The sequence below is a fragment of the Oncorhynchus mykiss genome, chromosome 1, assembly GCF_013265735.2.
Source record: "Oncorhynchus mykiss isolate Arlee chromosome 1, USDA_OmykA_1.1, whole genome shotgun sequence".
NCBI lineage: Eukaryota > Metazoa > Chordata > Actinopteri > Salmoniformes > Salmonidae > Oncorhynchus > Oncorhynchus mykiss.
In genome coordinates, this window is record NC_048565.1 from 41,177,105 (window position 1) to 41,321,283 (window position 144,179).

A 144,179-nucleotide genomic window follows, 5' to 3' on the forward strand; every position below is an offset into this window, starting at 1 on the left:
TTCCAGTCTTTTCTAGCGAAACAGTCCTGTAGCTTATCAGTTGCTTCATTGGACCACGTCACTGGTACTACTTGTTTGAGTTTTTGCTTGTAAACAGGAATCAGAAGGATAGCGTTATGGTCAGATTTGCCAAAGCGAGGGCGAGGTAGACCCTTGTATGCGTTTCTGTGTTTGGAATAAAGGTGATAAAGAGTTTTGTCGCCTCTAGTTGCACAGGGGACATGCTTGTAAAAAATTAGGTACTAACAGATTTCAGTGTCCCTGCATTAAAATCACCGACCACCAGAAGTGCCGCTTCTGGATGTGTATTTTTGTGGTTTACTTATGGCTGTGTACAGCTCGTTGGGTGCTGTCTTAGTGCCAGCATCGGTTTGTAGTTCCTTAACATTAGAAATTGGGCACCAGCTGCTGTTAACAAGGAGACATACCCCTCCTCCGTTAGTCTTACCCAAGGCTGCTGTCCGGACTAGACAATACATTGAGAAACCCTCAAGATACAGTTGAAGTCGGAAGTTTACATACACCTTAGCCAAATACATTTAAACTCAGTTTTTCACAATTCCTGACATTTAATCCTAGTAAAAATTCCCTGTCTTAGATCAGTTAGGATCACCACTTTATTTTAAGAATGTGAAATGTCAGAATAATAGTAGAGAGAATTATTTATTTCAGCTTTATCAGTTCTGCCCACAAATTCTCTATAGGATTGAGATCAGTGCTTTGTGATGGCCACTCCAATACCTTGACTTTGTTGTCCTTAAGCCATTTTGCCACAACAAGAAATTTGTGGAGTGGTTGAAAAATGAGTATTAATGATTACAACATAAGTGTATGTAAACTTACAACTTCAACTCTATATATTGTCCATGTTCAGCCAAGACTCAGAGAAACATAGAATATTACAGTTCTTCAAGGAAACAATGTTCTCTCGGGATATGTTGTTGGAATCGGTCCAGCCACCGGGTTTCTCCACGCCGACAGAGATAAATACCTCTGGGAAGAGGAAGGGCAGGGGTGTATGCTTTATGAATAACAACTCATAGTGTGATCATAACAACACACAGGAACTCAAGTTCTTCTGCTCACACCCCCCCCCCCCCCCCCCCCCCACCTCAAGCGAACACCAAGACTGCCCACAAGGAACTTCACTGGACTCTATGTAAACTGGAAACTATACACCCGGAGGATGCATTTATTGTAGCTGGGGATTTAAACAAAGCTAATTTGAGATCAATGTTACTTAAATTTGATCAGCATGTTGATTGCACGACACGCAGGGCTAATGCTCTCGCCCACTGCTAAAAACTGAAAGCGCAATCCACCGCATTTAATAATGGAAAGAGGTCTGGTGATATGGCTGAATATAAACACTGTAGTTATTCCTTCCGCAAGGCAATCAAACAAGCGAAATGCCGGTACAGGGACAAGGTGGAGTCGCAATTCAACGGCTCAGAAACAAGACATATGTGGCAGGGTCTACAGGAAATCACGGACTACAGAAACAAAAACATCCATGTCACGGATACCGATGTCACTCTTCCAGACAAACTAAACACCTTCTTTGCCCAATTTGAGGATAATACAGTGCCATCTTCATGGCCCACTAACAAAGACTGTGCCCCCTCCCCCCCCACTCCTTCTCTGTGGCTGACGTGAGTAAAACATTTAAACATGTTAACCCTCGCAGGGCTGCTGGCTCTAAAAGCATCCCTAGCCACCTCTTCAGAGCATGCACAGACCAGCTGGGTGGTGTGTTTACGGACATAGTCAATCGCTTCCTATCCCAGTCTGCTGTCCCCATATGCTTCAAGGTGGCTACCATTGTTCCTGTACCCAAGAAGGCAAAGATAACTGAACTAAATGACTACCGCCTTATAGCACTCACCTCTGTCATCATGAAGTGCTTTGAGAGGCTAGTCAAGGATCATATCACTGCCACCTTACCGGCCACCCTAGACCCACTTCAGTTTGCATACTGCCCCAACAAGTCCACAGATGACGCAATCGCCATCGCACTACACACTGCCCTATCCCATCTGGACAAAAATAATACCTATGTAAGTGTGATAAAATGCTGGGTTCGTTGTCTGAGTCAGGCGCAGGACACAGGTTTGAGAAAACACAAAAGTCTTTATTCAAAATATTCAAGACCGGAATATCTCCAACAAGGAAACATAACTTATAGAGAAAACCCTCCAACACACACGGTAACACAAAACAATCACGGACAAAACAGTAAGGTAGACGAGAGGGTAAATAAGGAACATAATAAGGGAATATAAATCAGGTGTGTGTAATCAAGACAAAACAAAAGGAAAAAGGAAACATGGATTGGTGATGACTAGAACCTCCCGCACCTTAGACTGCTGAAGCGGACCAGCCACCACCGGCCTGAGGAGAGACACATGGAACGAGGGGTTCCATTTTAGTGGTCAGTCCAAATGAGGAAAGGGTGTCTAGCCCCCTCAAGCCAATGCCTCCACGCCTTCAGGGCTCCGACAACAGCCAACAACTCCCTATCCCCCACGTCATAGTTTCGCTCCGCCGGGCTGAGCTTCTTCGAAAAGAAAGCACAGGGGTGGAGTTTTAATGGCGTTCCCGACTGCTGAGCTAGCACAGCTCCTATTCCAGCCTCGGACGCGTCCACCTCAACAATGAACGCTAAGGAGGGATCCGGATGCGCCAGCATGGGAGCCGTAGTAAACAGAGCCTTCAGGTGACCAAAAGCCCTGTCAGCCTCAGCTGACCACTGCAGTCGCGCCGGTCCCCCCTTCAGCAAGGAGGTAATGGGAGCCGCTACCTGCCCAAAACCCCGGATAAACCTCCGGTAGTAGTTGGCAAACCTTATACAATGCACACAATGCAGATAGCCCGGTTAGCCAATGTGTGGGAATACTGGTTGGTCAGCCAAATTGAGGTAGTATGTACATGAATGTATAGTTAAAGTGACTATGCATATATGATAAACAGAGAGTAGCAGCAGTGTAAAAAGAGAGTTTTGGGGGGCACACAAATAGTCCGGGTAGCCATTTGATTACCTGTTTAGGAGTCTTATTGCTTGGGGGTTAAAACTGTTGAGACTTGGCACTCCGGTACCGCTTGCCATGCGGTAGTAGAGAGAACAGTCTATGACTGCGGTGGCTGGTGTCTTTGACAATTTTTAGGGCATTCCTCTGACACCGCCTGGTGTAGAGGTCCTGGATGGCAGGTTGCTTAGCCCCAGTCATGTACTGGGCCGAGCAATTGCCGTCCGGGCAGTGATGCTCTCGATGTTGCAGATGTAGAACCTTTTGAGGATCTCGGGACCCATGCCAAATCTTTTGAGTTTCCTGAGAGGGAATAGGCTTTGTCGTGCCCTCTTCATGACTGTCTTGGTGTGTTTGGACCATTCTAGTTTGTTGTTGATGTGGACACCTAGGAACTTGAAGCTCTCAACCTGCTCCACTACAGCCCCGTCGATGAGAATTGGGGCGTGCTCGTTCCTCCTTTTCCTGTAATCCACAATTATCTCTTTAGTCTTGGTTACATTGAGGGATAGGTTGTTATTCTGGCACCACAAGGCCAGGTCTCTGACCTCCTCCCTCGCGTCATTGTCTGTGATCAGGCCTACCACTGTTGTGTCGTCTGCAAACTTAATGATGGTTTTGGAGTCGTGCCTGGCCATGCAGTCATGGTTGAACAGGGAGTACAGGAGGGGACTGAGCACACACCCCTGTGGAGCTCCAGTGTTGAGGATCAGCGTGGCAGAAGTGTTGCTACCTACCCTCACCACCTGGGGGCGGCACGTCAGGAAGTCCAGGACCCAGTTGCAGGGGGAGGTGTTTAGTCCCAGGATCCTTAGCTTAGTGATAAGCTTTGAGGGTACTATGGTGTTGAATGCTGAGCTGTAGTCAATGAATAGCATTCTCACATAAGTGTTCCTTTTGTCCAGGTGGGAAAGGGCAGTGTGGAGTGCAATAGAGATTGTATCATACTATTTGAGTGTATGTAAACTTCTGACCCACTGGGAATGTGATAAAAGAAATAAAAGCTGAAGTAAATCATTCTCTCTACTATTATTCTGACATTTCACATTCTTAAAATAAAGTGGGGAACCTAACTGACCTAAGACAGGGAATTTTTACTAGGAATAAATGTCAGGATTTGTGAAAAACTGAGTTAAATGTATTTGGCTAAGGTATATGTAAACTTCCGACTTCAACTGTATATCGTATTGAGCCCCAATCACTGGACACTTCCAAAAGGCTTTAAATATAAGGTCAGGTGTCTTTTACTTTAAAAACAAAAATATATATTTTTTTCATGATTATTGTAGTCATTAATAGTCCCTATTATCACTTTTCACCTTTTTTAGTTTGTTGTAATTCTCCATTTAAGAAAACAACACCTTCCTACAATGACACCACATTCAGGAACTGTCTTTGTTTTCTTGGTGGGAAAACAATGATGCAAAGCTAAATAAATATAAACACCCCATTTGTATCTATTTGTCCATGTTTCATGTTGTTAGTCTGTATGTCCCACTCGTGAGCTAAATTATAGAGAAAATTAACACAATCTAAATTATTTCATTTATGCTAGCTCAATCTTGCTCACTAACAGAACTATGGCTAATTTAGGCTCCACATTTCCACTTTGTTAGGTTCCCCCACTGAGGTATATAAGAACTAGAGATTGCCTCCAAGATGGCCGACCTTTGTTTTCGACATCATTTACTCAAATTGGCATACGCCGTTTCGTGGTTGCTGCCATCTTTCTTACTGTGATTAATCTGCATGCACACTAGCTCTCAATGTGCATTGGACAGACAGCAGTATCTTGCTAATGTGCTCTGAGAACTCTGTCAGAACATGTGGACAGATTAACAAGCCAACCAGCACTTCCCCTGGCTAGCTGAGGTCATGACTTCATGAATTTAAAATGTTAATATCTTCGTCTGTGAGTGATAGAAGAAGAAAATAATTGGCCTCTGTGACAATAAGTTGAATAATTCAATGGATGTTTTGTACACAAAGTTGATACTAAAGTGTTACTAGGAATTATCAAATTTGACTTCTCTATGGGGTTGTCAATGGGAATTGTCTTTCTCGGACGTGATTCAGTTAAACTGCAGTACAGAATCAATACTGTAGGTGCAGTCAAAACTGTGCTTCCAGACTGGAACCCTGGCCCCATGGGTTCCACCCATTATCTTACATCAGATAGTGTGTTGATTCCGCCTGCCCTGATCTGTCTCATGTCTCACAAAGTAATGGGAGAGATCAAAAGTAGTCCGGCTACAATGGGCTGCCATAGCATTCTGAAAATATAACCTAGGTGACATTGTCTGCTGAACCTAATTTCTGCCTCAAAGCTGTCCGAATTAATCTACGCTAAAAAGAGACGTGTCAATAATGTTGATTTTTTTTTGGTGAGGAAGCCTTAGTTGCCCCATTTCACATCTAGCTAAGGATGCTGCTACATGCTTCTACATCTGCATTGCTTACTATTTGGGGTTTTAGGTTTCTGTATAACACTTTGTGACAGCTGCTGATGTAAAAAGGGCTTTATAAATTAATTTGCTTGCTTGATTGAACACTTTATTTGATTTGATTGTTGGGCTTCAATTAGCAGTATTATTGAGGTTTGTCAGGATTTGGCCAGGGTTGTTCCGGTTTTGGTCACTAGATGCCCCCATTGTGCTTTTTGACCCTTTTGTTTTCCCTTGTTCCCAGTTATTATTTGCACCTGTGCCTCGTTTCCCTTGATTGTATTTAAACCCTCAGTTTTCCTCAGTTCTTTGCTCTGTGTTTGAATGTTGGCACCCAGCCCCAGTGATGCTGTGAACATTTGTTGCGCCAGTTGGATGCTCTTGTGGTACTCTGTTTTTGTTCTTGTTTATTTATTTTTGATTATCTTTTGAGGCTTTTTTCTGCTGTACCTACCACCTCGTGGATTTACCTTTTTGACTTGGAGGATTACCTTTGTTCTCTTGGAATTACTTTTGACGTTGTGGATTTATATTTTTGCCTGAAGAACCTTCCTTTTACTTAAAACACCGTCTCAAGTACTGCTGTGTCTGCCTCATCTTCTGGGTTCTGCCAACTATTTGTGGCTCAGTTTGCTAAGTGACTGTTTCTCACACCGGAGACCCGGGTTCGTAACGGGTCCTGACAAGGTTGGGCACAGAAAGCTAGTACAAATCTGTCCAGCAGCTGAGCCAATCACTGAAATCATCTTTGACTGAAACAATCCTGATCACCAACCAGCAACAGTGCCTTGCAAAAGTATTCATCCCCCTTGGTGTTTTTCCTATTTTGTTGCATTACAATGTAAATTGATTTTTAATTTGGAATTCATGTAATGGACATACACAAAATGGTCCAAATTGGTGAAGTGAATTATAAAAAAAGCTTGTTTAAAAAATGTCATAAAAATAAAAAACAAAAGTGGTGCGTGCATATGTATTCACCCCCTTAGCTATGAAGCCCCTAAATAAGATCTGGTTTGACCAATTACCTTCAGAAGTCACATAATTAGTTATATAAAGTCCACCTGTGTGCAAGTGTCACATGATCTGTCACATGATCTCAGTATATATACACCTGTTCTGAAAGGCACTAAGCAAGGGGAACCACCAAGCAAGCTGCACCATGAAGACCAAGGAACTCTCCAAACAGGCCAGGGACAAAGTTGTGGAGATGTAAAGATCAGGGTTGGGTTATAAAAAAATATCTGAAACTTTGAACATCCCCCGGAGCAACATTAAATCCTTTATTAAAAAATTGAAAGAATTTGGCACCACAACAAACCTGCCAAGAGAGGGCCGCCCACCAAAACTCACAGATCAGGCAAGGAGGGCATTAATCAAAGAGACCAAAGATAACCCTGAAGGAGCTGCAACGCTACACAGCAGAGATTGGATTATTTATCCATAGGACACCACTTTAAGCCGTACACTCCGCACAACTGGGCTTTACGGAAGAGTGGCCAGAAAAAAAGCCATTGCTTCTATAAAAAAAATAAGCATCATGTTTGGTGTTCGCCAAAAGGCATGTGGGAGACTCCCCAAACATATGGAAGAAGGTACTCTGGTCAGATGAGACTAAAATTGAGCTTTTTGGCCATCAAGGAAAATGCTGTCTGGCGCAAACCCAACACCTCCCATCACCCCGAGAACACCATCCCCACAGTGAAGCATGGTGGTGGCAGCATCATGCTGTGGGGATGTTTTTCATTGGCAGGGACTGGGAAACCGGTCATAATTGAAGGAATAATGGATGAAGCTATATACAGGGAAATTCTTGAGGGAAACCTGTTTCAGTCTCCCAGAGATTTGAGATTCACCTTCCAACAGGACAATGACCTCTAAGCATACTGCTAAAGCAACAGTCAAGTGGTTTAAGGAGAAACATTTAAATGTATTGGAGCGGTCTAATCAAAGCCCAGACATCTATCCAATTGAGAATTTTTGGTGTGACTAACAGATTGCTGTATACCAGCGGAACCCATCCAACTTGAAGGAGCTCGAGCAGTTTTGCCTTAAAGAATGGGCAAAACGGTCAGAGACTAAAACGTGAGCTTGTTTTGCCCAGTTTTCTTTATTTTTATTTTTAAATTTTGTTCACGCCTACATAAAATGATTATTATTCATTTTTTTATTTTAAAGCATTGTAAACTTTTTATTTTTGGTCCAGTGGAAGGTCGGTCTGTGGTCGGTCTGTGAGTGGTTGCATTTCTCCACCCCTATCTCTTGACTGTTTACAGGAACAATGGTGAGGTGTTTGCTCTGTCCCTGTACGAAATAGATTGCCCTTTAACCTTTGTAGCCTTCTGCCTGGTGTGTTTAACTTGTCTAAAGTATGGTATCTTTAAAGCTATTTTTTTAAATGTATTATTTGTATTTTTTCTAGTTGAGTATATTATTTAGATTGCTGTGTGTGTGTGTGTGTGTAAAACTTTTTCCAAATTTTGTTGTGTTTTCTACAGAAAATACTCTGTAATGTCAAAGTGGAAGACAAATTCTAACATTTGTAAAAATAAAAAATAAATCATGGAAATAAACCCCTAATATATTGGTTACATAAGTATTCAACCCCCTGAGTCAATACATGTTAGAATCACCTTCGGCAGCGATTCCAGCTGTGAGTCTTTCTGGGTAAGTCTCTAAGAGCTTTCCACACCTGGATTGTGCAACATTTGCCCATTTATTATTTTCTAAATTCTTCAAGCTCTGTCAAATTACTTGTTGATCATTGCTAGACAACCATTTTCAGGTCTTGCCATAGATTTTAAAGCAGATTTATGTCAAAACTTTAACTCAGAAACATTCACTGTCTTCTTGGTAAACAACTTGAGTGTAGATTTGGCCTTGTGTTTTAGTTTATTGTCCTGCTGAAAGATGAATTTGTCTTCCAGTGTCTGGTGGAAAGCATACTGAACCAGGTTTTCCTCTAGGATTTTGCCTGTGCTTAGCTACATTCCATTTCTTTCTTATCCTGAAAATCTAATCAGTTCTTAATGATTATGAAAACACCCATAACATGATGCAGCCACCACTTTGCTTGATAACATGGCGAGTGGTTCTCAGTAATGTGTTTTTTTATTTATTTAACTTTATTTATCTAGGCAAGTCAGTTAAGAACATGTTCTTATTTACATTGACGGCCTACCCCGGCCAAACCCGGATGACATTGGACCAATTGTGCGGCGCCCTATGGGACTCCCAATCACGGCCAGATGTGATACAGCCTGGATTTGAACCAGGGTCTGGCTGCGCCACTAGGAACCCTAATTTGTAGCCAATTTGTTTGTGAGAAAATGTGAATGTGATCAAATGTGGTTTATATTCAAACTTGGGCTGACTAGAGTACCTAGACTTTTTCAATCCAAAGTGATTAACTGGAATTTAGCAATAAACAAAATAGCATACACAGACTGTGAGTATTTTTTCATTAGACATACAGTTGCATAGGGCAGGAGTGGACTACACAATGCAAACCTGCATAAAGCAAGCTCAGCCCTGTGTTTTATTGACCAATCATGTTACTTTCTCTGTGTCTGTGTATAGGAAACCCCCCTAGTACTTACAAATATAATTCATATGAACAAATACAAGGTTGGTGCAGTTTGACAGGGTTTTCATCCTCCCCATGGCCAGGAGTTTTTCTATGAGTTTTTGTAAAACCATGTGACCTGACTAGAAAAACACTGGTCCCATCATAGCCCATAATACACCTTTTAACAAAATATGAATCATGTCAAACCCTATAAGTTCCAGAGTTTTACCTGGTTAGGTTACCAGATCAGGAAAAACTACAGGCCCCAGAATGTTGTTTTGTGGGTGGTATAAGGTGCAACAAAACGGATGGCACTGTGATAAACTGCATCCAGTTTGCTGAGTAGAGTGTTGGAAGCTATCTTGTAGATGACATCGCCGAAGTCGAGGATCGGTAGGATAGTCAGTTTTACTAGGGTAAGTTTGGCGGCGTGAGTGAAGGAGGCTTTGTTGCGGAATAGAAAGCCGACTCTAGATTTGATTTTAGATTGGAGATGTTTGATATGAGTCTGGAAGGAGATTTACAGTCTAGCCAGATACCTAGGTACTTCTAGATGTCCACATATTCTAGGTCGGAGCTGTTGGCCGAGGTTGGAGTAGCCAGGAGGAAGGCATGGCCAGCCGTTGAGAAATGTTTGTTGAAGTTTTCGATAATCATGGATTTATCGGTGGTGACCGTGTTACCTAGCCTCAGTGCAGTGGGCAGCTGGGAGGAGGTGCTCTTGTTCTCCATGGACTTCACAGTGTCCCAGAACTTTTTGGAGTTAGAGCTACAGGATGCAAATTTCTGCCTGAAGAAGCTGGCCTTTGCTTTCCTGACTGACTGTGTGTATTGGTTCCTGACTTCCCTGAACAGTTGCATATTGCGAGGACTATTCGATGCTATTGCAGTCCGCCACAGGATGTTTTTGTGCTGGTCGAGGGCAGTCAGGTCTGGAGTGAACCAAGGGCTATATCTGTTCTTAGTTCTGCATTTTTTGAACGGAGCATGCTTATCTAAAATGGTGAAGAAGTTACTTTTAAAGAATGACCAGGCATCCTCAACTGACGGGATGAGGTCAATATCCTTCCAGGATACCCGGGCAAGGTCGATTAGAAAGGCACAGAAGTGTTTTAGGGAGCGTTTGACAGTGATGAGGGGTGGTCGTTTGACTGCGGATCCGTAGCGGATACAGGCAATGAGGCAGTGATCGCTGAGATCCTGGTTGAAGACAGCGGAGGTGTATTTGGAGGGCCAGTTGGTCAGGATGACGTCTATGAGGGTGCCCTTGTTTACAGATTTAGGGTTGTACCTGGTGGGTTCCTTGATGATTTGTGTGAGATTGAGGGAGAATCATTCCAAGCACTGGAAACTGAATTCAATCCCCATTCTGGAACTGGAAATATAGATTCTCACAGCTCTAATGTCTACATTAAATCTTGAATTTTGAATTACTATTTTCAAAATGAACTAATCCCTGACTGGACAAAAGGGGAAAGGATATTAGATATGGTGGGCATAGGCCAAGGGGGTATGATATTATACTTCTGATGCTCCTCTGCATTCTGACACTTCCCAAATGGTCTAAGCTGGTATCAAGTGTTTTTGATCAGGCTTATAGTCTTTCAGGACTGTGTGGTTTTCCCGTGTTCTTTGCATTTGTATCCTTTGTATCAAACGAGCCTACAGCATGCAAAGCCTTGGTTGTGAACTTTTATGGTGTGCTGGAAAATGGGCTCACAGCACAGGGGATCTGCGTTCAAATAAATAAAAGAAACCTTGAAAGGGTTAGAGGTCAAAGGTTAAGGGACAGAGGTGCGATGACCCCAGCAGGATCTGCTCTCTATAGAAATGTAATTATTTCCGCAGTGTCCCTCTCACTTCTCGCCCAGCCCCCACTGTGTTCCCAGTCTTCCCACTGCTAGCAAGTGATTGGAGTAAAAATCAGCTCAGAGGATTTGAAAAGATTTGGGCTCCTTTGTTGACATCAAACTCAAAATGGAGGTTTAAAGGGGAAATCTGCAATTTCTACATCCAATTTTGGACTTATAAATTAATGATATGTACCCCTTGATTTTTGAAGAATATAACTTATAAATGCGTCATTATCTCAGTTTAACTGTCATACATCATTAGAACACAGAATATAATCTTGTTTTACTCCAAAGTTAAAGTAAATATAAACCAACACTAAATAGCCTCAAAACATGGTTAAAACTATAATTGTAATATCATGCATGGTCAGTCTTTGCATCCATAGATATGTTTATGTATTTGAGAGTAGTTACATTTCTCCAGCCCCATCCCTCAGCTTTTTACCGAAACATGGGCGTGGAGAACGCTTTGTTATTGTTTCAACTGCTGATTTCCACTTTAAGGCAGGGGCAGTTGTGCAATGACATGCTACACCAAATATTGAACCAAGAGCTACTATGTGGTGATACTTTCACGCAAGCCAAACTGCAAGTAAATTAAGATGTGTGGTGTCATTGCATTGTAATACTGAACACCTCTGAAAATGTATTGATCAACATTTCCAAAGCACGATCAGTGTATCATCAATATCAAGAAATAATAGCAACATTTTTGTCAGTCAGACAAGTTCGTTTGGAGAACTCCAGTGGAAAGAAACTAGTCTGGCCAAAACTATGATGTTGAACAAGGTTTCTAGGCTATACACAAACAGACTGCAGAACAGTGACATGTTTATTACCAATGGTATGTGTTTGAGAGAAGAGAAGAATGAAGAAATAAGAACACGGTCCACATTTTGATTGGGGTTTTCAAAATGATTTATGTGGCAGCAAATAATTCCACATACATATCAGTTTAAACTGGAACAGTTGTCACCACAGAAGTTGTCGAGTGCTTTTATTTACAGAAAAAAAGTGACTAGAGTTCATATATGTTACACTTTGATATTTGTTCCTTTTTATTCCTACCCATAGGGTAATAGGTCCACAGTAGCTTTGAGTGCATTATGAAACACACAAACCTAGGTTAATGTTTCCTTCACTATCCATACAAAAATGAACAAAATACCAACCGTAACACAGAAAACCAAACAAAAAAAGAACACCATGTTACAAAGTTACAGAAAATACATCTATAGTATCTCCTCCTCCTCTCACAAATACAGCAACAGAGCTTGTGACAAAGCACACAAATAATCTGGCTGAGGCACAGCACTCCAGCGGTGAAACAATAAGGCAATCCATCCTGGGTTGTATTCATTAGCCACCAAACTGAAGAAAACAGACTGAAATAGGGAATGACAACCTGAACCCAATAAGAAATACTATATTAATTTTCCGTTGCAAAATGTATTGCTCTGTTGTGCCGTAATGAATACGACCCTGGTTCTGCATCAGGCTGAAGCTTGTCTTCTGTACAGCATCTGAGAGGCCTGCTCTGAGCCCACACAGGCAATGCGGTGGTGCTGACCAAGTGAAAACAGCGTACGTCGTTAAGAGGCCATACTGACGTCAGCCACAGTGGACAACGTTAACAGAGTTACATTGGTTGCGTACATTAGTGGCTGAGTACAGGGAGGGAGGGGTGATGAGTGTTTTTTTGACTTGGTACAGATGTAGGATCTTAATTTGATACATTTCTCACTGCAGAAAAATAATCCTCCAGCATTTTTGTAGGGTTTGAAACATTTTTTGTTAAGGCAAATCATTTTGAAGTGGAAATGACAAATTCTAGAAGCCTTTTAAAACCTTTTAATACAATACAAATTTGCATTTACTACTGTGCAGGATATTTCCTCAACAACAGGGTGATAAAACTAAGATCCTACATCTGTTGGTCGACTGCAGGGATGGGTGTTCATCGACTGCAAAGGCACAGCTGTGTAGGCCACACTGCACACTTCCATATGTGAGATTATTCCGACTGCCTCCGTTTGCACTGCCATTTTCTGCAAACAGCTCCACCATTGAGATGATTGCTGCCCTGAACAGACTAGGCCTACACCACAATATTCTGATTGTGTAATGTGAGAAGAAGTCCTGAATCTTAGCTTGGTTCTCTGTGCTGTGGCCTGTGGCTCAGGTAACCCAGTGTTGCTACTCTGCAGCCTCTCTCCCCTACCATTACACTGATACTCCTGATTAGGTGCCTCTGGGTCGTGTTGGGGAAAGGCAGTGGGACGTTTGCATCCATAGGCTTGGCAGGCAGGCTGCATGGGGATGACTGTGCCCAGGGGAGCTCCTCTCTCTGAGGGCTGAATTGAAAGCCTACTTGGCCCAGCCTGTAGTGGCCTCTCCGTTGATGTAGGCGAAACCGGGAAAGTGTTGAGAGTGTTCATACTCAGAGTTCCTGCGAGGGGCCAGGGGGGAGTACATGTCTCCAGAGGCGGCGTAGCGGGAGGAGTGTATAGGGGGACTGGTGTAACAGCTGTTGGCCGGTGAGACATCAGCCCACCGGGGGGTCACAGGCGTAGGGTGCAGCCGAGGAGTACCTCCCATCAAGCAGGGCTCCATCCGTGACATCTGGCTGTTGAGTGGGTACTGCCAAACAGAAGAGAATCTTGGGTGTTAGGTTTATGGTATTATACTGTATGTAACATGTACAGTGAGGGGAAAAAGTATTTGATCCCCTGCTGATTTTGAACGTTTGCCCACTGACAAAGAAATGATCGGTCTATCATTTTAATGGTAGGTTTATTTGAACAGTGAGAGACAGAATAACAAAACAAAATACTAGAAAACGCATGTCAAAAATGTTATAAATTGATTTGCATTTTAATGAGGGAAATAAGTATTTGACCCCCTCTTAATCAGAACGATTTCTGGCTCCCAGGTGTCTTTTATACAGGTAACGAGCTGAGATTAGGAGCACACTCTTAAAGGGACCCCAAGAACACCATCCCCACCGTCAAACATGGAGGTGGAAACATTATGCTTTGGGGGTGTTTTTCTGCTAAGGGGACAGGACAACTTCACCGCATCAAAGGGACGATGGACGGGGCCATGTACCGTCAAATCTTGGGTGAGAACCTCCTTCCCTCAGCCAGGGCATTGAAAATGGGTCGTGGATTGGTATTCCAGCATGACAATGACCCAAAACACACGGCCAAGGCAACAAAGGAGTGGCTCAAGAAGAAGCACATTAAGGTCCTGGATTGGCCTAGCCAGTCTCCAGACCTTAATCCCATAGAAAATCTGTGGAGGGAGCTGAAGGTTCGAGTTGCCAAATGTCAGCCTCGAAACCTTAATGACTTGGAGAAGATCTGCAAAGAGGAGAGGGACAAAATCCCTCCTGAGATGTGTGCAAACCTGGTGGCCAACTACAAGAAACGTCTGACCTCTGTGATTGCCAACAAGGGTTTTGCCACCAAGTACTAAGTCATGTTTTGCAGAGGGGTCAAATACTTATTTCCCTCATTAAAATGCAAATCAATTTATAACATTTTTGACATGCGTTTTTCTAGATTTTTTTGTTGTTATTCTGTCTCTCACTATTCTAATAAACCTACTATTAAAATTATAGACTGATAATTTCTTTGTCAGTGGGCAAACGTACAAAATCAGCAGGGGATCAAATACTTTTTCCCCTCACTGTATGTATCATATCTAGGGCTGGGTTTTTCCCTGAACACATGACCTGACCGAAGAAACCCCCTGCCCCTAATGAGGCTATAGCTGGACTCCAGAGTTTTTCCTGGTCACGTAATATTACTGGGCAAAACTACTGGCCCTTATGTAATAAATGATATGTAACATAACACAAATCTTTGATTTCTCTGTAACACTATGAGGTTTATAATTCATAATGAACATCAACAGTAGAACCCCTATGCACACCAAAACGTTGTAAATGATGGACATAAATAAGTCACTTCCTGAAACTGAGATGAGCGTTGGACTAGGATAAGTGGTCAGCCGGTAGTATTTTCGTTGCCCAGGGTGACTGACGACTAACAGCGCGGACAGAATCAGCTCCTCTTACAAAATATTTGGGACTGGTCAAGAAATCCAACAAAGTGTCCCATTTGTGTCTTCTCCTTCCCTTCCTCTTGAGAGATCCTCTCAGACACACTCAGACAAAGCGCACACATTGTGCCCGATTTAAGTTCAGAGCAGGGAGCACAAAAGTGGAAGTAAAAGTATTTCCTCTTTATCCCACTAAATATAAACACACAGGCAACAGTCGGTTTGATTATGAGGGATGGTGGAACGGAAAAAGGCTGTCATCACGGGTCAGGGTGGCTCAGCGACCTCTTGTTCATGCTGAAAAGAGACCATTGAATAACAATATTTTAATAAATACCCCCCCGGCCTGGTCTATGGGGTCTATGGCCACTGGCTCAGAGAGGTGAAGAGACTATTGAGTGGTGGGAGGGGGAGGCAGAGAACAGAGACCCGGGCCACTGGCTAGACCACCTTTCACTGTCTGCTGCTTCCGCTGGTATGGAGTACAGTAGAGGAGAGGGCAGGGGCGGCAGGTTCGAATCGCCAAGCCGACTTGGTGAAAAATCTGTTGATGTGCCTTCGAGCAAGGCACTTAACCCCAATTGCTTCTGTAAAGGTGTCAGCATTCTTTAGTTTGCCATGGCAAACCAAACAAGTGTGCTTGCATAATCCCTTAAAAGACCATTGGAAAACGATAAAAAAAGCGGCAATAGTACTGTTTGTCTATTTTGAGACACCGTAGCCAGTATACACTTCTTCGAAATAGTCCAAATTAATCTAAGATAACTCAAGAAATCTGTCATTAATTATGACGTTTCTGCAGAGGAGATCTTAGTCCCGCAATTTTACATCTAAGTAAGATGTTTGGTGCAGTATTTCCCAATGAAATAATTTGCATGAAAACGAGTCGTCGCTTGTTGAATGACAACAAAGACTTTATTGAAGAATCCCTATTGTCGACCAATCACCGACGAAGGGGCGTAGACTTCGGCTACCACTTCTTGTGTGCCTGAACAGCCCAAAAAACGTTACCTATGTCCAAAACTAACAGAAATGTCACAAAATGTTTTCATAATATACAGTGCCTTGCGAAAGTATTCGGCCCCCTTGAACTTTGCGACCTTTTGCCACATTTCAGGCTTCAAACATAAAGATATAAAACTGTATTTTTTTGTGAAGAATCAACAACAAGTGGGACACAATCATGAAGTGGAACGACATTTATTGGATATTTCAAACTTTTTTAACAAATCAAAAACTGAAAAATTGGGCGTGCAAAATTATTCAGCCCCCTTAAGTAATACTTTGTAACGCCACCTTTTGCTGCGATTACAGCTGTAAGTCGCTTGGGGTATGTCTCTATCAGTTTTGCACATCGAGAGACTGAAATGTTTTCCCATTCCTCCTTGCAAAACAGCTTGAGCTCAGTGAGGTTGGATGGAGAACATTTGTGAACAGCAGTTTTCAGTTCTTTCCACAGATTCTCGATTGGATTCAGGTCTGGACTTTGACTTGGCCATTCTAACACCTGGATATGTTTATTTTTGAACCATTCCATTGTAGATTTTGCTTTATGTTTTGGATCATTGTCTTGTTGGAAGACAAATCTCCGTCCCAGTCTCAGGTCTTTTGCAGACTCCATCAGGTTTTCTTCCAGAATGGTCCTGTATTTGGCTCCATCCATCTTCCCATCAATTTTAACCATCTTCCCTGTCCCTGCTGAAGAAAAGCAGGCCCAAACAATGATGCTGCCACCACCATGTTTGACAGTGGGGATGGTGTGTTCAGCTGTGTTGCTTTTACGCCAAACATAACGTTTTGCATTGTTGCCAAAAAGTTCAATTTTGGTTTCATCTGACCAGAGCACCTTCTTCCACATGTTTGGTGTGTCTCCCAGGTGGCTTGTGGCAAACTTTAAACAACACTTTTTATGGATATCTTTAAGAAATGTCTTTCTTCTTGCCACTCTTCCATAAAGGCCAGATTTGTGCAATATACGACTGATTGTTGTCCTATGGACAGAGTCTCCCACCTCAGCTGTAGATCTCTGCAGTTCATCCAGAGTGATCATGGGCCTCTTGGCTGCATCTCTGATCAGTCTTCTCCTTGTATGAGCTGAAAGTTTAGAGGGACGGCCAGGTCTTGGTAGATTTGCAGTGGTCTGATACTCCTTCCATTTCAATATTATCGCTTGCACAGTGCTCCTTGGGATGTTTAAAGCTTGGGAAATCTTTTTGTATCCAATTCCGGCTTTAAACTTCTTCACAACAGTATCTCGGACCTGCCTGGTGTGTTCCTTGTTCTTCATGATGCTCTCTGCGCTTTTGACGGACCTCTGAGACTATCACAGTGCAGGTGCATTTATACGGAGACTTGATTACACACAGGTGGATTGTATTTATCATCATTAGTCATTTAGGTCAACATTGGATCATTCAGAGATCCTCACTGAACTTCTGGAGAGAGTTTGCTGCACTGAAAGTAAAGGGGCTGAATAATTTTGCACGCCCAATTTTTCAGTTTTTGATTTGTTAAAAAAGTTTGAAATATCCAATAAATGTCGTTCCACTTCATGATTGTGTCCCACTTGTTGTTGATTCTTCACAAAAAAATACAGCTTTATATCTTTATGTTTGAAGCCTGAAATGTGGCAAAAGGTTGCAAAGTTCAAGGGGGCCGAATACTTTCGCAAGGCACTGTATGCATGAACTCTTCCGAACTGTTTGGGCTTGGAAGCATGCGGACGCCTTAAGTCGCTCTGGATAAGAGAGGAGAGGGGGATTCAGACTACTGACGACCATCTGATCTCCTCCCACTACAAAGACGGGGGAGGCTGGAGGACCCTTGACAGGAAATTACCATCAGAAGGGTCAACTCACACCACTCGCTGCTATGGCTAAAGGCATCAGTATGCTTCAGTTCGGCTGGTGCCTAGCTGAAATCGGCTAGCAGAACTGAGCAAGCGTGCTCTCATAATCCCTTAAAAGACATTCGCTGGAAATATGAGAGAAAAGTGGCAATAGTACTGTTTGACCATATTGAGATGCCATTACCACTTCCTCAAAATAGTCAGAATTAATCTAAAATAACTCAAGAAATTGGACCAACATTTTTACGTTTTTTTGCAGAGGAGTTCTTAGTCGCACAGTTGTACATCTAACTAAGAGGTTTGGTGCAGTATTTCACAAAGAAACAATGTGCATGAAAATGAGTCGTCTCTCATTGAAGGACAACAAAGACTTTATTGAAGAATCCCTACTGTTGACCAATCACCGATAAAGGGGTGTAGACTTTGGCTACCGACTTCGGTTTGCCTCTAGAAAAAAATGTGTGTGCCCGAACATCCGAAAAAACCTTCACTGAAGTCCAAAATGAACAAAAACTCACAAACTGTCATTATAATATATGCACAAACTCTTCCGAACTGTTTCAGCTGGGAAGCATGCGGACGCCATAACAGTGAATGAGCTCCACCGACACCGACACCACCACAAGGCTGCTGCACCCTCCTCCTCTCGCCTGCTCTTGTTCTTGTTGGATTCCTCTCTCTCTCTCCTTTCACACTCACTGTTGTATACCCCCCGGCATGCCATGCTATAGAGTGTGTTTTGCATACTAACGAGCCCTGTTCTCATTTACACATCCTGTTCATATTAACATTCCTCTCTGATTTACCGCCTTGTGTAAAATTCAACCTTACAAAAGCTAGGATAGAATTGACGCCTCGCCTACAACCCAACCAGGAATATCACATCTATATTACATAGGGATGTGAATAGATATCAGAGGGAGGTCTTTAGTGGCACGTTGAAGAAAAATAAACAAGTATGCCTTCTGCGTCATTCTGCCTGATTCAATGTCACATATGTCAGTGGGTCTAGCGCCTCTGTAATGATGTACTATGGTTATTAGGTGATTTCACAGCTTTTCTCTGTCAAATAACCCAGCAGACTGTCTAATTTTTCTCTTTGTAATGGATTTGATACAGTGTTTCACTGGCTTTCTTCCCTCTCTGCTCTGACGTCAATGAGATACAATGGAGTCTACTCCAGGACCCAAGCCAAGAACAACTATTGTCACCAACAAAGTCTTGCAGGTGTGGTGAACTGTGTGAAAAGTTGGAATTGTTGACTCTGTGGCTAAATTTCAGTATTATAAAACAGGCCAGAAAGATATATGTTGGATGACAAAGGGTCTAAAAGTGTTGAGCAAATATAAAGTAAATCTCGGAAACCAGAACCAAATGTTGTGTGTGCTCTGAGAGGCTAATATCAAGCTAATGTAAGCTAATGCTTTTCGACTGGATGTGCGTAGTCCAGTATAAAGTTACAGAATTTTCTCCACTGTGATTCCATCCAGTATACACCGTTAGCAGATTCTCAGGTGAATGCAGATGATATGGTCTGATTTGTAATTTGGGAGTCCAAGTTTGGACTGACCTGTGCAGAAGTGCGGTGGTAGGCGGGATAATGGAGGGGGGCAGGAATGCCCGGTTCATGGGCCAGACTGGGGTACTGGCTCTGGATGGAGTGGGGGTGCTGGTTGGAGTAGCTTCCGTAGTTATAGCTCCCAGTGAACCTGGAGAGTGTGCACAAAAACAGGTCAACATCATGTATTCAATGTAGTACTTTAAATGTTTTCCATACATTTGTTTGTAAGAAATCAGATAACCCCTCTATGAGAGCTCAAAACCCCTCTATGAGACCTTATAACCCCTCTATTAGAGCTCATAAGACCTTATAACCACCCTATGAGAGCTCATAACCCCTCTATGGCAGCTCATAACCCCCCTATGAGAGCTCACTACCCCTCTATGACAACTCATAATCCCTCTATGACAGCTCACCCGTGCTCATCCCGGTGTGCGTAGACTGGCAGTCGATGGGCGGAGGAGGGAGGGGGCACTGGGGCACCACTGCGCATGCAAGGCTGCTGCTGTCCGCCCTCAGAAGGGGTGCCGCTTGACGTTGTCACTGTGTACGTAAGGGACCAGGTATATGACTGAACAGCTCCTGGCACACACACGTAACACATACACACACAGAGACAAAGGGATTGGCACAGAGGAATCTACCTTGCCGTGACCCTTAGAAACCAACCCAATGCATGAGCACAGGCAGAATATGCCCATTCTAATAAATCATTTAATTCAACTGCTATGTATTAATGAATTAATCTGACATTATGTACTTTGTTGGACATAATCGTAACATTACCTACAGAACATGACCACAGACATGTGGGATTGCTTCTATGGTATTGTAGCTCCAGTCTAGTATTAGCTCAATATCCAAGCAACACTCCCCACTAACAGATTCCCTCCCCAGTACCCCAGTGTTGCTGTCTGTCTCTCTCACCTGTGGTGGCTGTGGCCCCTGTGTACTCTGGGGACTGGGCAGCAGCGGGGGAGCTGGCGGCTGGGACCCCCACTGAGGTGACAGACTTGGCCGGGGAGAAAGGCCCTGGGGACGTGGATGTGGGCGTGGTCTCCGTCAGCATCATCTCTTCCTCTTGCTCAGCTATAAGAAGGGGTCACAACTATTCGAGAGACAGCAGGTTCTTATGTCCTCAAGAGTCAGTGTACTTCATACAGCATTCAATATCAGTACTGTCAAAATACATGTCGTTTTTTGTTTTTGTTGTTTTTTTGTTGTTGTTAAAATGCATTTCTCGTTGTTTTTGTAGCAGCAGCAATACTGATGATAGTATGACAGGTCATTCCCAAAGTCCTATACAGAAGTATTAGTAATATTATTATTTGTAGTAATAGTAGGAGTAAAAGGTAAAAGTAGTAGAAATTGTAGTACTAGTAATTGTGATTGTAGTAATACTAATAGTTGCAGTGGCAATGCAGTGCTGTAGTAGTAGTAGTATTGGAAGCAGTTAGTAGTTGTTGACAGAGTGGGGGTCTGACCTGTGTTGCCCTCTGCCTTCATGGACCTCATGAGCTCGTTAGCCCTCTCCTGGCAGTGCAGGGACTCCAGTAGGTACAGCACATAGTCATCAAACATCAGGTGGATCAGGTGGAACGAGCCTACACACAGGCAGACAGAGAGAGAGGTGAGATTAAAGTTTCTTTATATTGACATACGCACCTTAACAAAGCTAGTTTCAAGGGCACATTTAAATTATTCGCTTTTATCATCTAGAAGGCGGAGACAGTACAGATGCATCAAAGCTTGGACCGAGAGACTGATTAACAGCTTCTATCTCCAGGCCATCAGGCTGTTAAACAGTCGCCACTGGCCGGCCTCTGCCAAGTACACTATCTTGAACTTTTGTTACTGTTACTAGCCAGCTACCACCTGGTACTCTACCCTGTACCTTAGAGACTGCTTTGCCCTATGTACAGTACGGAGGTTTACATACACCTGAGCCAAATACATTTAAACTCAGTTTTTCACAATTCCTGATATTTAATCCTAGTAAAAATTCCGTCTTAGGTCAGTTAGGATCACCACTTTATTTTAAGAATGTGAAATGTCTGAATAATAGTAGAGAGAATGATTTATTTCAGCTTTTATTTCTTTCATTACATTCCCAGTGGGTCAAAAGTTTACATACACTCAATTAGTATTTGGTAGCATTGCCTTTAAGTTGTTTAACTTGGGTCAAACGTTTCGGGTTGCCTTCCACAAGCTTTCCACAATAAGTTGGGTGAATTTTGGCACATTTCTCCAGACAGAGCTGGTGTAACTGAGTCAGGTTTGTAGGCCTCCTTGCTTACACACACGTTTTCGGTTCTGCCCACAAATTCTCTATGGGATTGAGATCAGGGCTTTGACTTTGTTGTCCTTAATCCATTTTGCCACAACTTTGGAAGTGTGCTCGGGGTCATTGTCCATTTGGAAGACCCATTTGCGACCAAGCTTTAAATTCCTGACTGATGTCTTGAGATGTTGCTTCAATATATCCACATAATTTTCCTACCTAATGATTCCATCTATTTTGTGAAGTGCACCAGTCCCTTCTGCAACAAACCACCCCCACAACATGATGCTGCCACCCCCGTGCTTCACCCCCGTGGTTGGGATGGTATTCTTTGGCTTGCAAGCATCCCCCTTTTTCCTCCAAACATAACGATGATCATTATGGCGAAACAGTTATATTTTTGTTTCATCAGACCAGAGGATATTTCTCCAGAAAGTACGATCTATGTCCCTTATGTGCAGTTGCAAACCATAGTCTGGCTTTTTTTATGGCGGTTTTGGAGCAGTGGCTTCTTCCTTGCTGATTGGCCTTTCAGGTTATGTTGATATAGGACTCATTTTACTGTGGATATAGATACTTTTGTACCGGTTTCCTCCAGCATCTTCACAAGGTCCTTTGCTGTTGTTCTGGGATTTATTTGCACTTTTTGCACCAAAGTACGTTCATCTCTAGGAGACAGAACTCATTTCCTTCCTGAGCGGTATGACGGCTGCTTAATTTTCCTGGAATTTTCCAAGCTGTTTAAAGGTACAGTCAACTTAGCGTATGTGAACTTCTGACCCACTGGAATTGTGATACAGAGAATTATAAGTGAAATAATCTGTCTGTTAACAATTGTTGGAAAAAATGACTTGTGGCATGCACAAAGTAGATGTCCTAACCGACTTGCCAAAACTATAGTTTGTTAACAAGAAATATGTGGAGTGGTTGAAAAACGAGTTTTAATGACTCCAAGCTAAGTGTATGTAAACTTCCGACTTCAACTGTATATAGAGTCATTGAACACTGGTCACTTGAATACTGTTTTACCCACTTTATATGTATATACTGTATTCTAGTCATGGTTCATCCTATATAACAACTGCTGAACACACCTTTGCTCTGACCTTTCGGGCAGGCTTCGCAAATCTGCGGTACACCATTGATTATTATAGCATGTGAGGGAGTAGAACAACTGGGCAGTCATTGTTATCAAAAGAGACGGGGGGCTGTTTCTTGTTTCCTGGTACAAAGTCACTGCCCCAAATATGACAGCTGACCCCTGGGTCTGGTATGGGAGATGACTGAGACTGTCGCTGGGGAAGGAAAGGAGCGTGACACAATTGTGACATTGTGCTGGTGACTCCAGCCATCGTGCGCATAATAAACACCAGCAGCTATTCACGAAATGGAGTAATGCAATACTGCTTGGTCATAAAATTGAAAAGATAGGCAAACACATTTGGGGGGGGGGGGGGGGGGGGGGTAGCCATTGTTAATGAACTGTTTTTGCACAGAGAGCTGTTTTATCAAAACACTGCAACCAGCTGTGGCTTTGATATTTACAGACAGGCCTGAAGGGGAGAGGAGAGGGAAGGGGAGTCATTTTTTAAACATTTTACAGCCCCTATATATTTCAGTGCCTTGGTCATGCACCGCTAGCTAGTAAAGTAAAGGCTAGGGGTGCCATGCCAACAAGGCTGCCATCTTACGACCACGCTTTCCCCCTGTTTTGGATTGGGAGAACAATCGAAGGGGATTCTCTGCTGAGTCTGGGCACAACTTTTCTTATTATCATTTCCCAAAAATGGGGTGAGGGGCTTAAACTACTTTTGGACCTATGTGCATACTAGCATATTCATATCTCAGTTCAGCACGTTTTGGGACAATGCCCTGGGTAATCTGTTTGTGTTCTTCAAAGTCTTTTCTAGACAACTACTGTCTGACACTAGTGACACCAGCAACATGCTCCAATAACATTACATAACCCCCCTATAACAAACTTTTTTTCCTGTGTCGGCTAATACATGCCCCAGCCCAATGCTAGATCCAACCACTCACCAAAGCTCGGCGCACTGTGGAGGGTCATATCCCGGATGACTCGTGTCCCGAAGCACGACCACATAAGCAGGAACTGCTGGGCCACCTTCTTCAGGCACCCAGGCCTCTTCCCTGCCACCTAAAGGGGACATTTCCATGAGAAAAGAAGGGGAAGGGTTGGGGAGGGAGAGAATTAACCCCTGGGATCGTATTGGGGCTTAACCCTCAGGAACGAAAAACATGTCAACAAGTTAACTATTTAATTTGCCCCTGGGGACAGGCCTTCCCATTGAACCATTGTCTGGGGAGTCCAGGACGTTGCCAGGGCAACAACATTTTACAAGCCCATATCTGGAGCATAATGCCCGCAAATGGGAGCCATGAAGACATCATTAACTAGGAGAGTGGCTCTGCATCTGCATGGAGAAACGGATGTCATTCAAATGCATAGTTTATTTTTAAAGGGTCATAATCCTTACTGATTTGCTGTATAAATATACTTCAACAATAAAATAACACATCGTCGTCCAGAATGGCCTTGGTAAATGTAACACATACGTCACTGTGGAAATTTTTAGGGGGACAATTGAAGAGGTTATTTCTATACTTTCCACTTACAAACAGCATACGCCATGCTGTAGCAATAGTAGAAAGCACATGTCTCAAGAGGATGTCTGGATGTTTTCTGATGATATATCCTAGATCTTAACAGGGCATAAAAAAAATATGTTTTTGTGGAAATATGAAGTCATGAGTTCTTTAACTGACCTTGACAACACAGCGGTCCACCATGGAGTCCAGCCACTCTATGTAGCCCTCTATAGGAGACTGCTCCTCCAAAAGACGGTCAAACTCCTGGTACACTGAGAGAGGAAGGAGACGAGAGCTGCATCTAGCCACAGTTTGTCAACACATAGCAACAGATAACAATTTGGATCAAATGAAGAAGTGGAAAAATTGTAGTGTGTGGACCTAAATAACCATTACTTAAATCAATCAAACTACCAAAACCAGCAGCATATACAGTATGTCTTGTATGTGGCTATGTATCTTATTTGTTGCTATTGTGCATAATTTCTCTCTGTCTAATAGAACAGAATGAGAGTTTTTTATGCGACACCAGCCAATCTGTGACCTGTGACCCTATCACGGCCATTTCAGAGGGATACTGCTGAAATGAATTTGAGATGCTCCACGGGGTGTTTCAGAGCAGAGTCAACTTGCTTAACCTTTCAGCCTCCATCATTACGGCTTGACTTTCCTGGCCGTGGGAATGATTGTCCAATGGGTGACATCTACTGTGTGTTATTGGCAGTTGTGGGTGTGTGGGAATGAAGTGCATTTCTCTCCTACAATGCATGAAGGAGAGCAAGCAATTTAAGTAAAGTGTATTGGAGCTCAAGAGGGTTGTTTAGAATGTGGCTTCTAGACTTTGGGACTAAACGTAACTTAATGTGAATGCTGTTACTGGGATTGTGTGTATGTGTGTGTGTGTGTGTGTGTTGGTGCACATAAGTCTGTGTCTGCGTCCCTACGTGTGTGCTTGTCTTGCCCTTACAGTGGATGATGAGCCGCCGTTGCTCCTCCCGTGTGTCCTCCATGGTGTAAAGTGTCTGCTTGGTGATGCTGTTCAGGTCCACGTTCCTCCAGTCCTCCATCATCTGAAAGGTGATGTCTGCACTGTGGATCACCGTCCGCGACGCCTTCCCAGAGACACATCAAAACACACATTATTAGATAGTGCATTATTAGATAGTGATACACACTGCATATATCTTTATCAGTCATATCATCATGTGGATTTCATTACATTGATACAGGGATATAGCTACCTGACATAGATGGTTCAAAGATGTCTGCCGCTTGAGAACCTGAGAAAATCTTCTAGATACTGTGGATGAAATGGAGAGGAAATATGAACTGTTGTGCTTTATACAGAATACCATTTAGCTATCGGAACCAGTATTCTAAAATCGGCGCTTTCTTCTAATTCTAAGACTCAGTATATCATCATTGTTGTCATAATAGGAGTAAGAGTAACAATGTTATTTTTCAATGCAGACACCTACATTCGAACTTGATATTCCTCAGGTTTTCAGGCAGGTCGTGAAGTGCTACTTTAAGCCACTCATCCAGTTGTTTGGCAAACTTCCGGATAACCTGGGTCAAACTGGATCAACACACATAGAGTACATCTAAATTACATCACAAATAACGAGGCAAAACGAGAGCTTGGGACTATAAGGCTCTATCTGCAGTTTTGCCCAAAAAATTGTCATTGACATAGCCTTGTTCTGTTCAATGTTCTTTACCCATATACTCTAAATACCCCAATTCATGTTGTTAAGTTAAAAAGAATATCAAAATTGCTGACACCATTCAAACCAATGAGGGTTCAGAACTTTAAAGCCAATTGTCTCAGAATCACATTTAGGCAGATAGAACCTTATAGTCCCAACCCACTGGGCACAGATGTCATTTCCACATCTATTCCACATTGGGTCAACGTAATTGTATAACGTGGAAACAACATTGATTCAACCAGTGTGTGCCCAGTGGGAAGCTCTCAAAATGGCAAGTTTGCCAAGCCAGTCTTTTAAACAAACAATATACAGGTCAAAGTATGTTTAAAACTGTGTGGATCTCATGGACTGTCAGTCTTTGCATTCATAGATCTGTCTATGAATTTGAAATGTTGGGCTGAAACACAGGATTGTAGTATTACTCATCCCTGGGGAGTGGATAGGAGCGACAGTGCACACTCATTCACCTATCAGGCAGTGCTTGAAGGACTGTGGGCATGAGAACCCCAGAGATTGCCTTATAGAGGATGGAGTCACAGACGCCCACAATGTTGACCACAGTGGAGGAGCCCAGGACAGGGAGCATGTGCGGGGGCATGCCCTGCCAAAAGTGCAGCAGGAAGCTCTGGACCTGGAGACACCCAAGAGAGGAGGGTTATAGGAGGGTTATTGTCTTAACATCACATACAATACAACTAAAGAGACTAGAGAGACTTAAACAATATTGATGAACAATATTGTGAATTCAAGTTAGAAGCAGTTTCTTGTGATAGACTTGTAGCATAAACATTTGATCAAGGGTTATGAGATTAGATCATGAAAATGGGAGGTTTTAATTCGGAAGCTCATAATCTTTTCTTTTTTTGGACCAATTTCAAAAAGAGAATAAAAAAGTCCACAAAAAAAGAACCACAAAGGCCTGTTCCATTTAGTGGGACTGGTAAATAAAGGGGCATCATTTATTTTATTTATTTATTTCACCTTTATTTAACCAGGTAGGCTAGTTGAGAACAAGTTCTCATTTACAACTGCGACCTGGCCAAGATAAAGCAAAGCAGTGCAACACAAACAACAACACAGAGTTAAACATGGAGTAAACAAACATACAGTCAATAATACAATTGAAAAAGTCTATATACAGTGTGTGCAAATGAGGTAGGATAAGGGAGGTAAGGCAATAAATAGGCCATAGTGGCAAAATAATTACAATATAGCAATTAAACACTGGAGTGACAGATGTGCAGAAGATGAGTGTGCAAGTAGAGATAACAGAAACAGTATGGGGATGAGGTAGTTGGATGGGCTATTTACAGATGAGCTATGTACAGGTGCAGTGATCTTTGAGCTGCTCTGACAACTGGTGCTTAAAGCTAGTGAGCTATATTCCTCAGTTCGTTCCAGTCATTGGCTGCAGAGAACTGGAAGGAAAGGCAGCCGAAAGAGGAATTGGCTTTGGGGGTGACCAGTGAAATATACCTGCTGGAGCACGTGCTATGGGTGGGTGCTGCTATGGTGACCAGTGAGCTGAGATAAGGTGGAGCTTTACCTTTTTTTATTTTTAGTTTATTTTACCAGGCAAGTCAGTTAAGAACAAATTCTTATTTTCAATGACGGCCTAGGAACAGTGGGTTAACTGCCTGTTCAAGGGCAGAACGACAGATTTGTACCTTGTCAGCTCGGGGGTTTGAACTTGGAACCTTGGAGCCCAACGCTCTAACCACCAGGCTACCCTGCCACCTACCCTACCTAGCAAAGACTTATAGATGACTTGGAGCCAGTGGGTTTGACGCCGAATATGAAACGAGGGCAAGCCAACGAGAGCATACAGATCGCAGTGATAGGTAGTATACAGTATGGGGCTTTGGTGACAAAACGGATGGCACTGTGATAGACTGCATCCAATTTATTGAGTAGAGTGCTGGAGGCTATTTTGTAAATGACATCGCCGAAGTCAAGGATCGGTAGGATAGTCAGTTTTACGAGGGTATGTTTGGCAGCATGAGTGAAGGAGGCTTTGTTGTGAAATAGGAAGCCAATTCTAGATTTAACTTTGGATTGGAGATGTTTAATGTGAGTCTGGAAGGAGAGATTACAGTCTAACCAGACACCTAGGTATTTGTAGTTGTCCACACATATTCTAAGTCAGAACCGTCCAGAGTAGTGATGCTGGATGGGCGGGCAGGTGTGGGCAGCGATCAGTTGAAGAACATGCATTTAGTTTTACTTGCATTTAAGAGCAGTTGGAGGCCAAGGAAGGAGAGTTGTATGGCATTGAATCTCGTCTGGAGGTTAGTTAACACAGTGTCCAAAGAAGGGCAAGCAGTAAACTGAATGGTGTCGTCTGCGTAGAGGTGGATCAGAGAATCACCAGCAGCAAGAGGGACATCATCGATGTATACAGAGAAAAGAGTCTGCCCGAGGATTGAACCCTGTGGCACCGCCATAGAGACTGCCAGAGGTCCGGACAACAGGCCCTCCGATTTGACACACTGAACTTTGTCTGAGAAGTAGTTGTATATCTGTTCCTGGTTCTACATTTTTTGAATGGGGCGTGCTTATTTAAGATGGTGAGGAAGGCACTTTTAACGAATAACCAGGCATCCTCTACTGACGGAATGAGGTCAATATCCTTCCAGGATACCCGGGCCAGGTTGATTAGAAAGGCCTGCTAGCTGAAGTGTTTTAGGGAGCGTTTGACAGTGATGAGGGGTGGTCGTTTGACTGCAGACCCATTACGGACACAGGCAATGAGGCAGTGATCGCTGAAGGCAGCAGAGGTTTATTTGGAGGACAGGTTGGTTAGGATGATATCTATGAGGGTGCCCGTGTTTACAGATTTGGGTTTGTACCTGGTAGGTTCATTGATAATTTGTGTGAAATTGAGAGCATCAAGCTTAGATTGTAAGATGTCCGGGTTGTTAAGCATGTCCCAGTTTAGCTCACCTAACAGCACGAGCTCTGAAGATAGATGGGGGGCAATCAATTCACATATGGTGTCTAGGGCAACAGAGGAACAGAGGAGGAGTAGGATAAGGGTATGGCTAAAGGCTATAAGAACTGGCCGTCTAGTACGTTTGGAACAGAGAGTAGAAGGAGCAGGTTTCTGGGCGTGATAGAATAGATTCAAGGCATAATGTACAGACAAAGGTATGCTAGGATGTGAATACAGTTGAGGTAAAACTATGCATTGAGTGACGATGAGAGAGATATTGAGATGGACAGATATGAAAAGTGGCTTGCCTCGTCAAAGTTTGCGCGTATTACTGTATCCAGTATCCTCTGGCAGTGAGTTCTGTACATCATGATGAACGTTGACACCTGTAGGAAAATGCAGAGAACACTGAGTACACAGTGCATTCGGAAAGTATTCAGACCCCTTGACTTTTTCCACATTTTGTTATGTAACAACCTTATTCAAAAATGTATTAAATCGTTTTTTCCCTCATCAATCTACACACAATACCTCATAATGACAAAGCAAAAACAGTTTTTTAGAAATGTTTGCAAATGTATAAACATGTTTTAACTGAAATTACATATAGATAAGTATTCAGACCCTTTACTCAGTACTTTGTTGAAGCACTTTTGTTAGCGATTACAGCCTTGAGTCTTCTTGGGTATGATGCTACAGGCTTGGCACACCTGTATTTGGGGAGTTTCCCCCATTCTTCGCTACATATTCTCTCAAGCTCTATCAGGTTGAATGGGGAGCATCGATGCACAGCTATTTTCAGGTTTATCCAGAGATGTTCAAACAGGTTCAAGTCCGGGCTCTGGCAGTGCCACTCAAGGACATTCAGAGACTTGTCCTGAAGCCACTCCTGTGTTGTCTTGGCTGTGGGCTTAGGGTCGTTGCCCTGTTGGAAGGTGAACCTTTGCCTCAGTCTGAGGTTCTGAACACTCTGGAGCAGGTTTTCATCAAGGATCTCTCTGTACTTTTCTCCAGTCATCTTTCCCTTGATCCTGACTAGTATCCCAGTCCCTGCCGCTGAAACACATCCCCACAGCATGATGCTGTCACCACCATGCTTCACCGTAGGGATGGTGCCAAGTTTCCTCCAGATGTAACATTTGGCATTCAGGCCAAAGAGTTCAATCTTCGTTTCGTCACTCCAGAGAGTTTTGTTTCTCATGGTCCGAGAGTGCTTTAGGTGCCTTTTGGCAAACTCTAAGCGGGCTTTCATGTGCCTTCCATCTGGCCACTACCATAAAGGCCTGAGTGGTGGAGTGCTGCCGAGATGGTTGCCCTTCTGGAAGGTTCTCCCATCTCCCAGCTCTGTTAGAGTGAACATCGTGTTCTTCGTCACCTCCCTGACCAAGGTCTTTCTCCCCCGATTGCTCAGTTTGGCCGGGGGGCAAGCTCTCAGAAGAGTCTTGGTGGTTTCAAATTTCTTCCATTTAAGAATGATGGAGACCACTGTGTTCTTGGGGACCTTCAATGCCACATAAATGTTTTGATACCCTTCCCCAGATCTGTGTCGGAGCTCTACGGACAATTCCTTTGAACCTCATGGCTTGGTTTTTGCTTTGACATGCATTGTCAACTGTGGGACCATATACAGACAGGTGTGTGCCTTTCCAAATCATGTCCAATAAATTGAATTTACCACAGGAGGACTCCAATCAAGTTGTAGAAGCATCTCAAGGATGATCAATAGATTCAGGATGCACCTGAGCTCAATTTCGAGACACATAGCAAAGAGTCTGAATACTTATGTAAATAAGGTATTTATTTTAAAAATGTTGTCTAAATGTTTTTGCTTTGTCATTATGAGGTATTGTGTGTAGATTGAGGGGGGGAAATTATTTAATCAATTTTAGAATAAGTCAGTAACGTAATAAAATGTGAAAAAGTCAAGAGGCTTGAATGCTTTCTTAATGTACTCTAAATGCATGGCAATAACGTGGTCCAAGTCGGTAACACACTTCTACTTATCAAAGGGACATACTGTTTCTTAGTGACTTTCTTAGTGAATGACCAGGACGCTGCTTCAGTTAGGATATATTCTAATCGGGGAACTGGATTCAACTACAATATTTATACGGCAGCTAGTTTTTTCAAGTGATATAATACACGAAGGGATTGATACAAAAAACAAGACAATAAATCCCTTCCAAGAGCCTCAGCAGCAATAAATACCTGCAACAGGTCCCACGCCAAAACTATGTTACATAAAACCAGCTTTAGAGATCAGCAACTCACAAACCATTGAAAATGATGACCCCCTCTTTTAAAAGCAGGACAGCTAGAGCTTGTCCTTTGTCTCGCACTGGATCTTATTATCTCCCCACAAGATTAAGAGTTAGTGAGAAGCCAGAAACATATAAATCCTCAAGGTCCTTCTTCTCTTAACCCAGACTCAGTGAAGGTCCGGGGCAGATAAAAGGAGAGAGCCAGAGGGTGCGAGAGGGACGAAAGAGGAGGGGGTTGTGGGACGTTTTAGAGTCCTGTTTACCTTCTCTTCTGACAGACTGGCGGGCAGATTTAGGTCTTTGACATTTGGAAAGTCTGGCAGGAGCGTCCCCAGTTTGGAGCGTGGTGAATACGCCACTGTTTGCTTGGTGACCTCCTTCTTGCCAGTCTCGTTCACCCACGCCGCCCCCTTCTTGGAATACATCACATCGTAGTACTGGGAACTCTCCTTCACAGCGATGCCATAATAGTGGTACCTTTAGGGAATAGTTGTTAGAGATGTGTATAAATGGAAAATAAAGTTTTCACAGTCATCTTTTCTTGCTGTGGATTTATTTGACCAACATTTCCACTAAAGAGCCTTAATCTGGGTGTGAGGGTGTGGCATGTCATCATAGGATTTTGAGGGGTTGCATCCTCAAATAGTGAAGAGTACTGGCTTGAAGAATCCTTAAAAGCAGGCTCTTACTCTTCACTATCTCCATCCAACTATCATTCTCCGATACTGAGTATTTTTTCATTGAAAGGTTGAGCTTTTAACTTTCGTCATACAAAACAATGGTGTTTCTCTTGAATTAATGAAAAAAATACAAAAACCAATGTGCACAAAGAAGGACATGACAGCTCATGCATTGAATTTTGATCATAAAAGTAGAAAAGAACGTTGACTTACTTTGACTGTCCCCTGGTCCCCAGTCTTCTTGTGGTTAGTTGTGGAAACTGTTGTCTAATAATCTGTTAGAATCAGAGAATTTTGAAGTGTATCAATTATTTTTCCTCTGTGAGATTCTTCATGCTTTTTGATGTGTATATCCTCCATGTAAAGCACCTATTAAAAATGCATTATCACTCTTGACAGGATATCACACTGTAGATGTAAAAGAAGAGATACACTAAAAGGACAACTCAAGAAAAAAGTACACAATTTCCTCAGCTAGCGGCTGAAGTAACAACCCCATCCAGAATTATTAATATTATTGTACAGCTCAAAGAATGACAGGAAAATCCATATTGAACATATCAATGAATCAAGTAAAAGTATCTCAAATGTTTTGGGTTAGTATCTGTTTAATGAGGTCTGTTCTAGATGTGAAGAGCTGTGAAGTTCCCAGAGCCTTAACCCCAGGGAGGTCTGTATTGGAGAAAAAGGCTTTGGGAACCATATTTTTTTTTTTACATGTTCAGGGGTATTATTTTTTATATATATTAAAAACCTCTACAAAATCTCTCCCCTCCCCCTCTTTCTTTTTGTCCATGAGATTGGCTCCTTGGTTCAGCTCCTGGTGCAGAAACTTTAGCAAACAGTGAAGCTTTCCATTGTGTGGGGTGAAAAAAGAGGCCAAGCTGTGAAGTTTCTGTCAGGCCCCGCTTGATAAATGAGCAGACAGGGAGGCAGCCCAGGCCCTTGCTCGTTTTTTTGTCCCGAATCAATGAAGCCTTCCTAAAGGACACCCCACACTGCTCCAGCCACTGATCTAACATTCCGCAACATCTCACCCTTCCAGATTTCCTTTAATTACACATTAATCCAGGCCCCTTCTCTTTTTCAATATCCTCCGACAGGAGCTGGGGAGGGATGGGGTGGGGGAGTGGGATGAGGATGGGGTTTGGGGGTCAGGGTCCGGGTGTTCGGGGTGGCTGGGAGTAGGTGGGTAAACGGGCGTCTCTGGGTTTCGGGAACAGAGGCAAGCATGTTTACTCTAGCTGTGTAATCAGTCCAGTGGTTTTCAGAGGAACCATCAGTGGGCTGTTCCGTTGGCTCTCAATAACTACAGTACTTTCGGAAAGTATTCAGACCCCTTTACTTTTTCCACATTTTGTTAGGTTAGGTTGTTATTATAAAATGCATTAAATTGTTTCCCCCCCCTCAATATCTACACACAATACCTAATAACAACAAAGCAAAAACAGGTTTTAAGAAATTGTTGCTAAATTATATATATTAAAAAAACTGAAATATTACATTTACATAACTATTCCGACCCTTTACTCAGTACTTTGTTGAAGCACCTTTGGCAGCGATTACAGCCTTGAGTCTTGGGTATGACAGTACAAGCTTGGCACACGTGTGTGTATTTGGGGAGTTTCTCCCATTCTTCTCTGCAGATCCTCTCAAGCTCTGTCAGGGTGGATGGGGAGCGTTGCTGCACAGCTATTTTCAGATCTCTCCAGAGATGTTTGATCGAGTTTAAGTCCGGGCTCTGGCAGGGCCACTCAGAGACTTGTCCTGAAGCCACTCCTGCGTTGTCTTGGCTGTGTGCTTAGGGTCGTTGTCCTGTTGGAAGGTTTCCTCCAGATGTTACGCTTGGCATACAGGCCAAAGAGTTCAATCTTGGTTTCATCAGACAAGATAATCTTGTTTCACATGTTCTGAGAGTCTTTAGTTGCATTTTGGCAAACTCCAAGTGGGCTGTCATGTGCCTTTTACTAAGGCGTGGCTTCCATCTGGCCACTATACCATAAAGGCCTGATTGGTGGAGTGCTGCAGAGATGGCTGTCCTTCTGGAATGTTCTCCCATCTCCACAGAGGAACTCTGGAGCTCTGTCAGAGTGACCATCGGGTTCTTGGTCACCTCCCTGACCAAGGCCCTTCTCCCCCGATTGCTCTGTTTGCCCAGGTGGCCAGCTCTAGGAAGAGTCTTGGTATTTCCAAACTTCTTCCATTTAAGAATGATGGAAGCCACTGTGTTTTTGGGGACCTTCAATGCTGCAGACATTTTTTGGTACCCTTCCCCAGATCTGTGCCTCGACACAATCCTATCCCGGAGCTCTACGGGCAATTCCTTTGACCTCATGGCTTGGTTTTTGCTCTGACATGCACTGTCAACTGTGGGACCTTATATATACAGGTGTTTGCCTTTCCAAATCATGTCCAATCAATTGAATTTAGCACAGGTGAACTCCATTCAAGTTGTAGAAACATCTCAAGGATGACCAATGGAAACAGGATGCATCTGAGCTCAATTTTCAGTCTCATAGCAAAGGGTCTGAAAACGTATGTAAATGTGGTATTTTAGTTTTTACTTTTTAATAAATTAGCAACAATGTCTAAAAAACTTGTTTTTGTTTTGTCATTATGGGATATTGTGTGTAGATTTTTGAGGATTTTTATTTATTGAATCTATTTTAGAATAAGGCTGTAACGTAACAAAATGTGGAAAAAGTCAAGGGGTCTGAATACTTCCCGAAGGCATTGTACACGTCGATATTACTTTGCAAATATACCGTTACAAGCCATGAGACTGATTTACATACACAATCAGTAAGCATGCTATTCAATGCTATTTATTTCCCCCTTCGTGTTTTACTATTGTCTATGAAGAAGATAGTTCTGAAAGATGGTAACCTTCCTACGCAGGTATAGCCTACTGCACCAATGGGGCAATTTCACTTTCTCTTTCTGTGAAGTATTATGTTCACAACATTAGTTTGGGCTAAACCAAGCAGGCCCTCCTAAATTCACTGTTAAACTGGTCAGTGACGGGTCAGAGTGCTGTGTCCTACCTTCCCAAAGCTGGCGGCGTTGACAGGCTGTGTGTCGTGCTTCTCACAGAAGTCCAGGTAGTGCATGTAGAGAGCACTGCGGGGGATACAAACCCCTTCTGCAATCTCATAGTTCTCCTCCAGCCTGTAGGTGAAAAGCATACCTGTCAGTCAATCCCCCCCGAATACCATGGACTTCTTACTGACCTCAAAGACATCTTTAGTCTGGCATCTACCGTATTTACCGGCATCCAAATAAAGTGTCACCCAGTTTACTCTTCAGTCAAGGGAAGGTAATTTTCTAGTGGACCATATTAGATGAATAATCTAACCTAAATTAGGAGCTACTTTGCGAAATTACATGTGGATTTATTTTTTTAACATCTGGGAAAGACGGAACTACAACCATCATTTCAAAGCATAATATCTCTACTGTATAGCATAAATACTCTACTGTATAACATAATATATCCACTGTATAGCATAATATCTCTACTGTATAGCATATATACTCTACTGTATAGCATAAATACTCTACTGTATAACATAATATCTCTACTGTATAGCATAATATCTCTACTGTATAGCATATATACTCTACTGTATAGCATAAATACTCTACTGTATAACATAATATCTCTACTGTATAACATAATATCTCTACTGTATAGCATAATATCTCTACTGTATAACATAATATATCCACTGTATAGCATAATATCTCTACTGTATAGCATATATACTCTACTGTATAACATAATATCTCCACTGTATAGCATAATATCTTTACTGTATAGCATTAATACTCTACTGTATAACATAATATCTCTACTGTATAGCATAATATCTCTACTGTATAGCATATATACTCTACTGTATAGCATAAATACTCTACTGTATAACATAATATCTCTACTGTATAACATAATATCTCTACTGTATAGCATAATATCTCTACTGTATAACATAATATATCCACTGTATAGCATAATATCTCTACTGTATAGCATATATACTCTACTGTATAACATAATATCTCCACTGTATAGCATAATATCTCTACTATATAGCATTAATACTCTACTGTATAACATAATATCTCTACTGTATAGCATAATATATCTACTGTATAGCATAATATCTCTACTGTATAGCATAATATCTCTACTGCATAGCATAAATACTCTACTGTATAGCATAATATCTCTACTGTATAACATAATATCTCTACTGTATAGCATAATATCTCTACTGTATAGCATAAATACTCTACTGTATAGCATAATATCTCTACTGTATAGCATAATATCTCTACTGTATAGCATATATACTCTACTGTATAGCATAATATCTCCACTGTATAGCATAATATCTCTACTGTATAGCATAAATACTCTACTGTGTAGCATAAATACTCTACTGTATAGCATAAATACTCTACTGTATAGCATAAATACTCTACTGTATAGCATAATATCTCTACTGTATAGCATAATATCTCTACTGTATAGCATATATACTCTACTGTATAGCATAATATCTCCACTGTATAGCATAATATCTCTACTGTATAGCATAAATACTCTACTGTGTAGCATAAATACTCTACTGTATAGCATAAATACTCTACTGTATAGCATAATATCTCTACTGTATAGCATAATATCTCTACTGTATAGCATATATACTCGACTGTATAGCATAATATCTCCACTGTATAGCATAATATCTCTACTGTATAGCATAAATATTCTACTGTATAGCATAATATCTCCACTGTATAGCATAATATCTCTACTGTATAGCATAAATACTCTACTGTGTAGCATAATATCTCTACTGTATAGCATAAATACTCTACTGTATAGCATAATATCTCTACTGTATAGCATAAATACTTAACAAAACTAAGCATTAAAACATGCGTGAAGAGCTTCAAAGTGCTATAATACACTTATCGGCTGTGATCAATCACAATCACAATCACTCTTAGTAGCATACATGTAATACAATTCAGGATGATAAAAAAAGTTATTTTGAACTTCTCATGAACATAAAATTAACTGTGATGTCTGCTATTACTCATAAGTATCAAGAGGCTATGTACACCTGTATTTTAAGTGCAAAATAAAGCAACAACTATTATTTTATCTGTCCTATTACAGAGCAGCGTTAAATAAAAACATTTCACAGGAATACTCAATATTTTGACTCATCAACACCTCCCTCAAGCGATAAACCAAAACAAAAAGGACAATTTCAGGAGTGAGATGAAAATGGGAAATTCCCTCACTGCTGTTGAAATGTGAATAACTGTGTAATCCCTGGGGATTTACAACGCTCCTCTATATTCCCATAGACCAGGGATATCTATCTAAATAAGAATCTATGTGTATGACAACAACACTATGAACGTTTGAACATCTTGAAGAACAATCTGGCCTTATTGGCCATGTACTCTTATAATCTCCATCTGGCACAGCAAGAAGAGGACTGGCCACCTCTCAGAGCCTGGTTCCTCTCTAGGTTTCTTCCTAGTGTTCTGCCTTTCTAGGGAGTTTTTCCTAGCCACCGTGCTTCTACATCTGCATTGCTTGCTGTTTGGGGTTTTAGGCTGGGTTTCTGTATGGCACCTTATGACATTTGCTGATGTAAAAAGGGCTTTATAAATACATTTGATTGATTGATTGATTGAACACTACACAAACCAACCCGCTTCAACTTCAGTGGCATGAAAATGACTGATAAACACATATTCACCACCCTTCAAAAAATGACATCTCCAACAAACAGACCGATCAAGTGTTTTCACCATTGTGTTTTCACCAGAAGGAATGAAATATCAGGTACAGACAACAAATAATTAAACGAAGGAGAATGTCTTGACATAGCCAGCATACTGTTTTAATTGTGTCTAATGAATACTATTCCCTTCTGATCATAAAAGGTGCAACTACACAGGTCTCTGGTCCTATGAATGCATGAAAATATTTATATTTTTGTGAAAAAGGAATTATACTAATTAAACCATCCTTCCAGCCCAACAGCGGCATCCATGTCATATTGTAAATGTAAACTGTAAGCACCCTTACAATGCTCACCAAAGCTGATAAATTGATAGTTCGCTTCTTAAAAGGTGCTGTTTGATGTTACAATTATGTCCTTCATCTTTACATGATTACATTTTATAGGCCACTACATGAGAAGACTGTATACTGTATATATCCTCAAACATATTTTTGCAAACAATATAAGAACAAAATAGGGAAATGCACTTGTTAATGTGATCATCAAACAAAAAAGCTAAATTGCAAATGCATCAAATAATACAAAAATAAATGTGCAGAATAGTTCATGCGTGGAGAACATTGAATTAACATTACATCTCTAGAATTACAGCTTTAGGACAAAACAACATAATGCAAATCTGATTGGATTTTGTTGGACCAAGTTCCATACTTTCACCAAAAAGTAGATAATGAAATAAACAGGCCAGGAAAGAGGTGAATATACGAACACTTACCATTGTAGGGTAGCTGGTGTTGAATGTGGTTTAGATGCCCTGTTGTTTTCTTTCTCCTCATCTTTCACAGACAAAAAAAGGAATGTGTCAACTATTTTCAACCATCACACCTCTTCAATTAAGTACCTAGCCAGCGCAATATAACATTTTAATAAATAACCAGTTGCTGTGAATGAAAATGGTAAAATTTAAAATTAAATCTAAACTGATCAAGGCCAGACAAAAGGTTGATGCAGTACACTACAACTAAAAAAGTGATAGTTTCTCTCTTTATCCAACTATTCTACTCTGCAACAATCACCAATATTATGATTATGATAATCAGTGGATTATCACGGACATTTGTTATTGACACGTTTTGTGAATACATTTGTGTGCTTTATTTGAACAAATTCCAATCCTACAAGTGCACTGACTTTTGCCATATTTTAGGCATCTTATTATTGCGCACCTTTTTATAGCAAATATCAATTTAATCAATAGCATTCTTAATTAAGCTCCACGACAATAGATTATTTGAAGAGATATTTATCCATTGCTTTATGAGTTGGAGTAATAAATACAACATTAAAGCGTTATACTGTACTGCTTACTTTCGTCATTGGACGTATTCCCCAGGGACGTGTGGCTGGAACACCGCTTGCTCTCGTTCTCGTTGAGGCATCTTTCAATCCAGCTCTCTAGAAAACGGCAAGATGGCCCACAGATCAGGGGAAAGCCTACAGAAATGTACAATTGTAGGTTTCTTTCAGTAGTCCACGTGAGGATTAATAATTTATTAATTTGCGCTATGGCCCATCAAAATGTGGCAACAATTGGGTGGTCAGATTTGTCCAATATTTCGTTAGCCTACTCTATTGTCCCTAATCAATATCGGGCCTATTTCAAAATGTGGTTCACAAAAAAAGTTATCTCAATAAATCACAATCTAACAATCAGGTTTGTTTATCAAAAGTTGACTTTGCTTAAAGCTGCAGCTGCAACAGGTGGCCTTTTTATACCTTAATTTTAAGTCACATTTTGCCAAATGCAAAAAAAGGCCAAAGACTCAGTCTAGCTCACGTCTAAACAGTGCACAACCAGTTGCATATCACTGCCTACACACACTCATTTGGTAACCTAATGTGACAGAGCAATTCGACTACAATCTATTGTTGGGGCCTAGCGCAGTTGTGCTTCTATTTGAAATGTTTTCACCAACACTGCAGGAATCATTCATTGTTCTTGAGGGGACTACAAGCGCGCACACTTGCCCAATTGAGTCCGCGCTCATTGCTAGAGCAGCCTCGCGACACAGAGGCCTTTGTCCCATTCTAATTTCTACTTAGAAATAGCTCAACTGGTGTCCTTTCTTGGGACAGAAACACTTCTAATATTTCTCGTAGTCCTGTAGATCCTGTTGCCCGCATGACAACAATCACCATAGTAGCAGTTGCCAGGTTTGACTGTTGGCAAGGCAACCTGTTCCATCCCATCAGAAGGGGTTGGAGAAGAGGTCAGGGAAATAGAAAAGTTAGAGACTCCGAACTAAAAGGATAAATGAACATTTGGTTGATGAGTGGCACGCGCTGTTACAATAAATAGCCTAAGACATGAGCTAGAATGGTTTATCTCATGAATAAAATCAAACGTGTAGGCTATGCCTAATTTATCTTTGATCTTTGCAATGCCCTCATATTCTATAGCCTTAGGCCAGGCATTCGTTTTTAATTGTAAGAACAGAACAGTATGATAAGGCTGCCTGACATTGTTTACAACAAGAACACGTGCTGTCATCAGGTCCATCAAGTTTAAAGGAATTATCAAATTAATAAACAAAAATAATAATTACTGTCATCATCATAATTATTTATAATAATATCACCATCATTACATCACATTACATTACATCATTACAATTAATACCAGTACATTATTAGGCTGACGTGTAACATATTTAAATGTATTGTGCACTAGACTAGCTGATACTTTAAAATGTTTCCCCAATCATTGATGAAGTTAGTCCACTGAGGTGAAAATAATTCTCCATTGTAGCACTGGTCCTTGGGTTGTAATTGAATCATTTGCCATGAGCACAGATAAAGTAGAGCTCTAAATAATTGGATTAAATTCGATCAACGGGCTAAACGGATCTCTGATAATTTTATAGGCACACTCTTTCATGTTAACCAACTCCCCACCAGACAGCGAATTACCATAAACAGCAGGGGGAAAAACTCCCCGACGATTATAAAGTAAAGTAAATAAACGAGTCGAATAAAATTAAGTATGACGTTGGATTAAGAGCACAATTAGAAAAACGCATAGCTAAAGCCGCAACATTCATTCTAACTAATTATAGCCTACATCTGCATATTATGGCTGTTACTTATAATCGCCTTATTTTAACATTTTAAGAGCCCACTTTTCAGAAGAAGGCTATTTCTGTTACTTTCGCGATACAATACGTTTACCATAAATATTTAGTTTTTGATATTACATCGATTTTACTTTAGGCTGCTTCTTGGGTCATACCGTGCGACTTTATCCTGCTGCGGGCGACTGCCCGCTTATTTCAGAAGTTATTTACAAGAAGCAGGTGCATCACAGGCTACAAGCGCCTCGAAGGCTTGGAAGATACTTTTTTTCCCAAAGAACTTGAAAACTTTTAGGAATCCTGCTGTAAGTTGCTGAATGTAGTCTAATAGTTGACATTTCATTCATGCTCCTTAATCAACGTTTAGGCACAAAATAAATGGCCTAATGTCATTCCATAATCAAACCACCCCTAAAACCTGCTTTTTGTTGGTATATATTTGTCATGAGTTAATGGCACAAAACCACAATTTATCTTTTGTTGACGTCTTAAAGAAACTAAAATCTAACACATGGCTCTAAACTGGCTGTTTAGAAAGTCACAAATTCCCAGGGGCCCAGTGGCTATAGTGATCCACAACAGAAAGTGGTTCCCCATGCATCCTGATAAGGCAAGTCTGCAGTGTTGCAGGACAGGATGACCAACCTGTGGAATCCATATCAGGCTCCTCCAGCAGCCCACAATGCATCCTCTTCCCATCAACGGCACACTGGCTCCTCCAAGAAAATGGCTCTGTGCACGTCTCCCCCTCCTCAGTAGGTTTCCTCTTGTCTAGCTCCGTGTCTCCGTGACCACTGCCTATCCGTGGCAGGAGATGGTGAGGCTCTGGGCTCTGCCGAGAGAGGGGTGGTGTTGGTGGTGAGGGGAGGTGGTGGTGGGGGGAGGGGTGGGGGGGGGGGGGGGTAGAGACTCCAGAAATCCAGCGGGGGGAAAGCCAGACCCGTCAAAATGTTTGCTGATGTTTCATGGGAAAGGGTCTGATTTTATAGGAGCCCTGATGGGGACATGTCATTGATAGGCTCAGAAGGCTGATGAATGGCCTCAAGTCAGATGGGGATGTGGCAAGGCTCACTGGAAGTCTTTTGTGGGGCTGCTTTGAATAAGAAAGGCTCCCTCCCCAAGAAAAAAAGAGGCTTAGATCTATGCAATCCTAGCACTGTGGCCTCCCCGTCTTCCATTATAGCATTTAATACGTTTTTATACCCCCCCACCCCGGTCCTACACACACACACAAACCCACCGCCTCCTCCACCCCTCTTATTTAAAGTCCGAGATCCCATGAACACTTGTTGGCCCGTTTCAGAACTTTTTTGATGTCTGTCTTCCTCCATTGGCCATGGGAACTGCAACATGACCATTGGAGCAAGTTTTTAGGAAACTACTTACAGAGAGTGCTTCTATATTAATTTTTTTCCACACATTCCAATCACTTTCTTATTTCAAAACACCCTCTTTACTATGATGCCTTTATAAATAAAAAAAATCACAAGGTTGCCTAGTCTAAAATGGCACAAGTGCGAACTTTGTAGGGGGGGGGTAATTTCCCCCATCTCCCCCTCTCCTTGAGGCAACCTTATTTTAGTGTGCCTCGGAGGAGAGCACTGGCCACAAAGGGAGGAAGTTGGGAGGGCTCTGATGGAGTGCCTGTGAGCTGGAGAAGGGAAAGCTGTGATTAGAATATGAATAGAACCACAGGAGAAGGGGGAGAGGGGGAGTGAGGAGAAAGGGGGATTATGGCTGAATTACTCCCCACCACACTGCTCTTCTTCAGAGTTGCCAGTGCACAGGCGTAGGGACACTGTCGATGTTGGTGCTCTTACCATGCGTCCAGGACAGTTGGGAAAGAACACGTGGTGTCCATGAGAGTACAGGTCATACATGAGACACTGACTGATATGCAGCACAACACTATACAGTGCATTCGGAAAGTATTTAGACCCCTCAACTTTTTCCACACTTTGTTACGTTACAGCCTTATTCTAAAATCAATTAATCTGAACACAATACCCCATAATGACAAACCAAAAACAGTTTTTGAAAGTTTTGCTAATTTACAAACAACCAAAATTATGGAAATATCTCATTTACATAAGTATTCAGACCCTTTACTCAGTACTTTGTTGAAGGACCTTTGGCAGCAATTACAGCCTTGAGTCTTCTTGGGTATGACGCTACAAGCTTGGCACACCTGTATTTGGGGAGTTTCTCCCATTCTTCTCTGTAGATCCTCTCAAGCTCTGTCAGTTTGGAAGGGGAGCGTCGTTAGACAGCTATTTTCAGGTCTCTCCAGAGATGTTCAATCGGGTTCAAGTCCGGGCTCTGGCTGGGCCACTCAAGGAGACTTGTCCCGAAGCCACTCCTGGTTTGTCTTGGCTGTGTACTTAGGGTCATTGTTCTGTTGGAAGGGGGTCCTGAGCTGTCTGGAGCAGGTTTTCATCAAGGATCTCTGCACTTTGCTCCGTTCATCTTTCTCTCAATCCTGACTAGTCTCACAGTCCCTGTCACTGAAAAACATCCCCACGAAGAAAGACACTTATGACTCTAACCCAGTAATTTGTCACATTATTAGGATCTGGAAACAGATTAGGTATTTTCTTAACATACCCACTGTTTACATTGACAGCCCAATTTGCCTGAATCATGCTTTCCACCCTGCATTGGATGATGTGGTGTTTTCACAGTGGAGGGAGAGGGGCTCACAACAATCAGTAACTTATACATGGATGGTCATTTAGCTTCATTTTAACAATTACAGGGTAAGTTTAACATGGCAGCAACACATTTTTTCAAATACCTCAAAATCAGGAATTTCTTAAGGACACATATCCCACAGTATCGGATTAAGCCAAATAATCCTACATTAGATAGCCTGATCCCTGTCAAAACCCATTCAAAAGGGTCCGTCCCTAGACTGTATGATGTGCTACAGGCCCACATAGAGGTATCCACAGACCCTATTAAAAGGGCTTGGGATCAGGAACTTAGTTCAGAAATCTTAGATGAGGACTGGGTAGAAGCTCTCAGGAATATAAACCACAGTTCAGTGAATGCCAGACACAACCTTGTTCAGTTTAAGGTGATACACAGGTTACATTACTCAAAAGTTAAACTGCATAAAATATTCCCAGACACCTCACCACTGTGTGAGAGGTACAAGCAGGATGAGGGAACTTTTGAACCACTTATTTTGGACATGTCCTAAATTACATGCCTTCTGGGCTTTCATTTTTAATTACTTATCTAAAGCCTTTGATAAAGTTATAGCCCCAGACCAATTGATCACTCTGTTTTGTACTTTTGATGGGAATAATCAGGAAGTGGAGTACAGCTGTCTCTCTTTGTACTCTATTAGCCAAAAGACTCATGTTACAACTAGCTCTGAAATTAGGTTATGGGATTTAGGGAATGTCATTTATATGGAACAGATTTGATACAATACCTCCAATGTTTTACAAAATATGGCAGCCGATACTGGATAAATGGTCTATTCCCCCTTCATAACTGGGTTGATGATCTGCTGCTACTCTGTGCTGTACTCCACTCAACACTTATTTGTGGTTTAACTACACTGCTTGTAATGACTATACGCTGTCTTCTTATAAAATGTACCACCTAATAGGATTTTGTTTATTTTTGTGTGTGAGTTAAAAATGGTTTTGTACTCTAAATTTGCCATCCAATTCAACACTACAATGAATGTCAATGTTTGTATCTCTGTCTTCTTTTTTTATTGGAAAATTCTAAATATACTAAATATATTATGTGTTTAAACATCTCCACATGCTGCCACCACCATGCTTCACCGTAGAGATGGTGCCAGGTTTCCTCCAGACGTGACGCTTGGTATTCAGGCCAAAGAGTTTAATCTAGGTTTCATCAGACCAGAGAATCTTGCCTTTTGGTAAACTCTGTCATGTGCCTTTTACAGAGGAGTGGCTTCCGTCTGGCCACTCTACCAGAAAGGCCTGATTGGTGGAGTGCTGCAGAGATGGTTGTCCTTCTGGACGGTTCCCCTATCTCCACAGTGGAACTCTGGAGCTCTGTCAGAGTGTCCATCGGGTTTTTGATCACCTCCCTGACCAAGGCCCTTCTCCCCCGATTACTCAGTTTGGTTGGGCGGCCAGCTCTAGGAAGAGTCTCGGTGGTTCCAAACTTCTTCCATTTAAGAAATATGGAGGACACTGTGTTCTTGGGGACCTTCAATGCTGCAGAATCTTTTTGGTACCCTTCCCCAGATCTGTGTCTCGACACAATCCTATCTCGGAGCTCTACGGACAATTCCTTCAACCTCATGGCTTGGTTTTTGCTCTGACATGCACTGTCAACTGTGAGACCTTATATACAGTAGACAGGTGTTTGCCTTTCCAAATCATGTCCAATCAATTGAATTTAGCACAGGTGAACTCCAATCAAGTTGTAGAAACATCTCAAGGATGATCAATGGAAACCTGAGCTCAATTTCGAGTCTCATAGCAAAGGGTTTGAATATGTATGTAAATAAGTTATTTCTGTTTTTAATTTTTGTGTACATTTGTAAAAAACAATCCTCAAACCCTGTTTTTGCTTTGTCATTATGGGGTATTGTGTGCAGATTGATGAGGATATTTTTTTATTTAATCCATTTTAGAATAAGGCTGTAACGTAACGAAATGTGGAAAAAGTCAAGGGGTCTGAATACTTTCCGAATGAACTGTACAAATAGCTCTACAGAACACACAAATCAGGATGTGTATAGATCCCAGACACTCTATACGTGAGTTACAACACAATAGTATATGAAGCAAAACCGCTATGTATGTACAGACAATCTATGGGATCACAGATCTCCAAGTAATCCACAGGACAGTATAAGGACTATAGAAACCCATTGTCTAATCAATGTATGTACTTATAGTCTGCATTCAATCACAGCCATTGAGTGAGTTTCTGCTCGGTCAGCAGTCTGTTCTGATGTGAGAATAGGAACTGGATCCCCAATAAATCGTAAATAACCCATTAGCAATAAGTAACTCCTAATTAAGGTGTCTACAAGAGCCCGTACAAGGCTGCAGCATTGTCAGAACATCCTAGGACAGCCTAACACATCCACATCAAACGGGCCCAGAGAATGGGTCGCGGGAAGCTACGGCCCCAAATGAGGATCTAATTAATTTGAGTTTAAAAAAGAAACGAGGATGCAGGGTCTTGTCTCTCCCTCCGCAGACATCCTTTTCCCATCCTGCCCGTCACTGGCTCATTAGAGCCTCATTAGCTAGGACAGGTGCAGCCGCCCCAAAGGAGCCCACTCTACCCTCCACGTCGTCCTACTGATGTGCGCTGCTTTTGTCCAATCAAAGAGCTCCAATTCAGCTTTGTGGGTGGGGGCATGCTTTGAGCTGTGTATTGGTGATGTTAAAGCTTTGGAGTGAAAGGGGAAAGAGGATGACACAAAATAGCCTTTTTTCTGCTGTCAATGTATTACTGTGTTGCGGCAACACAATCAGAGAAGGATAATACCTTTCTTTAGCGTTCATACACTGAACACGTCTTCAGCAGTGTTTGGTATTCAGTGTGAAGTGTCCAACTTATCTACCCACACATGTTGGGTCATTGTATGTCTCTGAAATGTAAATGGATTTGTCTTCACTGTTCTGTTAACATCAGTAAAAAAAAAGACTGCTAAATGACATTATCCAATTCTCATTTCTACTGTAGCTTTTATTGATGAATCATGGCCATATTTTAGTGTCCAAATTACAAAAAACACTTCAAATGTAATTTCCAATATACATTCAAGATTAGTTTTGTTGATGTATTTTTTAACAATGTCTTGATCAACTATTTGACAAGTCGTTCTCAGGTCCACAACAAAAATGTAAAATGAAAAAATAAATAAACATTAAATAATGTGTTTATTATGTACACAAAAAAGGGTGAAAAGCACAAATGTAGCTAAACATACATTCAAAACTCTTGAAATGTTTTAGAAATATACAAATATATATTTTTTTTAAACAAAAGCCAACTAAAAATTGTATACCAGTATCCCACTTGCAGTAGCCTTCATTTGGCTATTTTTGCAAACAACTGCTTTTTGTATGCTTTGGCATTTAACTCATTATCATCAAGGTTCGTACATAGAGTGGCAAGTCAAAGTCAAGGACTTTCAAGTACCTTTTCCAGCACTAATATTTATTTTCAAAGACCATCTATTTGTAATAGTTCCTATTATGCAATTGTTTCTAGTCGCCAACAGATGGCAGTCACAACCTCATGAAAAAAAAAACTAACTTACTATTCAAGTTCTACTCAATAATACATGTTACACTACTTATTTACTACATACATGACTGGTAAGTCAGGACAGATGTTGACTGATTCCCATATATGAACTGTAACTACATATATGAACTGAAACTAAGTAAAAACAGTTTTGTTCAGTTTACATAATATTAAATTGTCTTTATTCTAAAGTTGTCTTTACATTTCACGAAATTTTAGGTCCCACAGACTGTCCCAACACATTATTAATGTGTTTGAAAAGATTAGACTCTGTCAGGGGACCCTATTAAAATTTTAGGGGACCCCACATGGGTTCCGGACCCCAAGTTCGGGCACCACTGTACTACTACCCTCTCTCCCTGCTTGCTTCAATGCTTCCTCTCTCTGTGTAGCTCATTTGCCTCCTTCATTGCAGCCTGACTCACCACTGTCTGTCTCACTACTCTCTAAAAAGAACATGTATTTTGTTATGAGAACTTATAAGCCCATCTTTTGTTTATAGCTAGCTTATTTCAGTCATCTGCTCCTGCTGAGGTCAGGCTCGTTAGCTTCTAACTTCATCCTTCTAGTTTCCTGCTGGACAGAGTGGTGAATGAATGCGCTGCTAACAAGGAAAATCCGGGGAGCAGGCGAACATAACGAGCACACATGAATCAAACATTCATGATTCCACTCTCTCGCAGAGGAAGGCGTAATTAGAAACCTGTCTGAAAATTGGGAGCCTTGTATAATTTTCTGATAAACTATAGCCATTCCATTATTGTAACAGTGCTATAGTATTTCCTGAAACATTATATTGACAGTTGTCAATTTGAGTATTCAATGTTGCTTGTTGTCCTTCTCACATTTCTAGCTCCACCCTCTGTCAGTTCATCTCCATCTCACCATTTTTATACTCTTGTCCACCAGCCGGCTTTCCCTCTCAGTCGAACCCTATATGTGGTAGCGATTAGCCTGGACATGAGGTTCCTCGTATCATGCTCGTTTAAGGCGGGGGGCAATGTTCATGGACTGCAGCTCCTGGGCTGTTTGCAGGCGTAGGGGATCCGCAACGAGGACATGTGACAAGAGGACGTACAGTAGTGGCACCTGGAATAAAGAGAGGGAGAGAGACAGGGGAGTGAGGGGCCTCTATAATACTGTTTAACAGAAGATAGAAAAGGTGCTTAGTTCAGTCTACTGGTCTTTGCATAAACAACCTTTACATCTGATTAAAGGGAAACATCAGGATTTTGGCATTGAGGCCCTTTATCTACTTCCCCAGAGTCAGATTAACTTTTATATCTCTGTGTCCAGGATGAAGGTAGTTTTGTGAGCCAATGCTAACTAGCGTTAGCCCAATGACTGGAAGTCTATGGGTATCTTCTAGAACGCTAGCAGATACCCATAGACTTCCAGTCATTGCGCTAATGCTAGTTAGCATTGGCTCACAAAACTACCTCTAACTTCCTTCATACTAGACACAGATACATACAAATGTTGCCAAAATCCCAAAGTATCCATTTAAGTCAACTGGTTATGCTAATCACATTCAGAGCAGACACACACACATCACATACTTTGTTGGTTGTAAGCACAGTAAAAATCTGCAGCTGCAATACAAGGAAACTGAACCTTGGGTATCAAGTTCGATTCTAACTACCATTCTCTGGTATTACAGATGGACCAAAAAGGACACTCACCACCCAGAATATCCCAACAGGCCACACTGGCCGCACACATCCACCTCGAAGGCATCACTGGAGATCATGAGGCGCTCCAGCGGCAGCATGCTGGCCCCGTAGCCAATCAGACAATCTCCCCCAGACGCAGGCCTCTGTCTCTAGAGCGCCCCTCCGTGGGTTGTCTGGGATGGGGCGCCGACACGAACAGGACAGCAGCAGGCAGGTAAGATGGGGGGGGGGGGGGGGGGGGGGGGGGGGGTATGGCTTGAGGATGACTTTCTGTACTTAGCGGAAAAATATTAAATTGAAGTGTCAATATGACTCAATGGAGTACAATACTGTAATATTGAAAATGGGAGGTATCATACAACCACAGCCATGTAGACCTTTAAGGAGCTCTAGTATTGTTACATCACCAGCTTGAGAAAAGGTGCTAACATGGCATTCTGTGTAAAAGTTGGCCAAACTCTGTATATGGTTCTGCACATAACATTCCTGGGTTTATCTGACCTGGTGATCACAGCTCTGGGGCTGCGGGCTCTGGCATGCATCTGGCATGCATCTGGCATGCATGTGCTTCAACTTCTGATAATACACTGGTCCAAATATAGGCCTCAATTGGCTCTCTGAAGGAGAGAACACAAGACCATCAAATTCTAGGGCTTACAGCTAGATCAATGTTTGTCAATGCTGGAACTGGGGACACAAAGGGGTAAATGTATATATATTTTTTGCCCTAGAACTCACCTGATTCAAATGAAAGGCCTGATGTTAAGTTGATTACTTGAATCAACTGTGTTAGTTCTGGGGCAAAAACAAGAATGTACACCTCTTTGGGTCCCACCTCTTTGGGTCCCAGAACTGAGAAACACTGAGCTAGAGAATGGCTATAATACTGTATAATACTGTTAAATTAGTGGCCACAGAAGTCATGTCCGTAGCCATAGTGTAATGCTCATACGTGACATATACATTCTAAAATACAACTAGCAGGTTCAATCGGACTGAACAATGTGCTCACCAATGTTTCACTTATCAAACAGTCTGGTTTAACCAGACTGACATACAACACTCCTCCATTCCATGTCTTTAATTCAAAATGTGTTTACACAGTGATGCTCGAGGTGATGTAGTCCTTGCCCTGGTAGTTGTACCCCTTAGCGGATCAGGTCCTCACACACAGCCTTCTCCTTGCGGCCACCGAAGGCGGTGCGGTAGTGGACCCCCAGCACCCCTGCTTTCCCAGCCAGCAGCTTGATCAGCTTCCCCACCTGGTGGAGGAGACATGCTATTCAATAGGCACCAAACTGGACAAAACACTGACTGAAATAGGGAGGGACAACCTGAATAAAATCCATCAAATTGTTGTTTGCAAAATGTTTTGCAATAGTGTGCCCTAATGAATATCTCCCAGGAGACAGGTCGCGCCACCCTTCAACTCATCACAATCCATTTCAAAACAATACATACAAAACCAGTCAAAAGTTGACACACCTACTTATTCAAGGGTTTTTCTTCAATGTAGCCACCCTTTGCCTTGATGACAACTTTGCACACTCTTGGAATTCTCAACCAGCTTCACCTGGAATGCTTTTCCAACAGTCTTGAAGGAGTTCCCACACATGCTGAGCACTTGTGCCTGCCTTTCTTTCACTCTGCGGTCCAACTCATCCCAAACCATCTCAATTGGGTTGAGGTCGGGTGATTGTGGAGGCCAGGTCATCTGATGCAGCACTCCATCACTCTCCTTCTTAGTCAAATAGCCCTTACACAGCCTGAAGGTGTGTTGGGTCATTGTCCTGATGAAAAACAAACGATAGTCCCACTATCCACTTCAAAGGGGGTGACACTCTTGACCCAAACTGCTACAGACCTATATCTATCCTACCATGCCTTTCTAAGGTCTTCGAAAGCCAAGTCAACAAACAGATTACCGACCATTTCGAATCTCACCATACCTTCTCTGCTATGCAATCTGGTTTCAGAGCTGGTCATGGGTGCACCTCAGCCACGCTCAAGGTCCTAAATGATATCTTAACCGCCATCGATAAGAAACATTACTGTGCAGCCGTATTCATTGATCTGGCCAAGGCTTTCGACTCTGTCAATCACCACATCCTCATCGGCAGACTCGACAGCCTTGGTTTCTCAAATGATTGCCTCGCCTGGTTCACCAACTACTTCTCTGATAGAGTTCAGTGTGTCAAATCGGAGGGTCTGCTGTCCGGACCTCTGGCAGTCTCTATGGGGGTGCCACAGGGTTCAATTCTTGGACCGACTCTCTTCTCTGTATACATCAATGAGGTCGCTCTTGCTGCTGGTGAGTCTCTGATCCACCTCTACGCAGACGACACCATTCTGCATACTTCTGGCCCTTCTTTGGACACTGTGTTAACAACCCTCCAGGCAAGCTTCAATGCCATACAACTCTCCTTCCGTGGCCTACAATTGCTCTTAAATACAAGTAAAACTAAATGCATGCTCTTCAACCGATCGCTACCTGTACCTACCCGCCTGTCCAACATTACTACTCTGGACGGCTCTGACTTAGAATACGTGGACAACTACAAATACTTAGGTGTCTGGTTAGACTGTAAACTCTCCTTCCTCCTTCCTTCCTCAACAAATTGGATGCAGTCTATCACAGTGCAATCCGTTTTGTCACCAAAGCCCCATATACTACCCACCATTGCGACCTGCACGCTCTCGTTGGCTGGCCCTCGCTTCATACTCGTCGCCAAACCCACTGGCTCCATGTCATCTACAAGACCCTGCTAGGTAAAGTCCCCCCTTATCTCAGCTTGCTGGTCACCATTGCATCTCCCACCTGTAGCACACGCTCCAGCAGGTATATCTCTCTAGTCACCCCCAAAACCAATTCTTTCTTTGGCCGCCTCTCCTTCCAGTTCTCTGCTGCCAATGACTGGAACGAACTACAAAAATCTCTGAAACTGGAAACACTTATCTCCCTCACTAGCTTTAAGCACCAACTGTCAGAGCAGCTCACAGATTACTGCACCTGTACATAGTCCACCTATAATTTAGCCCAAACAACTACCTCTTTCCCTACTGTATTTAATTTATTTATTTATTTTGCTCCTTTGCACCCCATTATTTTTATTTCTACTTTGCACATTCTCCCATTGCAAATCTACCATTCCAGTGTTTTACTTGCTATATTGTATTTACTTTGCCACCATGGCCTTTTTGCCTTTACCTCCCTTATCTCACCTAATTTGCTCACATCGTATATAGACTTGTTTCTACTGTATTATTGACTGTATGTTTGTTTTACTCCATGTGTAACTCTGTGTCGTTGTATGTGTTGAACTGCTTTGCTTTATCTTGGCCAGGTCGCAATTGTAAATGAGAACTTGTTCTCAACTTGCCTACCTGGTTAAATAAAGGTGAAATAAAATAAAATAAATAAAAAATGCACAAACCAGATGGGATGGCGTATCGCTGCAGAATGCTGTGGTAGCCATGCTGGTTAAGTGTGCCTTGAATTCTAAATAAATCACTGACAGTGTCACCATCAAAACACCTCCACACCATCACACCTCCTCCTTCATGCTTCATAGTGGAAACCACACATGCAGAGATCATCAGTTCATCACCTACTCTGCGTCTCACATAAACACGGCGGTTGGAACCATAAATCTCAAATTTGGACTCATCAGACCAAAAGACAGATTTCCGCCGGTCTAATGTCCATTGCTTGTGTTTCTTGGCCCAAGCAAGTCTCTTCTTATTATTGTTGTCCTTTAGTAGTGGCTTCTTCTTTCAATTTCGACCATGAAGGCCTGATTCACGCAGTCTCCTCTGAACAGTTGATGTTGAGATGTGTCTGTTACTTGAACTCCGTGAAACATTTATTTGGCTGCAATTTGAGGCTGGTAATTCTACTGAACTTATCCTCTGCAGCAGAGGTAACTCTGGGTCTGCCTTTCCTGTGGCGGTCCTCATGAGAGCCAGTTTTATCATGGCATTTGATGGTTTTTGCAACTGCACTTCAAGAAATGTTCTGCATTGACTGACCTTCATGTCTTATAGTAAGGGTGGACTGTCGTTTCTCTTTGCTTATTTGAGCTGTTATTTTCATAATATGGACTTGGTCTTTTACCAAATAGGGCTATCCTCTGTGTATCACCCCTATCTTTTCACAACACAACTGATTGGTTCGAACGCAATAAGAAAGAAAGAAATTCCACAAATGAACTTTTAACAAGGCATACATGTTAATTGAAATGCATTCCAGGTGACTAGCTCATGAAGCTGGTTGAGAGAATAACAAGAGTGTGCAAAGCTGTCATTAATCAATAAATCACATTTATTTATAAAGCCCTTCTTACATCAGCTGATGTCACAAAGTGCTGTACAGAAACCTAGCCTAAAACCCCAAACAGCAAGCAATGCAGGTGTAGAAGCACGGTGGCTAGGAAAAACTCTCTAGAAAGGCCAAAACCTAGGAAGAAACCTAGAGAGGAACCAGGCTATGAGGGGCGGCCAGTCTTCTTCTGGCTGTGCCGGGTGGAGATTATAACAGAACATGGCCAAGATGTTCAAACGTTCATAGATGACCAGCAGGGTCAAATAAGAATAATCACAGTGATTGTTGAGGGTTCAACAGGTCAGCACCTCAGGAGTAAATGTCAGTTGGCTTTTCATAGCCGATCATTCAGAATATCTCTACCACTCCTGCTGTCTCTAGAGAGTTGAAAACAGCAGGTCTGGGACAGGTAGCACGTCCGGTGAACAGGTCAGGGTTCAATAGCCACAGGCAGAACAGATTAAACTGGAGCAGCAGCGTGGTTAGATGGACTGGGGACAGCAAGGAGTCATCATGCCAGGTAGTCCTGAGGCATGGTCCTAGGGCTCAGGTCCTCCGAGAGAGAGAAAGAGAGAGAGAATTAGAGAGAGCATACTTAAATTCACACAGGACACCGGATAAGACAGGAGAAGTACTCCAGATATAACAAACTGGCCCTAGTCCCACGACACATAAACTACTGCAGCATAAATACTGGGGGCTGAGACAGGAGGGGTCGGGAGACACTATGGCCCCGTTCGACGATACCACCGGCCAGGGCCAAACAGGCAGAATATAACCCCACTCACTTTGCCAAAGCACAGCCCCCAACCACTAAAGGGATATCTTCAACCACCAACTTACCATCCAAGGCCGAGTATAGCCTACAAAGATCTCCGCCACGGCACAACCCAAGGGGGGGCACTAACCCGGACAGGAAGATCAAGGCAAAGGGTGGCTCCTTTGAATTTGTTTTACTTTTAATTTTTTTATTTGACCTTTATTTAACTAGGCAAGAATCTCAAATATAAAATATCTTTTGATTTGTTTAACACTTTGTTGGTTACTACATGATTCCATGTGTTATTTCATAGTTTTGATGTCTTCACTACTGTTCTACAATGTAGAAAATAGTAAAGATAAAGAAAACCCCTGGAATGAGTAGGTGTGTCCAAACTTTTGACTGATACTGTACATGCAGTGTACAAAATGGGATGATAATGAACTAAACCTTGATGTTTAAGATGAGATGAAAGTACAGCAGCAATTACAAATCAGTGGTGGTAATGTTAACTGCTCTATAACACAACTCGCTAAACAGTCAACAGGCCTACTGGTTCAGTGGTTTATGCCCTTGTATTAATGAGACACATTTATAACAGGTGTGCATTCTCTAGATAATCAATAACAGTGATTGATCAATTAAGTGCCAGAGAGAAAAAGAAATTCAGCATGAGTGTTGCTGTTGAGGGTAATGTACGGTGCAACCCCTACTCTAGACCATTCCACTGAAAAGCAGTAGCCATCACTAAGGTCACAGGAAGGAAGAGCTCTGACCTCTAACCTCTGACTTTAGCACACATGATCATCCTCTCTGGCCAAACATTGCTGTGTCCTGTCCATGACAACCTCAGACAACACTAGCCAATAATAAAGGAACCACTCTCTCAAAAAGACGAATCAAATTGAACTGTATCTAAAACAACGTATGTGTAACAGAGACTGTAAGTACACTGACAGGTCAAAGGCTGGGACATGTGTAATGCTGCTGAACAGTTCACACCTTTATATCAAATAAATACCATTGCAACATATGACAAAGGTTCCATCGTGTGTCATTCAGCATTTTAGGTCCATTGTAAAATATAGTTTTCTATTCTAAACTCAGAAAGAAAAAGTGGGAATACAAGTAGCTACGAAGCTAGCGACTTCCTTAACAGAGGTTTCCACAGCAACAGATATCTGTTCGTGAACAATAACATTGACTGCTTAGTGTTGTCAATGGACGTGTGTTCTGGAAGCCATTGATAACCCAACCAATGGAGTAGGGGAGATAATGAGCGCTTTGTCTCAGAAAGGCTAATTCAAACCTGTGAAGAGTGAGGGTCAACACAGCAGTCTTGTTGGGCTTCTGCTTCTGTTGGATATCAGAGAGAGCAAAATGGAGAAAGTGAGGGAGAATTGTCAAAGGATTTGGAGGGTAGGTATCAAATGATCAACCCGAAACAAAACTAAAGTTGATTCATTTTCTCCATAAGTGGTTCGGGGGGCTAGGTTTCAAACTGTATCATTACAAAAGTGAATTAATTTTCCCCATGAGTTAGGAGAAGCCACGTGAAGCTTGGGATACTTTGATAAGTCTGATCTTCCACATCCAGTTCCCTAGCTAGCAGATTGTGACGGGTGGATGTGATGCTCCGTTAGCCGTTACAGGATAGGTACTGTATATAGTAGCAGAGAATTTTCGACCAACCTTAGCTTGCCGACACTATCTTCGTCCACATTAGCCTGTTAAAACCTGCTAGCTACCAGTTCCCTTGAGTGGGACTTTGTACCCCCAAAAGCAAAGAAAAGGTCATGTTGAATTGTGTGGAGGTACTGTATCGTCATTCTGGCGTGGTAGTCGTGAGGGTTCTTGATGATAACATGGCAGATGCCCGAGTCACAGAAAGGCATGTCCTCCTGAGGAACGATCAGGCCACACACACCTGTCACACCACAGAGAGGGAGATTGAGTTAAAGTGGTCCAAGTGCAGATACAAATTATATACTGGACATGGGGATGAAAAGGACCCACTGTAATCAATGAGCCATGCTACAGTCTTTATACAGTAAAAGTCTTTATACAGTGCTTTGCCAAAGTGTTCGGCCCCCTTGAACTTTGCAACCTTTTGCCACATTTCAGGCTTCAAACATAAAGATATAAAACTGTATTTTTTTGTGAAGAATCAACAACAAGTGGGACACAATCATGAAGTGGAACGACATTTATTGGATATTTCAAACTTTTTTAACAAATCAAAAACTGAAAAATTGGGCGTGCAAAATTATTCAGCCCCCATAAGTTAATACTTTGTAGCGCCACCTTTTGCTGCGATTACAGCTGTAAGTCGCTTGGGGTATGTCTCTATCAGTTTTGCACATCGAGAGACTGAATTTTTTCCCCATTCCTCCTTGCAAAACAGCTCGAGCTCAGTGAGGTTGGATGGAGAGCATTTGTGAACAGCAGTTTTCAGTTCTTTCCACATATTCTCGATTGGATTCAGGTCTGGACTTTGACTTGGCCATTCTAACACCTGGATATGTTTATTTTTGAACCATTCCATTGTAGATTTTGCTTTATGTTTTGGATCATTGTCTTGTTGGAAGACAAATCTCCGTCCCAGTCTCAGGTCTTTTGCAGACTCCATCAGGTTTTCTTCCAGAATGGTCCTGTATTTGGCTCCATCCATCTTCCCATCCATTTTAACCATCTTCCCTGTCCCTGCTGAAGAAAAGCAGGCCCAAAACATGATGCTGCCACCACCATGTTTGACAGTGGGGATGGTGTGTTCAGCTGTGTTGCTTTTACGCCAAACATAACGTTTTGCATTGTTGCCAAAAAGTTCAATTTTGGTTTCATCTGACCAGAGCACCTTCTTCCACATGTTTGGTGTGTCTCCCAGGTGGCTTGTGGCAAACTTTAAACCAATAATGTGGCAAACCATTTCAATATTATCGCTTGCACAGTGCTCCTTGGGATGTTTAAAGCTTCGGAAATATTTTTGTATCCAAATCCGGCTTTAAACTTCTTCACAACAGTATCTCGGACCTGCCTGGTGTGTTCCTTGTTCTTCATGATGCTCTCTGCGCTTTTAACGGAACTCTGAGACTATCACAGTGCAGGTGCATTTATACGGAGACTTGATTACACACAGGTGGATTGTATTTATCATCATTAGTCATTTATGTCAACATTGGATCATTCAGAGATCCTCACTGAACTTCTGGAGAGAGTTTGCTGCACTGAAAGTAAAGGGGCTGAATAATTTTGCACGCCCAATATTTCAGTTTTTGATTTGTTAAAAAAGTTTGAAATATCCAATAAATGTCGTTCCACTTCATGATTGTGTCCCACTTGTTATTGATTCTTCACAAAAAAATACAGTTTTATATCTTTATGTTTGAAGCCTGAAATGTGGCAAAAGGTCGCAAAGTTCAAGGGGGCCGAATACTTTCGCAAGGCACTGTACATTTCAAGTTTATTTCAAGAGTTTCTATGCACGTCTCTGAAGCGTTATCAATTGATAGTAGCTTGAGCTTTTGATTTCTGCCTCAGTTTGCTGCTTCTGGTGGAGCATGCTAAAAAACAACACTAACTGAAGGAAAACGTGACACTTGCATGTTCCACACTAAGTTACCCCCAGTGCAGCATACACTGCCATGCTGCTGTTGTCTGGTGGGGCCCTCTTTAGATTCACATGATGTGAGAGGCAAGGGCCCCGGGCCTCCGGTAGCTGCCTGGGACTGGAGGCCTTAAGTGTGAGGGCAAATGTTTGCCCAGGGGCTGAGGCACTCTTCCATCCCTGGCTAGAGCAAACAGATTGTAGGCCCATTTGCAAACCAAAAAAAGAGAGGGAGAGAAGTGAATAGAAAGGGAGCAGGAAGTGGAGAGAGATGCTTAGCCTGACAGTGAGAACAGGATTACACACACATGACTTTCAGAGAGGAAGTGAAGGGGGATCAACTCAACTTGAGAGGGGAAATCAAATCAGTGCATGTGGGAAAATTCTGTCTAACAATACACTGTAACTGTAGGACCTGTTGGCCACTAGATGGGGAACGCTAAACGATACACCCTAAATAAGCTGTGCCTAACATCACCCAAACAAATGTTCCTGTAGTTTTGTGTATACTATATGTGAGGATAATAAAATGAAGTTAGAATTTGACATAATAGAAATGCCTTCAAGGTAAATCCATTTGAATTCAATCACTTTTTGACACCACCCCTTTGATTTGAACAGAACCTTTCATTCATATTTGTCCATATTGGAAGTGCTCAAAAAGTAACTTTTTAGACCTGAATGACAAAGCATTCAAGAGATAAAGGTGCTCAAAATTGACCTATCTTGCATACCCCACCATATCATCACTATCTGAGGTTTTTGTGTTGTGCTCGCCATCGGCTGAGACACAACATGCTCTTGAATAAAAGGTGGATGTTTTGGCTGATAAATGTACTAAATCAAATGGTCCAAAATGGGAATCAAATTTAAATGTCAACTTACAAATGGTACCACAAAGATGGTTGGAGGTCCAGACATCAGAGAATGTTGACTTGAATGGGAATATCTGTTCTAAATAATAATGTCATTCCTCCATAGGAAACCTATTGAAATCATAGAAATATAGATAACAGAATAGACATTTAAGTTGACATTCAATGGTGGGTGGACCAGCAGCCATCTTGGTGGTGGTAAGTAGAAGAAAACATTTCTCAATTCAATTTGAATTTCAATGGTGTACCTGCAACATTGCAGTGGTCTGAAGAGATTGATCCATTCTGTAAATTGTATTTCTATGATTGAAATGACACCCACCCTGTGGAGCATGGTGTGTCTCAACCGATGGCGAGCGCAACACAAAAAAGTCAGATTATGTCATGTCTAAGCTAATGTACAACATAACATCAATTATCTAAAAATGGGTAAGGTAAAAAAACTTACACTTTTATTAAAAGCTTTTTACCAAGAAATTATAAAATAGTTTGACAACCCTTTCTGTAAGCTTTTTAATGGTATCGAACTCAATCGTTTATCTTTTCCAGTGATGAAGACATGGATTTCTCATGGTCGTTTTGTGGGGTATGCAAAATGGGTAAGTGCCGTCGAAATGCGATTGAATTCAAATGGATTGACCCTTTAACCCATTTCCCTGCTATGACATATACCAGTAAGATGATGGGTAGTAGTATTTCTGAACTTGGTATCAGTCATTCACTTGTTTATGACGGGGTTTCATCATAGAGTAAAAATGTGTATTCCATAGGTCTACATTCTATTTCTATGGTTGTTACCTCTGCTGATGTCACTGTTCTACAGATAGTCATGAGCAAAGTTCAGGCAGATCTGTTAGTGTTAGCCACACTTAGTGGTCCATTAGTGCCATAGACCCCTGCAAGAGGGCAGCTCCTGCTCAGCCCAGTCAAAGCTCTTCTCTGTCCTGGCACTCCAATGGAGGAACCAGCTTCCCACATCAGAAACCTTACCAGCTTCCCCCCCCCCACCCCACCCAAAAAAAGCATGCCTTTCGTGAACTAACACTCGCACTTGACTATTCCCCCCTACTAGCACTGACTTTGCTGATAGCTACTTTATTGAGGAAGAATTGACTTACTATGACTGGGATATGTGGTTGTACCTCTTCGCTATCTCTGGATAAGAGCGTCTGCTAAATGACTAAAATGTAAATGTAAAATGTTTTGATTGGGAACAAGAACAGTGCTTTTCTAAGGACTAAGGTGGTCCATGCCTGATTGAGAGTGAGCCCCATCCAACAGCAGGAAGGAGAGGACAGGAAGAGCGAAAACCAAGAAAGGGCAAACGCCTAATAGGCTATACAGAGGGAGAAAGAGAGAGAGACCGAGAGAGAGGGGATATTGGAGGGAAAAACAGGAGTGGAGAGAAGTGTGAGGGAGGGAAAGGGCAGAGCAACAGGAAAAAATAGACCAGAGGGCAAAGGAGAGAGGAAAAATGGAGAGAGAGAAGGAGCAGGCAAGGTAGAGAGGGATAGAGAGAGAGAGAGAGAGAGAGAGAGAGAGAGAGAGAGAAAGAGAGAGAGAGAGAGAGAGAGACTAGTTCCCATAGCAGGCGTCCTCTGTGTTGTTTGTTTTGTGTGAAAGTGCATGATAAAAGAGGCATGAAATCGGCAGAGAAAGCCAAGACAACAGCGAGGGTACAGAGCCCTCCATCAGGCCCTATACAGCTCCACACTGACGGCAAGGACAATGGGCACCCAGCCCTCACAACCACACACACCAACCCCCGCCGCCACCCCTGTCCTGCAGCTGTGTGTGTGTGTGTGTGTGTGCTTGCGTATGCGCTAAATCATTTACTTATTTTAAATTTTACTAGGCAAGTCAGTTAAGAACAAATTCTTATTTACAATGACGGTCTACCAGGGAACAGTGGGTTAACTGCCTTGTTCAGGGGCAGAACAACAGATTTTTACCTTGTCAGCTCAGGGATTTGGGCCAGTAACCGAAATACTGGCCCAATGCTCTAACCACTAGGCTGCCTACTGCCCAAACTTATTCTGCTCTGATTGCAATAACTTATGAGACTACTTATGACCAGCTAGATGTAGAATTTAATACATTTGCCAAAACTCAGCTAAACACATTTCTTCAACTAATACAGAATTGCTTTTTGAAAGTGGATTCTCTGTATTTCATATAACAAATATATAGCCTGCTTCACAAAAAACAAAGTCATTTGCAACACTTATACCACTCCTACTGTATATTCAACAGTACTAACAGTCCGTCACTCCGTACAAAATCCTTGTGAGGATGGCAGCGGGACAAAAATCCAGATAAGTCTTTAGTGCACCAACATGAAACAACCCAAGAACACACTCCAGCATTGCTACAGTACATCACTACTCTCAGGTTGGTCACTTGTAGCTCCATCCCGGGCCTTTCCCCAGTTCTAGCATTCCCCCTTTCCTGCTATGCCTAACCCCTTGGTGACCCCTCACTCCTGTAAGAGACAGAGGATATTGTCCCATGACTATACTGACCGGCCAGCCCCAGCAGCGACCCCGTTTAATGAAGTGAGTAAATTATGCATGGCGCCAGTTAGCTTTCCGATTAAAACATCATACAGGCCCTCTCTTCTAGAGGGAGGTGCAGCAGCAAAACAATGGTGGTTGTAAACACTTTTCCCAGGAGCGGCAGTGTACTGCTGGGGTGTAATACATTTGCATAGTCTGGCGCAGGACAAAGAGCCAATTAATTGAAAAGCAGAGCCCCTCGAAAGACGAGGAGAGAGGCCCTCACTGGAACTACTGGCAACACTGGGGCCTGACTCAACACACACAAATGCACACGTGCACACACACTAATGCGCGCACACGCTCCCACACACACACACACACAAAGTCTTGTAAAGGAATCTACTATTTCAGTTGGTCAACACTGCGTTAGATTACATCTGTATATTCTCCCATCACTAAATGTTGACATGGGGCACTGAGACTCTGCAGTTCATGCAGACACTTCAGGCCTGCGACAGATCAGTTGCTTTCCCGATTATAAGCATCATATGGCCCTAAGAGGGCAGATAAGGGAGGGTCAGTAGTACCTTTCTCTCAGTGCCGACTGCTGAACTCTCCTATCTCTGGTCTCCTGGTCTGTCTCAGCAGGATCTTGATGAGGAAAGCAACGTCTGCGTTGGAGGAGATAAACACCTGACCTGATCTGACAAGGCTGAATCGCTGAAAGAGACCTGAAAGGACTGGGTTTGATTTATAGTGGACACTAAGTATTTTGCTCAAAGGTCAGAAGAGATAGTAGATGAGGAACGAACGTTATATTTAAGCAATATGGCCAGTGGAGGTGTGGTATATTTCCAATATACCACGGCCGTCAGCCAATCAGCATTCAGGGCTCGAACCACCCAGTTTATAATAATAGTTCTGTGTGGGGGCAGGCAGGGGTGTATGAGTGGTGAAGGGAGGAGGCTGGCTGACCCACCTGATGGGCATGTGTCTGTACTGGGGCTGTCCTGGCTGGGCACTGCCCTCCAGTGGTGTCTGGGTGACGGTGGACATGGACTTGTTCACCAGCACCTGCTTGTTCTCCACCTTCTCACCTGGGACACACACAATTACTTACGTATCTCTCCCATTATTTCCATATTTGCTAGTTCTTTATGTATGAATGTCAAATCTCAGATATATTATACACATTTTAGGTTGCATAAAACACAAATACATCCTTCAACGTGTTTCTATAGGGAGATGGATGTAACCAACAGGTTGTAACAATAAAATGGGAGACAGTGAGGTTCTAGTAATAGTGTTTGTTGGTTACTCACCTGGGCAGAAGATGCTGTCAGTGTCCAGGATACTGTGCCTCCAGATGGGCTTGTGTGTGGCCGCTTCCAGCACGGGACACATCACCTTGTCAAAGGTCTGATTGGTGTAGAGCCTCAATGTGCACTTGGCTTTTTTGTAGACCAGACACCTTCCCGAACCCTGGGGAGGAATGAATGGAAGAAGAGGGACAGAGTTCAGTATTGCAAATAAGTATCCGTCTGATGGCATTAGACTGCCACTAAAAAGTGAACCAGAAGAGTGAACTCTGTATTTAAATAGAGTAACAAGAACACTACATCTGAAATGAATGAGTGATTATGTTCAGAAGTCGTGAGTAGGGCTGTGACGGTAATTGAATAACTGATGGTCATGAAAATAAAATGACTGTCTAAAAACCTTTTAGGATATAATTTAGTTTTTGATAGATTTTGTTTTCATGTCTATAAACTTCAACTATTAGCGGGAGTGTTTACTAATGATAATCAGGAATTGTTTTGCTAACTTAGTCTGTCTATTAAAAGGTTCTACATCTTCTTCCCTTTCCAACTGAATATGTGCGTACTGTAGAGCGCTATAGGCTATGCCACTTCAGTAAGAAAATTGTTTCATACCATCATTCATGCTCTCCTGGCTTGATTCTCGCAAATGTAAAATGTAGGAAAGTGCCCAGCTGGGTTTCTTAGTACATTTGTCTTCACCTCACACAGTAAGTCAATGAAGTCAGTTTTTTTTTTACATCATTCTAATTATAATAGTTCGTCACAGTATTTGAAAAATCTTTCCAACACTCTCCCCATCGATAATAAGCGTTTCTGATAAATAGGCTATTTAATTGTTTCTATTTTAATGATTGTAAATTTCATCTTCATTCTATAGCATAGCTGTCCCCTTCATAATTTCCTTGTCAATTCACTATCTTTATAGCCTACTTTCGCAAAGCCTAAGGTAGGTTAGGTTTTTTCAGACGTTTTAAGGAAAGGAGAAATATTTCCTTGTGTCCGACATATGCTAATGACTTTGATTGGCAGGTGCTTTTATGGGGGTGTGTGAGTTTGTTGATTCTCTCAGTAGGCCTGTATTATGTCCATCGAGAAAGCTTCCTAAAGTAGCCTATCTGGACGCCATCTCTTTAATAAGAATCGAACACTCCTGTCACGACTTAATCTTGTAAAAGGACAATTTTCTGTAGTTTAGGCTACATTAGTTGTCTCATTACGGCGTCCTCTCTTTAAAGAACGATCGAATGACCGCAGCAGGGTTTGTGACTATATGCATATATTTCGGGAAAAGGGGGAGAAAACCCATTGAACTTTGTTTGAATGTTTTTTGCGTCGAAATAGGATCAATTATATGCAGAAAAGCCAACAGACGAAGCCAATTTAGGCATATCTTTATTTTGACTCTGTTAATGTTGTGTCAATACAAACATGTGACAGATCCTCTCCAACCTGCCATTTCTTCATTTGTTGATTTATATGTAGAAGTAATAAACTGAATAATAATAAGGAAATTACATGATAATAACGAAACGTAATGGCTCGTTTCAAATATGTTTTTATTAAGAAGCATATCCATGTAAACAAGTGTACAAACAGAATTGAGACTTTAACCCCTGCGGAATACAATACAATTTGCCTGCTCAGCTCATAGACATACATTAACGTAGTAATTCACCTCTGTCTAGAGAGGCCTTGTTGAGGATAAGAGCATCCTCTATGTCATAAGCACTGTATCTCATCACAGCCACTGTGGCGTTCTGTCCTGCATGCAGCTTCTCAAAGTCTATCAGCTCTATGGTTAGTCTTGACCATGGGTTTCAGGAGTTAACCCAGCAGATACAGTTGAAGTCAGAAGTTCACATACTCTTAGGTTGGAGTCATTAAAACTCTTTATTCAACCACTCTGGTTCATCCTTGAGAGCAATTTCCAAACGCCTGAAGGTACCACGTTCATCTGTACAAACAATAGTACGCAAGTATAAACACCATGGAACAACGCAGCTGTCATACCGCTCAGAATGGAGACGCATTCTGTCTCCTAGAGATGAACGTACTTTGGTGCGAAAAGTGCAAATCAATCCCAGAACAACAGCAAAGGACCTTGTGAAGCTTCTGGAGGAAACAGGCACAAAAGTAACTATATCCACAGGAAAATGAGTCCTATATTGACATAACCTGAAAGGCCGCTCAGCAAGGAAGAAGTCACTACTCAAGAACCGCCATAAAAAAGCCAGACTACGGTTTGCAACTGCACATGGGGACAAAGATCGTACTTTTTGGAGAAATGTCCTCCGGTCTTATGAAACAAAAATAGAACTGTTTGGCCATAATGACCATTGTTATGTTTGGAGGAAAAAGGGGGAGTCTTGCAAGCCGAAGAACACCATCCCAACCGTGAAGCATGGGGGTGGCAGCATCATGTTGTGGGGGTGCTTTGCTGCAGGAGGGACTGCTGCACTTCACAAAATAGATGGCATCATGAGGATGGTAAATTATGTGGATATATTGAAGCAACATCTCAAGACATCAGTCAGGAAGTTAAAGCTTGGTCGCAAATGGGTCTTCCAAATAGACAATGACCCCAAGCATGCTTCCAATGTCGTGGCAAAATGGCTTAAGGGCAACAAAGTCAAGGTATTGGAGTGGCCATCACAAAGCCCTGACCTCAATCCTATGGAGAATTTGTGGGCTGAACTGAAAAAAAACATGTGTGAGCAAGGAGGCCTACAAACCTGACCCAGTTACACCAGCTCTGTCAGGAGGAATGGGCCAAAATTCACCCAATTTATTGTGGGAAGCTTGTGGAAGACTATCCAAAACGTTTGACCCAAGTTAAACTATTTGAAGGCACTGCTACCAAATACTAATTGAGTGTATGTAAACTTCTGACCCACTGGGAATGTAATGAAAGAAATAATAGCTGAAATAAATCATTCTCTCTACTATTATTCTGACATTTCACATTCTTAAAATGAAGTGGTGATCCTAACTGACCTAAAACAGGGATATTTTACTCAGATTAAATGTCAGGAATTGTGAAAAACTGAGTTTAAATGTATTTGGCTAAGGTGTATGTAAACTTCCGACTTCAACTGTATATCAGTCTGTACGCTTCCTCTGGTCGTGCTTCTACACCTGCATTGCTTGCTGTTTGGGGTTTTAGGCTGGGTTTCTGTACAGCACTTTGAGATATCAGCTGATGTACGAAGGGCTATATAAATACATTTGAAAAGAAATTTGATTTGATTTGTAGCAAATTGTACCTGACAAGAGAAACCATAGAAATACAATTAGAATGGACATACCTATTCAAGTTTTTAAAACTTTCCAAAGTATTTGATTAATCAATTGTCTGAGAAATCTTTCAAAACTCATCCAGTTCAGAGCAAAGACAAAGCAAAAATAAGAACACATTTTCACCAAGAAACACCAAATGTTCTCAATATCAATGTTTGAGCCACTTAACCAAGCAGTGTCTCAGAGAATATCCTAGGGTGGCTGAGTTGTTTTAATCTTGCATCTCCATGGGCTGGGGTTGAGCCAGGGCCAACAGGGCCAGCTCTGTGCTACAGACAGGGGAGAGGAGCTGGGCAGGGCAAGTTATGGCATAATGACTGCCCTCCCTGGAGGCCTTGACATTTGTCAGATGCTATTACTTCACAATCAGGCTACAAGAAACAGAGCCCTGTGATAATAGGCCCCCGCCCATAGAGCCACATTTGCACATGTATAGGCATGGCCACACAAAACAGACACGGCAGAGGATATTGGGCCAAATATAGTGCCACTAGCAGTGTTTTTGTGTAAAGATGGGGGAAGGGAGGAGGGGGTGGATGGAGACAGGGAGGGGGATGGGGTTGACTAGGTCTTTGCGAATGTTAGTGGTGTCTTTTGGAGAACTTTTGGTTACCAGGGAGCTCCTGGGTGTGCACTCTGGTCTCTCCCTAGCAGCTGAGCACACTGACCCCCTGAGCACAGCGACCAGCAGACACAATGAATTGCTAATGACACTCTGGGTGACTGGCAGGGAAAGGGCCTCTACACACACAGGGCACAAAGGAGGGCCTACGCAAGCACCCCATGTTTGATGTCCATGCGCGTACACACACTGACACACACACAAACACTCCATCACACACACACACAAAATGCAGTCTGACAAGAAATGTGTGTGTGTGTTCACAGCGGTACACAGTGCTCCTGTGGAGGATGTTTGATGAGTACTGTTGCCTGATCTTCAAAGGTGCAGCTTAAAACAGACACCCTTTACAGACAGTAGCACAGGACTAGAGAGGTGTATCACCCATGGCTTGCTTGCCCATAGCACACAGGTATGTATTCCTGAGGGACTGGTTGTGATGGAGGTAGGGGATCAGGCCAGCACAGACTCCTAGTAGTACAAAATCAATTCAAGTTTTATTGGTCACATACACATGGTTATCAGATGTTAATGCGAGTGTAGCGAAATGCTTGTAAACAAGAGCATTAGGACTGATAAGAATCATATCCATCAGCAGAGAATATTGAGTACAGAAAAAAACTACGCAGCAAGACAAAAGAGGCCCAACGTTTCAGCCAGTAGAGAGCCATGGCAGAGAGTCATGGCAGAGAGTCATGGCAGAGAGCCATGGTAGACATGGTAGTGAGCCATGGTAGAGAGCCATGGTAGACATGGTAGTGAACCATGGTAGAGAGCCATGGTAGTGAGCCATGGTAGTGAGCCATGGTAGAGAGCCATGGTAAAGAGCCATGGTAGAGAGCCATGGTAGACATGGTAGTGAGCCATGGAGGAGAGCCATGGTAGTGAGCCATGGTAGAGAGCCATGGTAGTGAGCCATGGTAGACATGGTAGTGAGCCATGGTAGAGAGCCATGGTAGAGAGCCATGGTAGTGAGCCATGGTAGAGAGCCATGGTAGACATGGTAGTGAGCCATGGTAGAGAGCCATGGTAGACATGGTAGTGAACCATGGTAGAGAGCCATGGTAGTGAGCCATGGTAGAGAGCCATGGTAGTGAGCCATGGTAGTGAGCCATGGTAGAGAGCCATGGTAGACATGGTAGTGAGCCATGGCTTACTCACATATTAATCATGTGCTCATAGAGGGCGATCTGACAGTCGTTCTCCTCGTTCACATCCAGGTATTCCACCAGGCTCCTCAAAGGTTCTGACAGCAATGAAATAAAAGATCATCATCACGTAAACATAAATCCACAACTTCCACCACTAATGTTAACATTTACCCCCTTTAAAAAAGTACACTTGGCTGAGTTCATAGCTCATATCAGAGCTAAATTCATTGGCGGTAGATGACGCTAGTTTCTTTGTGTTGAATAACGTTAGCTGTATGAGCTGATGATCTGGAGCACACCTGGGTCAACTCCTGGGTCAACTCCTTGATGTGCTTGTTCTTGACCATTGGCTGCTCTACCTTCACAATGATGGACCGTCTGCTAGGAGAAATAGCACCATTTTAAAAAAGGTGGGTGTTAGCGAGAGATGAAGGAGTGAACTAGTATAAAAAAAATGTGTTCAAACCGTTTTGGTGCAGAACCCGGGCTGAGTCATAAGGAGATGTAGACACAGCAGTTGGTGGAGATGGACACAAACTCGTTGATGAAGCCGGCCCTGCGCATCAGTCTGAAGGTGTACACCAGCCTTTGGTGGTCCCAGATCACACCCAGGATGTTACCTGTGGACAGGATGGACACACCCAGAGAGGCCGACTATAAGGCAGAATTCCTTACTCTCAATTCTTACTGTTGTGACTATATTAGGGGTTGTTTGATCAACGTGCACAGAAATAATGCATAGAACATAACGTCCAACTGGCTACTGTATCTATCACACAGTTTGCAGAGCCACAGACTCCAGCAGGGGTTCTGTGCATATTGAACTTGAGGAAATGGAGGAGCCACAGTGAAATCGCTCTGTGTGTGTGGGAGGATTTGCACGCTCTCTGTGGCGCTTTGACACCTGCTGTTACTAATTAATTAAGCCTGGTGGCAGACAGTCAACATAATTTGACAGTTATCAGCGGCTTGAAAAATATAGACTAATTAATGAACCCAGTCCAGACTTTTTCATGGCACATTAGTAGCACTAAATTAATAGCTTATCAGACACACTGTATGAAGCACAACATATTGTTTCTGTAAACTGGACATTCCATGTTCTTTCCCTTCATGTTTGTGGCATTGTATTGAAAAGCAGAGGAAGGCTTTTAAGAAGAGAAGCAGTTTGTAAGTAATCAAACACAAGGGAAGAGCCACCAGCAACAATCCCGGCTTGAGAGCCTACTGCTGGTTATGTGTATCAAGTGCTTATGCGTATGCCTCTGGATGTCTGGGCGTGCATGTGTGGGTGTGTACCTGTGTGCCCGTGTGCCTGTGTGTGGTCACCACTCCCAGGTTGAAGGCCAGCTTGACGATGGGGCCGTCCTCCATGTCTGTGGTGATGTGGGTCATCAGGGCCAGGTTCTTCACCAGACCACAGGTCTAGGACACGACAGGACAAAACCACTGATCAAAAGCTGATATACACAGGCCAAGGCAACACCATCTAGAACTGGAATTAGGGTTAGGGTTGTCCAGGACAAAAAACAAATAGCACTTGTTTGAGAAGCAGTTCAATATTCACACATACAGTGCCTTGCAAAAGTATTCATCCCTGATGGACATACAGAAAATAGTCCAAATTGGTGAAGTGAAATTAGAAAAATAACTAATTTTTAAAAATTCTAAAATATAAAAAACAGAAAAGTGGTGCGTGCATATGTATTCACCCCTTTGCTATGAATCCCCTAAATAAGATCTGGTGCCACCAGTTACTTTCAGAAGTCACATCATTTGTTATATAAAGTCCACCTGTGTGCAATCAGTGTCGCATGATCTGTCGCATGATCTGTCACATGATCTCAGTATATACAGTTGAAGTCGGAAGTTTACATACACTTAGGTTGGAGTCATTCGAACTCGTTTTTCAACCACTCCACAAATGTCTTGTTAACAAACTATAGTTTTGGCAAGTCGGTTAGGACGTCTACTTTGTGCATGACACAAGTCATTTTCCCAACAATTGTTTACAGACAGATTATTTCACTTTCATTATTTCACCTATTTCACTTATAATTCATTGTATCACAATTCCAGTGGGTCAGAAGTTTATATACACTAAGTTGAGTGTGCCTTTAAACAACTTGGAAAATTCCAGAAAATGATGACATGGCTTTAGAAGCTTCTGATAGGATAACTGACATAATTTCAGTCAATTAGAGGTGTACCTGTGGATGTATTTCAAAGCCTACCCTCAAACTCAGTGCCTCTCTACTTGACATCATGGGAAAATCAAAAGGAATCAGCCCAACAAAATTGTAGACCTCCTCAAGTCTGGTTCATCCTTGGGAGCAATTTCCAAATGCCTGAAGGTACCACGTTAATCTGTACAAACAATAGTACGCAAGTATAAAACACCATGGGACCATGCAGCCATCATACCACTCAGGAAGGAGATGCGTTCTGTCTCCTGGAGATGAACGTACTTTGGTGCGAAAAGTGCAAATCAATCCCAGAACAACAGCAAAGGACCTTGTGAAGCTGCTGGAGGAAACAGGTACAAAAGTATCTATATCCACAGTAAAACGAGTCCTATATTAACATAACCTGAAAGGCCGCTCAGAAAGTAGTAAGGTCATTGCTCCAAACTGCCATAAAAAAAGCCAGACTACGGTTTTCAACTGCACATGGGGACAAAGATCATACTTTCTGGAGAAATGTCCTCTGGTCTGATGAAACAAAAATAGAACTGTTTGGCCATAATGACCATCGTTATGTTTGGAGGAAAAAGGGGGAGGCTTGCAAGCTGAAGAACACCATCCCAACCGTGAAGCACGGGGGTGGCAGCACCGTGTTGTGGTGGTGCTTTGCTGCAGGAGGGACCGGTGCACTTCACAAAATAGATGGCATCATGAGGATGGAAAATTATGTGGATATATTGAAGCAACATCTCAAGACATCAGTCAGGAAGTTAAAGTTTGGTCGCAAATGGGTCTTTCAAATGGACAATGACCCCAAGCATACTTCCAAAGTTGTGGCAAAAGGGCAACAAAGTCAAGGTATTGGAGTGGCCATCACAAAGCCCTGACCTCAATCCTATAGAGAATTTGTGGGCAGAACTGAAAAACCATGTGCGAGCAAGGAGGCCTACAAACCTGACTCAGTTACACCAGGAGGAATGGGCCAAAATTCACCCGACTTATTGTGGGAAGCCACCCGAAACATTTGACCGAAGTTAAACAATTTAAAGGCCATGTTACCAAATACACTCAATTAGTATGTAAACTTCTGACCCGCTGGGAATGTGATGAAAGAAATAATAGCTGAAATAAATAATTCTCTCCTATTATTCTGACGTTTCACATTCTTAAAATACAGTGGTGAGACACACACACACACACACACACACACACACAAGTACCTTTTTTTCGCACTATTGGTTAGAGCCTGTAAGTAAGCATTTCACTGTAAGGTCTATCTACACCTGTTGCATTCGGCGCACGTGACAAATAAACTTTGATTTGATTTGATTCTAACTGACCTAAGTAATTTAATTTTTACTAGGATTAAATGTCAGTAATTGTGAAAAACTGAGTTTAAATGTATTTGGCTAAGGTGTATGTAAACTTCCAACTTCAACTGTATGCACCAGTTCTGAAAGGCCCCAGAGTCTGCAACACCACTAAACAATGGGCACCAGCAAGCAAGCGGCACCATGAAGACCAAGGAGCTCTCCAAACATGTCAGGGACAAAGTTGTGGAGAAGTACAGATCAGGGTTGGGTTATAAAATAATACCAGAAACTTTGAACATCCCACTGAGCACCATTAAATTCATTATTAAAAAATTGAAAGAATTTGGCACCACAACAAACCTACCAAGAGAGGGCTGACCACCAAAACTCACAGACCAGGCAAGGAGGGCATTAATCAGAGCGGCAACAAAGAGACCAAAGATAACCTTGAAGGAGCTGCAACACTCCACAGCAGAGACTGGAGTATCTGTCCATAGGACCACTTTAAGCTGTCCACTACACCAAGCTGGGCTTTATGGAAGAGTGGCCAGAAAAAAAGCCATAAAAGAAAAAAATATGCAAACACGTTTGGTGTTCGACAAAAGGAATGTGGGAGACTCCCCAAATATATGGAAGAAGGTACTCTGGTCAGATTAGACTAAAATTGAGCTTTTTGGAGAATGCTATGTCTGGCGCAAACCCAACATCTCTCATCCCCCTGAGAACACCATCCCTACAGTGAAGCATGGTGGTGGCAGCATCATGCTATGGGGATGTTTTTCATTGGCAGGGACTGGGAAACTGGTCAGAATTGAAGGAATGATGGATGGCGCTGAATACAGGGAAATTCTTGAGGGAAACCTGTTTCAGTCTTTCAGTGATTTGAGACTGGGATGGAGGTTCACCTTCCAGCAGGACAATGACCCTAAGCATACTGCTAAAGCAACACTCAAGTGGTTTAAGGGGAAACATTTAAATGTCTTGGAATGGCCCAGTCAAAGCTCAGACCTTAATCCAATTGAGAATCTGTGGCATGACTTAAAGATTGCTGTACACCAGCAGAACCCATCCAACTTGAAGGAGCTTGAGCAGTTTGGAGCTTGAAGGAGCTGGAGCAGTTTTGCTTTGAAGAATGGGCAAAAATCCCAGTGGCTAGATGTGCCAAGCTTAGGGGGGGGGGGGGGGTGAATAGTTATGCATGCTCAAGTTCTGTTTTTTGTCTTATTTCTTGTTTGTTAAATAATAAAAAATATTTTGCATCTTCAAAGTGGTAGGCATGTTGTGTAAATCAATTCATACAAACCCCCCAAAAATCTATTTTAATCCTAGGTTGTAAATCAACAAAATAGGGGGTGAATACTTTCGCAAGCCACTGTATTAGTTTTAAACAGTAGGAGTGATTTTATAAGTGTGTGTGAGCATGGATGTAATGGGGTTTTGGGGCCGTGTGTGTGTGTGTGTTTGCTCATTTATGTGTACGTGCTTGCCAATATATACAGTATATATGTGCCTGTCTATCTGTCCGTCCATGTGTGTCTCCCTCTCTCGCTGACTGACTGACCTCTCCCTCAGGGGTGTCGGACGGGCACAGAATGCCCCACTGGGAGGGCTGCAGGGAGTGGGGTCCCCTGACCTTCCTGATCTTCTCTAAACTGGGAGGAGGTCCTGATCATCATGCCCAGAGCCTAGATGAAGGAGAGACTGGACAACACCTGTGTCACACCCTGATGGTCCATCTTAAACCTCTTCAGGGACCAGTTCCCATGGGGGCACAGAGAGAGGGACAGGTCAAATCCCCTTTTGCCATATGTCAAACCATTTGGATACCACATCCTCTGTCTGGTATAAGGGACCAGATCTTGATACAGGGGCAGCACTCACGGCGGAGATGGCGTTGACCATGCCGTTGGTGATCTGGTCCCTCCGCATGCATTTGACTATGTCGAACTGGGCTGCTTGGGGATGATCTGGTCTGATATCTTCTTCAGCTCTGAAATGAACAGAGGGGGAGAGAGAGTGTTAAGGCTTGCACCAAATGTAGATCAAGTGTTTGTCTGCCGATCATTCAGCACGATGTTTCAGGGACCACCCACTGTCGATGTCTGACTGGCAAAATTTTTCATGTGATTCTACATGTAAAATCGGTGCATGCTTGGTTCGCAAATTACACTCAAAGTTACTATATACTCTCGGCCAGCAAACGCTATTGTTGTGTCTGAGCTCTTAGTACAGTCAGAACCTATGGGCCCATATTTATTAAGTGTCTCCGAGAAAGAGTGCTGATCTAGGATCAGGTCCTCCCTGTCCATAACAATCCGATTAATTATGATCTAAAAGGCAAAACTGACACATTGGAAACATCAAAACTCAATACTGGAAGTTACAGACCGAGTATCTGATGCAACGAACTAGATGTGAAACAACAATACTCCGAGAGATAGTCATATCAAACCCTCTGTTCTCCCAGTTCTCTTGGCTTCTGCTGCCAGTTGTTCTGTTCCTCTCCGTTATCAGCTCAGAGAAAATGACCAAAGAGACAGATTTAATAACCAGGTGTGCCAACCCTGAGATAAGCCTGACCTGGCCTCTCTCCCAGGTCTCTCTTCTCTCCTTTCCTCTACCCAGTAAGGCTTTCACTGGGGAACCTCTCTCTTCTCTTTCTCTTTCGCTCAACCCCCCACCAACCCTCCCGACACATTTGCATACATCAAAACAAACAAGCAGCACCGGCAAAATTAATAATAAAGAAATTAAGCTTCCGTTGCACAGCCGGGCCAATTAGTTGAATGTCAGGGAATCATAATTGGAGAGAGAGGAGATTGCTGGGCGTTCTAAGTGCATAAGCCCCCTATTGAAAGGAGGCCCTGTACCCCCCTCCACCCCCACCTCGCTCCCACTCCTCAGCCAGAGCAGGTCGGGATGGGGGGAAATTAAAGGCCTTAAGACAGCCATAATTACATTATCAGACCTGGGGCCTGCAGGATTAGCTCAATCGCTCCAGTCAAGGCGGCCATTCTTTTGTCATAGCGTGGAAAAAAATCCCTCCGCTTCCCCGGCCTTGGGATTTTGGTGCGGCTGCTGCGTATCTCTCCCCCTGACAAAGCCAGTCAAGGCGGGAATACAGAGCGAGGCGGGGAAGGAGGGATGAGGGTGGGGGGAGGATGAGGAAAACAAAACAGCAACAACAAAGCGGGAGGAAAATAATGAAGGTATTAATAAAGGAGGGAGAGAATAAAGACGCAGGTGAGGGCATGGGGAGGCTGGTGTAGAGTCTGTATCCACTAGCGCAGGCCTGGGATCAGGGTATGGGGAGGCTGGTGTAGAGTCTGTATCCACTAGCGCAGGCCTGGGATCAGGGCATGGGGAGGCTGGTGTAGAGTCTGTATCCACTAGCACAGGCCTGTGATCAGGGCATGGGGAGGCTGGTGTAGAGTCTGTATCCACTAGCGCAGGCCTGGGATCAGGGCATGGGGAGGCTGGTGTAGAGTCTGTATCCACTAGCGCAGGCCTGGGATCAGGGCATGGGGAGGCAGGTGTAGAGTCTGTCTCAACTACCAGCGGCCTGGGATCAGTTCTTAGATAAGTACAAAGTACGTAGAGATTTAGCACTGCGTATAGAGACCATCGTTTTGACTGGGGAGGAGGAGCGGATTAAAAGTCATGATCTAAAGTCAATTTTGGGGTTTCACCGCTAAAGATTAAGGTTGGGATTAGAGGATGGTAAAATAACCAAGATCTGTGAATACAGGCAACTTCTACCTGGGAGCTTTAAAACCCATTCATCCCATGGGCACCAGCAGTGAGCCTGTGCAGCACTGTCACACAACCAGCCCCTTTAAAACATTAGCATTAAATGCTGACAGTCATCTTAATTGAATTACAGAGTGAGTGAGTCGTGCTGCGCAGATAGACCCAGAGCATGCAGGCTCTGCTTATCTACACTGTGGAGCAGCACACTATAGGCCACTGTGCTGGAGGAAGTCTGTACAGGCAAATTTAAGTATGCTCCCTCTAATTATTTCTCTCACCCTCTCGCTCCCCTCCCGGAGGACCTGAGCCCTGGGACCATGCCTCAGGACTACCTGACCTGATGACTCCTTGCTGTCCCCAGTCCACCTGGTCGTGCTGCTGCTCCAGCTTCAACTGTTCTGCCTGCCGCTATGGAACCCTGACCTGTTCACCAAACGTGCTACCTGTCCCAGACCTGGTGTTTAGAACTCTTTCCACCGCACCTGCTGTCTCTAACCCTGACATTTACTCCTGACATTTACATTTACTCCTGAGGTGCTGACCTGTTGCACCCTCTACAACCAGTGTGATTTTTATTATTTGACCCTGCTGGTCATCTATGAACGTTTGAGCATATTGGCCATGTACTGTTATAATCTCCACCATGCACCGTTAGAAGAGGACTGGCCACCCCTCAGAGCCTTGTTCCTCTCTAGGTTTCTTCCTAGGTTCCTGCCTTTCTAGGGAGTTTTTCCTAGGCACCGTGCTCTACATCTGCATTGCTTGCTGTTTGGGGTTTTAGGGTGGGTTTCTGTTTTGGACTTTGTGACATCGGCTGACGTAAAAAGGGCTTTATAAATACATTTGATTAATTGATTGATTGAAATGTGTAAAAGGAAGTTTGCACTGCCCAACGTACTCTGGTACACTACATGACCAAAAGTATGTGGACACCTGCTAGTCAAACATCTCATTCCAAAATCATGCGCATTAATATGGAGCTGGTCCCACCTTTGCTACTCCACTCTTCTGGGAAGGCTTTCCACTAGATGTTGGAACATTGCTGTGGGGACTTGCTTCCATTCAGCCGCAAGGGTATTAGGGAGGTCGGGCATGTATTTATATGCTGTAGCATTAAGATTTCCCTTCACTGGAACTAATTGGTCCTGCCCAACCATGAAAAACAGCCCAAACCATTATTCCTTCTCCACCAAACTTTACAGTTGGCACTATGCTTTTGGGCAGGTAGCATTCTCCTGGCATCTGCCAAACCCAGATTGTGAAGTTTGATTCATCACTACAGAGAACGTGTTTCCACTGCTCCAGAGTCCAATGGCGGCAAGTTTTACACCCTTCCAACCGACGCTTGGCATTGCACATGGTGATCTTAGGCTTGTGTGTGGCTGCTTGGCCATCGAAACCCATTTCATGAAGCTCCTGACCAACAGTTATTGTGCTGACGTTGCTTCCAGAGGCAGGTCGGAACTTGGTAATGAGTGTTGCAACTGACAGAAGATTGTTACGCACTGAGCGCTTCAGCACTCGCAGGTCCCATTCTGTGAGCTTGTGTGGCCTACCACTTCGCGGCTGAGCCGTTGTTGCTCCTAGTTGTTTCCACTTCACAATAACAGCACTTAAAGTTGACAGGGCAGAAATTTGACGAACTGACTTGTTGGAAAGGTGGCATCCTATGATGGGTGCCACGTTGAATGTCACTGAACTCTTCAGTAAGGCCATTATACCGCTAATGTTTGTCTATGGAGATTGCATGGCGGTGTGCTCGATTGTATACACCTGTCAGCAACAGGTGTGGCTGAAATAGCCAAATCCACTCATTTGAAGGGGTGTATATACAGTGCCTTGCGAAAGTATTCGGCCCCCTTGAACTTTGCGACCTTTTGCCACATTTCAGGCTTCAAACATAAAGATATACAACTGTATTTTTTTGTGAAGAATCAACAACAAGTGGGACACAATCATGAAGTGGAACGACATTTATTGGATATTTCAAACTTTTTTAACAAATCAAAAACTGAAAAATTGGGCGTGTAAAATTATTCAGCCCCCTTAAGTTAATACTTTGTAGCGCCACCTTTTGCTGTGATTACAGCTGTAAGTCGCTTGGGGTATGTCTCTATCAGTTTTGCACATCGAGAGACTGAAATTTTTTCCCATTCCTCCTTGCAAAACAGCTCGAGCTCAGTGAGGTTGGATGGAGAGCATTTGTGAACAGCAGTTTTCAGTTCTTTCCACAGATTCTCGATTGGATTCAGGTCTGGACTTTGACTTGGCCATTCTAACACCTGGATATGTTTATTTTTGAACCATTCCATTGTAGATTTTGCTTTATGTTTTGGATCATTGTCTTGTTGGAAGACAAATCTCCGTCCCAGTCTCAGGTCTTTTGCAGACTCCATCAGGTTTTCTTCCAGAATGGTCCTGTATTTGGCTCCATCCATCTTCCCATCAATTTTAACCATCTTCCCTGTCCCCACTGAAGAAAAGCAGGCCCAAACCATGATGCTGCCACCACCATGTTTGACAGTGGGGATGGTGTGTTCAGCTGTGTTGCTTTTACGCCAAACATAACGTTTTGCATTGTTGCCAAAAAGTTCAATTTTGGTTTCATCTGACCAGAGCACCTTCTTCCACATGTTTGGTGTGTCTCCCAGGTGGCTTGTGGCAAACTTTAAACAACACTTTTTATGGATATCTTTAAGAAATGTCTTTCTTCTTGCCACTCTTCCATAAAGGCCAGATTTGTGCAATATACGACTGATTGTTGTCCTATGGACAGAGTCTCCCACCTCAGCTGTAGATCTCTGCAGTTCATCCAGAGTGATCATGGGCCTCTTGGCTGCATCTCTGATCAGTCTTCTCCTTGTATAAGCTGAAAGTTTAGAGGGACGGCCAGGTCTTGGTAGATTTGCAGTGGTCTGATACTCCTTCCATTTCAATATTATCGCTTGCACAGTGCTCCTTGGGATGTTTAAAGCTTGGGAAATCTTTTTGTATCCAAATTCGGCTTTGAACTTCTTCACAACAGTATCTCGGACCTGCCTGGTGTGTTCCTTGTTCTTCATGATGCTCTCTGCGCTTTTAACGGACCTCTGAGACTATCACAGTGCAGGTGCATTTATACAGAGACTTGATTACACACAGGTGGATTGTATTTATCATCATTAGTCATTTAGGTCAACATTGGATCATTCAGAGATCCTCACTGAACTTCTGGAGAGTTTGCTGCACTGAAAGTAAAGGGGCTGAATAATTTTGCACGCCCAAATTTTCAGTTTTTGATTTGTTAAAAAAGTTTGAAATATCCAATAAATGTCGTTCCACTTCATGATTGTGTCCCACTTGTTGATTCTTCACAAAAAAATACAGTTTTATATCTTTATGTTTGAAGCCTGAAATGTGGCAAAAGGTCGCAAAGTTCAAGGGGGCCGAATACTTTCGCAAGGCACTGTATAGTGTAAGTCTGTGCATCCCAATGTGTTAAAGTGCATCTCTATAGGCCAATGTGCAGTCTGCATAGACAATGTGCTGGAGTCTACTAACTGAGGGGGTAAACTAAACATACACAGAGGAGGTTCGCAAGAGTAATATTTTACTATTAGGATAGATAAGTTATATTAGGATAGAGAGGTTATGTTAGGATAGAGAAAAACAGACCCTGATTCCGTAGATGGAGCTACCTGTCCAGCCTACTCCAGACACTTCAAATCAAATGTATTTATACAGTGGGGCAAAAAAGTATTTAGTCAGCCACCAATTGTGCAAGTTCTCCCACTTAAAAAGATGAGAGAGGCCTGTAATTTTCATTATAGGTACACTTCAACTATGACAGACAAAATTAGAAAAAAAATCCAGAAAAATCACATTGTAGGATTTGTAATGAATTTATTTGCAAATTATGGTGGAAAATAAGTATTTGGTCAATAACAAAAGTTTATCTCAATACTTTGGTATATACCCTTTGTTGGCAATGACAGAGGTCAAATGTTTTCTGTAAGTCTTCACAAGGTTTTCACACACTGTTGCTGGTATTTTGGCCCATTCCTCCATGCAGATCTCCTCTAGAGCAGTGATGTTTTGGGGCTGTTGCTGGGCAACACGGACTTTCAACTCCCTCCAAAGATTTTCTATGGGGTTGAGATCTGGAGACTGGCTAGGCCACTCCAGGACCTTGAAATGCTTCTTACGAAGCCACTCCTTCGTTGCCCGGGCGGTGTGTTTGGGATCATTGTCATGCTGAAAGACCCAGCCACGTTTCATCTTCAATGCCCTTGCTGATGGAAGGAGGTTTTCACTCAGTCATCCTGGTCCCCTTGCAGAGAAACAGCCCCAAAGCATGATGTTTCCACCCCCATGCTTCACAGTAGGTATGGTGTTCTTTGGATGCAACTCAGTATTCTCTGTCCTTCAAACACGACAAGTTGAGTTTTTACCAAAAAGTTATATTTTGGTTTCATCTGACCATATGACATTCTCTCAATCTTCTTCTGGATCATCCAAATGCTCTCTAGCAAACTTCAGACGGGCCTGGACATGTACTTAAGCAGGGGGACACGTCTGGCATTGCAGGATTTGAGTCCCTGGCAGCGTAGTGTGTTACTGATGGTAGGCTTTGTTTCTTTGGTCCCATCTCTCTGCAGGTCATTCACTAGGTCCCCCCGTGTGGTTCTGGGATTTTTGCTCACCGTTCTTGTGATCATTTTGACACCACGGGGTGAGATCTTGCGTGGAGCCCCAGATTGAGGGAGATTATCAGTGGTCCTGTATGTCTTCCATTTCCTAATAATTGCTCCCACAGTTGATTTCTTCAAACCAAGCTGCTTACCTATTCCAGATTCTGTCTTCCCAGCCTGATGCAGGTCTACAATTTTGTTTCTGGTGTCCTTTGACAGCTCTTTGGTCTTGGCCATAGTGGAGTTTGGAGTGTGACTGTTTGAGGTTGTGGACAGGTGTCTTTTATACTGATAACACGTTCAAACAGGAGCCATTAATACAGGTAACGAGTGGAGGACAGAGGAGCCTCTTAAAGAAGAAGTTACAGGTCTGTGAGAGCCAGAAATCTTGCTTGTTTGTAGGTGACCAAATACTTATTTTCCACCATAAATTTGCAAATAAATTCATTAAAATCCTACAATGTGATTTTATGTATTTTCTTAATCATTTTGTCTGTCATAGTTGAAGTGTACCTATGATGAAAATTACAGGCCTCTCTCATCTTTTTAAGTGGGAGAGCTTGCACAATTGGTGGCTGACTAAATACTTTTTTGCCCCACTGTATATATAGCCCTTCTTACATCAGCTGATATCTCAAAGTGCTGTACAGAAACCCAGCCTAAAACCCCAAACAGCAAGCAATGCAGGTGTAGAAGCACGGTGGCTAGGAAAAACTCCCTAGAAAGGCCAAAACCTAGGAAGAAACCTAGAGAGCAACCAGGCTATGAGGGGTGGCCAGTCCTCTTCTGGCAGTGCCAGGTGGAGATTATAGCAGAACATGGCCAAGATGTTCAAATGTTCATAAATGGTCAAATAATAATAATCACAGTGGTTATCGAGGGTGCAGCAAGTCAGCACCTCAGGAGTAAATGTCAGTTGGCTTTTCATAGCCGATCATTAAGAGTATCTCTACCACTCCTGCTGTCTCTAGAGAGTTGAAAACAGCAGGTCTGGGACAGGTAGCACGTCCGGTGAACAGGTCAGGGTTCCATAGCCGCAGGCAGAACAGTTGAAACTGGAGCAGCAGCATGGCCAGGTGGACTGGGGACAGCAAGGAGTCATCAGGTCAGGTTGTCCTGAGGCATGGTCCTAGGGCTCAGGTCCTCCGAGAGAGAGAAAGAAAGAGAGAAAGAAAATTAGAGAGAGCATACTTAAAATTCACACAGGACACCGGATAAGACAGGAGAAGTACTCCAGATATAACAAACTGACCCTAGCCCCCCGACAGAAACTACTGCAGCATAAATACTGGAGGCTGAGACAGGAGGGGTCAGGAGACACTGTGGCCCCTTCTAGGTTAGACTACTGCAATGCTTTACTTTCCGACTACCCGGATAAAGCACTAAATAAACTTCAGTTAGTGCTAAATACGGCTGCTAGAATCCTGACTAGAACCAAAAAATTTGATCATATTACTGCTAGCCTCCCTACACTGGCTTCCTGTTAAGGCAAGGGCTGATTTCAAGGTTTTAAGCTAAACTACAAAGCATTACATGGGCTTGCTCCTACCTATCTTTCTGATTTGGTCTTGCCGTCCATACCTACATGTACGCTACGGTCACAAGACGCAGGCCTCCTAATTGGCCCTAGAATTTCTAAGCAAACAGCTGTAGGCAGGGCTTTCTCCTATAGAGCTCCATTTTTATGGAATGGTCTGCCTACCCATGTGAGAGACGCAGACTCTGTCTCAACCTTTAAGTCTTTACTGAAGACTCATCTCTTCAGTGGGTCATTAGATTGAGTGTAGTCTGGCCCAGGAGTGTGAAGGTGAACGGAAAGGCTCTGGAGCACCGCCCTTGCTGTCTCTGCCTGGCCAGTTCCCCTCTCCCCACTGGGATTCTCTGCCTCTAACCCCATTACAGGGTCTGAGTAACTGGCTTACTGGTGCTCTTTCATGCCGTCCCTAGGAGGGGTGCGTCATTTGAGTGGGTTGAGTCACTGACGTGATCTTCCTGTCTGGGTTGGCAACTGACACTTGTTGCCATAGTCTCTGTCGTCCACCTTGTTCTCTCCTTGGGCCAGGATCACCCTGCACACCATCACCGCCAGCTAAATATACTTGGCCCGGAATTCAATTCCATTTCAAATTCAATTCAGCAAGTAAACTGAAATTACAATTTCTCAGATAAGCAATGGGGAAAATTGGAATTTGTACTTCAGTTTACTTCCTGAATTGGCATGGAATTGACCCCAACCCTGGTAGTAGTAGGAAGTCATTCGATCAAACCTAAGTGGACCAATGAGGAACGTTTTTGACTGCAATATACAAAATAATGAGGGTTGATCCAGCTAGCTAAATGATATGGAATCGGTTCTATGTTAAATCAAATCAAATGTTTTTGTCACATTCACATGGTTAGCAGATGTTAATGCGAGTGTAGCGAAATGCTTGTGCTTCTAGTTCCGACAATGCAGTAATAACCAACAAGTAATCTAACTAACAATTCCAAAACTACTGTCTTGTACACAGTGTGAGGGGATAAAGAATATGTACATAAGGATATATGAATGAGTGATGGTACAGAGCAGCATAGGCAGATACAGTAGATGGTATCGAGTACAGTATATACATATGAGATGAGTATGTAAACAAAGTGGCATAGTTAAAGTGGCTAGTGATACATGTATTACATAAGGATACAGTCGATGATATAGAGTATGAAGTATGAGATGAATAATGTTGGGTAAGTAACATTATATAAGGTAGCATTGTTTAAAGTGGCTAGTGATATATTTACATCATTTCCCATCAATTCCCATTATTAAAGTGGCTGGAGTTGAGTCAGTGTGTTGGCAGCAGCCACTCAATGTTAGTGGTGGCTGTTTAACAGTCTGATGTCCTTGAGATAGATCCTTCTGGATGATAGCGGGGTGAACAGGCAGTGGCTCGGGTGGTTGATGTCCTTGATGATCTTTATGGCCTTCCTGTGACATCGGGTGGTGTAGGTGTCCTGGAGGGCAGGTAGTTTGCCCCCGGTGATGCGTTGTGCAGACCTCACTACCCTCTGGAGAGCCTTACGGTTGAGGGCGGAGCAGTTGCCGTACCAGGCGGTGATACAGCCCGCCAGGATGCTCTCGATTGTGCATCTGTAGAAGTTTGTGAGTGCTTTTGGTGACAAGCCGAATTTCTTCAGCCTCCTGAGGTTGAAGAGGCGCTGCTGCGCCTTCTTCACAATGCTGTCTGTGTGAGTGGACCAATTCAGTTTGTCTGTGATGTGTATGCCGAGGAACTTAAAACTTGCTACCCTCTCCACTACTGTTCCATCGATGTGGATAGGGGGGTGTTCCCTCTGCTGTTTCCTGAAGTCCACAATCATCTCCTTAGTTTTGTTGACGTTGAGTGTGAGGTTATTTTCCTGACACCACACTCCGAGGGCCCTCACCTCCTCCCTGTAGGCCGTCTCGTCGTTGTTGGTAATCAAGCCTACCACTGTTGTGTCGTCCGCAAACTTGATGATTGAGTTGGAGGCGTGCGTGGCCACGCAGTCGTGGGTGAACAGGGAGTACAGGAGAGGGCTCAGAACGCACCCTTGTGGGGCCCCAGTGTTGAGGATCAGCGGGGTGGAGATGTTGTTGCCTACCCTCACCACCTGGGGGCGGCCCGTCAGGAAGTCCAGTACCCAGTTGCACAGGGCGGGGTCGAGACCCAGGGTCTCGAGCTTGATGACGAGCTTGGAGGGCACTATGGTGTTGAATTCCGAGCTGTAGTCGATGAACAGCATTCTCACATAGGTATTCCTCTTGTCCAGATGGGTTAGGGCAGTGTGCAGTGTGGTTGAGATTGCATCGTCTGTGGACCTATTTGGGCGGTAAGCAAATTGGAGTGGGTCTAGGGTGTCGGGTGGGGTGGAGGTGATATGGTCCTTGACTAGTCTCTCAAAGCACTTCATGATGACGGAAGTGAGTGCTACGGGGCGGTAGTCGTTTAGCTCAGTTACCTTAGCTTTCTTGGGAACAGGAACAATGGTGGCCCTCTTGAAGCATGTGGGAACAGCAGACTGGTATAGGGATTGATTGAATATGTCCGTAAACACACCGGCCAGCTGGTCTGCGCATGCTCTGAGGGCGCGGCTGGGGATGCAGTCTGGGCCTGCAGCCTTGCGAGGGTTAACACGTTTAAATGTCTTACTCACCTCAGCTGCAGTGAAGGAGAGTCCGCATGTTTTCGTTGCAGGCCGTGTCAGTGGCACTGTATTGTCCTCAAAGCGGGCAAAAAAGTTATTTAGTCTGCCTGGGAGCAGGACATCCTGGTCCGTGACTGGGCTGGATTCCTTCTTGTAGTCCGTGATTGACTGTAGACCCTGCCACATGCCTCTTGTGTCTGAGCCGTTGAATTGAGATTCTACTTTGTCTCTGTACTGACGCTTAGCTTGTTTGATAGCCTTGCAGAGGGAATAGCTGCACTGTTTGTATTCGGTCATGTTACCAGTCACCTTGCCCTGATTAAAAGCAGTGGTTCTCGCTTTCAGTTTCACGCAAATGCTGCCATCAATCCACGGTTTCTGGTTAGGGAATGTTTTAATCGTTGCTATGGGAACGACATCTTCAACGCAAGTTCTAATGAACTCGCACACCGAATCAGCGTATTCGTCAATATTGTTATCTGACGCAATACGAAACATGTCCCAGTCCACGTGATGGAAGCAGTCTTGGAGTGTGGAGTCAGCTTGGTCGGACCAGCGTTGGACAGACCTCAGCGTGGGAGCTTCTTGTTTTAGTTTCTGTCTGTAGGCAGGGATCAACAAAATGGAGTCGTGGTCAGTTTTTCCGAAAGGAGGGCGGGGCAGGGCCTTATATGCGTCGCGGAAGTTAGAGTAACAATGATCCAAGGTCTTTCCACCCCTGGTTGCGCAATCGATATGCTGATAAAATTTTGGGAGTCTTGTTTTCAGATTAGCCTTGTTAAAATCCCCAGCAACAATGAATGCAGCCTCCGGATAAATGGATTCCAGTTAATAAATGCAAAGAGTCAAATAAAGTTTGTTCAGAGCCATCGATGTGTCTGCTTGGGGGGGATATATACGGCTGTGATTATAATCGAAGAGAATTCTCTTGGTAGATAATGTGGTCTACATTTGATTGTGAGGAATTCTAAATCAGGTGAACAGAAGGATTTGAGTTCCTGTATGTTTCTTTCATCACACCATGTCTCGTTAGTCATAAGGCATACGCCCCCGCCCCTCTTCTTACCAGAAAGATGTTTGTTTCTGTCGGCGCGATGCGTGGAGAAACCCCCTGGCTGCACCGCCCCCGATAGTGTCTCTCCAGTGAGCCATGTTTCCGTGAAGCAAAGAACGTTACAGTCTCTGATGTCCCTCTGGAATGCTACCCTTGCTCGGATTTCATCAACCTTGTTGTCAAGAGACTGGACATTGGCGAGAAGGATGCTAGGGAGTGGTGCACGATGTGCCCGTCTCCGGAGTCTGACCAGAAGACCGCCTCGTTTCCCTCTTTTTCGGAGTCGTTTTTATGGGATCCACTCCGTTGTCCTGGGTGAAAGGCAGAACACAGGATCCGCGTCGCGAAAAACATATTCTTGGTCGTACTGATGGTGAGTTGACGCTGATCTTATATTCAGTAGTTCTTCTCGACTGTATGTAATGAAACCTAAGATGACCTGGGGTACTAATGTAAGAAATGACACGTAAAAAAACAAAACACTGCATAGTTTCCTAGGAACGCGAAGCAAGGCGGCCATCTCTGTCGGCGCCGGAAGTAACACACTTATAGCCATTTTAATAAAGAATAGGTAAGGGTACAGGTGACAAAACTAAATCATCTGATGGTGTGATGAGCACAGTGCTTTAACCAACACCTATCTCATTGATACTGCTGATAGTCCATAGTAAATCCCATGCCACACTGGGCAGGGCAGGTGTGTATAAAGCTGTTGTTGGTGTGGTCAATCTGATAGCACTTACAGGTACATGAGGGAGGATGAGGGAAGCTCCTAGCGTCCTCCATCTTGGTATTCTTGGGCCCTCCTCACACGCGCCGTCGCCGCACTTTATTCCCAATGTATTTCAGAGTCTAGGTAACACACACATGCAGAGGGATATGAGTACAAACTCTGAAACTGCCCAGCAAAATAAAACAGGCAAGCTGTATCTCAGATCACAAAGTGACACACTTTAAAAGAAAGAACCGGAGGCGTAATTCTAAAGTAATGAAAATGTGAGATGCACGTTTACTATCACGATAAGAAAATAAGGACACAAGTTAACATTCGGAGGGATCAAAGTTGCAGCAGGTCAAGTGACTCACAAAAGCCACGACCAGGGATGTGTCAGCCCTTATGCCCCCCCCCCCCGACACCCACACTACACAAACACACCACCGTCACACTGAGTCAGCAATAGTCTGTGTCGAGCTCTAGAGAGATGGCCAGTGAGACTGAGCATGTCCTCCCAGACCACCCACCCTGCAGGCTATAACCATTGGCTACTGAGGACGACCAGTGAAGAGTCAACCATGCCAGCCTATTCAACCATGTCCTGTCCTGTGTTTTACACTACAATAACGGCAAATGTAAAAACAGTAAATGTGAAGTCCATTTGTAAGCTTTATGAAATGCATGTACAATGGAACATGGGCATTTCTAAAGCTTATTTGCTTCAACAAACAACATATATGCCATTTAAATAGACATACTTACAGTATATAGTAGGGGGGGGGGGGGGAAACTACGGCCGATTAAAAGCGGCCTGCAGTGGATTTAGCATAAACAATTTAATCAAAACAAATTGTAGTTAACTAAATGCGCAACTTGGTTCATAGACCCATGGTTACGTGAGTAGCCTTCGATATACACTGAGTATACCACACATTAGGAATACATTTCTAATATTGAGTTGCACCCCCCTTTTTTTGCCCTCGGAACAGTCTCAATTCATCGGGGCATGGACTCTACAAGGTGTCAAATGCGTTCCACAGGGATGCTGGCCCATGTTGGCTCCAATGCTTCCCATCGTTGTTTCAAGTTGGCTGAATGTACGTTGGGTGGTGGACCATTCTTGATACACACGGGAAACTGTTGAGTGTGAAAAACCCAGCAGCGTTGCAGTTCTTGACATAAACCGGTGCACCTGGCACCTACTACCATAAACCTGTTCAAAGGCAGTTAAATATTTTCTCTTTCCCATTCACCTTCTGAATGGCACGCATATACTATCCATGTCTCAATTGTTTCTAAGCTTAATAATCCTTCTTTAACCTGTCTCCTCCCCTTCACCTACACTGATTGAAGTGGATTTAACAAGTGACATCAATAAGGGATCATAGCTTCCAACTGGATTCACCTGGTCAGTCTGTCATGGAAAGAGCAGGTGTTCCTAATGTTTTGTATAGTCAATGTTCTTCATACTTCAGAAAGTATTAACACCCCTCGACTTTTTCCACATTTTGTTGTTACAGCCTGAATTTAAAATGATTGCATTGAGAGATGTTTTGTCACACACAATATCCCTAATGTCAAAGTGGAATTACGTTTTTTTTTACAAAATAATAAAAGATGAAAAGCTAGAGTCAATAAGTATTCAACCCTTTTATTATGGCAAGTCCAAATAAGTTCAGGAATTAAAAATGTGCTTAACAAGTCACATAATGTTGTATGGACTCCCTCTGTGTGCAATAATAGTGTTTTACATGATTTTACAATGACTCTCTCAACTCTGTACCCCACGACACATACAATTATCTATAAGGTCCCTCAGTTGAGCAGTGTATTTCAAACACAGATTCAACCACAAAAACCAGGGAAGTTTTCCAATGCCTCGCAATGAAGGGCACCTATTGGTAGATGGTAACAACAACAAAAAGACATTGAATATCAAGTTATTAATTACCCTTTGGATGGTGTATCAATACCCCCAGACACTACAGAGATGCAGGCGTCCTTCCTAACTCAGTTGCCGCAGAGGAAGGAAACCACTCAGGGATTTCACCATAAGGCCAATGGTGACTTTAAACAGTTACAGAGTTTAATGGCTGTGACAGGAGAAAACTGAGGATGGATCAACAAGCATATTGTTACTCCACAATACTAACCTAATTGACAGAGTAAAAAGACGTAAGCGTGAACAGAATAAAAACTATTCCAAAACATGCATTCTGTTTGCAACAAGGCGCTAAAGTAATACTGCAAAAAATGTGGCAAAGCAATTAACTTTTTGTCCTGAATACAAAGTGTTATGTTTGGGACAAATCCAATACAACACATTACCTATGTATTATGTCATTAGGTTTTTGTCATTCTTTAGTTTTTTTGTCGTATGTCTGTTGTGTAGTAAATATTTCAGCTTTTATTTTCATTGTGTTTATTTGTTTTCTCCTGTGAAGCACATTTCGTTGCATTCCATGTCTGAAATGTGCTGTATAAATAAAGCTAGATTTGGTTTGATTACGGAGTACCACTCTCCATATTTTCAAGCATTGTGGTGGCTGCATCACGTTATGGATATTCTTGTAATCATTAAGGACTGGGGAGTTTTTCAGGATAAAGAAACAAACTGAATGTAAGCAAAATCCCTGGTTCAGTTTGCTTTCCACGAGAGACTGGAAGATTAATTTACCTTTCAGCAGCACAATAACCTTAAACACAAGTCCAAATCTACACTGGAGTTGCTTACTTTGGGGCGGCAGGTAGCGTAGTGGTTAGAGCGTTAGGTCAGTAACCGAAAGGGTCGCCGGATTGAATCCCTGAGCTTACAAGGTTAAAAATCTATTGTTCTGCCCCGGAAAAAGGCAGTTTGCCCACTGTTCCCCGGTAGGCCGTCATTGTCAATAAGAATTTGTTCTTAACTGACTTGCCTAGTTAAATAAAGGTTAAATAAAAAAATCACCAAGAAGAAAGTGGTGGCTGGGTTACAGTTTGGAATTATATCTGCTTGAATATCTATGGCAAGACCTGAAAATAGTTGTCTAGCAATGATCAACTACCAATTTGACAGAGCTTGAATAATTTTTTAAAGAATAATGGGCAAAAAAAATAAAAATAATGGGCACCCTGAAAGCTCACAGCTGGAATCGCTGCCAAAGATGATTCTAACATGTATTGACTCAGCGGGTTGAATACTTACCTAATCAAGATATATTAGTGTTTTATTTTTCATAAACTAAACAAAAAATATAAAACGCAACATGCAACAATTCCTAAGATTTTAATGAGTTATAGTTCATATAAGGAAAATCAGTCAATTTAACTACATTCATTAGGCCCTAATCTATGGATTTCATATTATTTTCCTTGTGCAGCACGACACATTTCCGTCGCATAGAGTTGATCAGGCTGTTGATTGTGGCCTGTGGAATGTTGTCCCACTCCTCTTGAATTTCTGTGCGAAGTTGCTGGATGCTGTTGTACACGTCGATCCAGAGCATTCCAAACGGGCTCAATGGGTGACATGGCTGATGAGTATGCAGGCCATTGAAGAAATGGGACATTTTCAGCTTCCAGGAATTGTGTACAGACCCTTGCGGCATTATCATGCTGAAAGAGGATGGATGGCAGATGGAGGCGGATGAATGGCATGACAATGGGCCTCAGGATCTTGTCATAGTATCTTTGTGCATTCAAATTTCCATCGATAAAATGCATATGTGTTCGTTGTTCGTAGCTTACGCTGCAGTTGGTCTGCGGTTTTCAGTTGTGAGGCCAGTTGAACATACTGCCAAATTCTCTAAAACAACGATGAGGCAGCTTATGGTAGAGAAGTTAACATTCAATTCTCTGGCAACAGCTTTGGTGGACATTCCTGCACTCAGCATGCCAATTGCATGCTCCCTCAAAACTTGAGACATCTGTGGCAGTGTTGTGTGACAAAACTGCACAATGGCCTTTAACTGTCCCCAGCACAAGGTGCACCTGTGTAATGTCCATGTTGTTTAATCAGTTTCTTGATATGTCACACCTGTCAGGTGGATGGATTATCTTTGCACAGCAGAAATGCTCACTAACAGGGATGTAAACAAAAGAAAATCTTCCACTTCAACATTAGAGTATTTTGTGTAGCTCGTAGACAAGAAAATTACAATTAAATACATTTTAATCCTATTTTGTCACAACAAATGTGGAAAAAGTCAAGGGGTGTAAATACTTTCTGAATGCACTATGTACAAATTCTAATGGACCTATATATATATATATATATATATATATATATATATATATATATATATATATATATATATATATATATATATATATATATATATATATATGTTTTAATAAATGCCCTTTTCCTGGCCCAACAAATTAGTCCCCAAAAAATCTGTGCGGCCTTCCTCTGTTGAATTTCTAAATCTCAAGTTTTTACTTTTTTTTTTCAATTGAACCTTTACTTAACTAGGCAAGTCAATTAAGAACAAATTCTTATTTACAATGACGGTCTACCCTGGCCAAACCCTAACCTGGACGGCGCTGGGCCAATTGTGCAACTCTCTATGGGTCTGTAGTGACACCTCTAGCACTGAGATGCAGTGCCATAGACGGCTGCGCCACCCAGGAGCCCACCCCTGGTCTAATATCTATTTAAGGCTTTATGTCTACTGAGGCATAGTTTGACGTATCAAACATCAAAGGTATAATGAGAACAACACTGAAAAGGCATCAACAACATGCATTCAAATCTGATCCAACGGCCGTTGCTAGGATGCTAATATGGCCCTCGTCAATGCATTGCTGGTTCCTCCTACTGAATAAGGGTCTTTATTCAGACAAATTGGGGCATTGCATTCATCAACACATATCAAAAAAGGACATGTTGGCCTATTGAGAAATGACTTGAGGAGGATTATTCTTTAATTACTAGGCAAGACAAAGGCTGTGTCACAAACGCAAGACTCATCTCCTCTTGCTAGAATACATTCTATTCTTCAGTCAAAGTCCTAGTCCTCAGGAAGACATTATTAAGAGGGTGCGGTATGAACGAGATTACGTGTGGGTGGGAGGAATGGAGGGAAGGTATAAGGGCAAAATAGAGGAGAAACGTGGAGGAGGTGGTTTAAGGGCAAGGATTGAGGTGGATGACGGAGGTATCAGGGAAGTTTGGAGGGGTGAGGACATATGGTGGAGATGTATAAGTGAATGGATGATGATGATGAAGTGGAGGAGAAAGAGGTATAAAGGATGTGATGTGACAAAGAGGATGGGAGAGGTGGATGGCGGAAGAAAAGAGAGGTTGGCAGGAGATGGAGAAGTGAGGAAGTGGGTGGAGGAAGGGGCAGTGTGGGTGTACACGGAGTGAAAGGTAGAAAAAAGATAAAGGGAGAGGTACAGACAAGAGAGGTCAGGGAGAGGTGAGGCAGGATCTCTGACATTTGCTTATGCTATTGCGAAGCTGTGGGAACAGGGCTGGCTGGCCCACAATGCATCTGGGGCCGTGCTGCTTGGCAGCATTGCAGAGTGCATCGAGGGCCAGGAGGATTTTCACCCAGGATGCATGAAGGCAGAGCAAACAAACCAGGCCGGCCAACACTCCACACTGGTGATTACTCTAAATGTTACAAGGCCACATTGGACACAGTTATCTTCCGGGTGACTCTCAAAAAACTTGGCTTGACCACAATCCCAAGGGCTCCTTTAAATGGAACCATTGCAACCATTGCACAGAAGAAGTGTTTTGTTGAAACAGCTTCCAAAATGGAGTATTACGTCAAGCATTTCATTAACTGTAAAACCACTCATGTCATCTATAGATTGGAATGTCCACAGTGCAAGGTGTTCTACATTGGACGGACAAAGAGACGCCTTCAAGACCGCTTAGCGGAACACAAGTACGCCATACGGGTAGGCAATGAAGACTACCCCATGGCAAGGCACTACAAGTCCCTACACCATGGCAAGGCACTACAAGTCCTTACACCATGGCAACCCTGCCTCCATACAAGCTATGGGTATTGATCATATTCCGTCCTCAATTAGAAAAGTGGACCGTCTTAAACAGTTAAATCAAAGGGAACGTTTTTGGATTTACAAACTACAGGCCACTAAATACCCTGGTTTAAATGAAGATATGGATTTCTCACCCTTCCTGTAGGGTCGTGATGGGTCCATTTGCTGTCATCCAGTAGACATTTTGCTTAATTTGCCCTCAGCTACGGTTAGACTGTTGTTGTTCATCTTTTGCTGTGTTCTAGTGTACTATGGAACAAATTGCTTTCTTATTCTTGACACTTCTCCCAGTCATATTTAAGGTTAGAACTACCTTTTAGTCTTCTGATACTTCTAGCTTGGAGTTGTATTTTTATGATAACTTAGCTACAGTATTTCACCTTTTAATGTGTATAGTATTGCTTACTAGGTGTGTCCAATCTATTTTGTAACCACTCCCTCTTCTAATTAGGGCTAATTGTAAAGCTGTTCAAAAGAGGACCTTGTATTCCTTTTTTTGTACTCGCTAACGAAGGCCATGCTGCCGAAACGCGTCGGTTTAAAAAAAACAACAACTTTGTTTCTATTGAACATGCCATACTAATAAAGGCATTTTAATTAATTATATGAAGAGTGCTTTGGTCCTCCTTTCTTTTTGATTACCAATTTACCCCTTTTACCAAAGAGCACCTTCTATCTACCAAAATGTACTATTGTGTACCTTAGTAGCGCTTCCCTTCCTCCTCTTTCTACTAGCCACATTGGACATGTTTGGAGAGGGCTGGCCAAGAGGAAATCAACGATGCTACTGCTGCCAACAGGTTCATAGAGCCATTTTAATCTAGGTGTCACGGATACGAACCTTATTGAGTGATAAAGATGCCCAAATGTTTAACAGAAGAGGATGACTGAAAGCTAAAACAACTCACTGAAAGTAGGGATTTAAACAAAAATGTCTTCTGCTGTTGCTTGAATGAATCCAATCAAATTTTCAGCTCAAAAATTAGTAGCAATTGTTATATAATGGTAATAGATGCAGCATGTTCACATTCTGAAATTAGCTAAAACATTAGATTAGCTCATTTTTATATTACCTTAGCAAATTAGGTCTTAATGAGTAGCACAAGTGGGTTCCACTACCAACACATTGAACAACAAGGCTGAACAGGGTAGAAAGGTGGAAGAGCTTGGCATTATCTGTATTCTGTTGGCATATTTTAGTCAGACAGCGCCCTCATGTGGACTCAGGTGTAACCACCTTACACAGCAGTTTGAGTTGAGTGTGGTGGCAAGTGAACTGACGTTTTGATAAACAGACATGCCAGTACAGTCTTACAATGATAAAGCACTAAAGTAAGCAATAAATCAGAAAACATTCATATAATGAATCAATCATGAAAGAAAGTAGGTATGGAAATATCAATAGGAGCAAAGCATCTACACCAAACTGCAGCTAGAGTCTAACTAGGGAGACTCACAATCTGGTCAAGTCATTCTAGATATGAGTGAGGCTCCCACTGCTCCCTTCCTGTCCTGCCCCACGATGATGTGGTTCTTTGACAGCTGCTCCTGGACCAGAATGACCTTCTCCTGACCTTTGACAATGAAGTGGCCCCCTGTGGATGTAGAGAGAAGGACGCAAGTTCACACACACACACACACACACACCTCAACTTCTTGCTCTGGGAAGTGTGGGGGCTGATACCCCATGGAGCATTCAAAGGGGTATAGTCCAGTAGCTGAGCAGGGGAGAGTGTTCCTGGCATATATGATTGGCTTGCACTGACTGGCAGTTAAATTAGGGATGAAACCCAGATGACAGGCTGGCTGATGACCCGATAAGAGTGCAGAAAGTCTTCCAGAATTGGGACAAGAACTGGAGGACCCCGATCCGAGACAATGTCAACCGGGAGTCCAAGGATCCGGAAGACGTGCTGCCCCATAAGCTGGGCCATCTCCTTGGCTGAAGGTAACTTCGGAAGAGAGATGAAATGGGCTGCCTGGTGAACCGATCTACCACCGTCAGGATGGTGGTGTTGCCATCTGATGGAGGAAGCCCAGTGACAGAATCCAGGGAAATATGGGACCAGGGGCGATGAGGGACAGGGAGTGGCTGTAGGAGGCCAGACGGAGCTTGCCGCGGAGTCTTGCTTTGTGCACACACCATGCATGCTGCGACGAAGGCCGAGATGTCAGGAACCATGGTGGGCCACCAGAAGCATTGACGAAGGAAAGCCAGAGAGTTCAACGAGTGCCAGGACGAGAGGTAAGCCTGGAAGAGTGAGCCCATTCCAGGACCTGAGGCCGGACCGAATCAGGAACGAACAGCTGGTTAGCCGCCCCCCCCCCCCCCATTGTCCAACTGGGAATGCTGTGCCTTGCAGACCAGAGCCTCAATTTCCCAAACAACATAAGCCACCAAATAAGAGGCAGGGAGGATGGTCTCAGATTCAGAGGGAGTGGCAGTGGAACTGTACAGACGGGATAGAGCGTCTGGCTTCACTTTTTTTGACCCAGGGCCGTAGGAGATGGTGAAATTGGCAGTGTGGAGGTATTGTAAATTCTTATGATCCGTCCATACCAGAAATGGATGTTCCGCCCCTTTCAGCCAGTGTCTCCGCTCCTCCAGAGCCATCTCAACTGCTAGGAGTTTCCGGTTCCAAACATCATAATTCCTCTCCGCAGAGTTGAGACGATGGGACAGGAAAGCACAGGGATGAAGCTTTTGGTCCTGGACGGATCACTGGGAAAGAACGGACCCTACTCCCACGTCGGAAGCATCAACCTCCACCACAAACTGACGAGTTGGGTCCGGATGGATTAGGATGGGAGCAGTAGTAAATCTCTGCTTTAGATCCCCAAAAGCCTTGTCCGCTGCTGGGGACCATGTGAACAGTACCTTGGGAGAGGTGAGTGCAGAGAGGGGAGCCGCCAGGTTGCTGAGCCCTGAATGAAACAGCGGTAGAAGTTTGCTAAACCCAGAAACCATTGGAGCTGCACCTTGGACGTGGGCTGGGGCCAATCCACCACCACTCCTTCTCCGAATCCATCTGTACTTCCCCTCAGCAATAATGTATCCCAGAAAGGAGATAGTTGAGTGGTGGAACTCGCACTTCGCAGCCTCTCCAAGAGGCGCTGAATGACCTGTCGAACATGTTCCTGGGCAGAACGAGAGAAAATGAGAGAAAATGAAGAATGTCGCGGAGGTAGACAAAAACAAAACAATTCAACATGTCCCGGAGCACATCGTTGACCAGTGCCTGGAAGACAGCAGGCGCGTGAGTCCAAATGGCATAACCAGGTACTCATTGTGTCCACTCGCAGTGTTGAAAGCTGTCTTCCACTTGTCTCCTTTGCGTATCTGCACAAGGTGGTAGGCATTCCGAAGGTCCAATTTTGAAAAGATAGTAGCCCCCTGGAGAGGTTCAAAAGCTGAGGAGAGGAGTGGTAGAGGGTACCGATTTTTTATTGTAATATCATTGAGGACCCGGTAATCAATACATGGACGCAGGGTCTTGTCCTTCTTCCCTACAAAGATGAATCCTGCGCCGGCAGGAGAGGCAAAGGGGCGAATGCTCCCAACAGCCAGTGAGTCCTCGATGTACTCCTCCATGGCCTTGGTCTCAGGACCGGACAGGGAATATAGCCGGCCTCGAGACGGTGTGGTGCCTGGGAGGAGATCAATAGCACAATCGTAAGGACGGTGTGGAGGAAGGGAGGTAGCACGAGTATTGCTGAAAACCTCCAGGAGGTCATGATACTCTGCGGGCACGGCAGAGAGATCCGAGGCCATACTTAATGGCTGTGCCGCCTTTAGGCAGTGTGAATGGCAAAATGAGCTCCAACCCAGAATGGAACCCGTAGTCCAGTCAATATCTGGGTCGTGTTTTTGGAGCCAAGAAAAACCCAAAACATCAGGTATGTGGGAGGACTTAATGAGGAGGAGCTGAATTGACTCACTGTGGTTTCCAGATACGCGCATATTAATTCCTTGGTATGGAGCATCGGAAAATGCCCATGGTTTAGATCGATTAGGATATCATTTAGAATCACTGGTAAATTTAACCACTTGAGGATTTTCGATAATAAGACAGAATAGCAAGCCACACGGCCATACAGATTAGGGTAGCGCTTGACATGTTGCTAGCACGGGAGGGGGGAGCGTGCAAAATGATAGGTGACCATTGCTATACATTCACACCCAGGGGTGAGGGTAACTGGACTATGGTAGTGGAACATCTGAAAGAGCTCAGCGGTGATCTTGCAAACAAACACCAACCAGACAACGATTGGAATCTGTTTGGATGGGTTCAGTCATTATTTGGTGTTATGGGAGCTACAATATATTTCATTGGTTGCTTTATGGCTTCTTTATTTTTTTTTTACTATAGTGTTTATTATAACTTGTGTTAAGTAATTGTACGGCAAAGACATTGAGACTATTCTTGCCATGCCATTACTGTCCCCCGAAGGAGATGCCTCAGAACCCTATTTATGTCATGCCTTGATCTGTTTCACCTGTTCTTGTGATTGTCTCCACTACCTCCAGGTGTCGCTTATTTTCTCAGTTTTCCCAGTTCCTGTTTCTCTGTGCCAGTTCGTCTTGTCCTCCTGGTTTTTACCATTGCATGTTTCTGGACTCTGTACCCACCTGCCTGACCATTCTGATGGCCTGAACTCGAGCCTGCCTGCCACACTGTACCTCCTGGACTCTGAATTGGTTTTGACCTTTTGCCTGTCCACGACCATTCCCTTGCCTACCCTTTTGGAATACAATAAATATCAAAGACTCAAACCACCTGCCTCCCGTGTCTGCATCTGGGTCTGGTCTTGTATCCTTATAGTACGAACTGGCTATAACAGACCCAGCAGACCTGGACCAGCTCAGCCACGCTGTCTCCCTGCAGGGAGCCACCATTGAGAGACATGAGGAGCTACTACAGGACCTTCTGAACGCCATGACCAAGGGTTTAAGGCTATTATGGAGCAAATCAGGGAGTTAACTCATAGGTAGCCTGCCACCTCTGAGAACCCCCAACCACCCAGTAACTTTTTCCCTATGAGTGGTGAGTTTGTACAGGCTACCCCGGCTTTCCAAGAATCCCACTTACCTCCTCTGGAGCGATACTCTGGGGATCCTGGTACCTGCTGGAGTTCTCTTTTTTGAGCTACTGCCATCTTCGTTTCCTTCGGACCGATCAAAGATAGTGTATATTATTATGCTAATTTTCAGGAAGGGCGCTCTCCTGGGCCAGGGCAGTTTGGGATCAACAATACACCATTTGTCGTCATCTGGAGGATTTCATGGCAGAGGTGAGGAAGGTGTTCGATAGAGGTCCGGTTTTCCAACCACCCCTTGCTGCTCCCTGCTCACTTGTGTTTCGACAATTTCTAGAAAAATGTCCTTCTTTTCCACAGTTATAACAAACAAAGTTCCTGTCCTGTTGTTGCTGCTGTCTGGCCCACCCGTCAGCACTGGCTCCCCTCCTCATCCTCTACCTCTTCCCCTCTGTCCATCATTTTGAGATCTTTCCTGAGCCTGCCGCTGCTGGCCCTGTCCTTGATAAAAGCCAGCTGTGCAGCTTGTAACTTCACTCCTTCTTTTTCTATTCTCTGTTTTGTCTTGTCTTCTTGAGACAATTGCTGCCTCTCAGCATGTTAATTAACAGTGTTCAATAACCGCTTGTAGACTGGTAGTTTCCCAGCTAATGCAAGTCATTTTAAACTGTTTATCAAGGGCTGGCAAAAGTCCATTCATTAGGGCCGCTTTAAAAAGGTTGTCGTCGTCATCATTGTGGCAGCCATCAGTCATTGGTTTGAGTCCGCTATGCTTACGGTAGCAGGTCTCCAGTCTGTCTTTAGCCTTCCAATGACTCCTTAGCTTTCTGTGTGCAACTATGGATAGCTGCCCAATTGGTCATGGGTGGGTAATGTTCTTTTATGCGATCACACAGCATAGCCAGTTGGGTCTTATGGGCTTTACCCTCTTCCCATTGATAGTTTTCATCAAGCCTCCCTCCGCATCCGCCCATCGCAGCCTCATCTTGATACGGCAAATGTGAGCGATCTCAGCTGCAGATGGCTTGTTCAGCAGGGCCATCTTAAGTAGCTGTGTGGTAAAGTCACTAGAAAAAAGGACATTGAATGCCCACCCTAGTCACACCCTGGCCTAACCAAAATAGAGATAAAAAAGCCTCTATGGCCAGGGCGTGACAGTCAGTCCGAGGCTTAACAAACGTAGCCGAGTATCTGCATTTATAGAGAAAATACAACCCCTTTCTGTATACGTGGCAGTCAACAGATAGTGTGCAAAAGGTAATTAGTTGTCTGTGCAGACTTTAAGATAGCACGAGGTTGCTAGCCTGAGGGCTCAACCGTCTAACTGCATTCAAAACAACAAACGCTATTGTACTCCTTTCTGCAAGGTTCTATACATGTGACTTTCTTAGATAGTAAACCCACATGCTGCGGTTGCACCCAATCATCACTTAGCTGTAAGCCCAGTCTTATGAATAAGTCACACCAAGATAAGTTTGTATCTGGTTAGAATAAACACTAGCATATAACAAGATACCATTCTTTAAGCAGTAAAACACGGGATAGCATGACTAATTATGAGGCTGATCAATATCTCAGCCTCCCCTCCCCCTGTCAACTTCCCAATAGTCACCCCTGAAACCCAGCTCTCCGAAATCGTCCCCATTGACTCTCCATATATCTCAACACTCATGCATGTCATCCAAGACTACAACTTTCTCCCTGGATCCTCTCTCCACTGCTCTCATCAAAGTCTGACTTCCTCCTCCCTGTCATTATATCCCACACATCGTCAACCATTCACTCGCCCACAGAACTGTCCCCTACAAAACACCCCCATCTTAAAAAGGCCAAGAATGGACACCACCATCCTCAATAACTTCCAAACCATTTCCAACCTCCCATTCCTTGCCAAGACTATGGAATGTACTGTTGCCTCCCAATTACATACCTGTTAGAGCCCCTCCAGTCTGGTTACTGCCCCCTCCACAGTACTGAAACTGAACTCCTCAAAGTTGTTGATTACCTCCTGACCTCTGCTGATGCTGGTGCCCTCAACATTCTGATTCTCCTTGACCTGAGTGCTGCTTTTGACACAGTGAGCCATCAGATCCTCCTCACCAGGCTTGAGGGTGTGTTAAGGGCACCACACTCTCCTTGCCATAATTATACCTCAAAAACCGGACTGACTATATCTCCCTCAATGGCCACACCTCAGACTCAACTGTAGTTATACATGGTGTCCTCCAGCGCTCTGTAATGGGTCCTTTATTCTTTATCATCTACATCCTCCCTCTTGGTCAGATCCGCCATTACTTTGACATCTACTGGTATGCTGATGACACCCAGATCTAACTCAGCACCAAATCCATCCTCAAAACACCTATGACCTACATTGAATCCTGCTTCTCTGCAATAAAAACATGGATGCAACAAAGCTTCCTCAAGCTCAACAGTGATAAAACGGAACTCCTCATAGGCACCAAATCCACCCTCACCAAACAAAAGGTGTAAAAAGTCAAGGAGTCTGAATATTTTTCAAAGGCACTATATATATATATATATATATATATATTTATTTTCTTTTTTTGTATGTTGTTGTTGTCATTTTTAAATTAATTAATTTTTACTCTTTTACTCCCAAATTTCATGGTATCCAATTGGTGGTTACAGTCTTGTCTCATCGCTGCAAATTCCGTACGGACTTGGGAGAGGCGAAGGTTGAGATCCATGCATCCTCCGAAACACAACCCAACCAGGCTGCACTGCTTCTTGACACAGAGCCCACTTAACCTGGAAGCCAGCCGCACCAATGTGTCGGAGAAAACACAGTGCACTTGGCGACCGTGTCAGCGTGCACTGCGCCCGGCCCACCACAGGAATCGCTAGTGCACGATGGGACAAGGACATCCCTGCCGGCCTAACCCTCCCCTAACTCGGACGACGCTGGGCCAATTGTGCGCCGCCCCATGGGTCTCCCGGTCGTGGCCAGCTGCCACAGAGCCTGGACTCGAACCCAGAATCTCTAGTGGCACAGCTACTGTAGCACTGCGGTGCAGTGCTTTAGACTACAGCGCCACTCGGGAGGCCCATGTATATTCCTCTGTCCAGTGTCTGTGTTCTTTTGCCCATCTTAATCTTTTATTTTTATTGGCCAGTCTGATACGGCTTTTTCTTTGCAACTCTGCCTAGAAGGCCAGAAACCCGGAGTCACCTCTTCACTGTTGACGTTGAGACTGGTGTTTTGCAGGTACTATTTAATGAAGCTGCCAGTTGAGGACTTGTGATGCGTCTGTTTCTCAAACTAGACACTAATGTACTTGTCCTCTTGCTCAGTTGTGCACCGGGGACTCCCACTCCTCTTTCTATTCTGGTTAGAGCCAGTTTGAGATGTACTTACATATCAACAAGGACGCACACTGGCCTTGGCCAACACAATGAAAGCACAAGGATGGCTGGAACTTTCTCTCGCTTTACTTCTCTCGAGCTGATCTTCTCTGTGTTGGAAATTGCCCAGCATGCTCTGCTCCACTTCACCGGTGTTCGGAGCTACAGCTCTGATATGATGAACTAACATTACTGATATGATTAACTACAAATACTTCACAGCCTTTTGTACACCAAGGGAGTCTCAAATTAGACTTAATTTGATTTAGGCCTAATTTATTTTACCTTGAATATTGCAGCCCATTTGTGTAGGCTATTAGCTAGACAAAACCAACAATAAATAGAGGCTGAATTTATCTTCAAGCCAATTACCTTTTCCTCATTGTTAGGTTATTTGATATGTAGTCAAATTTGTATAAAAAGTTTATAGGTAACACCTAAGTCCCTGCTAAAGGACAAGAGGTTAGGTAAGGGCCTGTTGTGTAAAATTATGGGCCGGTTTCCCAGACAATGAGTAAGCCTTTTCCTGAACAAAAAAAAAATTTCAGTGGAGAATCGCAGGGTTTTCCCATCAATAGAGTGCCTTTTATGTGTGCAATTGTTGAAAAAACACTCAATTGAACAGTTGGATCAAATACTGCACATCTACCGTACAAACTAAACCATATTAAAATGTTCATCAAGTGGTGTGTTTTCATTAAATTAAATGGGTTGTCCTCAATGAATGGCATTTTAAACCACTTGTTTCTATGCGATTGGTGATTACTTTACTTGTCCCTGCGGTTTAAGGTCTACCTTGTAACATGAACTGAACTCTTATTTTAATATGGTAAAACTGTTCATGTTTAAACATTTGTTAAAAAGTAACATTGTTAACCTTGCATTAAATTTCCCTTCCCAATCTTCCATTCCCCTTGCTACAAGGGGTGTTTGGCTGATTTAAGATGAAATTGTCAACCCTGTTACAGTCAACCTTGTCACTTTTATAGTTATTTTTATTTAATCACTTGAGATGGTAAAACATGTGCTCTTTATAGATGTGCTCTTCATGCGCTCAAGGTGAAATAAATACACTACCCAGAAGGCACTCTATATGTAGAATGACCCCTCTATTGAAAGTGCCTTTTAGTCCATGACTAGGCTTTGATTTGGGGCTCCTAAGAAAATTAGAAGCACGGGAAGTTGGTGGTGCTGTAAAAATGGCTGGAGCGGAAAATGCTAAATGGTTTCATATACATCAAACACATGGTTTCCATGTGTTGGTGACATTCCATTAACTCCATTTCGGCCATTACTATGAGCCGTTCTCCCCTCAGCAGCCTCCTGTGATCAGAAGGGCATTTCTATTAATTAATCATTAAATAGATAGGCTAGATCACACAAATTCAAATCTAGACCTCGCTTGAAGCCATTTACACTGTTTTTTTCATTCTTCCCCTCTAAATCAGGGACTGATTTAGACCTGATCAGGGACTGATTTAGACCTGGGACACCAGGTGGGTGCAATTAATGATCAGGTAGAACAGAAAACCAGCAGGCTCCAGACCTCGTAGGGTAAGATTTGAACATCCCTGGGCTACAGTACAGCCATGTCTGGATGGGAAACAGCTTTTGTCTAATTGATGTCAAAACTAGTTTATTTTTAGCTAGTCCTAACCCTTTTCTAACCTTTTAGCTCATTATCCAAACATGCTCGGTTAATTCTCCTAACCTGCTGTGTAATTTCTCCTAAGAATTAGGAACTAAAGAGAAGGACTACATTAAAACTCCCACTCCTGCTCTATTAAAGGAAATATCAGTCATTAGATCAACGTTAGACTCTCTCCTAACACAGGACGCTGAAAAGAAAATTAGATTTGTCAGGCAAAAGTTATATGAACATGGCGATAAGCCAGGAAAGTACTTGGCATACCTAGCTAAAAAGAGAGCTGATTCTCAGTCAATTGCTACTGTTACTGATTCTGATGGTAATCATTTATATGAAAATAAATTGATAAGTGACTCATTTAAGACATTTTATACAAACCTTTATGCCTCAGAACTGCCAAAGGATGCACCCAAATTAATGGAGAACTTATTTTGTAAGATTGAGCTCCCTACTATCTCCGAAGAACAGAGGTCTCTCCTTAATGCCCCTATTACCAAGGAAGAGATAATGTTCGCAATTAAGAATCTGCAAAATGGTAAGGCCCCAGGACCAGACGGGTTTTGTAGTGAGTTCTATAAAGTGTGCCATGGCCTGATCCTTGAGCCATTGCGTGATATGTTTAACCACTCATTTTCAAATGACCAGCTCCCTCAAACGCTGAGAGAAGCCAACATTTCACTTATTCTCAAAAAGGGAAAATGTCTAGAGTCTTGTTCCTCGTACAGACCAATTTCCCTTCTGAATGTGGATAGAAAATTGCTTTCTAAAATTCTAGCCACAAGATTAGAGGACTCACTGCCACTAATTGTGAAAGGAGACCAAACTGGCTTCATTAAGGGCCGTAAGTCATGCAACAATGTCAGGCGGCTTCTTAATGTAATTCAAGCCTACCAACAAAGTGCTATGGATGGTCTTGTGCTCTCCCTAGATGCTGAGAAAGCATTTGATCGTGTGGAGTGGTCTTACCTATTATTTCCTCTAAATAAATTTGGTCTAGGAGACAACTTTATAAAATGGGTGAAAGTTTTATATGATGATCCTCAGGCTGCTGTCCTTACTAATGGGCTAAGGTCAAATAGCTTCTCTATACATAGAGGTACCAGACAGGGCTGTCCTTTATCCCCTCTCCTCTTTGCACTTGTTATGGAAACACTGGCCGAGGCCATCAGAGTAACGCCTGCTATACAGGGGCTGCTCATTGGTGATGTTCACCATAAAATAAGCTTGTATGCTGATGATGTAATGATATTCATCTCTAGTCCCGAGACTTCAATTACATCTCTTATTAATATTATTGAATTATTCTGCGAATTCTTAGGCTACAAGATTAACCTAACTAAGTCAGAGGCTATGCCACTTGGTAGCCTACACTCTGTACCTAATACTTCTCCCCCCTTCCCTTTTAAATGGTCTCCCTCAGGTTTCATGTATCTGGGTATATTTGTAACTCCTAACTCCTAAATTCCAGCAAATTCCCTTGTTTGATACAATAAGACAGGATCTGGAGCGCTGGAACTCTCTCCCGATTTCTTGGTTGGGTAGAATGTCCCTCTTGAAAATGAACATTTTACCTAGACTACTTTACCCAATCCAAATGATCCCAGTATTACTCTCCAATAAGGTAATAAAGGATGTAAATGGATGGCTAAGTTCCTTTATATGGAGTAAACGCAAGCCAAGACTTAAGATGGCAATATTGCAGCTGCCAAGTTCTATGGGCGGCTTGGACCTGCCCAATATCAGGTTCTATCAATGGTGTGCCCACCTTTGTTATATTTCTGACTGGATCACAAATGATGACTCCTCTATTTGGTTAGACATTGAGACTTCTCTTTCAAAATACCCCTTACAGGATCTCTTATTTTTCAGAAGTTTCAAGTCTGTAGAAGATCACTGCAATAATCCCGTTACACTTAACACACTCAAAGTATGGAGGTCAGTTCAACGCTTCCTGGGAAGGTCCAAACTAACCTCTGCTCTTACCCCAATTCTTAACAACCCAGATTTCAGTCCAGGATTGCTGGATGCTGGCTTTAACTTTTGGCTTAATAAGGGCATACGCAGGCTAAATGACTTATTTGCTGATAAGATTTTATTGTCATTTGAGCAGATGGTCGAGAAATATCGACTCCCAAAGCAGGACTTTTTCCGCTTCCTACAAGTAAGACATTATATTCTGAAGAGCACCACCTTAATTGGTAGCCCTGATGTGTCTTTCATTGAAATAATGCTTTTTTTCCCACAAAGGAAAATGTCTGTAAGTCTGTTTTATGATACTTCAAGGTCCTTTTCTGCTGTCAACACACAGAGGGTGAAACAAGTGTGGGAGAAAGAATTGTCTGTTACTATTGACGAAGAGATGTGGGAGGACATTTGAAGATATGCAAAAACAATATCTATATGTAATCGTACTAGAGCAATCCAATTAAGAATAATACACAGATTGCATACAGTGCCTTGCGAAAGTATTCGGCCCCCTTGAACTTTGCGACCTTTTGCCACATTTCAGGCTTCAAACATAAAGATATAAAACTGTATTTTTTTGTGAAGAATCAACAAGTGGGACACAATCATGAAGTGGAACGACATTTATTGGATATTTCAAACTTTTTTAACAAATCAAAAACTGAAAAATTGGGCGTGCAAAATTATTCAGCCCCCTTAAGTTAATACTTTGTAGCGCCACCTTTTGCTGCGATTACAGCTGTAAGTCGCTTGGGGTATGTCTCTATCAGTTTTGCACATCGAGAGACTGAAATGTTTTCCCATTCCTCCTTGCAAAACAGCTCGAGCTCAGTGAGGTTGGATGGAGAGCATTTGTGAACAGCAGTTTTCAGTTCTTTCCACAGATTCTCGATTGGATTCAGGTCTGGACTTTGACTTGGCCATTCTAACACCTGGATATGTTTATTTTTGAACCATTCCATTGTAGATTTTGCTTTATGTTTTGGATCATTGTCTTGTTGGAAGACAAGTCTCCGTCCCAGTCTCAGGTCTTTTGCAGACTCCATCAGGTTTTCTTCCAGAATGGTCCTGTATTTGGCTCCATCCATCTTCCCATCAATTTTAACCATCTTCCCTGTCCCTGCTGAAGAAAAGCAGGCCCAAACCATGATGCTGCCACCACCATGTTTGACAGTGGGGATGGTGTGTTCAGCTGTGTTGCTTTTACGCCAAACATAACGTTTTGCATTGTTGCCAAAAAGTTCAATTTTGGTTTCATCTGACCAGAGCACCTTCTTCCACATGTTTCGTGTGTCTCCCAGGTGGCTTGTGGCAAACTTTAAACAACACTTTTTATGGATATCTTTAAGAAATGGCTTTCTTGCCACTCTTCCACAAAGGCCAGATTTGTGCAATATACGACTGATTGTTGTCCTATGGACAGAGTCTCCCACCTCAGCTGTAGATCTCTGCAGTTCATCCAGAGTGATCATGGGCCTCTTGGCTGCATCTCTGATCAGTCTTCTCCTTGTATGAGCTGAAAGTTTAGAGGGACGGCCAGGTCTTGGTAGATTTGCAGTGGTCTGATACTCCTTCCATTTCAATATTATCGCTTGCACAGTGCTCCTTGGGATGTTTAAAGCTTGGGAAATCTTTTTGTATCCAAATCCGGCTTTAAACTTCTTCACAACAGTATCTCGGACCTGCCTGGTGTGTTCCTTGTTCTTCATGATGCTCTCTGCGCTTTTAACGGACCTCTGAGACTATCACAGTGCAGGTGCATTTATACAGAGACTTGATTACACACAGGTGGATTGTATTTATCATCATTAGTCATTTAGGTCAACATTGGATCATTCAGAGATCCTCACTGAACTTCTGGAGAGAGTTCCCAGAAATATTCCATATGCACAAAAATACAGCTCCAATTGTGCACAAATGTGTTTACATCCCGGTTAGTGAGCATTTCTCCTTTGCCAAGATTATCCCTCCATTTGACAGGTGTGGCATATCAAGTAGCTGATTAAACAGCATGATAATTACACAGGTGCTGGGGACAAAAGGCCACTCTACAACGTGCAGTTTTGTCACACAAAACAATGCCACAGATGTCTCAAGTTTTGAGGGTGCGTACAATTGACATACTGACTGCAGGAATGTCCAACACAGCTGTTGCCAGAGAACTGATTGTTCATTTCTCTACCATAAACTGCCTCCAATGTAATTTTAGCGAATGTGGCAGAACATCCAACCGGCTTCACAACCGTAGACCACATGTAACCACCGCAGCCCAGGGGCCGGATTCACGAAACTTTATTTACGATAAAACGCAAGAAGTTTCTTAAGGAAAAAAAATAGGAAGTTCATAAAATAGTTCGTAAATGCAATTCCTCAATGTTCTTAGGAATTCGTAGTTCTCTTAGGCATTGACATTAGTGACGTGCTTGAAACCAATACAAAAAAGCCTATGTGACAGGGATGATCGGCTTTGGTTATTTCATAATTTTTCACACATTATAGCCATCAGACTAGCTATATCAAAATCAAAAATGGATAACCAAGAAAAGAGATTGAAGTGATGGTGGAGGAAATAGCAGCCAGGAAAAGGTTGCTGTTGGGGAGAATTGATAACTGCGGGGTCACTGAAGAGACCAAAAAGAAAGGATGGGCGAGTGGCCGAGTCTGTCTCTGCCTTCGGGGGTATGGCAAGGGACAGTGACGCCGTAAAAAATAAGTGGTCCGACATCAAGTAGGCTGCTAAGAAGAAGGGTGCTGAGAGACCATTCATGTGGACCAGCTGGAGGAGAAGGTGTTGTCCATCATAAAGATGGTGGTAGAGGGACTGCACGACCGGTAAGTTAGTTAGCTAGCTAACGTGTAAAGACATTAAAGCCAAAATAACTAATGACATTAACATTAGCTAAGTTAGCCAAGTTCTTATTTGCAAAGTGAGATAGCGCTAGCTATTTAACACTTCTAGAATATTGTAATATATTGTAACGACCCTGGGTCTATACGCGCGGAAATCGACCCTGCCGCACGAGCATGCTTTTGCAGCACAGTCGATAGCGCGCCGGACCTCGGGCTAGAAGGTCGAGGGTTCGAGACCTGCTCCCCGCTGTTTCATTACACTATTGTTAATTACTAGCTTTTTTAATTGTATTTTTATTAATAACAAATCAATACATAAAGCACATGAGGGAACACAAGCATACATAGATTACAAACAATAGACAATCGAGCTAGGGGGTACAATATCACATTACAATTACACAAGGATCTTAAGGGACATGCATATACTTACAATTCTAACAGCTTTTTTGTTAGTAGAGCATTTAACTGTCTTAAAATACAGTTCAATTTCTTTTTGTAGGGTACGAAAATGTGTTTTTCTGTTTGTAAATTTACATTTGTGTATATGAAATTTGGTCAAAAGAATAATGAAATTAATTACATAAAAATTATTCCGCTTATTTCTATTGTATGAAAAGAATTCAAACAGTACATCTCTCCACAATAGTGTAAAATCTTCATAAATGTGTTAAATTATAAACCTACTGATGTCTTGCCACAGTTTTCTTACATGCATACAATGCCAAAAAAAATGCAAAACTGTTTCTGGGTGGTCATTACAAAAGGAGCAATTTGAGTTGATGTTTTTCTTAAACTTCTTCATATAGTGGTTGGCAGGATAATATTTATGAATAATTTTAAAGGAAACTTCCTTAATTTTGTTAACAAGTAGGTACAGTGCCTTGCGAAAGTATTCGGCCCCCTTGAACTTTGCGACCTTTTGCCACATTTCAGGCTTCAAACATGAAGATATAAAACTGATTTTTTTTGTGAAGAATCAACAACAAGTGGGACACAATCATGAAGTGGAATGACATTTATTGGATATTTCAAACTTTTTTAACAAATCAAAAACTGAAAAATTGGGCGTGCAAAATTATTCAGCCCCTTTACTTTCAGTGCAGCAAACTCTCTCCAGAAGTTCAGTGAGGATCTCTGAATGATCCAATGTTGACCTAAATGACTAATGATGATAAATACAATCCACCTGTGTGTAATCAAGTCTCCGTATAAATGCACCTGCACTGTGATAGTCTCAGAGGTCCGTTAAAAGCACAGAGAGCATCATGAAGAACAAGGAACACACCAGGCAGGTCCGAGATACTGTTGTGAAGAAGTTTAAAGCCGGATTTGGATACAAAAAGATTTCCCAAGCTTTAAACATCACAAGGAGCACTGTGCAAGCGATAATATTGAAATGGAAGGAGTATCAGACCACTGCAAATCTACCAAGACCTGGCCGTCCCTCTAAACTTTCAGCTCATACAAGGAGAAGACTGATCAGAGATGCAGCCAAGAGGCCCATGATCACTCTGGATGAACTGCAGAGATCTACAGCTGAGGTGGGAGACTCTGTCCATGGGACAACAATCAGTCGTATATTGCACAAATCTGGCCTTTATGGAAGAGTGGCAAGAAGAAAGCCATTTCTTAAAGATATCCATAAAAAGTGTCGTTTAAAGTTTGCCACAAGCCACCTGGGAGACACACCAAACATGTGGAAGAAGGTGCTCTGGTCAGATGAAACCAAAATTGAACTTTTTGGCAACAATGCAAAACGTTATGTTTGGCGTAAAAGCAACACAGCTGAACACACCATCCCCACTGTCAAACATGGTGGTGGCAGCATCATGGTTTGGGCCTGCTTTTCTTCAGCAGGGACAGGGAAGATGGTTAAAATTGATGGGAAGATGGATGGAGCCAAATACAGGACCATTCTGGAAGAAAACCTGATGGAGTCTGCAAAAGACCTGAGACTGGGATGGAGATTTGTCTTCCAACAAGACAATGATCCAAAACATAAAGCAAAATCTACAATGGAATGGTTCAAAAATAAACATATCCAGGTGTTAGAATGGCCAAGTCAAAGTCCAGACCTGAATCCAATCGAGAATCTGTGGAAAGAACTGAAAACTGCTGTTCACAAATGCTCTCCATCCAACCTCACTGAGCTCGAGCTGTTTTGCAAGGAGGAATGGGAAAAAAATTCAGTCTCTCGATGTGCAAAACTGATAGAGACATACCCCAAGCGACTTACAGCTGTAATCGCAGCAAAAGGTGGCGCTACAAAGTATTAACTTAAGGGGGCTGAATAATTTTGCACGCCCAATTTTTCAGTTTTTAATTTGTTAAAAAAGTTTGAAATATCCAATAAATGTTGTTCCACTTCATGATTGTGTCCCACTTGTTGTTGATTCTTCACAAAAAAATACAGTTTTATATCTTTATGTTTGAAGCCTGAAATGTGGCAAAAGGTCGCAAAGTTCAAGGGGGCCGAATACTTTCGCAAGGCACTGTATGTGTGGCAACATCCAAACTTTTTTCCAACAGATATTATCAATAAATCCATTCCAATAAGGCATGACATAAGGTATAGATACAACATCCTGCTGAAACAAGGATCGTATCGCTCTGTTGTTGAATGGACCAAAAGAGAAACAAATCTTTCCCACTGATGAGTCAACAGGGTCAATAGAAGGTAGGCTCTGAGGGTCAGGTCTTGACATGTTCCTGAATAACATAGCAACACCTGAGGGAATGGCATCTAAAACAATTGCAAAATCTTTAGGTGTTACAGGGACCTTGTAAAGTGATAAGAATTCTTTATAACTGAGTAAAAGACCCTCTGCATTTACCAGTTGGCTCACCAATTGGATATTATTTCAGAACCAATATTCTAAAAACAGAGGTATTTTTATACAATATATCCCGATTATTCCATATATAATATCTGTGTGGAGAAAAATTGTGTTTATAAATTAAGGCCCATGACAAGAGAACCTGCTGATGAAAAGTAGAAAGTTTCACTGGAACTTTGTCAATATTATAATTGCATAACAACATGAAGTTAAGGCCACCAAAAGTAGAGAAGACATGATGAGGAATAAAATTCCAGATATGTTAATTACTAGCTAGCTAGATAATGCGTGTTTAATTTGTATTCTTGCTGTATTTAAATATCCGGTAGCCAACTGTCTGTGGCGCAAGAAAAGTATCCATTCATCTCAAGACAAGGATTTAGCTATTCTAAAGTTAATTACATTTCCAATAAGTAATCCTGACGCATTATTTTCAAGAATCTCATTTCTTCTTAACTTTTTTTTTAGGAAGAAATTTAGGAAAAACATTTCCAATAACTTTATTGAGGAATAGCAACTTTGCTTAATAACTTCTAAAGTTAAGGAAAAATGGCAGTTAAGAAGAAAGGTTTTGTGAATCCAGCCCCAGGACCTCCACATCCGGCTTCTTTACCTGCGGGATCACCTGAGGGGTGCTGTGGAAAAAACGCATTCTGATTGGCTGGGCCTGGCTCCCCAGTGGGTGGGCGTATGGCTGTTCCCCTGTCCAGTCATGTGAAATCCATAGATTAGGGCATAATGGATTTTAAATTGACTGATTTCCTTCTATGAACTGTAACTCATTAAAATGTTTAGTTTGTGTTGTTGTTCAGTATACATGCAGGTATTGTGACCTTTCTGGCTGGGGGTGGAAACAAAGCTTGTAGTGTACTGGCTAATGCCTGACTACTGTAGCTAACGTTACTCTCAAAAGAAAAGTTGCTGATGGGAGCTGGGTAGCTGCGGTGTCAGAGATCAGACACAAACAGCAAGGTACGTTGTAAATTGGCTAACATAACGATAGCTATATTATTTAGCTAAACCAATTATATCGATTTATGTAAACTCCAACTATTTTGTGTTATCGCACAATTCAAATAGAAAGGCATTCTACACTACATTAAGTCATCTCCAACTAACAAATTAACGTTAGTTAGCTAACTAGTGTTCTAATTATCTAGTAACTAGCTAACGTTAGCTAGCCATGTAGCTTCAGTCAAGATGAGTGATTTAGCTAGCTAAAAGTTGGTTGTTGTTTTTCGCTCTTGCACTCACAAAGAAAAGTGTTTCGCGTAGCAAGTGGAGTTTAAAATCGAAGTGAATGAGGGAGCATATTTTGCTAAAACATGTAACTAATTTAGCTAACAGTCTATGCTAGTGGTTGCTATCCTAGCTACACAGCTAGTTGCCAAACGTCAACTCAGTTGGACTGGTAGCCTGTTGCCACGTCGTCACTCGGTAAACGTTAGACAACTCGAACAATTTTAAAATGAACATATTTTGTATGTTTTTCATGGGCACAGCCATTTTAACTAGTTAGCTAACGTTAGTACTACAAGTTTTTGATATTTAGCTAATATAACTAAATTAACTCCAGCTCCACACCTTCAACTTCAAGAGCCATATCAATTGATTTTCCACAAATTGGGTCCACTGAATCTAGATTAATGACCGCATGGCTATCTAACGTTATATGCCTACTGGGTGGCCATATAAACTGTTTTCGATTGTCGCTTACTGAATACAATTGACAAACCCTTTTATTGTGAAATGAATATACTTTAGCCAGCACGTCCATTTCTAATTTCCATTCTAGTACCTCCATTCTAGTACTTTGCCTAAGGATAGTCTAATGAAAGCTTTTACACAATGATGTATCTGTGCGTGTGCAATGCGGGGACATGGAGAGCAAAGTTTGCTTATAGACTAAGGTAGACTAGCATAGTTTATAGTGTTAACCAGAAGATTCAACCCACTTGCTTACAGCTAAGCAAGCACTATGGTAGTGTAGATTAAAAGTGTTTGTAAATTAAATCAAAGTTTATGGGTCACATACACACATTTACCAGATGTTATTGCGGGTGTAGTGAAGTGCTTCTCAAATTTAACCTGGAGTGCCAGAGAGGGGTTATTAATTCAGGGCGTTGTCAGACTGTTTGTAAATTCTGGCCTATCTGAGCGCTCTAACCTCACATCAATCAAGCACCCAAGCTAACATTGGCTAGCTACTTCCTGACTCAAATTAGAGAACACCTCACTCTGACCATTTTACTCGCCTTAGCGGAACTGGTTAGGCTGTTTTCATGTTATCCAGAGTGTTGATGACTAACTGCTGTTTGCAACAATTTAATTGCGCTTTATTTGCCGACGTTTACTGACACCGGCCATATTCAATGGGTGTTGAGGGTTCGTAAATTCGTCAGTTATTCTGCACTCTGGTACACTCAGATGAAAGTGCTCTGAAATTGGAGTAGCCAGGGTGAATTTACGAAAGCACCCCAAAACAACGTGGAGCCGGCACGAGATATGGCTCGGAAAGCGTACCTTAATCCACGGATGAGAAATGCGTTGTACTCCGAATTGGCCCATTATCCCAACTGTTACACAGAGAAGATTGCTAATTTCTGGAAAAAACTATTTAGTCCTCATGCTAGATAGCAGAAGCTGCAGCAGCAATTTTGGAATGGCATTGTCAGCCAATCAGCTCCTTTGTTGTTCAGTGTGACATGTCATTCCATAATGGTTACTGCTAGCTAGCATGAAGATAGAAAAAGGCAGTTTACTTAACTAGCAGTTGTTCAGTATTCTCAGTGTAAAAGTTGGGAAATTGGGACAGTTCTGAGTACACCCCATTTCCCATCACTAGATTGAGGTACATTTTCCAAGCCATGTCTCACACCTGCTCTGCATTGTTTTATTTATCTACACAGGAAGGTTGTCCGACCATAGTGCATCTGTAGGCAAGCTGGTCAGATCAGCTGGCTACTGTAGTGTGAAGTTCAGTTTGTGATTTTTACTGCCACATAGGCCTATAATAGGCTACATGCGCGTATCTGGGCTATTGACCAGCACATGCATTTCAACATTGTAATTAGGCTTATGAGAATGTTCAAAGGCCCTCCGCAAGCATATAATGGTCATGTTGACTGTTCAAGACTTTTCTACTAAGAATAAAGACAGACATGTCTTTGCATTAGTATCATATCAAAATCACACATTTTTGTCTGTGTATAGTAGTGCCCCTTGGAGACAGTATACCCCAAAAAGTGGACTTCTAAATATTGGCGAAATAGATGATGCACCAATATCCATCACAACCGTTATGGATATCATGCCGCTAAACGTGAGAGGATACTGACAATGGAAAGAGAAACCTATTATAAACAATATAACATCTTGATGAAAGTTGAGCCGATGTAGCCTAAGGTGCATGTTTTACAAAAACTTTTCCTATGCCATGGATGTTACATTGCCGCGGCAAGTCATAACTGATGCAGTTATGACTTGCCGCTCTCGTCTTGAACGGTTTTTGTTGAGCCTACTTTGCAGTTGGTGCAGTCTGTCAGATAAAGGCAAAACAACAGCAGTGCTTGAGTGAAATCAATTTATTTAAATGTTCTTTAATTTTTTTTATCTTGTTGAGTTGAACATAGCTGAGACAGCCAGGGGGAAAACAGATGATGGTTAGGCCTATGAGCAATCATTCTCCATCTTGTTTTTCAAGAACTAGCCACTAACTGCCAGAGGATTTTTTTCCCCTCTACAGTCCTTCAGAGACTGGTGCCTCATTTGGGAATTCTGAAGAGATAATATTGAGGAATTGGTTGACTTTACCTGTTTTCCCTCCTGCCTAGAGGGAAGATGAGTCAACGTGAGCAGCAGGATAAAGTCCCAGCATACCTCAAAGATGAGCCTCCAGCAGGTCAGTTCAGTCTCCTTAGTGGCCACTCACATGCTGATGAACATTAAATGGACATTGATAAAAATTGTACACTGACACTCAGTAACGTAAAGGGGATACTTAGTCAGTTGCACAACTGATTGCATTCAACCAAAATGTGTCTTCCGCCTTTACCCTAACCCCTCTGAATCAGAGAGGTGCGGGGGCTGCCTTAATCGACGTCCACATCATCAGCGTCGGATTTTAATTTCCTCACAAATTAGAAGTCGGAAGGATCTCTGTCTGAAACGTTTGTATTTGTGTACCACTAGGTGGCATTACCGTTCCATCTTCTACACTGTTAGTGGTTCTACAGTTTCTGTCTAGCCCACCACACACTGATTATTTTGTCATTCAAAGCAATGAGGGCTATTGAGGGCCGTCATTACTATTTTTAGTTTTGCCTTTCTACTGGGGCTACTACTGTATAATGTGGTCATAATGGCCAATTCTAAGCAGAAGTCATGGTTTGACACAAACTTTCATGTAGTAGCCTATTCATCATTCTGTGCTGTATGGAACAGAGAACATTTACCATAAGTTGGGAAGTTACTTGGTGTTCCTTTGCTTAACTTCTCTCAACACTAAAACCCTATTGTCTCTCATCAGACAGCAACAAGGATCACCCCGCGCCCCAGCCAGGCATGTTCTCCAGAGTGACCGGCGGCCTCTTCAGTGTCACTAAAGGTGCCGTGGGAGCCACTGTAGGTGGGGTTGCCTGGATAGGAGGGAAGAGCTTCGACTTGACCAAGACCGCTGTGACCTCAGTGGCCGCTGTACCAGGCATCGGGGTGGGGCTGGTGAAAGGAGGGGTGTGTGCTGTAGCAGGAGGCGTTTCTGCAGTAGGCTCAGCAGTAGCCAGTAAAGTTCCTATTGGAGGGGGCAAGAAAAAGGACAAGTCTGATTGAGGAGTGGTGGAAGACGGTGCATTTTGGGTATCGTGCCTGTCGTGTCTGATCCGCTTACAGTCTGGAGGGCTACGGAGCAATCCAACAATGTCGTGTGTATTCACTTTTCATGGAGGGCTCGACACTCTGATTCACGAGTGTCTATGGACCACTCCCATATTATATGGCCTGGCCACTGAGGGCGAGATTAAATAAGGGGTTTTCTGTTCAGCAGTGCAGGGGCCACCTCACCCATCTTTGTCTGTAATATAAACCAGTGCCTCAAACTGTTGAAATATGAAATGACTGACTGAATGTTGTATTTACTGTAGATGGAAGCCAACCAAGAAAACACTAAGCCTATTTTATTGCGTAATATTTGTTCCATCTCTCGGCCACCGTTGAAGAAACATGCCGTGAACATATACCATGTTTAGGCGCTGTTCATGTTCATTGCTGTGTTTGTTGAAAACTTGAACGTCACCTGGCAGTCAGACAATCCGTGATCAATGACTAGCCCGGCACCTCTGACAGAAAATAAAGAGGATCTCATGGGGGGAGTTGGTACTGGGCCTGCACAGGGGGGTTTACCACCGTGATCCCTGGGCTGTGGCGGGGTTCAGATTGAAGAAGCCAGCACCGGGCTGTTCCAACAACCGAGGCAGCGCCTTGTTGCAAAAAGCGTCGGTAATGGCGGGGAGTTGATGGCTCCACTCCATCTCTCTGATTGATTCTGTTTCTGAGATTACTGACTCTGCTTCTGGGGCCCAGCAGCCCAGCTTTGGTGCCCTCTCCCACAACAACACTCATCACTCTCCCTCTGCTCCCTGAGAATTACTGTGGCACTCTGGGATTTTAATGCTGCTTGCCAGGGCTACGGGGGACTAAACACTCTGCTCAGGAAGTCAATGTTCCTGGCTATATGTTTATGCTTGTGGAAATTGTTTTCATTTTTCCCTTCTGCTGTTAAGTATATGATTTGAATCTCAAACTCCCTGTTCCTGATGTGATGGGGATTTTTTTTTTCTCATTCCGGAGGGATTTTTTTTCAATCCACCAGGGAAATTCTCTAAAGGGGACATGTTCCATTAAAATGTTTCTTCTGAGAGTTCTCTCTGGTGCGAGTAATGTACTCATGTTTTTCAATGACAGTAGTTTTAGGATGCGTTTACCCTTTAATGGTACGGAATTCATGTTTTCACTGATGCTGCGCTGAATCACAGAGCTCTGTCACTGCCCTTTCTGTTGCTTTCTTTTGTTCTTTCACTATTGTACACAGTGTATGTGGACTACAATCTGGTAGGATCAAGCTGCCTTATTCCAACACGATAGCCTGAACTACAGTAACATATTCCTTTTTGATCCTACCAGATTGTAGTCCACATACACTGCGTGTACAATACATTAAGGACACCTGCTCTTTCCTTGACATAGCTTTCACCTGGTCAGGCTATGATCCCTTATTGATGTCACCTGTTAAATCCACTTCAATCAATGTAGAGGAAGGGGAGGAGACGGGTTAAATAAGTATTTTTTTAAGCCTTGAGACAATTGAGACTTGGATAGTGTATGTGTGCCACTCAGAGGGTGAATGGGCAAGACCTGTTTTAAGTGCCTTTGAACAGGGTATGGTTGTAGGTGCAAGGTGTACCGGTTTGTCAAGAAATGCAAAGGACATCCAGCCAACTTGACACACCTGTGGGAAGCATTAGAGTCAACATGGGCCTGCATCCCTGTAGAGCACTTTCGACACCTTGTAGTGTCCATGCCCCTACGAGGTTGTTTTTAGGGCAAAGGGGGGTGCGCAACTCAATATTAGGAAGGTGTCCTTAATGTTTTGTCTACAGTGTATTGTACTACTGGCAAAAAAAATAACTAGGCTATTTTAGCATTATACATTTTTTAATACATTTAAGGCGTTGCCTAATGTTATAGCTATTAGAAATACAATGTATTCATATTTTTAATATAGTGCTCTATCAAAGGATTTCACTATTAATCAGTGGATTCTTTAAAGGTGGAGTGCACTGTGCCACAAAACATTGGTGTGTAGGCTACACCTTTAACATCACATGGATATTTATTTTGTTCAGGATTTGTCTCCTTCATAAATCGCCTTTCCAGTTTTCACCTCAATATTTCATCAACCTTTCATTCATTCCACGCGTTGACTGTTGGATACAGGAGTTAAGGCTGAGGGATTTCAGACTGATCCTGCTACAATTTAAGGGATTTCCTCTTGCGTTTCCTGTCAATGTGCTGAAGGTGGAATTGAACTTTTATTTCAATATCATTTTTATAATAAATCAGCCTTTTTCATCAGATCTATTGTTTTGCTCGTTTGTCATTACAATTTTGACGATGTGAATAAGAACTAAGCTACTCAATTGTGGTTCCTATTTGTTTGGCTAGTCGGCACTGCAGAGATTAATTTTAGTAGCCTCCTCTAGCTCCTACCCCTCCATTCACTAATCTAAAAAGTGTGTGTTTAGCCAATACAGCAGTGGGCCCACCTAGCCTGCAAATAAGATCATGCCTAAATTGGAAGTAGTGCCAACTTTCCTTGATACAGCTATCCAATCCTTTCAAGCAGGCTACAAATTACAGGGAGGGGGGGGGGGGGGTGCTCAACTTCCTTGAATGAGACATTAGCTCTCCTACATGCAACAAAAGTAACGTTTTGGGTGGGGCTCTCCTACATAACGCAAATTGAACCCTTCTTTGTTTAAAATGCAGTGGTACATATGTTTTATAGTGGTAAATATGAAAAATAATGGTTTAAACGGTTTATTACTATGTGGCTGCACAAAGTCTCGCTGTCCACGAATAGTACTGTAGAATTCTATAGCAGCACTGTCCACTCTAGTGCTGAATTTCAGCCTCAGCTGAGCTTTTAAACGCATAGATTTTCCTTTTTACTTCCTCATTTTTACAATTTGTTGGCCTTGCATCTTGATAAAAAATGGCCTAATATTCCAATACATTAGATTTATCCCATTGACAAAAGCGAACAATGATACATCAATCAGCTGTTTAGAGTGCTCATTGTTTTTCAGGTGTATTGCTGTTCTCCGTTGCGTCCGCGGCCAGAAGTAGGTTTTTTTTCTTTCTTTTTTTTTCTTCTCCTGGATCAGCTGATAGTTGACCATCACTAGCCTACAGCTAGTCACCAATGCCCATCCAATCGATCCAAGTATACATTAATAACAGTAAGCATAGTTCACTATTGGTTAGAATTTGTTTTTGCAATGGCATAGGCCAACATTATTTTGCATTTGTGTGCCCATGAGAACAGTTTTCACAGCGATGTAGTGGCAGTAATTTTTGACGTGTGTGTGTATATACAGTATACCTCACACCAAGCAATTAGTGTATTAAAATGTTTATCTGATTCCAGAAGATAAATAGCAATATGCAGAAGATTATGGTTGCATTACAGTGCTGATGAAATATCTGATAATGTAATTCCAAATACAAGTGTATTTAATTACTTTGTTAAATGTATGGATTCACATCCAGCTTAAGTTACAAGGCAATACTAACATTAACAGAGCATTATTATTTATTTAACTAGGCAAGTCAGTTAAGAACAAATTCATATTTACAATGGCGGCCAAACCCAGACAACGCTGGGCCAATTGTGCACCGCCCTATGGGAGTCCAAATCACGGCCAGATGTGATACAGCCTGGATTTGAACCAGGAACTGTAGTGACGCCTCTTGCACTGAGATGCAGTGCCTTACACCGCTGCGCCACTCAGAGAGAGATATCATAGCCTGAAAGGCTATGCCCCAGATGTCCATGTGGTGGAGAGAGAATCTCACCACAGCAGTTGAGGAACAATAGAGAGAAAAAGAACAATGCATCTAAGACACTTTTATAAGCATCTTTGTTGACCAATAGTATTACTGTAAAGTTAACCTCCAATCAGATATCAGACCTATTTGATGCAACCACAACAGAACCTCTGCTTCTCAGAGATGTGACAATGTAGTTTGGCAAGATAATGAAGCATTCCGAAGACAACACAAAGGAATACTTGCATCCAGTTGATAAGAATAGTCCTTTTGGGGGCTGTGTTGACCTCTACAGCGAAACATAATGAATACATAGGCATAGTTACACTTACCGTGCACTTCCAGAGATATCCATGATTCCTACAGGGTTTAAGTTCAATGTTCAAATTCAATTGTTAAACGCTTTATAATGACATGGCACTGTCATACATGTTATTAATGTAAGTAAAGGTAGTGTTTTATGTCACATGATCTGTGAAGACTCCCAAGTATTTAACTCATGAATCATGGACAACTCATGAACTAGGGTGTAAACGTGTCTTGATTAAACTCATGTAGGCCTATTATATTGAATGTAGCCGACCTATTTGTTTGTTTTACCACCACGTCACTGCCTATTGGAAGTTCATGGTAATACCACATTGTAGCTTAGCCTAGTAAATTGACTGTGTGTGTTAGGCTGACCATCCCGTTTTACCCACGACAGTTTCAGACCCATTTCACGTGTCCCGGCTTTTCATGCTGCAAAAAAAAAAAGGTACATTTGTCAGACAAGATGTCAATTAATGTAGGCCTAATCAATGGCAATCACTGAAACAGGCACACTGTTTGGTGTTTTGTAAACAGATGTCTATTTCCATTCATCAAATGGCACGAGTATACATGCAGTGCACTGTTTGGATGCTGGAATTGTTTTGGAGTGGACTAACACAGGTAGCCTACTTTTGAAAGTAATTTGTATGACAATCAGATGAAAACATGACTGTTTGTGTTTATGCCACATTAAAAGGATATTAATTTTTACCGTTACATGACATTTCTTATTAGGCCAATAAAAGGTTTTTGTGCAAGTGCATGCACCCAATAGAGACCTCCCCCCAAATGCCAGGGTGTAATTCACTCTGGTCTACGCTTTCAGGTCTACACAAATGCCTAGGGGGTTGGGGCAAGGGTCGATTGGAATAGTTAAGTTTTATGCTAATTTCTGTGTTTACAACACTGGTTGCACTTACAAAAAAAGATTGCCGTTTTGAAACTGCAGTAAAAGTGCAGTAACTGCATTTGACTATGGTATTTTGGATGCAGTATTTGCCGCATACTGCAGCTATACTGCACTCTGAATGCAATCTTTTTCATAAGAGTGAAATGAGATAAACAGTACTGATTGATACATTTTTATCAAATCTAAATGTGTTTTCCGCATCACAATAGGCGAACCACCCTCTACCATATCTATCACTTACTTTGTATTTGGTGAGATTCTAGTCTTCTCTGATCTGTAAACACCTAATGGGTATAGGCTAAGTGAATCAGCGTTGTTTCAACGTAATTTGTCAACTTATTGTGATGTGGAATCTACGTGGAAAACACATTTGGATTTGCAAAGATATATCAATCAGTACTGTTTTTATCTCATTTACACCAGTGTTGTAAACATTGAAATGAGTGTAAAACTTCAATTTAAATACAATGACTTAACCTGACTAACAGGTTGTTTCATCAAATGAGATGAAAACGGTACTGGGCCCAGTTTCCCAAAACGATCTTTGTAGGAGCATCGTTAAATCTCTGAGCTGTTTCCCAAAACCATATTTATTAAGGTTGCACTTGAAAATGCTCGTAATCTAACGCCTGCCTCAGACCACTCGTAGAACAGCTAAGTGCGTCGTTGGATGCTCTTTTGCCCTCCTGTGGGCCTCTCTGTGACTGGCTATAACTTCAAAACAAAGTAGACTACAAATACACTTTGCAATTGATACAAAAGGGTGACGTATAAAAATGGGTAACACTTCATTTTAAGGGGTCCTTATTACTGTGTAATTACATTGTTAAGTATTGGAGTTAATTGTAATGACTCATATTTACACTCTAATAACATGTAACTGGTGGTATTTGCAGTCTGTAATTACAGAGGTGTAACAACAAATGCTTGTTACCATGCTTGTTTCAAATGGGGAAGTCTCCACTGAAATGACCAATTTAGTGTTTAGTTTCTTCTCAGCTACATCCGATTTAAGTAATAACTGTCACAAAAGGCGGTAATCTGTTGTGGACAGATCCGCTGGGTGTCCAAGATTAGAAAGGTTGAAGGCTCAATAGGCATTCTTCAAAATCTTCACTCAATGTTGTTGCTAGCACTTACCTCCCCAAAAAGCGTACCATCTGGCTTAACTTGGTTGAGTTTACAAAAACATATCAGATATAGGTCAACCTCACTAACTGGGGTCTACCATACCGGTATCATCAAATTTGACTTGTCACATGCGCCGAATACAATAGGTGTAAACCTGACAGTGAAATGCTTACCTTCAAGCCCTAAACCAACAATGCAGTTAAGAAAAATAACTAGAAAATAATAAATAAAAGTAACAAATAATTCAACAGTAAAATAACAATAGTAAGGCTATATACAGGGAGTACCGGTACAGAGTCAATGTGAGGGGGCTCCGGTTAGTCAAGTTAATATTTACCCCGACAACGATGAGACGGCCTATAGGGAGGTCAGAGAACTGGCAGTGTAGTGCCAGGACAACAACCTCTCCCTCAATGTGAGCAAGACAAAGGAGCTGATCGTGGACTACAGGAAAAGGCGGGCCGAACAGGCCCCCATTAACATCGACGGGGCTGTAGTGGAGCGGGTTGAGAGTCTCAAGTTCCTTGGTGTACATGGTCTACACATCACCAACAAACTTACATGGTCCAAACATACCAAGACAGTCGTGAAGAGGGCACAACAAAACCTTTTTCCCCCTCAGGAGACTCAAAAGATTTGGTATGGGCCCCCAGATCCTCAAAAGCTTCTACAGCTGCACCATTGAGAGCATCCTGACCGGTTGCATCACGGCCTGGTATGGCAACTGCTCGGCATCTGACCGTAAGGCGCTACAGAGGGTAGTGCATACGGCCCAGTACATCACTGTGGCCAGGCTTCCTGCCATCCAGGACCTATATAATGGGTGGTGTCAGGAAAGCCCATTAAATTGTCAGAGACTCCAGTCACCCAAGTTATAGACTGTTTTCTCTGCAACCGCATCAGACAATTTACATTGACACCCCCTCCCCTCTTGTACACTGCTGCTACTCGCTGTTTGTTTATCTATGCATAGTCACTTCGCCCCCACCTACAGGTACAGATCACCTGAACTTGCCTGTACCCCTGCACACTGACTCGGTTCTGGTGCCCCCTGTATATAGCCTCGTTATTCTTATTGTGTTACTTTTTATTATTACTTTTAAATTTAGCCTACTTCGTAAATATTACATTTTTCTTGAACTACACTGTTGGTTAAGGGCTTGTGAGTAAGCATTTCACAGTAAAGTCTACACTTGTATTAAGCGCATGTGGCAAATAAAGTTTGATTTGATGTAGGTAGAGTTATTAAAGTGACTATGCATAGATAATAACAGAGTAGCAGCAGTGTAAAAGGTGGGGAGGCAATGCAAATAGTCCGGGTAGCCAGGAGTCTCAGGAATCAGGAGTCTCATGGCTTGGGGGTGGAAGCTGTTTAGAAGCCTCTTGGACCTAGACTTGGCGCTCTGGTACTGGTTGCTGTGTGGTAGCAGAGAGAACGGTCTATGACTAGGGTAGCTGGAGTCTTTGACAATTTTTAGGACATTCCTCTGACACTGCCTGTTATTATCACGTTTAAGGTAAGACCCAACCCTCCCAGTCAACCAGGTACTAGAATCCCCTGCCCCAAGGTCGAACCTTCTGGAAAAAGGAGAAAAAGAGCTGTAAGACAGGTCAAGCCAGTGCATCTGGATACCGGTCAGTGCTGCAGAAGCAAAGTGGCCCGGGCCTTACTGAACACCAGGAGGTCCTGGTACACCGCGGGGCTGGCGGAAAGGTCTGTGGCAATTTCCAAGCCCTCAGGAAGACGTCCCAGGGCAGGCAGAGCTAACTTCAGGCAATGAGTGTGGCAGGACGGGCTCCAGCCCACAATGGCACCAGTAGCCCAGTCAATAGAGGGATTGTGTCGCTGGAGCCAAGAAAATCTCTTTTCACTTTCTCCACTGCAGGCCCGTCGATGTGGATGGGGTCGTGCCCCCTCTTTCGTCTCCTGAAGTCCACGATCAGCTCCTTCCTTTTGGAGTTTATGTCCGTAAACACTCCAGCCAGCTGGTCTGCGCATGCACTGAGGATGTGGCTAAGGATGCTGTCTGGGCCGGCAGCCTAGCAAGCGTTAACACGCTTAAATGTTTTAGGTTGGCCACAGAGAATGTGAGCCCACAGTTCTCGGGAGCGGCCTGCGTCGGTGGCATTGTTATCTTCAAAAGGGGACAAGGTGTTTAGCTTGTCCGATGGCAAGACGTTGGTGTCCTTAATTAATGTGACGGCTTTTCCCTTTGTAATGATTGTCTGGAGTCCTTGCCACATATGGCTCATGTCTGAGCCATTGAAATGCGACTCCAATCCCCAGTAGAAGCAATCCTTCATAGGAATCAATGGTATTCTACAGTATTTCAGTTAAATGTTTCAAGTACAAAATGACATGTATTTGTTGTAGTGGGGACAGTAACATTAGTAATTTCCCAAAATGGTACATAAAAACAATTTATTGTATGTATTTTTTTTATTTTATTATTTTGTTTAGCTCACATAATATAATTGTAAAGTATTTATTAAGGTGACTGTAATAGAATAACGCTAACTAATGAGAGAGAGCGCGAGGTGGGACATCAGATGAGGTTTTCATAGACCAGTATACTCTGCACTGGTTGGTTGGTGACAGCTCACATGGACCATGTTGTCTGGCGCAACCACAACGTACCAGGTTACCACTTGCACAATGTCCACCTGTTAGTTGTCATGGCGGGTAAGTTTAAATGTCTTTCTTTTATGGCTAGCTGGCAAGCTTTTTTGTTCTTTGTAATACGTTTTTGGAAGCTATTGTCCAAGTCATTGTTATTAAGAGTTTGTAACTATAATGTTTTAGTCTGATGCTAGCTATGAAAATCGATTTGGTAAAGTTATTTTCCATACAGTCGGTATAGAGCCATAGCTAGCTAACGCACTTTTGTACATCGCGGTGTAACGTACAATTTACCTTATTTTAGCTCTCAAAAAACGTAATACTTCTAGGTCAACTGTAATATGATAACCATTGTAAAGCACACTTTCTCTCCTTTCCAGAAAAATCAGTGATGAGGCCTTCTTGCTGCCGGTCTCTGCATGATTGAAGAAGGCAATGAGCTCCATTGGGTCTTTTTAAAAATGGCGGGTGGGGAAGCGAAACCTACTGTGATAGGGGGAGACAAGCCGTGTGGGTAAACTACTTTTTTCACCTGACCTGTCCAACCTATCATCTCTAAAATGTAAATAAAACACTATAAAGAGTTTATATAACGTGTCATCAGTCAGTTGTACATCTGGATTGCTTCTTCCACCTGTAACCCAACCCCTCTAAATCAGAGAGGTGCGGGGCTTCCTTAATCGACATCCACGGGGAACAGCAGGTTATAAACTGCCGTGCTCAGGGGCAAAACGACATACTTTTATTCTGTCAGCTCGGGGATTCGATACTGTTATCTTCAGAAGTAAACAGCTGCTTTTGAGTCATGATGGCTTGCAGTGATGATGCAAAAAAATGAATGCATTCAGTTGAATAATTGACTAGGTATCCCCCCTTACCCTGTCGTTTTCTTCTTATTAATCTGCGAGAGAAGTGCTACTACACCTGGTGGAGAGAGGCTATAAAACACAATGAGTTACGTCATGGTACGTCACAATTTAACGAATAGCGTCAGAGGGGTCCGTTTTTAAAACTTTTCTCCAACAGTATCGGGCCATTACCATGTCAATCAACGCTTGACTATATGCGTAGTTCATTTTTGATGCCAACACAGTCGCAACAGTCCCATTAGTTTTCATTGCTGCCTCGTTTGAATGCCGCGGTTGCGCAAATTTGTACGGAATGGGGTTAGTCAACAGTAGCTAGATAGCATAATCATTAGAAAATTAATCATTCATCTGCTAAGACCTAGCAACTGACATAAATCCCATGATTTATTGTTCACGCAGTTAGAACTGGAGTTTTAGTCGAACCACGACTGAAGGTAGAAAATCATTTGGTTGGCTTTTACATTCTGTGAATGTGTATCTACTACCCTTTTGTTTAATGTAAACTCTATCTAAACCTTTTACAATTGGCTGTCCCCACTCTCCAGGCTTCAATTCACTCCCAGTTAGACGGGGTCTGTTCAGGCCTCTGTCAGCTCCACAATGCCCTGGGGTCATGAAGGACATCCAGAACTCTCTGGCAGAAGTCAGCAATGACTGGAGGCAAGGCATCAACACCATTGAACGTGCAGTATGTAAAATATGCTGGGATGCAACACAGTCAGCTAACCTCAGCCATGGAGAACTTGGAAGAATTTATTTTCAGGTATGTTCTGCTGCACCCATTACATGCCACTTGGTTGGGAACTATTATTGTTGGCTTGCATTGCATTTGATGTGAGACTGTACTGCTACATTGTATTAGTGTATTGTCCCTCAACTTGGTCCTCAATTAATACTTACAAAAGTATGTCTGTACTGCTCTCGGTGACTCATGTATAGGGCCCTGTGTTTTGGTTAACAGTTTCGCTAAGCAACTACCCTCAAACAACTTGTTTGAAGGTGTAATCACAGTAGGAGAAAACCTAAGATTTTAGTTACAGCAGCACACTGACATTATAAAAGGCAAGGGGTTGAATGGGCCAACATGAAGGATGACTCATGATGCTGGTTGAGAGAATGCCAAGAGTGTGCAAAGCTGTCAAGGCAAAGGGTGACTACTTTGAAGAATCTCAACTATCAAATATATTTAGATTTGTTTAACACCTTTTTTTGTTTACTTCATGATTCCATGTGTTATTTCATAGTTTTGATGTCTTCACTATTATTCTACAATGTATAAAATAAAGAAAAACCAATGAATGAGTAGGTGTCTCCAAACTGGTACTGTAACTCCAAATAAAACATTTGAACCCATTATGCTTTTGTTGTCATGTAAGTCTTTGTATTGCTTGTACCAAATGAGCCACATGTGTAGAACTGTCTGTCTTTGCATACATAGTCCAGATTAGAGGTCAACCGATTAATCAGAATGGCCGATTTAATTAGGGCCAATTTCAAGTTTTCATAACAATCGGAAATCTGTATTTTTGGGCGCCGATTTCCGATTATTTTTTTATAGCTTTTATTTAACTAGGCAAGTCCGTTAACCTGTTGATCCTACTTGAGACGCAGACGTCTCAAGTAGGCACCTGGAAATGCAAATGCGCTACGCTAAATGCTAAATGTACTCGTTAAAACTCAAACGTTCATTAAAACACACATACAGGGTATTGAATTAAAGCTACACTCGTTGTGAATCTAGCCAAAAAGTCAGATTTTTAAAATGCTTTTCGGCGAAAGCATGAGAAGCTATTATCTGATAGCATGCAACACCCCAAAATGCCTGAAGGCGACATAAACAAAAGAATTAGCGTAGCCGGCGCTACACAAATAGCAGAAATAAAATATAAAACATTCATTACCTTTGACGAGCTTCTTTCTTGGCACTCCTATATGCCCCATAAACATCACTATTGGGTCTTTTTTTCGATTAAATCGGTCCATATATACCCAAAATAGCCATCTATGGAAACTGTTTAATTCAGAAAAAAACATCGTTTCAAAACGCTGCGTAATTTTTTTAAATTAAAAAAGTCGACGATAAACTTTCACAAAACACTTCGAAATACTTTTGTAATCCAACTTTAGGTATTAGTAAACGTTTATAATCTATCAAAATGATCACGGGGCGATGTGTATTCAATAGCTCCACGTCTTCAAATCATGGTCGAAAATCTCTCCTCCAAAACATCCTGTCGGAGACCGGAAGAAATGGAATCTCTTTCCTTTGTTTGACCAAGAAATAACTCTCAGGAAAATGACGACAATGGCGACATCGTGTGGAATCTGTAGGAATTGCATCCTTGGCCCTATTTAATTTGGTGTCCTTTAAACAATACATGCAAGTGGCGTATGGATATTATTTTCAGCTTTCAGTGACCAGTTTTTCTTGCGCTTTTCGATGAAACACACGCTCTGTTATAGTCACAGCTGTGATTTAACCAGTTTTAGAAACTTCAGAGTGTTTTCTATCCACACATACTAATCATATGCATATACTATATTCCTGGCATGAGTAGCAGGAGCAGGAGCAGAAATGTTGCGCGATTTTTAACAGAATGTTCGAAAAAGGAGAGGGTAGACTTAACAGGTTTTAAGAACACATTCTTATTTTCAATGACTGCCTAGGAACTGTGGGTTAACTGCCTTGTTGAACGGTTCCGTATTTCACTGAAATAATAAACGTTTTGTTTTCGAAATGATAGTTTCCGGATTCGATCATATTAATGACCAAAGGCTCGTATTTCTGTGTTATGTTATAATTAAGTCTGATTTGATAGAGCAGTCTGACTGAGCAGCAGCAGGCCCGTAATCATTCATTCAAACAGCACTTTCGTGCATTTTGCCAGCAGCTCTTCGCAAGTACAGCGCTGTTTATGACTTCAAGCCTATCAGCCTAATGGCTGGTGTAACCAATGTGAAATGGCTAGCTAGTTAGCTGGGTGTGCGCTAATACTGTTTCAAACGTCACTCGCCTTTTAGATTTGGAGTAGTTATTCCCCTTGCGCTGCAAGGGCCGCAGCTTTTGTGGAGCGATGGGTAACGATGCTTTGAGTGTGGCTGTTGTCGATGTGTTCCTGGTTCGAGCCCAGGTAGGGGCGAGGAGGGGGACGGAAGCTATACTGTTACACTGGTAATACTATAGTGCCTATAAGAGCATCCAATTGTCAAAGGTGTATGAAATACAAATGGTATAGAGAGAAATAGTCTTATAAATACTATATTAATTACAACCTAAAATCTCTTACCTTGGAATATTGAAGTATCATGTTAAAAGGAACCACCAACTTTCATATGTTCTCATGTTCTGAGCAAGGAACTTAAACGTTAACTTTTTTACATGGCACACATTTTTACATGGCACATATTACTTTCTTCTCCAACACTTTGTTTCTGCATTATTTAAACCAAATTGAACATATTTCATTATTTATTTGAGGCTAAATTGATTTTATTGATATTTTATATTAAGTTAAAATAAGTGTTAATTCAGTATTGTTGTAATTGTCATTATTACAAATAAAAAATAATAAAAAAATCAGCCGATTAATCGGTATCGGGCCTTTTGGTCCTCCAATAATCAGTATCGGTATCGGCGTTGAAAAATCAGAATCGGTCGACCTCTAGTCCAGATAGCATATTAGCCCACACATGCATAGTCCTTTTACTCCTAATTGTATCGTCACGGTCTAAGTCTCATTACTTAAAGGGCTGTGAAAACAATGCACACAATATTGAGATGCAAACCAGGTGCATCAATCAAATGTATTTATAAAGACCTTTTTACATCAGCAGATGTCACAAAGTGCTATACAGAAACCCAGCTTAAAATCCCAAACAGCAAGCGAAGTAGAAGCACGGTGGCTAGGAAAAATTCCCTAGAAAGGCAGGAACCTAGGAAAAAATCTAGAGGAACCAGGCTCTGAGGGGTGGCCAGTCCTCTTCTGGCTGTGCCAGGTAGAGATTATAAGAGTGCATGGCCATTAAGGCCTGAATGTTCTTCAAGATGTTCAAACATTCATAGATGACCAGCAGGGTCAAATAATAATCACTGGTTGTAGACGGTGCAACAGGTCAGGACCGCGGGAGTAAATGTCAGTTGGCTTTTCATAGCCGAGCATTCAGACGTCGAGGGAGAGGATTGAAAACTGCAGGTCCGGGACAAGGTAGCATGTCTGGTGAACAGGTCAGTGTTCCAAAGCCACAGGCAGAACAGTTGAAACTGGAGCAGCAGCACTACAAGGTAGCATGTCTGGTGAACTGGTCAGGGTTCCATAGCCACAGGCAAAACAGCAGGTACTTGATCAACTGCACGACCAGGTGGAATGGGGATGGGGACAGCCAGGAGTCATCAGGCCAGGTAGTCCTGAGGCAAGGTCCTAGGACTCAACTCCGGGACCTGATGTAGGATGATCTGGACCTTTCCCAGTCATGCAGGACAAAATTTGCAGCCGTTCACCTCAGTGAAGACCACTACTGAGTTGGGTGTAGGATATGGTGGTAGTACTTCAGGGGAGTTGGTGGTGCAGAGGGACTAGTAGAACAGAATGCAGCCCTTCTCTCTAAGTAGCCTTCTGAGGACAGGAACCAAGTTAGGCCCCTCTTGGTTCTCACTGGCAAAGACTGTGTCCTGCACCCTGATGGTAGGAAGGTGGACTTTTCAAACATTATGGTACGAAAACCCATAGACAAATGGCTTGAAACAGAGCAATTACACAGAGCTCAGGTTAGGATTAGTGTTTAGATTTCATGTTCGACTCACCAATTCCAATCTTCACCCAAAGATAGTAATGAACCCATTTTAAGCTTATTATAATGACAGCACACCTAACGTGACTGGAACGAACTGAAAAAATCACTAAAGCTGGAGACCCATACCTCCCTCACTAGCTTTAAGCACCAGCTGTCAGAGCAGCTCACAGATTACTGCACCTGTACATAGCTCATCTGTAAATAGCCCATCCAATCTACCTCATCCCCATACTGTATTTATTTATTTATCTTGCTCCTTTGCACCCCAGTATCTGTATTTGTACATTCATCTTCTGCACATTCTACCATTCCAGTGTTTAATTGCTATATTGCAATTACTTCACCACCATGGCCTATTTATTGCCTTACTTCTCTTATTCTACCTCATTTGCACATGATGTATATAGATTTTTTCTACTGTATTATTGATTGTATGTTTGTTTATTCCATGTGTAACTCTATGTTGTGTCAAACTGCTTTGCTTTATCTTGGCCAGGTCGCAGTTGCAAATGAGAACTTGTTCTCAACTAGCCTATCTGGTTAAATAAAAATAAAATAAAAAAATACTTCTCAAGCGGAAGGGTCAAAATGGTCAAATTCTCATGGTATACAGCAGGTGTCAATGAAGATTAGTTACAAGTGAATGTTGGAACACATCACTGAGTAACTGCCTTCTTATTTTCAAGCATGGTGGTGGCTGCATCATGGTAAGGGTATGCTTGACATCGGCAAAGACTTGGGAGTTTGTCAGGATGAAAATATACAGGATGGAGCTAAGCAGAGGCAAAATCCTAGAGGAAAATCTGCTTCAGTCTGCTTTACACCAGGCACTAAGAGAGGAATTCACCTTTCAGCAGGACAATAATCTACAACACAAAGCCAAATCTACACTGGAGTTGCTTACCAAGAAAGCAGTGAATGTTCCTGAGTGGCCAAGTTACAGTTTTGACTTACTGTAAATCTGCTTGAAAATCTATGGCAAGACCTTAAAATCTTAAAATCGTCTAGCTTGAATCATTTTGAAAAGAATGGGCAAATGTTGCACAATACAGGTGTGCAAAGCTCTTATGAGAGTTACCCAAGAAGACTCACAGCTGTAATCACTGCAAAGGTGTTTCTCAGGGGGGTGAATACTTATCTAATCAAGTTATTAGGGATGGATCAACATATGCAGAATGGTTACCTGGAGGAAAATGTGTGTGTGTGTGGGGGGGGGGGGGGGGGGGGGCGTCATGTAATTGATGACATTTCAATATTTCTCAGTGTTTTCGAATTAGTTGCTTATTGGGTTATATATCAATGTGTGCCCGATGCCTTCCCTCATCTGATTGGTCCGTGATGCTTTATGGTAGAAACAAGCTGTGAAATACCCGGGAAAGACGTGACTCTGATGCACATAGCGATATCATTGTTTACTTTTTTTGACATTCAGAGGCTGAGCTACAACCTTCTATACCAAGGACACAAAACATGTAATCTAATTCTGTCAATATCAATTGATTAAGCTATTCACTTTCTGTACAATAGAAGGTGTTTAAACCCAGACAGCTTTTAGGGAAACACTTGTGGCCACTGCGGAAGGGTAGCCAGCAGTTAAAGCTTACATTTTTCTGCGTGGGTAGGCCTACTATCTGGGGTGGAAAAATAGGGCAAATCTTTGAAAGTACCATGCTCAGATTCCTAATGATGTCTCAGATTTAATTATTTGCAAAAATGGACAGTTTCTTTGCGAACAAGACACACAGATTTGGCATTGGAGAAATGTGATAAGATGAACACAGGCATATCTCTCTGTTCATTCTTAGCCTGAATTTTCCACTAATATGTCAAATGAAGTAGAATTGCATGAAATATAAAACACCAAAAAAATTCTCGGACCTGCAAATACGATGATGCAGTCGGTTCATTCAATGCTTTTACTGTAAAGGAGATCTTTCCACCCCTACTCTTGTCCACAGTGGTCTGTGAACACACAACCTTTTGGTCTGCAGCCCTGTGCGCTATCAAAATGTTAAATGTATGCATTGCCATGTAATAATTACAGAACGAAGATTAATTTCTAAAATGGCATATCTAATGCTTTGGTCTGTCCAAGAAGTTAGAGCAAATGATAAGGATGTTCTCTGCTATCCACTTTATGTTTAATTATTATTTTGGGTATAGGGGAGGGTCACTTCTTGTTTTTCTGTTCAGGGAGGGTTAATGTAAAATATATTTTGATGAAGGGGGTGCCATCTATTTTCATTTCAGAGAGGTCTGATTCTCTCCATGTAAGCCTTGTTATGAATAATATTCATTTCCTTAGTGTTTTATTTTCCATTAAACCTTTAGTACCCATAGCGGCCATCGACGGCCTTTCTTTAAATTACTATAGCGACTGCGAACGGCCTTGTTTTTCTAACAATAATATCTGTGTCAATATCGCAAAATGAACTTACTAACAACCTGTTGTCGTATTCACGTGGTTGTTGTCACCAACCAGAAACAGGGTATGCTGTCATTTGACTTTTCAACCTTTTTTTTGCTTCATTACTAAAAATGACAGAGCCGAAACGGACATGACTTTTCACTGTGAAAGAGGCTGTATCTACGTATTCGGCAACGTCCTTGCACTTTGAAAAAGCAATAATGTCGAGGTGAGTGAAATAAGTAAACAGCAGATATATAATACCATTCCAAAGTTTGGGGTCACTTAGAAATGTCCTTGTTTTGAAAAGAAAAGCACATTTTTGTCCATTAAAATAACATCAAATTGATCAGAAATACAGTGTAGACATTGTTAATGTTGTAAATTACTATTGTAGCTGGAAACGGCTGATATAAAATGAATATCTATATAGGCGTACATAGACCCATTATCAGCAACCATCACTCCTGTGTTCCAATGGCACGTTGTGTTAGCTAATCCAAGTTTATCATTTTAAAAGGCTAATTGATCATTAGAAAACCCTTTTGCAATTATGTTAGCACAACTGGAAACTGTAGTTCTGATTAAAGAAGCAATAAAACTGGCCTTCTTTAGACTAGTTGAGTATCTGGAGCATCAGCATTTGTGGGTTTGATTACAGGCTCAAAATGGCCAGAAGCAAAGCACTTTCTTCTGAAACTCGTCAGTCTATTCTTGTTCTGAGAAATGGAGGCTATTCCATGCGAGAAATTACCAATAAACTGAAGATCTCGTACAACGCTATGTACTACTCCCTTCACAGAACAGCTCAAACTGGCTCTAACCAGAATAGAAAGAGGTGTGGGAGGCCCCAGTGCACAACTGAGCAAGAGGACAAGTACATTAGAGTGTCTATTTTGAGAAACAGACGCCTCACAAGTCCGCAACTGGCAGCTTCATTAAATAGTACCCGCAGAACACCAGTCTCAACGTCAACAGTGAAGAGGCAACTCTGGGATGCTGGCCTTCTAGTGTCTATGTTATTTTGCTTGTCTTAATCTTTTATTTTTATTGGCGAGTCTGAGATATGGCTTTTTCTTTGCAACTCTGCCTAGAAGGCCAGCATCCCGGAGTTGACGCTTCACTGTTGACGTTGAGACTGGTGTTTTGCGTGTACTATTTAATAAAGCTGTGTGAGAGAGATTATGTACCTGATTATGTACCACAATTGTATCTTCTCCCTCTGTTACTCTGTTCCTCTAGGTCAGTGAAAGTGAGGGAAGTGATATGGAGAATCAGGGCTCAGCAACAAAAGGCAGCGAGTAAGAGGAGTTACAGATGATTGGAGGGATAGAGATGTGGAGCGAGGAGTGGAGTGAGAGTAGAGTGGAGGGGGAGAGGAGAGTTAAGAGGAGGGAGAGGAGAGTGTCCTTGGTTTTTGAGCCATGCATGTTTGAAATGTGTGAGAAAATTAGCTTTAACTTGAAAATTCTCAGTAATCCACAGCAGCATTCTATAATTCTATTGCGGTCTAAAGAGTTAACAACCAACTAGTTAGGTGACTATATACAGACAAACACTGCAACTATTTCCATGAGACAGAAAGCAATCATTTGAGCTCCACTGCGAATGTGCTCGCCTGTACCAACCAAGTTATCATGACATGACAGAGTTTGCTAATCTGTGAGCCATTTCACAGCATCAAACATCTACAACACCAAACTGCTGTTTACTTATTTCCCTCACCTCGACATCACTTTTCAAAGTGCAAGGACGTGTGCAAATCCGTATCACCAGCCAACATAGATACAGACTCTTTTACAGTGAAAAGTAATGTCTGCTTAAAAGCTGTCATTTTGAGTAATTTTCAGAAGTCAAATGACAGCATACCCTGTTTCTATTTGCTGACAACAGCCACGCAAATACGACAACAGGTTGTTACCAAGTTAATTTTGCATTGACACAGATATTATTGTTTGGAAAAAAAGGCTGATCGCTATAGTAATTTAAAGAAAGGCCGTCAAAGGCCTCTATATGTTCTAAAGGGCTTTAATTTTAAAAAAAATGTCAATTTTTTCTTCCACTTTGACATTAAAGAGTATTTTGTGTAGATCGTTGACAAAAAATGGCAGGTCCATTTGAATCCCACTTTGTAACAACAACGGAGGTGTAGACTTTCTAAAGACACTGTATGTATTCAAATTACACCACAGAGTTTCCTGAAGAGGAAGCACTCCCTCTTTCCTCTCGTTTGTGTTTTTCAAAGAAGTCTCTTTTCTACATCACGGCTTTGACACACTCAACCAATTATTTGCGATGGGCCTTGCTGGTCATCTCCTAAACACATTAGAGAAATACAAGATACAACAAATGACTGTCGCACAATATCCAGAAAGACTTAATCCAGTAGAAATGGGCAGCTATCTTTAAATCAAATTTTATTGGTCACATACACATGGTTAGCAGATGTTATTGCGAGTGTAGCGAAATGGGTGTGCTTCTAGTTCCGACAGTGCAGTAATATCAAACAAGTAATCTAACACTTCCACAGCAACTACCTAATACATACAAATCTAAGTAAACAGATGGAATAAGAATATATAAATAAATGGATGACCGAGTGGCATAGGCAAGATGCAATAGATGGTATAAAATACAGTATATGCATGGTCCACGCACACAGACAGTGTGGTGAAGAAGGCTCAACAGCTCCTCTTCTACCTCAGGAGGCTGAAAAAAATGTGGCTTGTCACCGAAAACCCTCACTAACGTTTACAGGTGTACAATTGAGAGCATCCTGTCGGGCTGTATCACCGCCTGGTACGGCAACTGCACCTCCCACAACTGCAGGGCTCTCCAGAGGGTGGTGCGGTCTGCCCAACGCATCACTGGGGGCAAACTACCTGCCCTCCAGGACACCTAAAACACCCGATGTCACAGGAAGGCAAAAAATATAATCAAGGACAATAACCACACGAGCCACTGCCTGTTCACCCCGCTTCCATCCAGGAGGCGAAGTCAGTACAAGTGCATCAAAGCTGGGACAGAGAAGCTGTTTTTCATTCTCTATCTCAGGCCATCAAAAATGAAAGAAATTCAGGCTGATGCAACATACAGGGATACGGTATATCTATATCAGGGATGGGCAATTGGCGGCCCCCTTTTGAAGGCCCTTGGAACAATGTAATTTTTTTGCAAAACTCATTCAGGGTCTCGACTTAATGTAGCAAGTTAGAATAGTAGAATGCACAAGGTGCAATTACAAAATGTGGTTGTGCGTGATCAGTTTTTCTCTTATGTCAGTCACTGATTGTCACTCAATTAGCCCATGTCAGCTAACATTTTTTTGATTGGTGAATTAGTCTAGCGGTCAGCTATTTTAACTTAGTAATCTTGGTCAAATTACCTGCCGGGGGGCCCCCATTGATTTTGTTAGTCAGTCTCACTCAGATATCAAACTGCAAACATTTCTCTCCACCCTGTGACAAAATGTGTAGAATTGCAGGAAATGAGCTGTAAAACAGCAAATGTTCCTCTCCGTCCCATGGCAGAATGTATAGAATTCCAGCAAACTTGCTTTAAAACTTCAACATTTTCTCCACACCCCATGGCAAAATGTGTAGAATTGCACGAAAATTAACTCTAAAATGTATATATTTTTTAATCTCCGCTGTCCAGATGGGGGCTGCACATTCGTTTTGCTCGCAAGGTGGTGGAGGGGTACGCACGTGTGTACGCAGACCCACAAGCAACTGCGGCCCCTCATGATGGCCCATCCCTGATCTATATGATACCTGGAAGACTATGGCTGTGACGGTGATCTGGTGGTACCCATCTTAATCAGCCTGTCTCCTTATCTTCCTGTCCGTTAGTCTTGTCCGTCTGCAGCGCCTTGTGCAGCCAGCCTGTGATGTTGGACTGTGGAAGGGTGAGCGAGTGTAAGCTGATCTTTCTGCACAGCTCAAACTTGTTTGTCTTTAATAACTATAATAATAGCTCTGGATGACCCTGCATCTCCACACTGGAACACATAATCAGTCAGATACAGTGGGGAGAACAAGTATTTGATACACTGCCGATTTTGCCGGTTTTCCTACTTACAAAGCATGTAAAGGTCTGTAATTTTTATCATAGGTACACTTCAACTGTGAGAGACGGAATCTAAAACACAAATCCAGAAAATCCCATTGTATGATTTTTAAGTAATTAATTTGCATGAATTACTTAAAGACCTCTACATGCTTTGTAAGTAGGAAAACCTGCAAAATCGGCAGTGTATCAAATACTTGTTCTCCCCACTGTATATAAATGAGAGAACCATGTTTGTGCTGTGCTGTACTGTGGACATCCGTGGCTTTCGGTGCCGTTTAAGATTATTTCTATTACAGCATATTGCATGATTGTCATTCATAGTCCATTCACCCAGTTCAATATAACATAGATAGGTTTAGGCTACTACATGATACTACAACCAATCTATGTATTGAACTTTACAACGTAGGTGCACACAGGTTGAGAGAAAAATTGAGGTGACAGACAGTGACACATTCAATACCGCCTCACACACTCTTGCCTGCATCTAGCTGATCTACGGTGTAATCCTTAGTACAACAGTTCCAAGTGAGAGTTTCTATTGGACAGGTACAGTGCCTTGCGAAAGTTTTCGGCCCCCTTGAACTTTGCGACCTTTTGCCACAATTCAGGCTTCAAACATAAAGATATAAAACTGTATTTTTTTGTGAAGAATCAACAACAAGTGGGACACAATCATGAAGTGGAACAACATTTATTGGATATTTCAAACTTTTTTAACAAATCAAAAACTGAAAAATTGGGCGTGCAAAATTATTCAGCCCCTTTACTTTCAGTGCAGCAAACTCTCTCCAGAAGTTCAGTGAGGATCTCTGAATGATCCAATGTTGACCTAAATGACTAAATACAATCCACCTGTGTGTAATCAAGTCTCCGTATAAATGCACCTGCACTGTGATAGTCTCAGAGGTCCGTTAAAAGCGCAGAGAGCATCATGAAGAACAAGGAACACACCAGGCAGGTCCGAGATACTGTTGTGAAGAAGTTTAAAGCCGGATTTGGATTCAAAAAGATTTCCCAAGCTTTAAACATCCCAAGGAGCACTGTGCAAGCGATAATATTGAAATGGAAGGAGTATCAGACCACTGAAAATCTACCAAGACCTGGCCGTCCCTCTAAACTTTCAGCTCATACAAGGAGAAGACTGATCAGAGATGCAGCCAAGAGGCCTATGATCACTCTGGATGAACTGCAGAGATCTACAGCTGACGTGGGAGACTGTCCATAGGACAACAATCAGTCGTATATTGCACAAATCTGGCCTTTATGGAAGAGTGGCAAGAAGAAAGCCATTTCTTAAAGATATCCATAAAAAGTGTTGTTTAAAGTTTGCCACAAGCCACCTGGGAGACACACCAAACATGTGGAAGAAGGTGCTCTGGTCAGATGAAACCAAAATTGAACTTTTTGGCAACAATGCAAAACGTTATGTTTGGCGTAAAAGCAACACAGCTCATCACCCTGAACACACCATCCCCACTGTCAAACATGGTGGTGGCAGCATCATGGTTTGGGCCTGCTTTTCTTCAGCAGGGACAGGGAAGATGGTTAAAATTTATGGGAAGATGGATGGAGCCAAATACAGGACCATTCTGGAAGAAAACCTGATGGAGTCTGCAAAAGACCTGAGACTGGGACGGAGATTTGTCTTCCAACAAGACAATGATCCAAAACATAAAGCAAAATCTACAATGGAATGGTTCAAAAATAACATATCCAGGTGTTAGAATGGCCAAGTCAAAGTCCAGACCTGAATCCAATCGAGAATCTGTGGAAAGAACTGAAAACTGCTGTTCACAAATGCTCTCCATCCAACCTCACTGAGCTCGAGCTGTTTTGCAAGGAGGAATGGGAAAAAATGTCAGTCTCTCGATGTGCAAAACTGATAGAGACATACCCCAAGCGACTTACAGCTGTAATCGCAGCAAAAGGTGGCGCTACAAAGTATTAACTTAAGGGGGCTGAATAATTTTGCACGCCCAATTTTTCAGTTTTTGATTTGTTAAAAAAGTTTGAAATATCCAATAAATGTCGTTCCACTTCATGATTGTGTCCCACTTGTTGTTGATTCTTCACAAAAAAATACAGTTTTATATCTTTGTTTGAAGCCTGAAATGTGGCAAAAGGTCGCAAAGTTCAAGGGGGCCGAATACTTTCGCAAGGCACTGTATGTTTATCCCCGTTTCGTTCCATTTGCTTCCATTTAAGAAATGTATTTCAACAGAATCGGCAGAATAAATAAACCCCTGACCACGCACCCCTTCCTTCACTTGTGGACATAAATGCACAAAACATCAGCTGTAGGAGACCAGGTGAAAAAACCTTTCCAAGCCAAATCATATCATAACAGCTACACACAGCCTACATCTTTGTCACTATATTGGCTAAAGTAACGTCATAGTCAATATAGCTAATAGAACTAACATGTATCATGCAGTAACGTTACAGTGTACAGTCAGTCAGTAAGCAATTTAGCAGTTACACCGCCATCAGCAATAAATTAATAAAGCTTTCCTTGACTTGGAAGAGTTCCAGTGTTGTGTTGGATAGTCATAGCCAGCTTGCTAACATGACATCCCTCGGATGAGCAGGGTGTTTGAGTAGGCTAAAGTAGCTAGCTGCATTTGCTAGCTTAGTGAGTGAAACTGAAAGTGAAAAAAATGAAAAAATCTCTCTGCTTCTCCTTCATTTCTGAATAAATTAATTTGTTCAAAACTCTTCAACTATTGGCCTCCCAAGTGCCGCTGCGATCCAAGCACTTTATAACAGTGCTAGAGGCATCACTGCAGACCCGGGTTTGATTCAAGGCTGTGTAGCAGCCGGCCATGACCGGCAGACCCATGAGACGGCACACAATTGGCCCAGTGTCGTCAAGTTAGAGGAGGGTTTGGCCCGCCGGGATTTCCTTGTCCCATCACACTCTAGCGACTCCTTGTGGCGGGCTGGGTGCATGCACGCGGTCACCAGTTGATATGTTGTTTCCTCCGACACATTGGTTCGGCTGGCTTCCGGGTTAAGCAAGCAGTGTGCCAAGAAGCAGTGCGGCTTGGCAGGGTCGTGTTTCAGAGGACACATGGCTCTTGACCTTCGCCTCTACTGAGTCCGTACGGGAGTTGCAGCGATGGAGCAAGACTGTACCTACCAATTGGATATCATGAAAAGGGGAGAAAAGTAAATATATATATATATATAATATATACAGTGCCTTGCGAAAGTATTCGGCCCCCTTGAACTTTGCGACCTTTTGCCACATTTCAGGCTTCAAACATAAAGATATAAAACTGTATTTTTTTGTGAAGAATCAACAACAAGTGGGACACAATCATGAAGTGGACCGACATTTATTGGATATTTCAAACTTTTTTAACAAATCAAAAACTGAAAAATTGGGCGTGCAAAATTATTCAGCCCCTTTACTTTCAGTGCAGCAAACTCTCTCCAGAAGTTCAGTGAGGATCTCTGAATGATCCAATGTTGACCTAAATGACTAATGATGATAAATACAATCCACTGTGTGTAATCAAGTCTCCGTATAAATGCACCTGCACTGTGATAGTCTCAGAGGTCCGTTAAAAGCGCAGAGAGCATCACGAAGAACAAGGAACACACCAGGCAGGTCCGAGATACTGTTGTGAAGAAGTTTTGGATTTGGATACAAAAAGATTTCCCAAGCTTTAAACATCCCAATGAGCACTGTGCAAGCGATAATATTGAAATGGAAGGAGAATCAGACCACTGCAAATCTACCAAGACCTGGCCGTCCCTCTAAACTTTCAGCTCATACAAGGAGAAGACTGATCAGAGATGCAGCCAAGAGGCCCATGATCACTCTGGATGAACTGCAGAGATCTACAGCTGAGGTGGGAGACTGTCCATAGGACAACAATCAGTCGTATATTGCACAAATCTGACCTTTATGGAAGAGTGGCAAGAAGAAAGCCATTTCTTAAAGATATCCATAAAAAGTGTTGTTTAAAGTTTGCCACAAGCCACCTGGGAGACACACCAAACATGTGGAAGAAGGTGCTCTGGTCAGATGAAACCAAAATTGAACTTTTTGGCAACAATGCAAAACGTTATGTTTGGCGTAAAAGCAACACAGCTCATCACCCTGAACACACCATGCCCACTGTCAAACATGGTGGTGGCAGCATCATGGTTTGGGACTGCTTTTCTTCAGCAGGGACAGGGAAGATGGTTAAAATTGATGGGAAGATGGATGGAGCCAAATACAGGACCATTCTGGAAGAAAACCTGATGGAGTCTGCAAAAGACCTGAGACTGGGACGGAGATTTGTCTTCCAACAAGACAATGATCCAAAACATAAAGCAAAATCTACAATGGAATGGTTCAAAAATAAACATATCCAGGTGTTAGAATGGCCAATTCAAAGTCCAGACCTGAATCCAATTGAGAATCTGTGGAAAGAACTGAAAACTGCTGTTCACAAATGCTCTCCATCCAACCTCACTGAGCTCGAGCTGTTTTGCCTTGCGAAAGTATTCGGCCCCCTTGAACTTTGTGACCTTTTGCCACATTTCAGGCTTCAAACATAAAGATATAAAACTGTATTTTTTTGTGAAGAATCAACAACAAGTGGGACACAATCATGAAGTGGAACGACATTTATTGGATATTTCAAACTTTTTTAACAAATCAAAAACTGAAAAATTGGACGTGTAAAATTATTCAGCCCCCTTAAGTTAATACTTTGTAGCGCCACCTTTTGCTGCGATTACAGCTGTAAGTCTTACTTTCTCAAGGCACTGTATATATATAAAATGTTCAGCTATTGTTTTTCTCTCTGAGTCATCTACTCCCCACATTTTTGTTCAAAACTGTTCAACTATTGGCCTCCCAAGTGGCGCAGTGGTCTAAGACACTGCATCTCAGTGCTAGAGGTGTCACTACAGACAACCTGGTTTGAATCCAGGCTGTATCACAACCGGCCGTGATTGGGTGTCCCATAGGGCGGTGCACAATTGGCCCAGTGTCGTCTGAGATTGGCCGGTGTAGTCAGTCATTGTAAATAAGAATTTGTTCTTAACTGACTTGCCTAATTAAATGAAGGTTAATAAAAAATAAATACATGTATGTGCTAGCTGTATCTTAGGCTTTCAGTGCTATATTAATTAGCTGATCCTTTGATTGGGTGAACAACTTGTCAGTTCATCCTGCGATGGGTTGTAGGACGTCCTCCTGAAGTTGTCATAATTACTGTGTAAGTCTATGGAAGGGGGTGACAACCATGCGCCTCCTAGGTTTCATATTGATGTCAATGTACCCAGAGGAGGACGGAAGCTAGCTGTCCTCCGGCTACACCACCCTACAGAGTGCTGTTGAGGCTACTGTAGACCTTCATTGCAAAATAGTGTGTTTAATCAATTATTTGGTGATGTGAATATATTTAGTATAGTTTTCAACAAAAAAATATAACTTTTTTAATGTTTTAAAATATATATTTATATTGTATATTTTTATGAAATTCACTGGGGTGGATGGTCTTCCCCTTCCCCTTCTTCCCCTGAGGAGCCTCCACTGGTGGACCAGGACACACACAGCAATGGACGGGCACACGCACACACACACACAACAATGCTTGAATCTACATTTTACACACAAATAAACTCACAAACCGTCACGAGCGAAGACACGTGTTCAATCAGTGACTTCACCCGCTTCACCCGCTCTGAAACGTAGAAGTAGTAGTTTGGCAGAGCGATAAGTAATTATGCTTCGTGGGTGACAATTTTCAATATGTTCAGAGGGTCCCTGGTTCCAGCCCAAGTTGGGGCAAGGAGAGGGACGGAAGCAATACTGTTACAGTACATACATTGCCAAGAGTGTGCAAAGCTGTCATCAAGGCGAAGGGTGGCTATTTGAAGAATCTCAAATATAAAGTATATTTTGATTTGTTTAACACTTTTTTGGGTTAATGCCTGATTCCATATGTGTTATTGTCATGTATTGTCATGTTGTGTCTTGTTTCTGTCCTTTCCCTTCACCCTGTCTCCCTCTGCTGGTCGTTATTAGGTTACCTTTTCTCCCCCTCTTTCCCCCAGCTGTTCCTTGTCTCCTCCTAACTACCTCGTCACCCCTTTTCCCACCTGTTCCCTTTTTCCCTCTGATTAGTCCTCTATATCTCTCTCTGTTTTTGTTTCTGTCTTTGTCGGATTCTTGTTTGTGTTTTTCATGCCTGAACCAGACTATCGTCATGTTTGCTGCAACCTTGTCCTGTCCTGTCGGAATCTGCCGGTCCATCTGAGCCTACCTATGTTTTGTTATTAAAGAAGCTCTGTTTACGTTAATTCGCTTTTGGGTCCTCATTCACACACCGTAACAGAAGAATCCGACCAAGAATGGACCCAGCGACTTCGGATCCTCTCCACTCAGCCGTCGAGATCCAGGGAGCGATGCTAGGCAGACACGAGCAGGAATTGTCTGCTGCTCGACATGCCGTTGAGACCCTGGCCACCCAAGTCTCCAACCTCACAGAACAGGTTCACCATCTCCGCCTCGATCCACCGGCCACTTCCAGGGCTTTCGAATCTCCGGAGCCCAGAATCAATAACCCGCCGTGTTACTCTGGGGAGCCCACTGAATGCCGGCTCGTTCCTCACCCAGTGTGATATTGTGTTTTCTCTCCAGCCCAACACTTACTCCAGGAGCACTGCTCGTGTCGCCTACGTCATATCTCTCCTTACTGGACGGGCTCGTGAGTGGGGCACGGCAATCTGGGAGGCAAGGGCTGAGTGTACTAACCAGTATCAGGACTTTAAGGAGGAGATGATACAGGTTTTTGATCGATCTGTTTTTGGGGAGGAGGCTTCCAGGGCCCTGTCTTCCCTATGTCAAGGTAATCAATCCATAACAGACTACTCTATTGAGTTTCGCACTCTTGCTGCCTCCAGTGGCTGGAACGAGCCGGCTTTGCTCGCTCGTTTTCTGGAGGGTCTCCGCGCAGAGGTAAAGGATGAGATTCTCTCCCGGGAGGTTCCTTCCAGCGTGGATTCCTTGATTGAACTCGCTATTCGCATTGAGCGACGGGTTGATCTTCGTCACCGAGCTCGTGGAAAGGAGCTCGCGTTCTCCGTTGCCCCCCTCTCCGCATCACTACCATCTTCCTCTGCCGGCTCGGGTGCTGAGCCTATGCAGCTGGGAGGTATCCGCATCTCGACTAAGGAGAGGGAACGGAGAATCACCAACCGCCTCTGTCTCTATTGCGGTTCTGCTGGTCATTTTGTCACTTCATGTCCAGTAAAAGCCAGAGCTCATCAGTAAGCGGAGGGCTACTGGTGAGCGCTACTACTCCTGTCTCTCCTTCAAGATCCTGCACTACCTTGTCGGTCCATCTACGCTGGACCGGTTCGTCAGCTTCCTGCAGTGCCTTAATAGACTCTGGGGCGGAGGGCTGTTTTATGGACGAGACCTGGGCTCGGGAACATGACATTCCTCTCAGACAGTTAAGGGAGTCCACGGCCTTGTTCGCCCTGGATGGTAGTCCTCTCCCCAGGATTCAGCGTGAGACGCTACCTTTAACCCTCACTGTTTCTGGTAATCATAGCGAAACCATTTCTTTTTTAATTTTTCGTTCACCTTTTACACCTGTTGTTTTGGGCCATCCCTGGCTAGTTTGTCATAATCCTTCCATTAATTGGTCTAGTAATTCTATCCTCTCCTGGAACGTCTCTTGTCATGTGAAATGTTTAATGTCTGCTATCCCTCCTGTTTCCTCTGTCTCTTCTTCACAGGAGGAGCCTGGTGATTTGACAGGGGTGCCGGAGGAATATCACGATCTGCGCACGGTGTTCAGTCGGTCCAGGGCCACCTCTCTTCCTCCACACCGGTCGTATGATTGTAGTATTGATCTCCTTCCGGGAACCACTCCCCCCCGGGGTAGACTATACTCTCTGTCGGCTCCCGAACGTAAGGCTCTCGAAGATTATTTGTCTGTAGCTCTTGCCGCCGGTACCATAGTCCCCTCCTCCTCTCCCGCCGGAGCGGGGTTTTTTTTTGTTAAGAAGAAGGACGGGTCCCTGCGCCCCTGCATAGATTATCGAGGGCTGAATGACATAACAGTGAAGAATCGTTATCCGCTTCCTCTTATGTCTTCAGCCTTCGAGATCCTGCAGGGAGCCAGGTTTTTCACTAAGTTGGACCTTCGTAACGCTTACCATCTCGTGCGCATCAGGGAGGGGGACGAGTGGAAGACGGCGTTTAACACTCCGTTAGGGCACTTTGAATACCGGGTTCTTCCTTTCGGCCTCGCTAGCGCTCCAGCTGTCTTTCAGGCATTAGTCAATGATGTCCTGAGAGACATGCTGAACATCTTTGTTTTCGTTTACCTTGACGATATCCTGATTTTTTCACCGTCACTCCAGATTCATGTTCAGCACGTTCGACGTGTCCTCCAGCGCCTTTTAGAGAATTGTCTTTTTGTGAAGGCTGAGAAGTGCTCTTTTCATGCCTCCTCCGTCACATTTCTCGGTTCTGTTATTTCCGCTGAAGGCATTAAGATGGATCCCGCTAAGGTCCAAGCTGTCATTGATTGGCCCGTCCCTAAGTCACGCGTCGAGCTGCAGCGCTTTCTCGGCTTCGCGAACTTCTATCGTCGTTTCATCCGTAATTTCGGTCAGGTGGCAGCTCCTCTCACAGCCCTTATTTCTGTCAAGACGTGCTTTAAGTGGTCCGTTTCCGCCCAGGGAGCTTTTGATCTCCTCAAGAATCGTTTTACATCCGCACCTATCCTTGTTACACCTGACGTCACTAGACAGTTCGTTGTCGAGGTTGACGCGTCAGAGGTGGGCGTGGGAGCCATTCTTTCTCAGCGCTCCCTCTCTGACGACAAGGTCCACCCTTGCGCGTATTTTTCTCATCGCCTGTCGCCGTCGGAACGTAACTATGATGTGGGAAACCGCGAACTGCTCGCCATCCGCTTAGCCCTAGGCGAATGGCGACAGTGGTTGGAGGGGGCGACCGTTCCTTTTGTCGTTTGGACTGACCATAGGAACCTTGAGTACATCCGTTCTGTCAGGCGCGCTGGGCGCTGTTTTTCGCTCGTTTCGAGTTCGTGATTTCTTATCGTCCGGGCTCTAAGAACACCAAGCCTGATGCTTTATCTCGTCTCTTCAGTTCTTCAGTAGCCTCCACTGACCCCGAGGGGATTCTCCCTGAGGGGCGTGTTGTCGGGTTGACTGTCTGGGGAATTGAGAGGCAGGTAAAGCAAGCACTCACTCAAACTCCGTCGCCGCGCGCTTGTCCTAGGAACCTTCTTTTCGTTCCCATTCCTACTCGTCTGGCCGTTCTTCAGTGGGCTCACTCTGCCAAGTTAGCCGGCCATCCTGGCGTTCGGGGTACGCTTGCTTCCATTCGCCAGCGTTTTTGGTGGCCCACCCGGGAGCATGACACGCGTCGCTTCGTGGCTGCTTGTTCGGTCTGCGCGCAGACTAAGTCCGGTACTCCCCTCCTGCCGGCCGTCTCAGGCCGCTTCCCATTCCCTCTCGACCGTGGTCTCACATCGCCTTAGATTTTGTCACCGGACTGCCTTCGTCAGCGGGGAAGACTGTTATTCTTACGGTTGTCGACAGGTTCTCTAAGGCGGCTCATTTTATTCCCCTTGCTAAGCTTCCTTCTGCTAAAGAGACGGCACAAATCATCATCGAGAATGTTTTCAGAATTCATGGCCTTCCGTCAGACGTCGTTTCGGACAGAGGTCCGCAATTCACGTCTCAATTTTGGAGGGAGTTTTGCCGTTTGATTGGGGCTTCCGTCAGTCTCTCTTCCG

The 144,179-nt window shown here is 42.8% G+C and overlaps 2 protein-coding genes and 1 pseudogene across 5 annotated transcripts; 1 reads left to right on the forward strand and 2 right to left on the reverse strand.

Annotated features, from left to right (window-relative positions):
• Positions 1-11,791: 11,791 nt before the first annotated feature.
• LOC110522810 (transcription factor RFX4) lies at positions 11,792-41,664 on the reverse strand. 2 transcript variants are annotated; one of them, XM_036977505.1, is made up of 18 exons: positions 41,389-41,664; positions 38,981-39,106; positions 38,388-38,448; positions 34,886-35,009; positions 32,055-32,116; positions 31,425-31,638; positions 29,209-29,286; positions 26,436-26,599; positions 25,735-25,835; positions 25,498-25,556; positions 25,224-25,368; positions 24,434-24,528; positions 23,687-23,804; positions 20,850-20,969; positions 20,293-20,454; positions 19,782-19,947; positions 19,375-19,513; positions 11,792-13,531 (listed from the first exon to the last, which is right to left on the reverse strand). In XM_036977505.1, exons 1-18 carry the CDS (start codon positions 41,429-41,431, stop codon positions 13,259-13,261), a joined length of 2,250 nt encoding a protein of 749 aa, XP_036833400.1. In that variant the 5' UTR covers positions 41,432-41,664; the 3' UTR covers positions 11,792-13,258. The 2 variants fall into 2 exon arrangements, with proteins under 2 accessions (XP_036833400.1, XP_021456958.1); XM_021601283.2 differs by having other exon boundaries at positions 38,981-39,067; positions 41,389-41,631.
• A 4,763-nt stretch (positions 41,665-46,427) lies between these two features.
• Positions 46,428-96,130, reverse strand: LOC110532287 (annotated as a pseudogene).
• A 9,666-nt stretch (positions 96,131-105,796) lies between these two features.
• On the forward strand, positions 105,797-115,809 carry LOC110522826 (transmembrane protein 263). Of its 3 annotated transcripts, none has more exons than XM_036977512.1 (3): positions 105,797-105,821; positions 112,513-112,580; positions 113,208-115,809. In XM_036977512.1, exons 2-3 carry the CDS (start codon positions 112,520-112,522, stop codon positions 113,504-113,506), a joined length of 360 nt encoding a protein of 119 aa, XP_036833407.1. In that variant the 5' UTR covers positions 105,797-105,821; positions 112,513-112,519; the 3' UTR covers positions 113,507-115,809. The 3 variants fall into 3 exon arrangements, with proteins under 3 accessions (XP_036833407.1, XP_021456975.1, XP_021456982.1); XM_021601300.2 differs by lacking the exon at positions 105,797-105,821 and adding an exon at positions 109,374-109,651; XM_021601307.2 differs by lacking the exon at positions 105,797-105,821 and adding an exon at positions 109,389-109,651 and having other exon boundaries at positions 112,425-112,580.
• Positions 115,810-144,179: the final 28,370 nt, after the last annotated feature.

Excerpts from the sequence above, each read along its gene's own strand:
- LOC110522810 (XM_036977505.1), bottom strand. The coding sequence starts at position 41,431 with ATGCATTGTGGGCTGCTGGAGGAGCCTGATATGGATTCCACAG. Across the intron at positions 25,557-25,734 it reads GAGGAATATCAAGTTCGAAT|TATCTAGAAGATTTTCTCAG; the intron begins GTAGGTGTCTGC and ends TTTCATCCACAG. Across the intron at positions 19,514-19,781 it reads GCACACCGGGATGAGCACGG|GTTCACTGGGAGCTATAACT; the intron begins GTGAGCTGTCAT and ends CACACTCTCCAG.
- LOC110522826 (XM_036977512.1), top strand. The coding sequence starts at position 112,520 with ATGAGTCAACGTGAGCAGCAGGATAAAGTCCCAGCATACCTCAAAGAT. Across the intron at positions 112,581-113,207 it reads CAAAGATGAGCCTCCAGCAG|ACAGCAACAAGGATCACCCC; the intron begins GTCAGTTCAGTC and ends GTCTCTCATCAG.